This window comes from Strongylocentrotus purpuratus, unplaced genomic scaffold, assembly GCF_000002235.5.
Source record: "Strongylocentrotus purpuratus isolate Spur 01 unplaced genomic scaffold, Spur_5.0 spur5_scaffold_14, whole genome shotgun sequence".
NCBI lineage: Eukaryota > Metazoa > Echinodermata > Echinoidea > Camarodonta > Strongylocentrotidae > Strongylocentrotus > Strongylocentrotus purpuratus.
In genome coordinates, this window is record NW_022145599.1 from 6,210,505 (window position 1) to 6,325,864 (window position 115,360).

General features: G+C 36.6%; 5 protein-coding genes across 6 annotated transcripts; 3 read left to right on the top strand and 2 right to left on the bottom strand.

The window, feature by feature from the left end:
* Positions 1–2,316: 2,316 nt before the first annotated feature.
* Positions 2,317–21,010, bottom strand: LOC115923450. The gene is made up of 10 exons (XM_030984062.1): positions 19,549–21,010; positions 12,283–12,604; positions 11,175–11,409; positions 10,367–10,622; positions 9,778–9,897; positions 8,405–8,630; positions 7,476–7,597; positions 6,790–6,937; positions 5,902–6,060; positions 2,317–4,356 (listed from the first exon to the last, which is right to left on the bottom strand). Exons 1-10 carry the CDS (start codon positions 19,693–19,695, stop codon positions 4,190–4,192), a joined length of 1,902 nt encoding a protein of 633 aa, XP_030839922.1. The 5' UTR covers positions 19,696–21,010; the 3' UTR covers positions 2,317–4,189.
* Positions 21,011–22,597: 1,587 nt separating this feature from the next.
* Positions 22,598–47,520, top strand: LOC115923448. Of its 2 annotated transcripts, none has more exons than XM_030984061.1 (12): positions 22,598–23,844; positions 34,115–34,227; positions 34,878–34,931; positions 35,955–36,035; positions 37,381–37,449; positions 38,189–38,449; positions 40,118–40,380; positions 40,954–41,075; positions 41,812–42,205; positions 43,323–43,830; positions 45,309–45,424; positions 46,364–47,520. In XM_030984061.1, exons 2-12 carry the CDS (start codon positions 34,149–34,151, stop codon positions 46,709–46,711), a joined length of 2,295 nt encoding a protein of 764 aa, XP_030839921.1. In that variant the 5' UTR covers positions 22,598–23,844; positions 34,115–34,148; the 3' UTR covers positions 46,712–47,520. The 2 variants fall into 2 exon arrangements, with proteins under 2 accessions (XP_030839921.1, XP_030839920.1); XM_030984060.1 differs by having other exon boundaries at positions 22,599–23,844; positions 38,150–38,449.
* A 1,531-nt stretch (positions 47,521–49,051) lies between these two features.
* LOC115923451 lies at positions 49,052–52,380 on the bottom strand. Its single transcript, XM_030984063.1, has 2 exons — positions 51,974–52,380; positions 49,052–51,598 (listed from the first exon to the last, which is right to left on the bottom strand). Exons 1-2 carry the CDS (start codon positions 52,287–52,289, stop codon positions 50,532–50,534), a joined length of 1,383 nt encoding a protein of 460 aa, XP_030839923.1. The 5' UTR covers positions 52,290–52,380; the 3' UTR covers positions 49,052–50,531.
* Positions 52,381–57,761: 5,381 nt separating this feature from the next.
* Positions 57,762–71,514, top strand: LOC577991 (cholesterol 24-hydroxylase). The gene is made up of 11 exons (XM_030984066.1): positions 57,762–57,851; positions 61,639–61,799; positions 62,902–63,040; positions 63,407–63,520; positions 64,076–64,304; positions 65,116–65,188; positions 65,727–65,811; positions 66,538–66,648; positions 68,099–68,193; positions 68,522–68,594; positions 69,057–71,514. The coding sequence occupies exons 1-11, from the start codon at positions 57,798–57,800 to the stop codon at positions 69,195–69,197; spliced, it is 1,275 nt and encodes a 424-aa protein (XP_030839926.1). The 5' UTR covers positions 57,762–57,797; the 3' UTR covers positions 69,198–71,514.
* A 22,430-nt stretch (positions 71,515–93,944) lies between these two features.
* Positions 93,945–114,072, top strand: LOC591443 (helicase POLQ-like). Its single transcript, XM_030984067.1, has 19 exons — positions 93,945–94,063; positions 95,173–95,434; positions 95,949–96,121; positions 96,381–97,272; positions 97,636–97,814; positions 98,431–98,631; positions 99,319–99,489; positions 100,245–100,355; positions 100,918–101,063; positions 102,075–102,326; positions 102,948–103,089; positions 103,419–103,523; positions 104,321–104,513; positions 105,450–105,610; positions 106,131–106,232; positions 107,603–107,779; positions 108,366–108,479; positions 109,000–109,134; positions 113,314–114,072. The coding sequence occupies exons 2-19, from the start codon at positions 95,188–95,190 to the stop codon at positions 113,407–113,409; spliced, it is 3,597 nt and encodes a 1,198-aa protein (XP_030839927.1). The 5' UTR covers positions 93,945–94,063; positions 95,173–95,187; the 3' UTR covers positions 113,410–114,072.
* The last annotated feature ends 1,288 nt before the right edge of the window (positions 114,073–115,360 follow it).

A 115,360-nucleotide genomic window follows, 5' to 3' on the forward strand; every position in this document is an offset into this window, starting at 1 on the left:
AAATAATACGAGTGTGTTACTTATAGTCAGGTCCCTTAGGACCATATTTGTCTAGGTTTTGAGACAAGGACGACAAAATCACCAAACTTTCTACAGGTCCTTATGCCCAGATCTTCATTTTTCTCCACGGACCCACTTATTTAAATCACGTCTTCACGGGTAATTATACTAATTTACGAAAAATTCATGCATTTTGGTAGTATTAAATTGGCATTCAAATTCTAACTCTTAAAATGCATATACATGTGTAACTATTTGTTCTTCATACAAAATTTTGATCTTTATGTTTACTTATTTTAATTTATGCAAATAGTTATGAATATTTCTGTCACTGCGCCCTACATCGGGCTTGACATTCTATCTCTCAAAACACTGTTGTTATGCATCCATTCATAATTCACTTCAGTTTATTTACATTTTCTATCCATAATACACTATATCAAAGGCATTCGTCATGTGTTTTTTTTAAATAATGATTAGTTTATTGCATCAACTCAGATTACGTAGTTTGTGAAAAACATCTACATCAATATAACAAAAACATAGTAATGAGTGGTACATTGTGAAATATATCGTACAAAACATAGCAGTTATAACAGTGATAACCATATATTGTCATTTCAACGTATTTTCAGCAGTTTTCCTTGTCTTGTGGCAATAACCCTTTCCACTTTTTCCAAATAAATAATTTCCTACTTGAACTGTATAAACCCTTTAGTCATTTTCTTTGCATTTATTTCTGAAATAAATTGCCTACCATATATTATAACAAAAGTGTTAATTATTTTGTTACTAGTCTCGACTCCAAAACATATGTCTGTGAGTGTGAATGGAAAACTTTTTTTTAAATAGGACTGGTACATATATTCTCAACAGAAGTGGACACAATACGTGTCGTTATATAGAGTGAGCCATAATGTTTGTCCTACCTAGCAACAATTAATATAGGATATTTGCATTCTGACTATCGAAATACAATTACTCATCAATGTGAATTAAATAATTTGTAACCAGGCACCTAATAATGTTTATAGAGATATTTCAATGAGCGCAAATAATCAACGTGATCTCTAGAGGCATGTAAAAGGAGAAGAGGCCCATTGATTTGTTTAAAAAATACGTGCGGATCTATGGGGTTATTTAAGAGGATAGTAAGCACATAAACACCAAATCAACGATTGATCTGACCAATTTGAAATAAACCATAGTTACAGTTCACATAAAGATAAATGGTATTTAGTGATTCATTTCCATGTATCGCAGTAACCAGTAACTGAATTCAACATGAATAAAATATTGATGGAAAAGACAAGTATACATTTCAAGAGAAATCACACTACAATCTAACAATAATTTATTCCAATCTGGACTTGGGTAATCCAGATTCAAATCAAATTACATGCCAAATCCTTATAATTTGAGAACTCTCTCATTTATAGGGCTTATAGCCTCCACTGCTTTGCTTTTCTCATGGTATAGCCAACTATCACCTCCATCACACTTTATATGACATTTTCGCTGTATATTTAACTTTCTCATTTTCACTCCTTCGCTTTCCTCATTAAAGTATTTATGAAATCACTAAAAGTAAATTCTCTCTTTCTCATGCAGTAGTAGAAAGACATCGCATTTATACAAACATTAACACAATACACTTAAATAATTAATTAATGATGCTTTTTGCAGTTGAAATGTAATCCATGTTTCTTTATTTGGCAATACAAATAAATGCACTGATAACAAATAAATAATTATTTACACAAAATAGGTTGTCAATCACTTTTATAAATAACACAACTTGCAAAATATACAAATGTATATCATGCTGTTTGTTCTGACGTATAACTTTATACATGACATGGACCCTTTAAAAACGTATAAGTTTATACATCGTACAGACCATCCAAAAACGTATAAATTTATACATCGTACAGACCATCCAAAACGTATAAATTTATACATCGTACAGACCATCCAAAACGTATAAGTTTATACATCGTACTGACCATCCAAAACGTATAAATTTATACATCGTACAGACCATCCAAAACGTATAAATTTATACATCGTACAGACCATCCAAAACGTATAAATTTATACATCGTACAGACCATCCAAAACGTATAAATTTATACATCGTACAGACCATCCAAAACGTATAAATTTATACATCGTACTGACCATCCAAAACGTATAAGTTTATACATGGATTTGGAGGGTGCGTGCCATGTATAAACTTATACATATAAACATACGTATAAACTTACAGTGATCCTACAAATTGACCCTCTTAAAGTGATGTGAAACTTTAATATAATAACAAGGAGTAATTACAGCTGGAGTAAAAGCTTAACAATTTCCTCTGAAGTAGGCTCAATGCCACAACAACCACGACAAATATATATGCGCTCTCCGAATACATGCACATTGATTCAAAAGAACTAACGATGAAACACCCGCGGCCAGTATTGCTACAGAGGATGCACATATGCAATTAAAGGTATTCAATATAATGATAATTGGTTACACAGAAAGTGCTCATGAATGGTATAACCAGGTGTAAGCAAACAGATACACGTCCAAAAATACAAGATTTAAAGTTGCTAATTCCATGAGTGGACACATGTGGACTTTACTCTGGTTGATTTAATTTAATAGAAATATTTTCTTGATAGTACCATATAAAATATGAAAATCAGAAAAGCAATCAGCAAGGGATCAATATTGTACTTGAAGCAGTACATATTTATTACACTCTTAAGGCAATATCTCAAGAAATCTTGCTTGTTGAGGAATGGGATTTTCAGAGTGGCATCGTACATAATTACTAAACAATTGCCTATTTGTTTTCTATGTTTATTGATATAATAAATCAACTGTGCAAACAAAAACCCACAAAGTTCACATCCTCTCTAAAATGTTTTCTTTTACTTTGGTGGCATCGCGCATCAAATATCAAAGAACCAAGGCAGTTTAATAATTCTATTGACTATCCTTTGGAATCTGCCAGATGTTTGCATAAATTATCCTCAGTTTGGACTCCAGCTCTGATAATTCCTTGATTATAACTTTGAAGTATATGATCTTCCAACTACATCAATGATATCAACAACCGTCTTCTGATGCTTGGAAATGAGTTAGATCGAGTGTTTCATTTTGACAAGATGGTAACAAAATCAAGGGCCCAATAGTTGTGACCCGAGTTTTTATCCTTGATAAAATAATAATATGTGGGTTTTTGTGTTGATGCTTTAGAAAAATAAATAAGGTGACGAGTCACGTTCACCAACCCTGTGCCTTTGAAATTACCTTCAAAGTAATCAAGTTCACTTGGCAAGACAAAAATATGCTCTAATAAAAGATAATAATAATAATATTGCACTCTAGTATAGCGCTCATCTATATAGCAAGGTGCTCCTGCATGTATGTTACCTGACCTTAACTAGGCTACATATTTTGGTACAACATAGTTTGAGTGTAGTAAATGTATGTTAAGGTCTTGCCAAAGCTAGACCTTAGTGAAGTGGCCGAGATTTGAACCACATACATGTACCTAATGATCGGTAGTCCAGCCACCTATCTACTAAACTAAAAACACATCTACACATAGACTTAAATACTTGTATTAGATAGCTCAGAGAGTTGCTAAGGTGTGATTGGTCCACAGCATGTCAAGTGATATGGGGACTGCAATTTATTGTTAACAGTTCACGCCCGGTCATCTGGATGGTTATATTGACCAGCTGGTCAACGATAACAGTAGGAGCATACGCGCTTGAGCTAAGACAATGTATTCATGTATCAACAATATTCGTTAATAACAGCTAAGCACAGAGAAGAAAGGCGAAGACAATGGATATCTACTGTAGATCAGACTCTATTAAACTGTTCGTGTTCAGACTTTCATGTAAAAACCATGACTTGGTCTTAATCAAGGTTATCTAATATTATAATAGATATTTCCTGTTATGTATGTAATACATATTCTTTAGCCTACCTAAAGGAGTTTTATTTTCCCTCATGAAAATACAACTCCAGCGGCCAAAAGAATGATATATAAACACCCTACCAGCCATATCTGTATAAAAATATTTACATAAAAACGTTAGTTTGTCACATATCTTAACAAGATTTTTCAGAACTAAATGAGGTAGTGATCGAGGTGAGGAAATGAGAGAAACAAAATGCACTAAGGTATAGAACACGTCTGGTCCATGCTTAATACTAGATCTGCATCTAGAATCTCCTCCGAGTCTGCAGCACCCATCATGGCCTCTATTTCTGTGCTGGACAGTGTTGTCTCCTCTACCATCCTCCCATTTCGTCCACATTCTGCTGCAACCCTTGCCAGCAGTCCTGAAAATATAATAGAGAAAAGAATATTTAATTTTGTTTGTCTGGTGAAGCTTGTGAAGAACCAAGTTATTAGACGCAACACTAGGTAAAGGGCTTTAACCACAGCAAACGAGCACCTAATTCCATACCAAATGCATTACATATTGTTCATTTTTGTATTTTACTTTGGTAAGTTCAATATGGAATGCTTTAGTAAAGTTCAGTCTGTCTTTGATTTTCAAAGCTGGTTTTCGAGTTAAATTTGCTCAACATCTCTTTATCAATACATTTCTACTTAAATGATAAACCCCCTTTTTTAAATTTTTGGTTGTCTTACTAAAATAATACTTTTACATTATCAATAAAAAAAAAAAAAAAAAAAAAGCATAAACCCTTACTGAATGGGGCTATTTTGAAATTTGTAAGACTGGAGGGGGGGGGGGGGGGGGGCCTCAGAGCCTACCCCTTAAGTAACCAAATTTGGCACTGACGTTTCAATTTTCTTGTTAGAATTTTTAAAATCTGATTTTATTTCTCGAAAATGGTATACACATATGAGTTATAGTTTAAATAGACCAATCTGAATGTCTCAAATTGTAATATCTATGGAAAGTATTTTTAAATAGTGAATATGTGAGCCATTGTTTAAAAACAATATATCTAACGATCGGTTCTAATAACCACCGTTTTAATTTCTCTCCTGGTGAGAATATATATAAAAAATCTCTGTTTGTAACCTATCTAAAATGTTTCATTCCAAATTGTTTTTGGTTTCAGAGTTTTTGAGAAGATATAAAGCTCTCTATATCTCTCTTGACTTGGATTTTTTTTAAATTATATGCTCACAATGTCATCTCAAGTCTTTAAGCTTTTACACAGTTCATTTCTTCTCAAACAGTTTTTATATGCCTTTTTTTTGCATATTTTTCAATTCTTATGTATTTCAATGTTTTATGAACATTTTTTTTTTTTGCATTCTACTGGAAAACTGGAAGAAAAAAAAAAAAAAAAAAAAAAAAAAAATCGGCTCGACCTTTTATCATGAAAGGTCTGATTTTCAACACCTCAGTGTCATAAGATTTATAACACTTGAAAAAAAAATCATGAAGCGCTAGCTATTGCTGAAAATGCAATGGGTTTGACAACAAAATTTGTCTGGGGGGGGGGGGGCGCCATCTGAGACCTTTCCGGTAAAGTTAGGGTTAACACAAATTTCCGACAAGGCACAGGGTTGCTTATTGATATTGACCATGATTTTGCACGACCCCAAATCTCGTGACTAAAATCTTTGTTGTGCAACACTGGGCAACTTTGATGCTATTAATGTCAGTTATTATGCGTCTAGAATTTATGGATAGTGAAAAATAGGTAAATATACTTGAATTGAAAAAAGCCAATTTGAATTTACACAATTTGGACGTTATTTCACAACTTTCCTTTCCTTACATTTTATTTTATTTTTGTATTCATGTTGCTTTATTGGTATCTCTATATATTTAATCTACCCATTTATTCTAAAACTGTATCATAATTTAATTGGATCTGTATATAGATAAAATGTCTTACCGTCTCCAACGTCAAGAACCACTTCATCAATAGAAGTGAAATGCTCCACTGCATATTTGTAGAAGTCTGATCTTGATGGCATGTAGAGTTGGCTAGTGCCAGCACCCCTCCTCCTAGACTCGACAATACCATACTGCATACAGACATTATGGTTGACATCTGTTGATAAAATATATATGCACATTTTATATGGCTACTTAGAACAGTATGAATAAGCCTTAATTTCCTATAGAAGTAAAACGAATATACATACATGTGATTTTTCACATGAGGCACAATTTCTTTTCAAACAGATACAATGTGATTTTTTGAGTTCTGAATGCACCTTTTTCTTTAGGAATAAAAACCCAGACATTAGAAATGCATTTGTTTCACAATTACTCCGCAGTTGTCTAATTAATATAATTAGCTTGCTTTGGAGGTAATGTGTTTGAGATCACATGGCAAGCATCTTATCTTCATTTGTTCAGCATTAGTCAGCTATTATATGTTTTTTTTCCCCCAAAAGCATTCAGTAATCATTATTTTTTGAAGTTTTGAACATTCATTGTAAATGTCATTGGATTCTGTCAGAAATTAATTTCTGTCATTACCAGAACTCAAGATTATATTTAAAATCCAAGTGATATAAACAAAAATTTATATGAATGTTGAGCTTCATAGGAGGATTTCTTAAGAAAGAATTTTCATTCAGATCGAGCAGCCAATCTAACACACTGGAAGTTATACGGTAACATTCTTTCTTAATAATTTATATTTTTTTAACACACACTGCAGCTATCTCATTATTACACAACCACAAAAACGTTTGTTATGTTGCTTTGAATACCGAAATAACAGTCAGCTTCATAAGATATTTAATAAAAGACATGGAACATGCATAGTTACCTTGAATATCTCCTACTGGGGACTGGACAATATGCAATATATGCACATCGTGTCGGGTATGTTGGCTGACCACTTTGGATATCGCTGTGATGTCCTTTGTCAGGAAGATTCTGGTAGTAGCCGATGGTGTTGAGGATAACTGGATATCCTGTAATATCAGAAATTCAAATAAAAAGGAAAGAACATACAAATTAACTATAATTCTAATATGTTGAGCCCAGATAATATACACAATGCAAAGTTCTGGAAACTGTTTTTTTTTATTTATACCCTTTTCATAATTATCTGCAGCTTAACATTTGCTATGTTGAATCAAAATAGAAAAATCAAATTTGAAAATAGGATGAAATAGCATGTGGGTGCACTTTTCCATGCCAGTCGTCTGGGCGACAGTGCCATTGTACGTAATATATGACTTGTGGGAAAATTGCAATTTCTATGCCATGAATATAATTGTTTTTTTTTTGTTATCAATGACAAATTACCAATGATTTTTCATCAGCATAAGATCATTCTCCATGTAAATCCCTTAACCTTGAGTTCCTTATAGATTACAATATTACAACTTTGAGATATTTTAAACTCACAATTTTGAGATTTGTTTTATGTGAAATTCAGTTTACCTCTTTCAATTACCAAGTGCCTACAAATAAGTGCTTTGGAACCTTAAGAATATGGGACAATACCTCTTCTAGTTCTTGTATCATAAGGGCTGGGATGTCGTCTGCATTCATGTCCATGTCTCTCTTGGCCCTGCTGATGTGCTCCAGGAAGACCTCTGGGATGTTACCTTTTGTATACTTTTTACCTGAAAAAAAATACATATACATTGATCATAGAGCTCCGGAGTCAATTTGACCCCCCCCCCCTCCCCCCACAATATCTTGGCCACAGAAGGTCTGATTGATGGGAAATTTTGCATGGACAGCAATGCACATGCAAAGAAATGTTGCTTTGATGTTTGTTTTTTACAAAAATCACTCATTTATTACTTTATTATAATTCATGCAAATTAAATTCCTATTTTAACACATTCAATAATATATCATTAAACAAGGCAAACGCCAAGCGTTGTCTTGCCTGCATCTTAGGCCCTATAAGCAGATCAGGAGGTGAATTTTGGGTTCTGGTAGTTTACTCTTTAGCAATAATGGAATCCCAAGGAAAGTCTGTTTTCCTTTTGACCTGTTGCCTTTGACCCACATTTGAACTTGACATGTTTTATAGAACAATTTAGAAAAGGCAGTATTTTGTACACAAACGTACTATGCAAAATGTCAATTGTGGCTAGACGTGTGGTTAAGTAATGTTGCATAACCTCTAGCATGGACTGTCCCAATTTTGGGGCAAATTTGGTCTCAAAAGTTGCGAGACAATAAAGTCATTGAAAGGCAGGTTGTGATTTGTAGCGGTTACGTGGCAGTCCTGGATTGTGTACGGGGGAGGCAGGGGCCAAATTGACCCCCCCCCCCCAGTCAGAATAGTCAACCCTACTAGTTCATCTAAACTTTAAAATTTGGATTGATGGAGATACAGGATAGCAATTATTGTATATCTTGCTGGGGCTCAATATTCTCTTCAATAGACATTATACGAAGCCATGATTTGTGCATACCAACATAGGGTTCCAGGGCTGCTTCTGAAGTGAAGGTTGGGTATCTTTCTATCGCCTCTTCCCACGTCTTAGCCCCAACTCCCTTAGCAAACACGCTCTTCAGACTCTTCATTGCCTTCAGTTCATCGGCATCCGCCTTCATCTTTTTAACATTCAAAGACAAGGTCGCCTCCAGAAGAAGTGAATATCGCTCCTCTTCTGAGAGTCCTTGTAGCTTCATGAAACACTATAAAATAAGACAAATGAAAATAATAAGAGTAGTTATTAGTGCACGTGAAGTATTGTTGCTCACTGTCAGAAGACAAATTTTATTTGCATATATATGAACTATCAACTTTTTCAATCAAAGTCAATTCTTCTGCAAAGAATCCCCAATTCATCTATTGTTTGATTTGAATATGTAAAAAACTATTGCTTTAACCCTATTCTCACTTTGAGTGCAAGCTTAATGCGAAATATTGCAAGGACGTCAATACAGATTTGTTTTTATCACAAATTTGTTACTTTATTATAATTTATGCAAATTAGATACCTATTTTAACATATTCATTAATATTTCATTAAGTTATGAAGCTCAATCTCTTTTTTAAAGTTGCTGAATAGCATAGGCAACAATACTGAAATAATAAATAATGAAATTTCCGATCAATTCTTTTGTATTCTATTGTTTCATAAACTACTTATGTATCTATTGTTTTCATTTATATATGTGATTTTTTTCATGTTTCAAAAGTGTATCTTGAAAAGTTTCAAGACAAGTATGGTCAGGCAAAAAGACTAGAAGGCACAATTAACAGTGTTGTAAAGCAATTTAGGAAAAGCAGTATTTTGTACACGAACGTACCTATGCAAAAAGTTGATTTTATTGTTAATTTTTAGAACTCGGTCTCAAAAGTTGCGAGACAAACAAAAAAAGTCAGAAAAAGTCACCGGAAGCCGTGTCGCTATTTGCAGCCATTGCGCATCAGTCACAGATTTTGAACTGGAAATTGAACCCCCCCCCCCCCCCCCCCCCCCCCCTCCAGTCAGAATAGGGTATCCGCCAATGGTGGCGCTATATTACTTTATTTACTTTGGTTGTGATGATTTGATAAACTCCTTATAGCGGCTGAATAAACCACAATTCTCATTTGCACAGAAAACATGTGGTATGTGTGACATCCAGTCCAGCTCAATTTTTGTATTTTTCATATAGCTCATTACTCAGCAATAATATACATTTTCTACCAAAAAGTTATAATTTATTTGGTGTTTTGAACATTCGCAAGTCAAGTTTTGTTCGATTCTATGAAGAAAAAAAATGCTTTCCTTCATTACTCAAGATGATATTTAAATGTGTAAAAAAAAAAAAAAAAAATTTAAAGCTTACTTACACATTGTTTCAAATCCTTTCCAGTAGATTCTCTAGTTGCATCGAAAAGGAGAGTGGCTTTCCTGTAGCATCTGTTTGAATAACTAGCCAACTGGAAAGTTGGCTCGAGAGCCCTCAGTGCCTGTAAATTACAACAAAAAAAGAAATGGATAATATATGCTCTCATAACCAGTTTGATTCTGAACATTCCAATTCATTCACTGCAATCACCATTGCATTACATAATTCACCATATTGTAATATGACCCCTCAAGTTAAAATATAAGAAATGTTAGAACTTTTTGGCTAAAATTTATGTTTCCAACAGTCACTCTTGAAAGCTCGATCATCTCAAATCAATCATTGATTAAACTCCATTTTGTCATGTACATGTAAGTTGGCTGAATATAACAATAACCTTTTTATTGGGGGGTTGGGTGATGTTCATGAGTTTTTATGCTGAACATAAATCTAATTTAATGTCCGATTCATCGTTTCATTAAAAAAAAAACCTACTTCGCTACAAGTAAAAATAGAACATTGAATGAATTCAGCATTTTATCTAGATGAAAATGTCAGATGAAAATGTCAGCTCTAGTGTTTAGACTTACATTGAAGGAGCCATTTTTCCCAAGGGCTAGGGAACACTTGCGTCTTGTCGAGGCAGTCATAGTGCAGGGCTCATCCTCCACATCAAGGTTGTTGTCATCGTATAGAATTGACCTGCAGACAGCAACCTCCTCCTGCAAGCACGGCTTGTCTACAGCAGGTTGCCCACACCTATGCAGTGATGCCACTCTCAATGCCTCAACCTTGTCCAGGTTTTGGTACACCCTGCAGCGCCATCCACGAGATAGATGTTCATATCTAAAGCAATCAGAAAAAGTATATTGGTTATAGGATATTGAGATGGGTAGGATATAGAAACATGGTGTATATATGTATCATGCAGAATAAAATATTGGAAAAAAGCTTACACGGTATACCTTTCCATGCAGTCACACACTTTTTAAGAAAACAAATATGAACATGGTACACAAGGGAAATATTCTATGGGATTTTATTTGAGTCAGGGATCTAAAAATATTTTGTATTGTCCTTAATATACCCTTCATTGTATAACTATAAATGGAACACCTCTCTATTACCATTTTTCTTCCCAAATGGTACATTGACTACCTGGGTAGCATTTCTTTTATGTTACATGCTTCCACTACATATTTGTGGACTGCATAATAAATGGAGAAAAAAAAAGACAAGTGATAAATGAATATGTTCTGTACATATAATATCGGTAAGTACATCACATAATCCCTTTAAAAATTTAACCTTTGTCTCATACACTGTAACTACAAAAAGAAACAAAAATAACATTAAAAAGCAATTGCAAAAACGGGTAACTTTTATAGAATAAAATACCTTTCATCGTCAACAAGATCCTTAGCTGCAAGAGCATAGCACACCCCTCCTAGGAGCTGGTAAGCTGTTCCAGAAGGGCCATCTACTGCGAGGACTGGAAGGACATGGGAGCTCTGGAAGTGGGTTGCTGCCTTCATCACGAACTGTTTGGCCTCCATCACTTCCTTCCTGGTACGTGGTCTCTGGAGATCCTTCTCGGGCTCCACAAGTTTTTTGAGGGAGATTTCAGAAATGCCTACATGTAAAGAAATAAAATTTCAGGTCAATGACACATTTTCAAAGATTGTGACATTTAAATCTTTAATGTTTATAAATAATATCCCCTGTGCAGAGAACAATCTACATTTTGAAAATGACACCAGGGGCCCGTTGCATAAAGACTTACTATTATGGTAACTTTGCCATTATGGTAACTACCATGGTAACCGGGCTCAGCAGCCAATCGAAATCAAGGTTTCTATGGTAGTTACCATAATAGTAAGTCTTTATGCAACGGGCCCTGATACATATTATTAGTAACTGGATCAAAACACACAGAGGCTCATCAGGGAAATTTTGTCCTAGAGCTATACAAAAAATATTCCTATAGCCCTTTTCAATTCAATCTCATTTTGCCTTATGTGGAAAATGCAACATATGAACATTGTTTTGGGGAATTGGCAATTAATCATTTTTCAACTTTATTTTGGTTTTAATCAGCAGTTGGCCATTTTACCTTCCCTGTGGCTATTGCAGAGGGGCATTAAATAATCAATTTGGCCCCAAACATGTACTTCATAAACAATAAGAAAAAGGAGATTGTAGTTTTGATGAAAAAAATGGAAATATTTGTGGTATTTGTATAGGAGTCCATTTAAAAATTGTTTGAAGTTATACAAAATCAAATAATAAAAGTGGAATGTCCCAATTTTATCAGGCTTTCAGTGCTGTTATATTGATAAACTATTTTGTACACATTCTCTCCATGATATTTGCATTTCTCTTTGATTTAAAAACTGCCAATCAATAACATCACATTTAAACTTAGTGATATCATGTAGAGAGAAATGTTGTACGTCTGGAATTATTAGTGAAATGAATTTTGTAAAAGAATGGAACACAAACTAACCTTGACATTTTTGTTCAATTGCTGCATCTGAATTCTCCGCCGAATGTTCAGAAGTCTTGTTTCGTCTCTTACGTTCTGGTGGAGTTCCGTCGCTGCTAGATCCAGAACTGCTACGTTTTTGCCTCGATTGTGTGTAAGATTGAGAAGGAAGGAGTTCTTCCTCTGATGACGGAAATGAATAGATCATGTCGTCATTAACGATCGCCATCACTGACAAAACATCGGTCAGGCTGTTCTCCGTTTTTTTCAAAGTCTTTGCCATGTTTGTGACACTCATTTGGCAAAACTTTGCCTGTGTAGAAAGACCATTACTAAAACAGACCTGGGAAGAAAGTAAATCGGACAAATACAGGCATTAATATAAGCTGCTTAATGAAATTATATTCATTTTGCTTTGACAACCTCACACAAAGATTATAAGGGATACAGTTGAATGTTCTACATGTTTGCCTAGAACTAGAAATATCACCGAAAGTGATTAATACTCACTCCCCATGTGTGTGCACGAAAAATGAAGAAGTGGTTTGATATATACAAGATTTTACAGATTTATTGCAATAATAGACCATTACCATGGCAACACACTTTCCGACACATTAAAAAATGTGTCTTGCACATAATCAACTCAAGACCAATATTTGTGCGAAATTTAATGAGCATTGCTCGAAAAATGAAGAAGTGGTTTGATCTGCAAGATTTTACAGATTTATTGCAATAACAGACCATTACCAATGCAACGCACTTTCCGACACATTAAAAAAAATGTCTTGTACATAATCAACTGGAGACCAATATGTGTGCCGAGTTTCATGAGCATTGCTCAAAAAAATGAGGAAGTATACATGTATATAGTTCGATCCACGAGATTTTCCCCCGATATATTACAATAATATGCCGTTCCCATGGCAACGCAGTATCCAACACAGTAAAAAAGTATGTCTTGCACATCTCCATCCTAAGACCAATATGTGTGCCAAGTTTCATGATCATTGCTCAAAAAATGAGGAAGTAGTTCGATCCACAAGATTTGCAACAGACTGACCGACTGACCGCCCGACAACCCGACCGTACGCCAATTCCTATGTACATGTATACCCCCTTCAAACTTCTTTTGGCGGGGGAACATGCAAAAAAAGATCCCTTTTTCCTTGAATGCCAATTTTTACTCATATTTCTTTGTTGTACATGTACATGTAGCTAGGGTAGATATGTTTTGCATAATATACAAATTACAATTCCCCTTGAGAAATCAAGAGTGAAGTTGTAGTCTGCCTGATGATCGTGTCATGTAACATACAACAAATGTGCATGCACAGGACATTCAGAAACTTTTAGTAAGTCGATTTCCTCCGAAATGTACAAACAGTACAGACTATATACCTCTATGTTTAGAGAAACAACCTATATTTTGCACTCTCATTAATTAGATGAATTTTCATTAATACAATTGCGATACAAGTATGGGATGTATAACTTTCAACAGTTTGCACTGCGGTAGAGTTTAGATTCTGCCCTCGTTATAAAGGAGAATAAACTCCTCAGAGACAATTGAATTGTAAGAATGCAGAAAAATTAAAGTAACATAAATGTCAGTGAAATTAAGTTGAAGCAAAAACAGTCAATTAATGAGTAAAGACGTGAATTTAAAAAAAAGTTATGATTACTAATGTTTAATATGGAGATCATACATGAAAAACTTTCCAATTTCTTTTGCAGATATTGCACTAAAATCACCTCTTTTATAGGAGGACTTGGACAAAAATTCTGTTCTATGAATTGACTGAGGAAAAAAATGAAATTCACATATTTTTGTACATGTGGGAGAGTTCTCCTTGTATGACATCACAAAAAGTGACTGCGTTGCCAATATGAGATATTCCATGTCATCAGTGATTGAAACTTTTAATGGTGCACCATCCTCTCAGGTTGGCTAGCACTAGGTGGGTAGTCCAGTAATATGGCATAAAGCTAGTCTTGATACCTTTACAATACATTGTACATTTCAGTATAAATTATACCTGTATAATTGGATTTATAATGGAAAACAGGAATGTATGGAAGGGCATTGTACTAATTTGTTACAAGTTTGGTAACATATTTGTGGTATGAATGTCATAAAGAATAGAGGAAAAATTTGTAATCATTTAAGTGTGCATATATTATAAGACTACATTATCAGGATGCTGCATTCTAGGTTAGGAGCCTGGACAGTTCGAGTACCACCGGTACGATTTCAGGACTCAATTATGTATACAGTTCTGTTTCTGTCCCGTTTAAAGCCAGTATAACCTATAGCACCCTTGTAAGGACCATCTGCATAAGTAAGTCGTGAACTATTATATAAATAGTGTATACTCTATCATACAATAATGAATTATATGTCCGACTAAATTACTAAATTATCCTGAGTCAAAATAAACCTGCACGAGGGATAATTTAGTATTTGGAGTTCATAGTCCAGTATTTATAGTGTACATGATAGAACATTCACTATTTATTATAGTAAATAGACTCCTAAATACAAACCCCCCTCCCATTCATGAATTTCAGATTTCTCCAAAAAGGGAATTAAAAAAAACATTCTTTAGAGAATTCTAGATGTGTTTGTTTTTTTTGTTTTTTGAGAATCCTGAAATTCTGAAGAAAATTTTTTTTGGAGACTTTTTTATTTTGTTTGGTTTTTGTTGAGAATTCAGAATACTTTCTTTCTTTCAAGAATTCATAAACTTTCATAATACAATATGCTGATTTACAGAAATACATTGTCAATCGCTATGTCAAAAGGTATAAGACTAACTTTGAATGTCGCCCAGTACATAGTCTAGCTAGGTTAATCCTCTTTTAAATATCTCTTTAAAAAATCTAATCTAATCTAAGATGGTTAATGTCAGCTTAAAGCTTAAAGGGAAATTGAATCTTTCATAGAAATTTGGTTTGGATGAATGTAGAAAAATCAAACAAATATGAGTTTTTAAAAGTATATACAAGTATGGAGACCCTCCCATTGGCAATGTGACCATGTATGTATGACTTAGTGGGGAAACTTTCAGTTTGTTAGGTATACTTTCCTACATGTAAGTTCCATGTTTAACCAACATTGGCCATTTAGAAAAAAAAGTACTTTGTATAAAAAACACTCTCTGCACATCACATCAGAACAAAAAATACAACACAAGGACAACGCAAAGCGTAGCAAGCCCTCGCTGGAAACAAACGGCATAATACATCAGAACAAGTTACATGTACGTCCATTAGACGGAATTAAGTTACTGACATCTGGGGATTGAATGAAAAGAAAGTTTACTACTTTACGGAATAACCCAAGACATTTGACCTTTGACCTAATGTACATTATTCCAAAATCAAATTTAGGCTGTATTTGATACCATGCATGTACCTTCATATCAAATTTCATGAAAATCTGTCAAACATTTTAAATTATCAAACGGAAACCAGTACGTGTTCACAAGATTTGTTACAGGCGGACGGAAGGACGGACAGTAGCGTTACTATTTTCCCCTCAGATTTCCTCCGCAAGGGGATTATCTGACAAACATTACTAAAGTTATCGAATGGCAGGGGCCGCGGAGCCGCGGGGATTAAGGGGGGCTGCAGCCCCCCACTTTTTTCAGTAGACGTGTACAAAAACGCGAAAATGACTATAAGATTGTGCTTTTTTGCATGATCCGCCCCCCCCCCCCACTTTCAAAAAACGCTCCGCGGCCCCTGAATGGAAACCGCATATTCAGATGCATAGTAAGCTATTTTGCATATTTAATGAGCTATGACCTTTGACTTAAATACTCTGAAATCAAACTTAATAGGCTGTATGTTTATACAATATGTACAGTACCTTCATACCATATTTTATAAAAATCCATTAAAGGGGAAGTCCACCCTGAACTTAAGTTGTTTTTAATAAAAGCAGAACAGTGAGAGAAACATATCAGTGAAGGTTTGACGAAAATCCGACAAAGGATACAAAAGTTATGAATTTTTAAAGTTTTCATTTTGTGACGACGTCACATGCGAGCTGCTCTCCTATACGTTGTGTACTGTAAATTCCATAAATTGCCATTTTCTCAGAAAAATAATAATTATTTTACCTGTGCATTCGATATATTATCAGACACATGCTTTTATACACGCCTCTATGAAATAGATCCATTCCTTCATCAAGAACCATGAAAAGGGGGCAATTTATGGAAATTACAGTACACAACATATGGAAGAGCAGCTCGGAAGTGACGTCACAAAATTAAAAATTTAAAATTCATAACTTCGTTATCCTTTGATGGATTTTCGTCAAACCTTCAATGATATGTTTCTCTCATTCTTCTGCTTTTATTAAACCCAACTTAATTTCAGGGTGGACTTCCCCTTTAAACATCGAACGGAAACCACACTTTCGCATATTTAAAGACTTATGACCTTTGACCTACATACTCCAAAATCAGACTCAGGCTGTATTTTGATCCATGTACCTTCATACCAAATTTCATTAAAATAAGTCAAACATTACCGGTACTTAAGCTATCGAACGGAAACTACATTTTAACATATTTAAAGACTTATGACCTTTGACATATATACTCCGAAATCAAACTCGGGCTGAATTTTGATTCCATGACGTCATACCAAAATTCATTAAAATCCATTGAACTTTACTAAAGTTAACGAACTGAAGCCATAATTTGCTATTTTCGCATATTTAATGAGCTATGACCTTTGACCTACATACTCTAAAATCGACCTTAGGCTGTACTTTATACCATGCATGCACCTTCAAATCAAATTTTATTAAACTCTGCAAAACACATCTACAGTTATCAAAAGAAAACCATTTGTTATGGAAGCACGGAAGTAAGGATGGACGGCAGCTTTACTATATCCCCTCTGACTTCATCCGCGAGGGGATAATAAAGTCTTCCACTATGTGTCAGGTATGTTTTAGCTATGTGACTCGACTGGACACACAAAATATGGGTAAACTAATTGAAGTTAGAGAAACCAATCAGTGAAGGTTTTGAATGAGTCAGAAATATTCAACAGGAAAGTCTACACAAATAATATATATTGATTTTTATGAATAAGCAGAAAAATCAGGTTGACAGCTTGATGATAGTTATCTGACAAAATCTGAAAACGGATTATAAGCAATGTTATACAAATTTTAATTTCCAATCAAACAAAAATCTACAACTCTGTGACGGACATGTAACTTAAAAATTCTTATCACATTTTTGTAGACGTTTCCATGGTAGTTGATAAAGTAAAAAATCTAAAAGTGTGTGAAAACATATGGCACAGGCATGAATAAATTGTGTTCAAGAAATTATGAATTCATTCAATTTTAGCACACAATAAAAGTTCATCGCAGAGTTTTAATTTGGGTTTAAAAAAAACTTTGTAATAAATCCTTTATCAAATATTCACCAAACTTTTACTGATAATTACTAGATCTAGCTAGCTTGGGTCGGCTCCCAAGACGAAAATCCAATTGGATATCTCTCTGCACACCTGGATCTGTGCGATTGTTAATTAAAGAACCAAACATGAACTCAATCACTTTTCTAGCAATATTTTGAATTACATCCTGGGATACAAAAAGCTTTGAAGATATTTTGATTAAAAATTATATTGAAGGAAATTAATTTTTCCTGGCTCATTATATAATTTCATATGTTATGCAGATGCAGAGAGTTTGAAACCCTATATTAGTTTACCCAGATCTACATGTATTCATAGATCCATTTTTGCATATGGCATGTAAGTTTTTGCTGTGATTAGATGAAATAAAATTCATCGTTTTTGTAAATATTTTTTGTGTACATGTGTAACAGGGATATAATTGGTTACATTTATACTGGTCACAAGAAATAATTTGGTGGAGGCTAGGCTTCAAGACTTGGTCGCTAGTAGACAGTCAGCCGAACTGTCTCATGACCTGAACCAAGTCTGAATTTGATGTGATTTCAGTTTAAATAGAGACCTCTACCTAGATTTATAGTTGAGATCTCAATCACGATGGAGTAATAATTAATGGTTTAATGCTCTGTCAAACTCATTTCACATAGACTCTATTTGACCTCAACCAGAATATTTCTTTACATAGTGACAACTAGTGTCTTTGAACAACAAAATAGCAGACACAACTTACTTACTACTGACGTTAAGTTTTAATTGGCTTAGTCTAGATCTAATCTACTTAACTTAGACACTATAAAATAATATATATTCTAAGCCCGGGTCACATGCAACCAGCTCAACCAAACCTAGACCGAATTTTCCGTCTCTTTCGTTCGTTAGCCTCTTATTGGGGTAGGGTCGGCTCTCTCTTTAGAGACGGAAGCCGTTTATACACATGTCCTTGCTAACGCCACGGCCAGTTCTGGTCGTAGCGTTTTGCCCCCAAAATCCCCCAAATGTCATTTTACCTCGAGCATGTTATATTGTAAATTAGGCCTAGGCTATAATAAATCAGTTCCACTTACCAACTTGACTGAAATAATCAGTTTAATAGTCCCTTTTTAGGAAATTATGGTCAAAATCGAAATCCATTTTGAAAATCTTTTTCAACATGGATTCCGATTTTGACCCATAATTTCCTAAAAGGGACTATTAAACTGATTATTTCAGTCAAGTTGGTAAGTGGAACTGATTTATTATAGCCTAGGCCTAATTTACAATATAACATGCTCGAGGTAAAATGACATTTTGGGGGATTTTGGGGGCAAAACGCTACGACCAGAACTGGCCGTGGCGTTAGCAAGGACATGTGTATAAACGGCTTCCGTCTCTAAAGAGAGAGCCGACCCTACCCCAATAAGAGGCTAACGAACGAAAGAGACGGAAAATTCGGTCTAAACCAAACCAGTCCCAGCAAGCTACTATAGACTCTACTAGTACTAGTAGTACGACTATAGTGCTAGAATAGATAAGTGATATACATAAAAAAATAGGTCTAACACTAGTTTGTTAAACCGAACTTAGAGATCTGAGATAAATAGATAACTGAACTGACAGTTAACTGTTGTTGAGTTAAAGTTAGATCTTAATCCCTACGTTGAAAGTCTACGTTGCACTTGCACTTGCAGGCAGTGCTGCACACCATTTGAAATGATTTCATTTGCACTTGTCCAACAGTTAGAATGTCTATCAATCATGTCTTGACTTGCATTGTTGCAAGGTTGCATTTTTTTAAAGAGTAACCATGTCAGAAACACGAACTGCAGATTATTCTAGTAGGTTATGTAAGTTTCTCACCTGTATGCTGTCTTCAGTAGATGAAGTGTTAGCGACGCAAATCATGCTGATGACGTCGGGAAACTCGACATTCCTGTTTCGGCTGAATGCCCTCCGTCCATTCACTATCAGGAACAACTGGTTCTGCTTTCGCTCAAGCCACCACATGTTGAACTAATATAGTCTGGATCAAGGCACTTTTAACGAATCGACGATATCGATGACTTTTTCGAGCAAAATAGATGCTTACTAAACTAAAATGCCAACTAACTATATAATAGAGGAATGTTTGAGTATCTATACAAGTCGTCAAGGCAAGCTTAAACTGACAGAAAGCGAAGTGAATACTCTAGACTATTAGAGAGATTAGTAATGCTTTAAACACGACGGGGCGAATGCAGACTATTCATATGCAAATGAGTCTACACTATACCAATATAAGCCCTCGATCTATCACTTGTTATGCAAATTTTCGCACGCGACCATTGCCGATTGGTGTTTCGTTGTGAATGGGGGACAGGAAGTGTACCCCTTTGTTTATTTTGTTATGTAAAATAGAAGAGCTCAGTATCATCATCTAATTTCTTGAAGGCAAGCATGTAATCCCCAGGCACGCAGTGAACTTATTGTTGTTTTGTGATGGGGGGGGGGGGGGGGGGTTACTAGTTTGTCAAATAAATTGTAACTATAGCTGTGATATGCCAGTGCATAGCTTAATCAAATCGTTCATTGTAAACAGCATGTCATTTTTATTTTCAATTTTCAATGTAGTTTCAAAGCAAATTGGAAACATTTCGGCGATCCCTCATTTTCTTTTAAAGTTGACTCATAATACCATGGAGGACTAAGAGCTAGGAAGATAATTATGTTATGCCTTCATGACTGCATATTTTTCTCGCTTAGTTTTAGACAATTGCAGGCAGCAACCAAACAAGAAAGAAATTAATTTAATGATTTAGTTATTTGGCGCCCCATTTATAAATCATATCATATTTGACTCACTTTGGATGACTGGGCCGAGGTTTATTTATTACCCCAAAAGTATATGCGCCTAATCTTAGTCTCACATAGTGAGACATTTCTAAAAGAAGAAGAAGAAAAAAAAAGAAGGAGAAGAAGAAGGAGAGGAAAAAGAAGAATTAAGAAGAAAAAGTTCAGAATTACAGAAGAAAACGGCGAAAGTCACACTCAAGTGACTGCGAGCAAGACTAGCTCTCTCAAACTGTTAAACAACCATTTCGGTTTTATGAATGGGGTGACAGAGCGTGGTCCAAGTACCCCTTTGTTTGTTACGTAACATAGGAGAGCCCAGAAAACATAATCCTAGACTTGTTGTTGAAGTTGTTTTTGTAATGACTTCATGTGTCAAGTTTAACTTATAATTGTAACAATGTGTCACAATCCTCTGGTTATCATTATTATCTATTATTCTACTTCTACTCCGATCCTAAACTAAAACCGTACGTGATTTACAACTATTCATATTACTACTGTCAGGCGGGGGGGGGGGGGGGGGGGGGGGGCATAAACCCAAATTTAATTTATAAAGTGCCCCAAAACGGGTACGAACAGGATTCCCCCCCCCCCCCCCCTCGAGAACAAACACACACCATCAAGGCGGAGTAACAGAGGCTGATTTCAAAGCAAAAATCATAATTTAAAAACTTTGTTGGCCGTTGATCCCTCATTTTAAAAGAACAGCGGTGGATCCAGGATTTGGAAATAGAGGGGGTGCAGACGGCAAATTTGAATAAAGAGGGGGCGCAGAAGGAAATTTTCTTAGTATGTTCAATGTGTGATTCTCAACAACAAGAAAGAAAGGAGGGGCTTGCGCCCTCTTGCGCCCCCTGCATGGATTCGTCACTGTAAGAATAGGTCTAAGCAACAACAAACATGTTAGTTAAACCTTCACTTCCAACACTTTTTATAATTTAATTTTGGAGCCCATTCGTTAAATTCATTTTCTTATAATCTCCTTTAAATCTGCCCCTGATATATTTGAATGCATAATGCGGGCTTCATTTTTTTTCCCCTGAAGACCTAAAATTTGACCCGTGTTAAAATATATTATGAGGAGGGGGGGGGGGGGTGCTCAATCCGAGACCCATCCAAAATAAGCTAGGCTCAGTGATATCTAAACTCCACCGTAAAAACCACCCCCCCCCCCCCCCAAAAAAAAAAAAAAAAAAAAAAAAATCGAAATGAAGTCATGCGAGCTGTTTTTTTTGTTGTGTTTTTGATAAAAGAATGATATCTGAGCTCCCCCCCCCCAATATTTTGGGGGAACTCATCACACGGGTGGAAATGTTATCCTTTTTTGGGAGGATCGAGAGAGGAGCTCAATGATAATCGATTCCCAACAAAAATATGGTAGACACAATGATATCTGAGCCCCCCCCCCCCTCAAAAAAAAAAAAATTGGGAGAGGGCTCAGTAATATTTGAGCCACACCAAAATTATAAGTGGCTTAGAGATAACTGTCCCCCACCAAAAAAAATGGTGGTTGTTCAATTAATGTCTGAGCCACCCCCCCCCCCCCCCCCCCCTCCGCACACACCCCTCTGAAAGATAGAAGGGGCAGGCTTAACCCCAAATCCGTCTTAGTTTGTTCCTACTAAAAAAAAACCCTGCCCCTGATATATTAGAATGCATAACATGGGCACGATTTTTTTTTTGCCCGATAAAGACCCGAAATTTGACCTGTGTTAAAATAAATTAGGAGGAGGGGGGGGGGGGGGGGCTCAATCCGAGCCCCACCCAAAATATGATGGGCTCAATGATATCTGAACTCCACCCACAAAGAAAGAAAGAAAAAAAAATGAAGTCATGCGAGATGATTTTTTTAAAATTTGGATAAGAAATTATTTCTGAGCCCCCCCCCCCCCCCCAATATTTTGTGGGAACTCATAACGCGGATGGAAATTTTTTCCTTGAAAGAGAATTGAAATTTGACTTTTGTTAAAATATCTTCGGAGGAGAGAGGAGCTCAATGATAGTCGATTCCCAACAAAAATATGGTAGACACAATGATATCTGAGCCCCCCCCCCCAAAAAAAAAAAACAATGGGGTAAGGGCTCTATAATATTTGATCCACACCAAAATTATAAGTGGCTTAGTGATAAATGTACCCCACCCAAAAATTTGGTGGTTGTTCATTGTCTGAGCCCCCCCCCCCCCATCCGCACACACCCCTCTCCAAGATAGGGCCATTAGCCCCAAATCCGCCTTTGTTCTTCGTATGAGCAAATTTTCAAACTGAAGTGCACGCGAGCTGATTTTTTTTTTCTCGATAGAGACCTAGCTGAAATGTGACCTGTGTTAAAATGTATTGGGAGGGGAGAGGGCTGTATATAGGGCCAAGTTTCGTAAAAATAATGCAAATCGTAAAGATGCATAGCCTACGTTACACACTTCAAATGGGGGTGTTTCCATTTGTTGACCTCACCTTACACCCCTAACTCTAAGCATAATCTTAAACATAACCCTAACCCTACCCATGTCAGCTAGGATGACAGGGGGTGTATACATGCAGGTAACATGTGGAAACACCCATTTGAAGTGTGTGAAGCCTGTGCACTTTACAATTTTTTTTTTTTTTTTTTTTTTTTTAACGAAAAGTGGTCCTGCAGATCGAGGCTCATATAATTTTCGAAATGCAAAAAACCCAACAAATTAATGATTTAGTTTCTTATTACACCCTTTAGTTGGCATCTCACTTGTTCGACGTTGGAGTCGAGGGCAGAGGCACCTCGGCCTACGTTGTACTGTATAGAATTATATAGACTCAGACTAGCGGGAGTGGCGTAAACAAAAACAACAATAAAATAAAAGCTGGAGACTTGAGGTCGATGGATCGAACTCGATCTTGTAAAGTTCTAATTTTGAGGTTGTCCCAACAGTACAGCAATTAAATGTCTTTACCCCCACCCTCACCCTGCCCCCTCCCCCTCCCCCCATCCCGTACAACGAATCTTTAAATGCGCGTCCCGCGTCCATCACAGACTGGGAGTAAGACTATGCGTTGAACCGATTTCTAAGAAGTTAATAATCCCGCACGGGCGATGTGTCGAGCTAGTTTCTAAGAAATTCCCACGGAGCGCGGCGGACATGTCTACCTACGTGTGTACTATACTTCTATAATCCCCATGTTTGGGTGTTTTGTAAACAATAGATTTCCCATCGACAGCACGTGCCGAATCTTGAATCTTGAATTTGTTGCACCCAAAAGCTACGTTGACAGCTGTCCGAGGAGAAGAGTCAAGACTTGATTATCTACGGTACCTTCAGAGTACTGGCGTTGCGTTGGAAAGCGAGAGGTAATTTTACAATGCTTTTTCTTTCAAGTTTTACAGTAACGTTAACTTAATTAGATAACAGTTAATGTGTTACAATTTACAAAGTGTTACAGCTACTAGTACTACCACAGTGTTTTGTTACTTAGATTCACACGTTGTGCACTGTAGTGTACTGGGCGAGACGGAGCTAAGTTACGGTGTTAAACAGTTATTGGACTAACGTTGCTGTACTAATCCACAGTAGCTATAGACTCTGGCAATTTGGAAGTCTATTTTATGTTGGATCTAGATCTAACTTTATGTCTAGTATTAGTAAAACTAGATCTAGTAGATCTAGAACTTAAAGGTACTATGTCCCTTTTGCAGCCAACCTCAAATTCTGTAGAACTTTGCAGGAATTATGAATAGGGTCTAGCCTATGTCATGTAGGCCTAGACCTATGTCCTATCTGTGAAATTTAAATGTTAGCAGTGTCCTCATATTCAAATTATGCAAGGAAACCCGTTTACTTGCTAGACTTCACTGTCAGACACTACTGAGTGACTGACTGGCTTTTTTTTCTTCTTTGGTCATAAAATACATGAAAAGAGTTGTAAAGGGTACATGAGCATTTGTCTAGATCTACATCAATAACCCACTTCTTGTGATGGCCAAGATTAAACTGATTGAATCTTTGCGCAGCATAAAACGTAGACCTCTATGACCATTCGGTACAGTTGTCTGAAAATCAAGACTATTACTTTTGGGCTCTAGGCCTATAGCCCTAAAGTCGATTTGACAACTAATAGATCTAGTCGTTATTTTCCCACTTGAAGACATTTTTAAGCCCCACTTTGTTTAGGGAAGTTCTAAATTAGTATTATCTTTCAAATGCAGTTGGAATTTAACTTTTTCATTTTTTTGGCCTGCAAATGGGACATAGTACCTTTAAGTAAGAAGGAATACAATGTCACTTTACAAATATGTTGACTGGGCTAGGCCACTCATACACGATGTCAATACAAAGTATAGGCCACTCATAACACGATGTCAATACAAAGTATAGGCCACTCATAACACGATGTCAATACAAAGTATAGGCCTAACAGTTAGGCCCTGGCCGAAGTTAAAGTGATCTTTTTAAAATTTGATGGTCATAGATCTAGTCTACTCATAGTTTAGATCTACAACTGTATGATGGAGGTACTTTTAATCCACGCACTTTGTTTTGAAAGGCTAAAAAGTCAAATAATTTAACATTTTTTATCAACGTTTTTTCCTCATTAAATACTAAATATTCTGAGGATCATTTATAGAGAAAACTTTGACAGGAATATTTGGTGAATGTTAACTCTCGTGTCGATTACGTGACCGCTTCAATTTTTCTTTGACAAAATCAAGCGGTACATTAATCCACGCACCACAGTTTTAATACAGGAAATGAATGTATATTTTCGTTTTCTGTCTCAATGAAGTGTATTCTTGATGATTTCATGAAATCATAAAAATACAAGAAACCAATGATTTTCCCTCAAAATTGTTGTGATATCGCGATAGGCTTGTTGTTTTATTGTCTATCCAAAAAAAATGAGCGCATATAACGCGTCGCATCGCGCGTATTGAGGGATGCGTGGATTAATGTACTGCATGGATTAAGGTACCTCTACCATACTAATAATACAGTTGTTTATGAAGTCTTGAAGAATGTTGTATAAACCACAAATATTTTTTCAGGCATTTTTTATGGCAACACTTTCTTGCTGCTAACTGTGTGTTAGACTTTCGAAATTTGTGATTTTTTTTCTTCACTTTTTTGACTTGTTTAAATTTCTAGATGAGAATAGAATTATACTTTTTATAGATCTAACAAAGTTAGGTCTAGACCTACATATTACATCTAGATCTAGATCTGTTTACATTGTAGAGTATTGGCATGCACCCCCCCCCCAAAAAAAAAAAGTATCTGAAAGGCCCACTTTTTTTAACTCTTTGTTTGCTTTGTTCGCCGATTTGCACGGACGTAGGCGTGCCAACTTCGCATTTTTGCACAGATGTATACGAGTCAATTAGACATTCATAATACCGCTCGCAGTGTGTAGCCACGCGTTGCGTTTACTATTGTTTACATTGTATACATCGCACACTTTCCGGTAAACTGTTTTTCTTCATAGTGTTACATTCGAAATTACCGTGTATTTAGCGGTTTTCTTTGGATTTTTTTTACTGATGTTACGATGGCACCTGCTGGAAAACGTCAACGTGTGTTTAGTGTAGAGGAGGCTCGAGATCTTGTTACTATGGAAGCATGGAGCATGGACTCTGATTCCGACGAATCGAGCAGTGACGAAGACTCTAGTGATAAAAGTGTTCCCTGAGAGTAGACTGATAGAATAAGAATGAATAAAAATTAATGAAAGAGCTAGAGATGACAGCAAGAAAGAGAGTAGACTGATAGAATAAGAATGAATAAAAAAAATGAAAGAAGGAGATAGAGATGACAGCAAGAAAGAGAGTAGACAGTGATAGAATAAGAATGAATAAAAATAATGAAAGAAAGAGATAGAGATGACAGCAAGAAAGAGAGTAGACTGATAGAATAAGAATGAATAAAAATTAATGAAAGAGCTAGAGATGACAGCAAGAAAGAGAGTAGACAGTGATAGAATAAGAATGAATAAAACTAATGAAAGAAAGATGTATCCTGTCTTGCCGTCATCTTTATATCTTTCTTTTATTATCTTTATTCATTCTTATGCTATCAGTGTTTACTCTCTTTCTTTCCGTCATCTCTATCTTATTATTATTATCATTTTCCTATCTATATGTACCCTATGTCTTGCCGTCATCTGTATATCTTTTTCTTATCAGGTGGGCTGTATCTAATACAGACCACCTTATATTTTTGTTAAAATCGCCTTTATTTATTATTTATTTATTTATTTATTTATTTATTTATTTTTCTTATTTCGACCCACTTTTTTGTGTTCAAGATAATTTGAAAATGGTTCAATCAAATACCTTGAAATTTGACACACATATGTATAGGCATATGAACAAAACACAGCAAACTTTTCAACCTTGACCTTGACTGATGACGTCATCTAGGCGCCATTTTGTGAAATTTTCTGAAAAATTACTCATGATCATATTTTCATAACGGTACGTCATTTCTCATTCATATTTATCATGATTAAGGTCAGTATCAGTCCGGTCAAATTAAGGTAAAAAAAACGCGCGCGTGCGCGTACGTCCGCGCGTCAATGCGCGCGCAACATTTCAAAATGCTCAAAATCGTCTCAAATTTATTTTGCATACGTTTCAGGTCATTTTAAGCATTTTTAAAAAAATCGCGCGTACGAGCATGCGCGCGCGTTTTCGCGCGTTACACCATTACACAACATAGAATCGCCATTTTTTTTTCTTTCATGATATTTCTCATATGTTTTCAAGGAATTTGATACCATGTTTTATCTCTTTATGACCATTAATAACAAGATGAGCGTTAATTCAAGATAAATGTCAGTGCGCGCGAGCTCTTTTATTACATAGCATATATGGCAAAAACATGCCTATACAAAATCCATTATAGCTCTTTGGAATAAGCCGTGACCTTCAATTTGTTTTCATATTTAGATAGAGTATGAGTCGGAAATATGATTTAATGTCTCATTTGGCGATTAAAAATATTTTGACATCATCATAATGGCCTTCGAACTAAAAATAGGAATTTGCATAATATGACGTCAGCATATTTATGGAAAATCGATTGTATCTCTGTATATATTGATCGATTTTCTTCTTCAATTTTCGATATGTTTTAGCTAAGATAATTCTCTACAAGTTCAATTGTAACCATTTTTCATTTTGATGACGTCATCAGAGTAAATATTTCGATTAAAGGCCTCATGTCAGAAATTTCATAATTTGCGTGTTATGACTATAGAAGGTGAATTTCATTCACGTAATGAATCTACATGATATTGTTTTTTAAGAATTTTTAAGCAGTATCTCGCTTATTTTTGCTCTATTTTGTTTTCAAATATAGTTGACCAGCCCACTATACTTGTTCCAAACAAGTATTATATGTCTAGTTTATTATTTATTTTTCTTATTTCGACCCACTTTTTTTGTGTGCAAGATAATTTGAAAATGGCTCAATCAAATATCTTAAAATTTAACACACATATGTATAGGCATATTCACAAACACAGCAAATTTTTCGACCTTGACCTTGACTGATGACGTCATCTAGGTGCCATTTTGTGAAATTTTTTGAAAATCAACTCTTGATCATATCTTCATAACCAAAAGTAATTTCTCATTCATATTTATCATGATCAAGGTCAATCAGTCCGTCAAATTAAGGTCAAAAAACGCGCGCATGCGCGTACGTCTGCGCGTCAATACGCGCGCAAAAATTTTAAAATGCTCAAAATTGTCTCAAATCTTTTTTGCATACGTTTCAGGTCATTTTAAGCGTTTTATAAAAAATCGCGCACAACGCGCATGCGCGCGCGTTTTCGCGCGTAACACCATTACACAACGTAGAATCGCCATTTTTTTTTCTTTCTTGATAATTCCCTATTTTGTCAAACAATTTGATACTATGTTCATCTCTTTATGACCATTATTTTAAGATGAGCGTCCATTCAAGATAAATGTCAGTGCGCGCGAGCTCTTATAATACATAGCATATATGGGCAAAAACATGCCTATACAAAATCCATTATAGCTCTTTGGAATGCACCGGGATCCTTAATTTTTTTCCTATTTAGATAGAGTATGAGTCGGAGACATGATTTCATGTCTCATTTGGCCATTAAGTGTATCGTGACATCATCACAATGGCCTTGGAACTCAAAATACGATTTGCATATTATGACGTCAGCATATTTATGGAAAATTGATTGCATCTCTGTAAATATTGATCAATTTTCTCTTCAAATTTCGATATGTTGTAGCTAAGACAATTGTCTACAAGCTTTAAAATAACCATTTTTCATTTTGATGACGTCATCATAGTGAAAATCTCGATTAAAGGCCTCATGTCAAAAGGCCTTCATAATTTGCCTGATCCCTGTAGAAGGTGAATTACGTTCACGTCATGAAACTACATGATATTGTTTTTTAAGAATTTTTAAGCAGTATCTCGCTTATTTTCGCTCTATTTTGTCTCAAATTTAAGTTGACCAGCCCACCTATACTTGTTCCAAACAAGTATTATATGTCTAGTTATCTTTATTCATTATTATGCTATGAGTGTAATACTCTCTTTCTTGCTTGCCGTCATCTCTATCTCATTATTATTATCATTTTCCTATCTATATGTACCCTATGTCTTGCCGTCATCTCTATATCTTTCTCTTATTATCTTTATTCATTCTTATGCTATCAGTGTTTACTCTCTTTCTTTCCGTCATCTCTATCTTATTATTATTATCATTTTCCTATCTATAATTATGTACCCTATGTCTTGCCGTCATCTCTATATCTTTCTCTTATTATCTTTATTCATTCTTATGCTATCAGTGTTTACTCTCTTTCTTGCCGTCATCTCTATCTTATTATTATTATCATTTTCCTATCTATATGTACCCTATGTCTTGCCGTCATCTGTATATCTTTCTCTTATTATCTTTATTCATTCTTATGCTATCAGTGTTTACTCTCTTTCTTGCCGTCATCTCTATCTTATTATTATTATTATTTTCCTATCAATATGTATCCTATGTCTTGCCGTCATCTCTATATATTTCTCTTATTATCTTTATTCATTCTTGTGCTATCAGTGTTTACTCTCTTTCTTTCCGTCATCTCTATCTTTTTATTATTATCATTTTCCTATCTATATGTACCCTATGTCTTGCCGTCATCTCTATATCTTTCTCTTATTATCTTTATTCATTCTTATGCTATCAGTGTTTACTCTCTTTCTTTCCGTCATCTCTATCTTATTATTATTATCATTTTCCTATCTATATGTACCCTATGTCTTGCCGTCATCTCTATATCTTTCTCTTATTATCTTTATTCATTCTTATGCTATCAGTGTTTACTCTCTTTCTTTCCGTCATCTCTATCTCATTATTATTGTTATTTTCGTATCAATATGTATCCTGTCTTGCCGTCATCTTTATCTCTTTCTCTTATAATCTTTATTCACAGTAAAGTCCTTTCATTTCATATCACTATTTCTCTCTCATAATGTCTCTCACGTCCGTTCTCCATATTTTATTCATTGCATACTCCACTCGTCAATCATTTCTGATAATAAGCTCTCTCACAATAAAGTAAATGGAAAACAATGCAATATAGTTTATATTTTAAGATTGATTCATTCTTTCTTTGTATATCTATGGCTGTGATAAATGTACTTGAAATCAATTTTATTGAGGGGTAAAGAAGGTGAGAGAACAGATGCGGTGAACATTCATAATGAGACATTTCAATAAGATGCTGATATGTCATGTATATCACATATAATATATTATGCCTATACCATTTTTACATGCTCATACCAGTGGGCAAAATCAATAACATTCTCTTATTTCTTATTGACTTATCATGGCACAACAAAGAAAAACATCCCCACGACGTCCCTTTTCATGCCCCGCTAAACCGGACATTGACAATAACCTGGGGTAATAGGGATTTCAATGGGCAGATTAGCCCATTGTCAAGGGTGGCTGAGCGGGGTACTTTCAAGTCTCTCCCTATTGAACTTCTTTTCTTCAACAACCTAAATACTAACCTTCTGAATTGTTAGAATACTTGAGCAAGGTATGTAAAGAAAGGTAAGAAGTCCACCTTTCTAATAGATTCGATTTGAAGATGTCTTATCATTGCTAAATAAGAAATTCTAGAGGGATAAAAAACTGCCGTAAATAAGAAAAATTAAACATTATATAATTATGATTATTATAAAAATGATAATTCAAAATATAACAAATGACGGTTCATCGAAAAGCACGTTTTTCCGGTCTACAACTTTGCTGCACAATATTTTTCATCATGATCATCCAGTGAAGAGTTATAGCCTCTTGATTCAGCAGAGTCAATAAAGATTCCCTCGAAATGTGTGACCCTAAAAGAATGTGGCACAGGGGGTTTTTTTAAGTGGCGCATAAAGAGTTAAAAGAACCTATTGTAATTAATGTGGACCATTTATCAGGGGAGGATTAACAGGATCCTGTTAATGAGGATTATAAAAAGCGCTTAAAATGCCTTGTTTTCAGGTAACTAGATCTATATGAAAAAATTTCCGCTCGCATTATTTGTTTAAATGAAACCAAAACTAGAATTTCATCAATTATAATATATAATTTTTACCACAAGCTTTCCTTTGATACATAGATCACCAAAAAACGCCCACTGAGTACCCCACATCAAACTGGCAAATATTTTGAAAAATAGGCATTTGCGATGTCGTCTGCTATCAAGGGTGCTGGCATGTTTATGATCTGTAGTGAGACCCCCTACATGCAAGTCTGTGACGTATATTTGGACTTTGATAACATTCCATATTACCTTTAAAATTAATTAGATCTAGATACAATTTTGATATAAAATACGCTATACAAATACATAAAAATAATATAATGATAGAAACATTATTTGTTTTACTCAAATTTTAGGTTTAAACATTGCGATAGAATAACAGTTATATTGTTAGGAAGCTTGTAACTCCCATTGTGTAAGATTGGCTGCATACCAGCATATGAATGACTAGACTTCTTTTTCATTCATTATGCAGATCGTACAGCTGATCTAACACAACGGGAGTACTGTGAAAAAAAAGTTCTTCAACAATTACATGTATGTGGATAAATTAAGATCTACAAAGCTTGCTAACATCCTCGTTCTGATTAAACAGTTAATGTCATGATTTTCATGCAGTTTTCGGGATGAACCGTTGCTAGAATTTTATTTTGAAAGGGATTTTACATATTAAATATATAAATGCAATGCAAGAGGTTTCTAACACTGCACATTTCTTTTAATTTAATATACTACACAAACAGTTCGTTTATGATTGTGAAAGACCAGTAAGGGTTTGTCCATAAATACATGTACGTCAAAAATTGGGGGGAATGGAATCATCATGGTGCCGCCCAGGGCATACCAAAATGGCTTTGAATGCTAGCGTAATATTTGGTTTACACCTTTACATGTATGGAAATATTTAAAGAGGTGATTCAGGGATCATATGAAATGTGAAAATGCTTCTTTTTGCACACAGTATGCCTTTGCGTTTTGGCTTTTGGCCCCCTTTTTATAGGAAATACATATCCTGCTCATCAGGATTTAGAGGAGTGCATGAGCCTAAAATTCCCTGTGTTCAGGTTGCTTTAAATATAAAAAATGACCTCGTGTTTTGCGCTCGCATGATTGATTAAGAGAAGGGAGGGGTATTATACATGTATGTTCATGGAAAATTTAAACTCAAAAAGTGCAATGATTAGCCTACTTGACTTCAGGTCACTTTATGAAAATTTCCACTCACGATTTGCACTCGCATTATTTGTTTAAGGAGATACATTCCCTGTTCATGAGGATTAAAAGGAGGCACTTAAAATGCCTTGCTTTCAGGTCACTCTGAAGAAAAAATGGTTAATGTTGGATCTGCCTCTGCAAACAGTTATTTTGTATCAAAGGTCCGTTTTATCAACTTACGCACCCCCCCCCCCCCCCTGAAAAATCCCATTTACAGGCCTGCCTTACCATACCCATATTGGCAAAAGAGTACAAGGTTATAACTAGACCGAGGTATCTGTCTTCAGATACATGTCTAGGTTATAACCTCATATAGTGGATGAGTGGTTAGATCTATAACTTTACGCCTTACCATACCCATATTAGTAAAAGAGTACAAGGTTATAACTAGACGAAGTATCTTCAGATACATGTCTAGGTTATAACCTTATACAGTGGATGAGTGGAATAGATCTATAAATCTTAAACTTTTAGTAGAAGAATACTTCAGAGTAATAAGACTAAATTAGACATACATGTTGATCTAGTTATAATACTACATCAAGTAGGCTAGATGTATATAGATCTTGACCTATACACATCATATGTATGTCCCCCCTTAATCTAAATGGCGTAACTTTTTATCAAAAGACACTGACACTTACCTCTTGTGTTTACAGAACAATTGATGATACATTTTGGTAACAAGATCTGATGTGAATTTTTTCAATAAACTGAAGGGATTTTGTAATTTTTTTCCAATTTAGGAGGCTTGAACATTGCAATTTGTCCCCTAAAATTATGCTCACCAAACCGTGCAAAGACACAAAAAGTGTCAGGATAAGTCAGTTGCAAAGGGGTCTAACAATGGATGATAAACAACAACAGTACTTGAACTACTACACCATATAAAAGGAAATTGCCAAAATGCACCGACCCCCCCACCCCCCACCAGATAACTCTTGTGACTTTAAAGAAAATCCAATCTCAGGGCATCCAATGCCAACATAAACACTGATATTTCGGTCTAGCCTAGACTAGTCTAGATCTATGCAGGTAGTGCCTTATATGTTTTTTATTAAAAATTGAGTTTTTAATTCATGTTTAAATGTAAAACTTTGATTTATTCCCTCTGATCATACATTTAAAGATAAACTCCAGTACTGGTAAAAAAAAAAATTAATTCTCACAGAATCAAACGAAACTTACACTGAATGTTCAAGATTACAAATAAATGACATGTGCCAAACAATTTTGGAAGAAAATGTATACTGGCTGAGTAATGAGCATAGAAAGACAAGGAAACCAAGGTAGTACCATCCCCGACACCATGTGTGTTGTCCCATATATAGCTTTCTATGTGAGTGTTTGTTACTTTACCAAGACTCGGTCAAATTTATTATGATTTTGATGACTCCAGAACCTTGCAGTGCACACCAATACTTACATGCTACATGATCAACTGTTTCTGATCCTTTCACACCTCTACTTTCACAATGCAAGCGCATTACCAGTACTAAAGTTTATCTTTAAGTTTAAGGACACTCTATGGGTTACTTGTTAAAGAATTAGAAGAACTAAACAGTTTACATTTGCCCATAGATATATACCAAACACCTGGGCCTGCGTCTACCACGTGCATGTGCATTGGGTTGCTAACATAGAGTTACATGTACATACGCAGGAACTGAGTGCGCGCACATGAATAAACGCACTTAGCACCCAAGTCGAGTTGGGTGCCGCGCGTCGAGGGTAGACCCGTTAAGTTCTTCTAACTCCTTAACCAGTAACCCATAGAGTATCGGATAAAGTTCTTTGGGGTTTATTTTATGTATTCTAGCTGTTCAAGATCTAGTGCTTCATGCTGAAGAAACATGGCTGTTTTGGATCCACTGACAGAGTTGGAGAGTGCAGCTGAGCCTGATGATGCTCTTCCAAACACACAGATGACAGGTAAGTAAATTATGGGAAAGAATTCTTAAATAATGTGCTGTAAGTGAATGCAGAAACAAATGTAGCACAGCGAAAGTTTGCAAAATGGACATAGATGAGAACTAGTAGTAGTGGGTCTTTCCATAACCTGACACCCTAACCCTAAACCCTAGGGTTAGGATTAGGTTTAGGATTAGGGTGTCGGGTTATGGAAACACCCAGTAGTAGTAGGCCTACATGTACTGTGAATTTTCAAAGATCATTGTGATAATTGTGTAAATATCTTCAGCTTTCATAGCTATTGTTCAGTGTATTTTAAATTCACAGCATATTGAATTGAATTGAATTTATAATATTAACAACAATACTATTATTTATTATCATAGTGGTGTTACATAATACATGTATGCTGTAATGTTTTGGACGATTACAATTCCTAGTTTTTTCAGAGCTTGTTTTTTCCCAAAATTGTAAACAGATTTGTTTTGATGTTGTGCAACATGGACAGAAATTGAGCTTTTACACAGTCTGTCATGTTGTCTACATGTACAATGTATCCCTCATTTCTAGGAATAGCTAAATCCTTTCATTGACCTTTCCATATAAAATAAAAGAAGAGTGCCAAACAATGTAAACCATTTAAGCAATATCATATTTATGAATGTACTTAGGTCTCCAGACAGAGCTTGAGAGTGAAGCTGATGAGGATCTACATTGTGAGACAGGTATGTTCTGGGAAAATTCCATACAATGTTTTGGGGAAAAGCAGAACAAACTTTAAAGAATGAAGAAAAACTCAAAAACTTAAACATGACTTAAAGTATCATTGAAGAGCAGAAGACTTTATTCCTGCGTTTATATTGAAGTAAAACCCCAAATTTGAATAAAACAGTTCTATAGATTTGTCTTCATTTTGTAATTTGACAGAATTTGAGCTTTTGCTTTGCGTGTGCATGTTTATATTCTGCGTTCTGGTATTTAAGCTTCCTTTAAATGACTTTTCCGTAAACTAAAGAAGAGTGCCAAACAATGAAAACAAAAGCAATGTCCCCTATGATGAGTAGCTATTCAGCTCATACATGTAGTATACATAGTACAATAGACAAGATTAAGTGTGCTGGTCAATGCCTTAATTGGGTCATGAAAGTGAATACCATTTTCCTATTGCATCTGATTGTACATATATATATATATATATCTGCCTTACTGTTGTCAGTGTAGAATAGGTGGCCCACTAATTTTTTACAGTTTACACTATGATTAAAATTTTGTACTTACAATTTTCACTAAAATTCTTATTTGCTACACAAAAAAGATAATTAAAAAAGTATTCAATTCTATCTAATTCAGGAATGTGTATGTTTTTACAACACCAAGACAATTTGAACTACAAAAAAAAAGGTGAAATCTGACAAGATATCATACACGTACATGTATTTGCATGTCAATAATAAATATTGCAACTTTCCATTCACATTAACATTAAAGTTTCCTGTGAGCATGTCACATAGCTTGCCTGGTCTATTCTTTTTTCCCCTTCATTTGCTATATATCCGTATTGGACAGCACAAGTACAGCTGACTGTCTGCTGTCTTTGAAAAAAATAACACCATGCATGGTTAGCAATTAGCATGGCAGGGCTTAATGTATCTGTAAAAGACAAGTATTATGCCCTTACCTACATTGTATTATGTTAAGCGTATGTGGTATACATGTACATGTACATCTTTTCATTTGAATTCCTACAGGTCCCTGGACTCCTGGTATCTTTATCACTGAACTTGAGAGTGATGCAGATGAGGATGCTTGCCATATTCCAAGGAAAAGGGGTTAGTGTAACATCACTTATGAGTAATTGGTGTTCAATAAAGCTGTATGAAATTTTGGGTGAATTGACACTTGGTCTACTCTCACTTTGTCTAATGCCCGTTTGGTCTCATCCCACATTGTCTAATATCCCATTTTGTCTATAACCAGTTGGTCTAATAACCATTTGGTCTAATTGCCACTTAATCCATTTCCTATTTCTTCTAATTCCCAGTTAGGCTATCCCATTTCGTCTAATACCCTCTTGGTCTAACACCACTTAGTCTATCTGATTAGATGAACTGGTAATAGACCAGATGATCTTTTGGCAAAATGGGGAAAAGTATTATAGACAAAATGGTAGTTAGACCATTTGATAATTAGACAAAATGACAATCAGCCTTAGTGGGAATTAGTCCAAGTGATGATTGGACCAAACGGCAATTAGACCAAAGTGATAGTAGACCAAATGGGTTTAGCCATGTTAGTGTTAGATGATGTGGGAATTAGACCAACTGGTAGTAGACCAAGTGGATATGAACCAAATTTTGAACCATGAGCTTATTTCAAGTCAATTGTTATCCATATTGTGACTGGGCCTTTTATTTTATTTGAGGGCAGGAAATGACCTGGGATGGGTGTCAATACCATACATGTATGTGCTAGACATTGAACAATTTAAATGATTCTGTTAGAAAAAGAGTATTTGTTGAGTAATCAGCATAATAACCAAGGCATGATGTAGAAAGACTGTAATTTGATCAGTATTGACCAGTTGTTTTTTAGCTAGTAGTCAATATTTGATGATATTTTTGCTAGCCTAAAAAAAGCTAGTACACACATCTCAAAGCAGTCAATATATCTATATTATATCTTCAAAAATATTTGTGTTACCAATCTGGTATTAAAAAAATGAGCTTACCCTGTTCTTTCATCCAACTGGCATGTCATTAGGGCTAAATTAGGCTAAATTTCTTTGAAAAAACTTCACATTTTAGCAAAAATTGATGTTAATCTTGGCCAAAACGGTTCATATTTTTGGCTCACTTTTTCTCACCACAAACATTTTAGATAAGACTTGTTATGCCTCCACCTCTGCCTCATGTTTTCGGGTTGTCCGTCCGTACCCCCCTACCCCCCCCCCCCTACCCCCCATTGGACAAAGCATGTTTTTATGTGTGTTGGTTTGAATTTTTTTTGTTAATCGGGGTCTACCAAAATCCTGCGCCTGCAACCCCCCCCCCCCCCCTTAGCAAAAAGCTAAGTTGAGTCAATTAAGATTTTTGTATCCATTTATACTGCAACATAATGATAATGATTATACAAGATATAGTTAAGTCATTCTTCATTTTTTATATCATTGCACAGGAAAAAAGAGAAGACATGTGACATTTCAACTGGAATCATCATGCAGTGATCAAGAGCAGAAAAAAAGAGGTACTTACTCAAACAATCTGATATAACAAAGTAATTCTTAAGGGTCTTTCCAACATTTGCCCCTGCGGTAAATAAGTTTGCACATTGACCCCCCCAAAATGGCGTGTAAACCGGGCAATCAAGATGAGCAATACGCATCGCAACAATGCAACATCCCATTTTCCTGGCATGTGATTGGTCAAATATTTTTGCCTCCAGGAACCAAAATAAAAATTGCTTAGGTTTTGATTGGAGGAGATGCTTCTTCGTATGTGAACAGTCTGATAGGTTTATTACTGCATCGTTTTCTCATTTACCGCGGGGGCAAATGTTGAGGAGGTTTACCTGCTCTTATGAGAACGGCCCTTTATTATAGTAGACGGCAGTTTTTTAATGAACCATGTAAGTACATGTATGATATTATTTAGAAAATGTTACCATGGCAATCGCCAAAGACTTCTGTAGGTAAATGGTAACAAGTGGATTTGACAACGGGATATTTCAATTTTGCATGGCGATCCAAATTATATTGTACTTCAAAGCAAGTAAAGTCCTTCAGAAGTTGCAACTTGAATAAATTTTGAGAATTTTACTTCATTCCATTCATACATGTACATAAGCTGGCTATGCCGCACAAAGATTTGGTTATTCTTGTAGGCTTTCATGCCTGTTTACAACAATGGAGACGTAACTGCTTTGTTTTTTACTTCCCCTTTTGCAGTTAGAACTGGTCATCAGACATTTATAACTGTCCTTGCAGGAAGATGTTGTTCAACAGATTGTCTGGCAAGAGTCACACGAGCAGATGCAGCTGCAGCTCGGATCGCTTTTAAGGAAAAGTCGCTGGGTGATCAGAGGACATGGCTGATGGAGTACTTCAGAACCCACTCTTCTCGGTCTGAAAATGAAAGTCTCCAATTCTCCTACAACATCGGTTTGGAGCAGGTGTGTGCCACAGCCTGGCATCAAGTCGTTGGAATTGTGAGGTCAAGATTCTACTACTGGCAGAAGCAGTTCAGAGGTGAGGTTCATATTTCAAAACAGTTTCTTTGAAAATTCATGGCCTTTGTACATAATGTACTGGGCAAAAAATGTACATAAACCCTAAAAGAATCTCCCATATTCATCCAACGTATTATTGTCCTTTTTTGTTTATAGAAAGCTTGCAGGTAGTTAAACTTGAAATACAGAGTGACTGTTGGTCATTCTTATTGGTTTGGCTAAAACTCTTTTTTCCTGGCTCATTTGTATGATATAAACCTCTCACAAAATTATAGGTAAAATTTCTTGTTTTGATATCTCAAAATCATTTGAAATAAGTTCATCTTCAGAAGAATATGAGAATACTGCATTGGCATTCAATCAGAATTGATATCAATTAAACACAATCTTATCTCTAAACAAATGAAGAATTCACTGTTGACAAAAATGCATTTTGCAAGATTTGACTTTCTACTTGGTCAGATATTCAGGTGTCCTGCATATTCCATGATTACATTATAAAAATTGGGCATCATTGTCTAGGGGAATGAACAGGCTTTCCAATGGTGCCAAACTGAAGTATCATTTAATCATTTAATACAACGAGAGATACCCTTTCTCAAACTTGAATTGCAGAACTTTTTGTGAGGGGTTTTCGTGTACGACAGCTGCATTATCTTTCATTACTCTTATGTAGCTTTAACACTTACTGTACTGGGGGGTGGGGGGCATCAGCCCACCCCTGCATTTTCGGGGATTGTGCTGTAACCGCTATTTGCTGTTTTTGGAAATCAGTAGGATGCGAATGCTAGAGAGTTACCTGACCTTTTGTGACCAAAGGTCAAGCCGAAAATTGAAATTTTTGTCATCTTGTCTACCAAACAAATGGCAAAGTGAAGTTTCTTGTTTGGGTCTATGAATCAGTAATGTTTCATTCTTTAGACTAGATTTATCATTTACTCAAACTGTAAATTGATCCAGATAATGATCTTAAGTATAAGAAGTCCTAAAACAATAAAATACATAAGAATTGAAAAACAGTAAAATACATTAGAAATTCATAATGGGGCGCCCAGTGTCAAATCTGACAGACATGGCGCAGTACAAATGGCCGTTATTATATTATTATTATTATAAAACAAGTATATGGACAATTCAATTATATGATAATGTCAAATAGGCTTTTAAGAAACTTTTTGCCAAAAAATAAACTCTGTAAAAGCAGCACAGCATTTATGTTCCTTGAGCAAGGCACTTTGTCTACATTGCTTCACCTTACCCAGGTGTTAAAATGGGTACCCTGTAGGATGCGAACGCAATGCAGTTGAATTGGCATTGTGTGCGCCTAATAGGTGACCAGCTGGAATGCTCCCCAGGGAGAGGAGATTGTGCACTGTAAATGCTGTTTTTTTTTTGTAATTGAATCCAATGACTGGGGCAATAATATGCTGTGAGCGCTTTGGTCTTAACTCGTAAAGCGCTTTATAAGAGACTGGTATTATTATTATTTATTTATGTAATTCATAATAAAAAACATATTCATGAATAGAATTTGCATAAATGACAAAGTAAGCAATTTTCAGCCAAAAATATAGGTAAGGTCTCTTCCTTTGCGCAATATCTGAGGCGCATGCCGAGTTTTGTGGTGATCAGCCATTTTCGATATTTCTAGTTATTTCCATGCATGCATTTAATTTGTTGTGAATAGATGGACTGCTATACCCATTGCCTGCTAACTGCTTGAGGAAAGGACACAAGATTAACAAAACCCTAAACGCGAAGACAGAACTTAATGCATTTGCTCGTTCCTATGGAGACCGAATGCCTGACAGAGAGTCTGTAAACCTTCCACATGGGTTCACAAAGCGAGAGGTGTATAGAAGAATACGACAAGATAATGCTGAGGTTTGTTCTGAGACTCACTTCAAAAGGATTTGGAGAAAGGAAGAGCAGCACATCACAATCCCCAAGGTATTGTAAATTCCATTGACCCTAAACTGTACTGGATGGGAGTGAGTGGGGCGGGACGCTCAAAAGCTCTAAACATAGGTTGTTGCATACCATAATCAAAACCGCCATGTTTTCAGCAATGCCACTTCATTACTTTTTATTTTGACACTACACTACCGTAAGTTTTTGCAAAAACAGACAATTCTTTTATAGTGTCATATGACCCATCATGATTTCAGGTCAGTTTTTTGTACAAAACATATTGCAGTTTTAATGCACTCCAAATGGGCCAATCGCCACAAAATTATGCAGAGATTTTGCCATTAGTTTCGCGGAAATTTGCTTATTTTATCAATAATGCTAATTTATGCAAATTATACCCCCGGTACAGTTAGGGTTAGACATAGATGAATTTATGATTCTTAGCCAGACGAAATCTGTTAAATTCCTGAGGCCTCTTGTATCTTTGTGTCAATATATTATTATATTAGTCTTATAACATCTACATTTATATGCATCAAGAAAACACATCCATAACATTAATTTTGTAATTAACAATCCTTCTCTTTGATATTTTTCTTTTTTTCTTTATAGGTGAACCGCTTCTCTAAGTGCGATGTGTGCACAGAGCTGAAAATGAAGCTTGGCAAGACAAACGACAAAGATGTTCGAAGACAATTGATTGCACAACATCAAAAACATGTAGAGAAACAAAGGTACAGCAAACTTTGATTAAAGCTTGAAGTTAATGTTGTAATTGATTTTGATGTACTTTTTTTTCTTTTAAGCATTTAGAATGAGGTGATCTGTGATCCAGTATTTTAAGTGCAACAAATGACAACCATGGATGTATTTTACATGTAGCTACAATATACAACTAGAGCTATGTCATTATATGCTTTCCTCATAGAAGTGAATATTTCAACAAAGATTTTGAAGGAGACAAAAACCGAGAAAGCTTAGAGGAATACTCAGGCTCCAAGATAAGTTGCTTTAAATAGAAGCGGCAAAATTGGAGAAAAATAACAGAACAAATTAAAAAATTGGACAACAAATATTAGCAATAAGAGAGTAATGAAATTCTTAATGGAAAAAAACAACAACAATGTTAATATATTTGAATAGGTGACCACAATAAAATATTGGCATTTGAACTGCCTATACGGATGTTTGGTTCTAATCAGTGGATATTTGACGTGAAAAGCCTATAGTAGAAGAAAAATACAATAGTAGGGAAAACAGGAGAAGAAATGTAGGCACAAGTTCATTACTTTAAAAAAGTATATTGGTCACAATTAAGTATCATTGATATAGACGTAAACCTAGCCAAGTCTCAGATAACACATTCAAATTACAATTTACTCGTGTATTTAAGGCATTAGTATTGGTTTTGTGATCAAAACTTCTAAGCATAGCATGACTCCTCATTGCTCTTTACCTTCTTTTCAGCAGCAGTGAGAGACAAAAATATTACAAACACATCCGCAAAGCGAAGTCACAGCCAGAGAAATACATGAGTGTAATCATCGATGGGATGGATCAGCACTGCACATCAATACCGCAACTCCATCCAACACCTAAAGCTCTGAGCTACAATGATCAACTGCACACTCACATCACCGGTGCACTTGTTCATGGAAGAGGTCAACACGCCTACATCGATTTTAACGAGTACCCACATGACAGCAACCTAACCATTAATATCCTGCTCAACATCCTGGTCCGTTATGCCGACTCTCTTCCACCAGTCCTCTACCTACAGCTGGACAACACTTCTAGGGAGAATAAGAATCGACATCTCTTTTCTTTTCTGTCCCTGCTCCTTGAACTCAATATCTTCAAGAAGGTAATGTTTAATACATGTTCTTTTTAGTAATTAATTGTCAATATAAGTATTCAGTCTGTAATGATGCTTTATTTAATCGCAAAATGAAAAGGAAATTTTGTTTATTTGAACTTGTATTGGATGGATAAGAGAATGCCTTTGTCTTGGAGGTTCTTTTCAGAATCATGTAAAGGACGAGTCAGAAATAATGATATACCTCGGAAATTGCCCATTGTTTGAGAATAAACATTATAAATATTCACTTTTGTCAGAAAACTATTCACAGTTGACAGTAAATTAAAGTAACTTGGTAAAAACCCAATTGCACCAAAACCTTGGGTTTAAAAGTACATGATATTTTGTGAAGGGATATGTAAATATAAAAATGTTTGACATGTACTGGTAGAGTACACTTTCCCGCTGCATGCAGTACCATTGCTGTTGGGCATCTATTCATGAAACAGCGTTTGAAAGTGGGTCAAACCCACTCTCTCGAAGTTGTAGTGTGAGCAGGAGAGAACAACGATGCAGAAAGAGTGTGAAAAAAAAGAGAAAATATTCATGATTACAAATTATTTTCACCATGGCAAATTTCCAAGGTGAATCATTATTTCTGACTCACTTTTTATGATGGGGGATTTTGCACTATTGTATTGTTGCATATCTTCAGTTGATCCTCTGTTTTAATCTATCAAATACATTTACTGCCCAAAATGTCTGATATGTGTAGGCATCATAGGGTTAAAAAAAGATATTGTGACTTAGAATTATTTACTTTACACAGATACATGTATACCAATGGTAAATAGTGTTTTGGGTTTTTTGTTGTTGGTCGTAGCCTATTATTCTCGGAAAGATTGAACCCTATGAACGGGAAAGAGGTAGTGCACATTAGAAACCATGGGCAATATAAAGTTGTCATCTTTGTCATCAGTGTACATATGATTTGTAAAGCGTAAACAAAAACAAGCTTTGATAAATATGTTTTTGTTAGATAAATGTTCTGATAAATGAAGAAAAATTTCAATTGAATAAATTATCCCTCATGCTTATTGGGTTGTATCATTGAGGAATGTCCCTAAAATTCAATTTATTCCATACTGTTGTTCACCTTATAACGTTTATTGTTTGCATTTAGATCAAAGTTGGCTTCTTGATGGTCGGTCACACACATGAGGACATCGACCAGTTCTTTTCAAGGATTGCAACTCACTTGAAGAAAAGGAGCACCCCATCTTTTCCAAAACTTCTGCAAGCTATTCCCGCCGCTTTCCACAAAGCTCACTGCCCTACAACAGCGGAGCGCATCTTACACCTCTTTGATGTTCGCAAATGGCTTCTTCCCCATCAACACAGCATGTGCTATCACAGTAAACCACACATATTCAAATTCGCACTGCACCAAGGAAAAGCCACCCTACAAACAAAAGACTGGTCAACTACACCACATTGGAGAGACACCACTGGCATCAACCACATCCTGTCATCACATCCAGACGGACAACCAACATTGGTAGAGAAGTCATTTGCGGACATCAATATCATACATCTACCAGACAAGCTCCAGCCATACTTGGAAGAAGTAGACATTGAGGCATGGAGGTCCCTCTATGAGCTACTCACCTTGGAAGAGGAGGAGAATGAAGGTATCATTTCTGTCATTTTTTAAACTTCCAAAATTGATGGTGTTATGGTATTTTTTTCCATCACCTATGAAACATTGAAAAATACAATGTAGCATCTTCAAGCTTTATGGCCCAAAACTTTGACAATTTGTATTGAAGTCTTGACTGTTACACCCCTTCATGGCACAATTCACAAAAAAATCTTAATAGCGAACTAGGCTAGTGGGACACAAAAATATTGGTTTATCTAATGCATATAACCATTGACTACAAATCAAATGGATGGTGGTCTATAGAAAAAAGAGGAATGGCTGTTTTACAGAGAGCCAGCAAATTACGCGCCAATTTATGATATTTGATTGCCTCTCACAAGGGAGCAGCTGAGTCAGCAGCATAGATAAACCTGAGAGGATATTTTTGAGTTTTTCTCCACTCATTCTTTAAAATTTTTTTTTTTAGAGATAGATATTATGGTATTGCTATTTTTCGAGATTTAACCCTATAGCCTGGATGAGGGGGGGGGGGGGGGGGGGGGGGGGGGGGGGGGGGGGAAGGGGGACTAATTTGGCCCCCCCTTAAAACATTTTTCACAATAACTATTTAAAGCGAAGACATTCTGCGCTGAAATTTCATGACTTTTTTCCTTCACATCTCGCGCAACAACGCCCGGGCATGCAGTTCCTATGCTACACATAATTTTGTACATGTACTTGCACATCGGACCCAAAATAGCTCAAAAACGTGGTTTCTTGTAGAATTTCAATACAAATTGTGTATTAGCTAATATTTTTAAATGTATTATTATATCTGCTTTCACAGATTGAAATCTATTTCGTTTATGCTAGTTATGATCGCATAAGTGTTGCCAACAAATTTCATTGAAAAAACAATAAAAATGAAAAGGTCGAAAAACAGAGAAATTAAAAAAACAATGAAATACATAACTTAATTTTGATACTGGATTTTTTTTTAAAGTACGCTTGTTAAGAATAATACATAGAGTGTCTAGATCAAAAGAACAGCACATTTCGAGCTGTTTTGAGTGATTTAGAGCAAAAAAGGTCTAATTTCATGCTTAAATTAGCATAATTAGCATAATCGATTAAACAAAATATTTTTCAGAGAGATTAATATACGATTTTGGAGATTATGTTGCAGGTGACGATTTCATCACGATCAGGCAGTTGAGGGGCGAGATCTCGGGGGGGGGGGGGGGGCTAAATTAGCACCCCCCCCCCCCCCCCCCCCCCCCCCCCCATGCACTGCATAGCCCGGGCTATATAGGGTTTTAAAAAAATATATATATGACCTTTCAAGAGATTAGGTCATAGTATCATTAGATAAAACGATTATTATTCCAAGAATTTGCCACTATATGTTTATATAACTGGATGAAGGTAATAACAACCTATCTAGCTGGCTGATCATAAACTTTGATATTTTAGCACACTGTTTCTTACATCAGGGCTATAATACATTTCCTTTGTGTGTTTTAACAGAAGATTCAACAGTGAGATGGCCTATATGCGATCTACTGATAATGGCCAAACAACCAACTGACAGACCACAGCTTGAGGAGCATGCTTGCAACACAGAGGATGAAACATTCAGACAGGTACATGTTTCATTAATATGTCCCTTAATTAAGACAAAGATATTGTGAACCATATTTAGTATTAAATGTATTTTAATCGTTATTTACAACTTGAGTTGCTTTCTAAAAAAAAAAAATGTAAATCATCTACAATGCTGCATGACTAACACACTCAGCTTAATTGCATCTTGAGTGCAACATTATTCCCTAACAGAATTTACACTCTGTATAGTCTTCACACAAGATCTAGCCCCTAATATATATACATGTAAGCCCTTGCATAATTCCAGTCATTACAGTAATTACAAGTCATGCCGAGTATTTTGGGGTCAGGTCATGTCAGGTAAAGATTAGCTTTGGGTACTAGTGATTGCTATACGCTTGTGCATTAGTTGCAAAAGTCTTCCCAAATTTTTGTTGTTTTTGTTGTTTCTTGTTTTTTTTTTTTCTTAAACATCAATGTGAGCACCTCAAAAAATTGTAGTTATCTGCATTTACGTAATCGTAGGTATCGCACATCTGCATTTCTGCATTGAATTGCTACAATACACAGACAATGGGAAAATCGTCAATTTGCACGTTACCCGATGGTCAAAACTTTTTATATTTGGCATCAAAAGATGCGCAAGACTCTATGCTATAAAGTCATGAAAGCTCCCGGCACAAAAAAAAAAATATCCTTAAACATATCCCGGTGAACGTACAGCCCTTTTAGGGTTAATTGAAAATCAAAAAATACAAAAATAGTAGAAGTTTCAACAATATTTTCTGATTTTATAAAAGAAAATTATTTATTAGGTTTCAGAAAGAATTACTATAATAATATGTTTATATGTTGTAAATAAAGTGTACATAAGGAATTGTCTTGAATCACTGATAATGTATGTAGTGGCACTACACTATTCGTTTTCAATTCACTTTCTTATTTTATTTATTTTACTTTCTTTTTCTTTTTGTTAGGTTCACATAGGACCCAAAGTAAAGGAACAGAGGACAGAAGTTAGGGAGAGAGACATGGTGGCAACATATCTCCCAGAGTACTCGACACACTGGCCTCAAGTTGGCTGCATTCGCAGTGTACATGAAGACAAGTCCCTACAGATCGAGTGGTACACAGGAACCTTGACTTCTAAGTGGAAGGAGGTAAAGGTACCAGTCAAAGGACAAAAGGGCAGGAAACAGCTTTGGGTTGAGACTATTGATTCTAGTTCTGTGATTCTCCCTCCTTTCTCACTGACTGCTGGAGAAAAACTTCCTCTTCAAACAGTGAATGGTTTGAGAGAGAAGCACAGTAGCTATTTTCAGTAGCTTTGTAGATCCTAGCTTAATTGGGCCATTGTAATTGCCTTAGCTATCAAATAATTGAGCAAAATAGTAGGCCTATTGGTTTCAATAAAATTGGAGTAATATTTTTGGGGGTGGGGGCTGTGAAGCACAAGTGGAGGAGCTTTTTAATTTCACCAGAGGGTCCTTAGTACAAATCTTAGTTGCATGAGATTTACAATCTATATGATTTAAACAGATGTAATTTTATCTTTTTTAATATTACTGTAATATTTTGAATTGAAAACTTACAAGCTTATTCCGCTGCCAGACATGGCCGGATCAGAAAATGTACAAGTAACGGATGGTACTTTTGTTTAATCCGTCATGCGGCTGTCACACTTGAGGAACGGATGTCGTTTTTTGGCATCGGTTGATATCCGTTAAAATGGTTTCATGTCCTTTTTGTCTCGCCTGCGTAGCAGGAGCCAGGCATAGGCGTCACTTTTTACACCGGCGGTGTCGGCGTCAACAATTATGTTGTACACCCAATAACTTTCTATATCTTCGAGCTAGGATCACCAAATTCTTACCAGTGGTACATTTCTTGAAGACTCAGGTCAAGTTCGAATATGGGTCATGGTCGACAAAGTTCAAAGGTCAAAAGGTCAATGAACTTAATATACAAAGCTGTACTTATGCTGTACACACAATAACTCTCCACAGCTTTGAAGTAGAATCGTGAAATTCATACCAGTGGTACATCTCTTGAAGACTCAGATCAAGTTTGAATATGGGCGATATCCGACAAAGGTGAAAGGTCAAAAGTTGTTGTTGTTGTTTTCCAGTTTTTACGGCACTGTCAAAAAGTCTATGAACTTTTTATTAAAAGCATAGTACACACAATAACTTTCCATAGTTTTGATCAAGGATTGCCAAATTCACACCAGTGGTACATCTCTTGTAGACTCGGGTCAAGTTCGAATATGGGTCACTCGTGTTCAACAAAGTCCAAAGGTTAAAAGGTCATTGAACTTAACATACAAAGCTGTATACACACAATAACTTTCCACAGCTTTGAAGTAGGATCGCCAAATTCATACCAGTGGTACATCTCCTGTCTGGTAAAAACTTATACGATTCAGAGAACAAGTGTCATGTATAAACTTATACAATTTAGAGAAGAAGTGCCATGTATAAACTTATACGCTTTAGAGAACAAGTGTCATGTATAAACTTATACGCTTTAGAGAAGAAGTGCCTTGTATAAACTTATACGCTTTAGAGAACAAGTGTCATGTATAAACTTATACGATTCAGATAACAAGTGTCATGTATAAATTTATACGATTCAGAGAATAAGTGTCATGAATAAACTTATACGCTTTAGAGAACAAGTGTCTCGTATAAATCTATACGATTCAGAGAACAAGTGTCATGTATAAATTTATACGCTTTAGAGAACAAGTGACATGTATAAATTTATACGATTCAGAGAACAAGTGTTATGTATAAACTTATACGCTTTAGAGAACAAGTGTCATGTATAAATTTATACGATTCAGAGAACAAGTGTCATGTATAAATTTATACGATTCAGAGAACAAGTGTTATGTATAAACTTATACGCTTTAGAGAACAAGTGTCATGTATAAATTTATACGATTCAGAGAACAAGTGTCATGTATAAATTTATACGCTTTAGAGAACAAGTGTCATGTATAAATTTATACGATTCAGAGAACAAGTGTCATGTATAAATTTATACGCTTTAGAGAACAAGTGTCATGTATAAATTTATACGCTTTAGAGAACAAGTGTCATGTATAAACTTATACGCTTTAGAGAACAAGTGTCATGTATAAATTTATACGATTCAGAGAACAAGTGTCATGTATAAACTTATACGCTTTAGAGAACAAGTGTCATGTATAAACTTATACGATTCAGATAACAAGTGTCATGTATAAACTTACATTAATTCATTGAATTAATCAATATATATGTATTTGAATTTTGATACAGTATACATGTACATGTAACATATATTGATGGACAAATAAAGGATACCAATGAATATTCATTGGTTTTATTTAATTGGAATCAGTTGTGTAATGCAGTTCAATTTAATGCTCTGAAAACAGTGACTAAGTTAGAGTTTGCAGAGAGTGTTGACATGTGTTAATGAAAAGAAGCTTGATTCATTATTTTTGTAAACCTTTCTTTCCACCTGATATTAACAATTACACATTTTTTGCAAGTTATCTTTAGCTTTTTGATAAACATAAGGCATCAATTATATTGGAAAAATAAAGAAAATATGTGAAATTGGCAGTCCATAATATGCTTTTTTTGTCCAGATTGGAATAAATTATTGTTAATCTACATAATAATAAAGAGCGTGAACACCATTAATCTTATACAATATTACAATTTAAAAATTTGAGTTAAAAAGGAAAGATAGATGAAAAGATCCAGAAAGGTGGTTGGACAGAAGAGAAAGAGAGGGAGAGAGAGAGAAGGAGGGGGAGAACGTGAAGGGAGAAAGATAGAAAGAAAGGGAAAAACAATTTTGTACATACTGATAACAAAACATAGATACCTTGCAAAAAAAATATAAATATTATAAGGTGAACACTAGAAATATAAATATGCATCGTATACTATTTGTCATAATTTTTTTAAATTTTATAACAGGTTTAAAACAGAAGCTATACGCATTTAGCTGACAAGACAGTTGCTCATCACATTGATTTAGACGAAATGAATAAGGCAAATTTCTATCCATTATGCATCAGATTTCAATCAGAGAATAAGCCATAACATTAAACATTCAATGACATTTATAATGAGAAATTGTGATCAAGTATGAAAACTGTGCCATAGGAAAATTTGTAGGCATACGCCCACTTCTAACGTTGTTAAATTTGCAGATCAGGATTTTAAGAGGTGCTAGGTATTTCACTCTGGGCGGACAAAATAACTGCATACAACAAGATAATAGAGCTTGGGAGAGAATAAGCAGAACATTTGGTACACATTTCCAGGGTTACATGATGTGTTTTATAGGAAAGGAATTTTTAAAAAAGACAATGATATGTGGCCAAACCTTGAACAGACTTAATAACCCAAATACCCGCAGTACTTTTAGAACAATAATAATATTAACAATTGATATCATTTGTAAATCTCAGTGCCTAATTTACGATTAGACAATGGACATCGTACTTTATTTTAGACATAATGTATTCCTTTAAATTTGGGGAAAATGTCGATTATCGGTTTTGCTGAAAACATAAAATAAGAACACTTGAACACATTTAGGGCCTACCTTATGTTAATTTGTTTTACCATTTTAACAATGCAGCAAAACTTAAAGTTCATCAAGCCAAAATACATCTTAATTCTATAGGCCCTATCATTATGTACATTTTACGAAAAAGTATTATCCATGACAGACCAGTTTAAGCTGATTTCATACATGTTTAATTTATTTTTTTCTCTGTCATTTGTCTGTGGTAACTAGCTGTTCGCTACTTTCAAGAAGAGCTACGCATATCCTTCGTAGCCTTAAGAGACCAGTAAGATTGAGATTACTACAACTACAATACTGTTGTATTTGCCTAAAAATACTAAGACTCCTCAATCTTACGTCTCAAATATAGAAAATTAGAAAAAGGTTGCTCTTCTAGTACAAATATGTTTGATCACGTTAGGGTTTTCTCGACCAATCCATGAACAGAATTTTGTATGATGGATAAGTTTTAACTGTCCTTTATTTTCCCTCTCTCCGAATTTTATATTATTTACATTTTCTTTAGAGATAACGTGTTAATTTGAACAGGTCGGTGAGATTTTAAGCGGTCTACAATCCAGTGGGGTTTGTCAGATTACAGCCGACTGCAGCTGGACCGATCCAGAAGCCTATATCTTGACTCTTTGTAAGGTTTAATCCAAGATAGATGCCGAGACCAGTGGATATGAGAGAAGATGTCATATTACCTGAAAACATCTTATTTATATCTTTGACGTAAATAATGACAGCCTTCCAGTACTTCTTGTACTTGTGTTCCCTGCAATGTGTGATGTCTTCCTTTAAGTACCTCCAGATATGATCCATGTTGAGGCCACCTAGGGCAAAGTAAGGCACAGCGATGAAGGTGATCTTCTGTGTGGTGACCAGGGCATTGAGAAAGTAAATGGTTCGGAGAACGTCGGGGGAAAGATCCTTTTGGCTGAACACCAAGTAATTCCATGTGATGTGAGAAGTCAGTCCCCATGTGGAAACCACAATGGTGAACGCCATCCACGCCCCGATTTGCTGCCGGAGTATCTTATACTGTATGCTGAAGTGACGGATCCGACTGAGCACTGCATCGACATTCGGGTACGGCGCCTGCTCCATGGCGTAGCGAAATATCTGGTGTGCTTCGATTTCGAATGATCTGCGCTCCAGGTATATGATATAACAAAAGCATCCGTAGATGATCGACCCAAGAAGTGAATTCCAGTGACCTACTTCACCATGGATGCTTTCGCTCTTACAGACTCGAAGGAAGTAGTCGTACAAGATTCGAAAGCATCCCGTCATCGTGGGCCATGCCAGGATGCACAAGAAAGGAAACCATGACAGAATCTTCGCTTCGGAGCGCCCTCTACGTATGATGTTGATACGACATGCGATGAAAGCTCTAGACATCGTCGAAACTCTCCGTTGGCTCCGACTGCAGGTCATAATGTTTTTCATACGCGTGTAGAGACACCAGAAAGGTACGACCATGAGCTGGACGATGAATGTGGTATACGTGACGAAATGGAGAGCGTACTCCTTGACGCCCCAGTAAGATCGCAAATACGCCTCCAGGTCGAAAATCATCATGCCACAAGAAAGGAAGAGGTATATGATCCCGAGCACGTCTAAAAAACAGCATCCTGAAGAAGAAGAAGAAGAAGAAGAAGAAGAAGAAGAATTTAAAAACAAAAGTGAGATCGGTACATCATATATCACATATATCACATCTGCTGATTTGACACAAAAGATACTCAACAAAATATTCGATGTTAGGATCTGCAGAAAAAGTAACGTTTATCATCATAAAGACATGAAGCCTCCTCATATTCAACATGACTGAGCTTTTAATATCATTCATTTTCTTTATACGATAAGCAATATGTTTCTAATTTAGCATGGTATAATTATGCAACGTACATGGCATAATTAGAAAGATTTATATTTGCTTTTTGAACATCTGTACGTTGGCTAGTCTTATATTAATTTTTTCTAAGCTAAATTATTTTCTGACTCACCTGTAAGTCGCTTGCGAATTGAATTATGGTCTCTCCTGAAGTTCAAATTTGCATCTTTTGTGATCAGTGGCGAAGTATCGTCATCCATCGATGACCATGGATCTCCTATGCATTTCTCTTCATCAGCTTCCGATTTGTTCATGGTGCCGTAGGTGTTTTCTTTATTAGGCGTCGTCAGAATTTTCGCATCATCCTTCTCCCTTTTACGAGACCAGTGACCCAGGAAAACCAGAGCAAACCTAGAAGGGAGGGGCAAGACATCATCCTCAGCCGAAGGGAGTGTAGGTGATAGATCTCCCGAAAGATGGGAAGCCATTCCGTTTGCGGTCGTAAAATCACTTTCTAAAGATCAAATGTTGTCTGCGGTATTCATGATTGTCAACCACACCAATGCTTGTTCGCAACACAATGATTTCCGATATACCTGATCATATTGGATTACTCCCTGCTGTCCAGAGTGTCAAACTATTATGAGGTATTGGGAGGCGGGGCTTAGCAACCACACAACCAATCATTGGCCTAGTTTGTCGATACTATGCGTTCCTCAACTACACTCCTTAACTACACTCAGAATCTAATTTTATCCCTGGGTAACAGGCAATAGCGGTTGGAAATAATTATTCCAGCTTTATGTGCAACAGCATATATTCCTGAAGAGGGATGGGATCGTATTTAATTTGGGGGGCCATTTCTGTTTTAAAGTAATTGGACATTCGTACTCAATTATTTTTGTTAACTGTAATTATATACTATACCCTAGATTTTTTTTTAATTGTCCTTCATTAACAAAATATTGAGAATGACGCTATACACGTTTGGATTTTAAGCTACAAAATTGATTCGAATTTGAATTTGAATACATTTATACATAGGCCTACTTAAATTTATACTATCAAATTTTTATTTTATTTTCCTCGCTGAAAAATAATTGTAAAAAGTATTAGGAGAAATTTAAATTCATTTTTATCTCTATATTACATTCGAAAAGAGGCAAAGTGGTAGTACGTTAATCTTTTCTATTTTTGTTTATTGTAATTTTGATTAGACATTTGCACTCAATTATTTTGGATATACTGTAATTTTGCTTTTTGTTATCCTTAAAAATTGAGTATGATCCTATATTTTGAATGTGGATTGCATGATTTTTTTTTCTGTATAAGGATGTGTATATTTTGTATAGAAAATATGAATAGTTAATATTTTAAGTATTGTGGATAAAACGTTTGGTTTTATCAAATGCTTTATCTCAGCTCCACGAAACACGAAACAAAACAAAATGACACTTTTTATCATCAATAATTCAGACTTATGATTGGTAATTTGGTATCACTGATACGAATCAGAATCGTTATATACATTTTAAAAACGAAGTATTTCACGTTGAAGTTTTATGATATTTGTTTTGTACCAAATCTTAACAAGACAAAGGATCTTAGCAGATTCTCGTTAAGTTGACAAAAAAACACGTTTTTATAATCTTCGTTTACGCCAGTTCATAAAAAATAAAATATGAACTTATATAATTGATTGGTTGTTACAATTATAGATCTTGCCAACTGCTTGCCAGATGTATTAACAATTGAAATAGGTAACCAACCATTTTATTATTGTAGGTTATAAAACCGTAGTTTAATGCAAAAGTTACCAATAGGTCAGGTGGTATGTGAAAAAGGTGGGCTCATCTGTCTGGCTCAGGGCCAAGCATCGGTTTCATTAGAAGCTCATTGTCTTTATATTCTTCTATTGTTCATTTTGTTTATTTTCATATCAGTTCTTTTACTTTTGTTTTCTTTTGTATTGGTATAATCTTCCTACAAGTGCTGAGAAATGCACTTATATCAAAGGTTACACTCCTTATAATCATTATGAAAGGACAGTGCTTCAGTGAAGTGTTACTAAAATATCATTGAAATTTGATCATGCTTTGAGATTATTTCCGTTTTTCAGAAGTGTTCTATCTCTTCTTAAAAGCTCAAGTAGGCGCATAGCAAGACGTCATCAATTGCAGCTTTAGTGTTTTCGGGGAGGAGGTTATGCGAAAAGCTAGAAAAACGCTAAATCCACGATTATTCGGACATTTTTCAGAGCAAAATACTGTACGTAGGCAATTTTGTTTTAGAGTGGATATAATATTTTGGTCGGGTGCTTATACAGAGCAACCTCCTTTAGCGCATGATTGTATTAAAGGAACCTTTACATTGATTGATCGATTGATTGATTAATTTTATTCCATTTCATACATCAATATTTATTGTTTGCACGATAAAAACATAGTTGACAAAGTAAGTTCAAAATTATGAAATGAAACGGGAACCTACTGGAAAGCATAGCTGGTTTTTGTAGGTTCCCAAGAATAAATATGATATGAACATTACTTTCATAAATCATTTTAAAGTGTCTTAATAATCACAGTAAATTAGATATAATATAATAACATTTTCATAAAACTTTTAAAAGTAGGCCTATCTAAATAATCGAAACATACAAAAAAGAACGGAATTACAAAACGGGGCACAAAGGACAGGAAACTTACATAATAAGATAAGACAAGACATTACCAAACAATTTATAACAGGACAAGATAAACAAGACATGACAAGACAAAACAAAACATTAACACTACTTGCCTGCAAAGGCCACTTTCCATGTCTCTCTTAATTGGGCTTTCTATACAGCTTTCACTGTAGTTGTGTTTTAATATGATATCTAACCTTGTATTTTAGTCGATCGAATCCTTGCAGGTAGTCAGAATTTGAGGACAAAAATTAATGGCTGCTTGATTTATGATTGGCCACAACAATAATAAGAGTGTGTAAATTATATTCAGGTCCCTTATTTTTTCTAGTTTTGAGACTGCGACGACAAAATCACCAACATTCCTCCGAAACTTATCAGGCCCAGAGTTTTTGTTTTCTCCACAGAGCCGCGGCCGCTTATTTAACTCACATATTCATCGTTAGTTATCCTAAATTATAACAATTTATGCATTTTTGTGGTATTAAATTGGCATTCATATACTAACTCTTAAAATGCATGTATTTCTTGTCATGGTTACTTATTCTCATTTATGCAAATAGTTATGATGTTACTTGTTAGTGCATCTTAGATCTGTCTTGACTATTTGTGCCTCAGAAATACAATTTTGTTTATACATTCGTATATTCTATATCTACATTTTCTATCCACAATACACTAAATCAAGGCCATTCGTCATGATTGATGAATCGGTAGAAAAAAACATACGGGTTATAGGAATTTCACATCTTCGGGAGGTGCAGCAGGGGAAGCCAATTTTTATTCTTTCATACTTTGTATCATAATATGTTGCCATTCTATTGTACCTTCTATTGTATGTTTGAAACGGCAAATAAATGATAATAGTAATAACGCATCTCAAATGTTCTTGCATTTACACAAAATATTAATCTTATCTTCTTAATAATGAGTAGTTGTATTCGATATAATTACCTTTTATGTGATTTATGTAGTTAGTTATGTTGTGTTTTGCGTGATAATGCTATGTTATGTTATCTGTTTGTTTGTTTGTTTGTTTATTTATTGTTTTTTGTTATGTATTTCTCTTGAAGTGTGGTATAAAATAGGGGATCAGCCTTGACAGGCCAATGGCCTTTGTTGATCCCTCGCACCCGTATAGTGCCATGTACATACATGTTGTTATATTTTTAATTTATACTGATTTGTTTGAATATCTCCTGATGTGTTTTTAAAGAGATGTGAGCTAAAATTGAATTGAAATGAGTTGAATATTTATGTTGGTTTTAAAGATTGAGTTGATAATAGGGCTAAACCAGAGATAGTCGCGCGATCTATGTGGGGTGTGTGTTAGGGAGGAGAACAGGATGATTTATAATATATAAATGGACTGGCAGTGGATTCGAATCATGGGTTCAAAGTCTAATCTGTTACCCTAGTTTGCTCAAACCCGTGACGTTATAGTCTCCTTTTCATGCGTTTTTTTCACCATACGTTATCATTGGCAGTCAATCAACCGACGGCTGTAACGTGACGTTTCTTCGAAGACTAGTAGTTCTGTCATCGTGGGGTTGTGAAAACAATTGTACCTCAGTGATAACAGTGAAGGAAGCAAACGAGAGAACATTGTATGGAGAGTGGTTTGAAGAGCATAACTCAAAGGACTGGACGCTAGACTATGACCAGCGACAAATGGGAACTTGAACTTCATGACATGTAAACAATTGCACAGCAGTAACTCGCAACATAGCACTGTATTTGCATCAGCGATATGAAGAATTGTAGGCTCTGTGTATATGCATAAATGATATCATAGAGCTGGCATTTTGGGTTGCAGTGAATTCTCGTACGTTTTCACGTGAATGAGCCTTTTGAAATATATTATATAGCTTTAGGCCTATCTATATTTTATACAGAGTGAACATCGGCTGCATGTATATATCATTGAAACCATGGCTATGATCTTGACTGTCTTGGGGTATGTTGCCCTTCTAATCTGCGTTATATTAGGACTGGCCATTGTTGTATTATCTGCAGCCATTCTCCGGAAGGAATACGAGCTCAAGGATGTACCCACTCCAAAAAATAAGAGGTACGTATTATGTTTACATATACGCTATAACCATGACTGATTATCATATTTTTACTGTCATGACAATTAGCGTGTGTATATGGTACGTGTAAACAGATTTCTCTTTCGTTCGCTGTTACAATATATAAACATATATATAAGCATATTTTGGGTTTTATTTATGTTTCGAGATATGGATGCAGGCTTTAAAGGCATTATATGGGATTATACATTTATATATCTGCGTGTGTGTGTGTGTGTGTGTGTGTGTGAAATTTTGGCTACATTCATTGATATCCGCTTGATACACATCTGCGTTCCGAAATTTACATTCAGTTGTAATTCTCCCAAGCTGTATTTTCTTACATACATAAGACGATGTCAAGTTCAAAATCCGCTTTTTAACTATCCATTTGCCAGGAACAACATTGACCAAGAACAACGATAGACAGTTGCTGCAGGTCCCCTGTTCGTGGCCTAAACTTTGTATTTGTCTTTCTCTTCCTATTTATCATTCTAGTTTCTTCCTAGGTGATATAAAGACAATTGGTGCGTGGAGGGAGAAGGTTGGGATGCCCTTGGCAAATATTCTATATTTGATGTAAGTGCAATGAAACTGTTTCATTATAGTGCGTGTATCTAAGACTGTATAGGCTACATTTATTTTTAAGAGGAAAAAAAAAGTCTCACGTAATGCACAACATTATAATGATTATTGTCGCTGAAATCTACGAAACATGTACGAGAAGACCACCAACAAAAAACACGGAGATTTTTTCAGGACTAAAATGATAATATTCCTGTATATATCTATAAAGAATGACTATTATTAACACTCTCTCCACTTTACTACCATCTAATGTTCCGTTTATTACTTGTCTCCATGACTCACGTAAAGTTAAATCGAACAGAAAATTAACCTTGACAAAATAAACGTAGATATAAACAAATTGTGTACAGAATTTAATTCAATTCAATTCATATCGGATTTTTTTTTTTTTACTTGCTGGATTACGTGAATTTGTAAATGGCGTCGGAAAAAATGTGTTGAAATTTTTTTCCTTCAAACCAGCTTTCGTTAATTGCTTTTTCGTTTGTGGGATTTTTGTTCTTCCTTGGAATTATTTCATCCCCCTTCTTTTTTAAGGAACTATGCTATGAAATAAACACCACTTCATTAAACTGAATAGAAGAACAAAGAAATCAAATACTTAATTACAATAATTTCTCAGGACAAAGGATCTTGGACCGGTGTATTATATGAGGGTCTTCTGGCAAGCACATTTCATCGCATCAGCACCAGAAATTGTTAAGGTGAATTTTCATTTGACGTTTAATTCTATTGTTTACTAACATAATAAGTCTCGTAGCTATTTAGTAGTGAAGCCGGTATTAGTTTTGCTATTTTTTTAGGGTCGAGACGCTAAGAAATGGTTTCAAATGTACATTACACGAACCCTGAACCATTGCAAAATGATGGTGGTTCTCTCTCTCTCTCTCTTTCTTTATTTTAATTATGCATTATCAACTACATATAAAGCAGCAACCAAACACTTAGGGTTATCTGAGAAAGGTGAAAGTAAGAGTTAAAAAGAAAGTCATGCTAAAACGGCGCTTCACTTCCCACCGCCCCCTGAAAAAAATTAAATAGATTAGTAGTCCTCCTCTCCAGAATCCACCTCCCCCCCCCCCCCCCGCTTTAATATCACATTTTCACTTGGCAGCCCAAGGGGGCCGGGGGTGGGAGGAGGGGGTTAAACCCCCTACCCCCCCCCCCCTGCCGTAGATCTGCCCATGTTACCATATCATTCCACGACATTTTGGTCTTCCTCTTCTCCTCAAAAGGGACTTTTAGATTTGCGTGGACGTGGACGTGTTACGTCCTTTTAAGGCACTGGCAATCACATGTGACGTCCTTTTAAGCACTGGCAGTGCCTTAAAAGGAGGTCACACGTTGCAGTCCACGTTCTCATCGTGCAAATCTAAAAGTCCCTAATATTGATTTACTGGTCGAGGTTCATTATTTGCTGACAACGAAAAACTTCTCCAGGCCATGACCATGTTTCTGCCCTTGCCCGATCGCCTCCAGCTCCAGCAGACATGGCGCGGCAGCGTGCACACGCACCGCTACTAACGGCGCAGTAGGCCTATAACCACTGCTGACGGCGGCACTGCTCTGCGAGCTGAATCGGTAATAATAGGCCTACTCATAAAACGAGAAATCTTGCACGCTAATCTTAGTTCCATTTCATTGGTTTAAGGTTTGAAAATTGAAACTCAATATTGTGTTAAAGTTATAACAGAAAAGATTATCTTTATTTTATAATTCCACCGGGGCGATTTTTAATTTTGCAATCGCCCCCGTGAGCAACCTGACGGGGGCGATTTTGTAGCTTACGGGGGCGAATCGCCCACCGCCCCGTGTGTTTTGAGCGCTGATGTGTTTGTTGGAAAATGACGAATTTCTAAATTTACAGCCAGGCCAAAAATATGATTCTTGAGATTCCTACATGTCAGGGCCCGAGGTACGGCGGGGATCGAGAGCCTCGAGCCCCCCCCCCCCCCCCACACTTTTCTTGAAAAAGTATATTAAAGAGAAATAAAATAGAATGAGAGCAAGAAGTGAGAATAGTTAACTGCCAGTGTAAACAAAATAATGAGGCATCAAAATATGCTCATCTGACCGTGATTAAATGCCTAAAACCCTTAAGCTTCCCCCTTGCCCCCTGGATTCCATCTAGGGCCCTACGGCGGGCCCTTAGATGACCATCTGACGGTAATTTAATGCCTATAAAACCCCTGATTTTTGGACCTGGACCCCACGCCAAATAGTGACCTGCCAGTGTCGCAAAATAATAAGGTATACAAAAAAATATGCTCATCTGACCTTAATTAAACGCCTAAAACCCCTGAGCTTCCGGGGCCGGCTTCGCCGCCTCGACCCCACCAGGGGCCCTAAGGCGGGCCCCTGAATGCTTATCTGACCGTAATTTATTGCCTTAACCCCCTGAGCTCGCGGGGTCGGACAAGGTATCGAGATGTGTTTATCTGAATTCAGACGAGGATTAAGAGTCGAGAACTGTGAAACGAATCGTTTTCTTTCTCTAATGATTTTAATGAAACGTAAAAGCTTCCGCGCTTCGCGCAGGAGGGGGAGGGGGAGGAACTGAATTTAGACAAGGATTAAGAGTCGAGAACTGTACAACGAATCGTTTTCTTCCTCTAATGATTAAATGAAACGTAAAAGCTTCCGCGCTTCGCGAAGGGAGGGGGGGGGGAACCTGAATTCAGACGAGGATTAAGAGTCGAGAACTGTACAACGAATCGTTTTCTTCCTCTAATGATTAAATGAAACGTAAAAGCTTCCGCGCTTCGCGCGGGAGGGGGGGGGGGAAACCTGAATTCAGACGAGGATTAAGAGTCGAGAACTGTACAACGAATCGTTTTCTTCCTCTAATGATTAAATGAAACGTAAAAGCTTCCGCGCTTCGCGCAGGAGGGGGGGGGGCTGAATTTAGACAAGGATTAAGAGTCGAGAACTGTACAACGAATCGTTTTCTTTCTCTAATGATTTAATGAAACGTAAAAGCTTCCGCGCTTCGCGCGGGAGGCGGGGGAGGGGAGGGGGGGGACTGAATTTAGACAAGGATTAAGAGTCGAGAACAGTACAACGAATCGTCTTCTTTATCTAATAATTTAATGAATCGTAAAAGGGGGGAACCTGAATTTAGACAAGGATTAAGAGTCGAGAACAGTACAACGAATCGTCTTCTTTATCTAATAATTTAATGAATCGTAAAAGGGGGGAAACTAAATTCAGACGAGAATTATTTCCGAGAACGGTACAACGAATCGTCTTCTTTCTCTAATAATATAATGAAACGTTAAAGCTTGGGAGGGGGAAACTCCCCCCCCCCCCCGCATTACGTCACTGTTGTTCACCATTACGTACCAATATTTGGCTCGCACAATTTCAAATTTGGGCCCCCCCCCTAAGAAATCCTGGATCCGCGCCTGGATTTACCCGTTCCAGCCCCATCCCCTCCCTCCCTCCCAGCCCCTATGATACCAGTGTCTCCTCCTCTATGGCTAGTTCAACCAGGGACATGATAGAGAAGGACTAGAATCAAGCCTCTCTCCTTTGACCCCATGCTCCAAGCCGCCGAAAAGTTATGCGCTAATCTGCAACTGTTGACCAGGTGGTGAGTTACAAAAGCGCATGAAATTTCAGGATTTTGAATTCCTACATCAGAAAATGGTATCACAGCAACTGTTCGCTGTCCCTTTCAATGATTTCCCATCCAATGTTGAATATGTAAAGAGTAGAACAAGCGAACACAAACTTGTGTAATTTCATCCTTTTTTTCAACTGCAAAAATACAAAAAACACGCGAAAACACGCATTAGCAAACTAGTTATCAAAGATTGTAATTGTAATTTACACTGAAATTTTGCCGGTAATTTAATATTTTGTAATAAATGTGAAACTAGTGCCTGGCCTCCAAAATTCCCTGCAGTGGAAGCGCGGTTCGGAGCATGGAACCTCAAAGCCATGTTGAATGTTACACATCCCATTGTTACGCTTTAGAACTCACGAATGCATTTGAATAAATTACAAGAGTTTCGACTCCTTTCTTTCACATCTCTGGTCTAACGCTACGCCACTGATAATTGTACTATGATCATGTCACGATATCAGTTACGATAAGAGATAAGGGAAATCATTCTCGGGGCACATTATCCTTACGCTCGCAGTTTGCCTATAATCATGTACCTACGTGAAATGATACATGGGCGATTGATCGATCGTTCTTTTAATAAATTGGGTTAATACAACTTTTGGAAGTTAAGATACGGAATAAAAGAGTGTAGTTTTTCCATCTCATCATCATTTTGACAATTGTCTGTAAGTGACAAATTTGTTAACGAACGCTTACAGAACAAATACACACTCCTACGTATACTTAAATGGTGTTTATAGGTCATCGACATCTAACCTCATTCACAAAGAGCAGAATTTTGTCGCGCTTTCATCGATATTAATACTACGTATTACAATGAAACGTTCCTTACATTAACAAACAAATGCTATCATTTCCAGGAGCTGCTTCTAAACAGCCGCCATATAAAACCACTGTATGTCTACCGTGGCTTTCAGAAACTATACGGCGAGCGATTTATGGGCCACGGACTCGTATCTGAGGTCGATCATGAGAAGTGGTTTCACAGGAGAGCCATCATGAACCCTGCATTCAGACGAAAGTAAGTACCATAAAGGCTTGTTCAAATATAGCGCGGTATACTGCCGCAAAAGAAAGCCGCGGCCATTTTTGTTTAACCCTAAAAAGGCCGGGCTATTTGGGGTCTTAGTACGGCCGGGGGGGGGGCATTATGGCCCCCCTTAAGATCTCGGCCGCAAAGCGGCCGGTCGCCCCGAAAATTTGCACGCATGTCAAGTGAAGTGTATAGAATAATATGATAATTTTAATTTTTTGAAAAATTCACTCATTTGCATATTTATGGTAATTTATGCAAATAAAGTCATAAAAATCACATTTTTACCCATAAATAATATATTATTCATATTTAAGCCTTCTTTTTCACTACATATATTGAATCTTGACTATAAATAAGTTTAAGCAAGGCACCTAAAAGCTCCCCAAAGCACCCCACCCCCTAAATAAAATGTCAGCATCGCGCTGCATGGTTATGCCGTCATAAATGACGAAATAATGTAAGCAATACACGATGCTGCTAATTACTGCCATGATTATTATATCATATGCAGGCTGTTACAGTTACAATGCATATCGACTCTACATATACAGTGCGTCCCAGAAAAAAACGAAACCGAGAACTATCGATGTTTTATCATAACTTAGTCATATTTATAATTAATAAATGACACATATTTGGAAAGATTAGATCCTCCTCTTTCATTTGACGCAACTCATGTGATGCATATTTCACGCCTGAGTGATTAAAATGAATATGAAGAAAGGAAACCAAAAAGTGATTTGGCGGGCGTGATCTGAATTTCAAAAAGAAAATCACATTTCTATAAGGGTGAGTTTCTGCCCTTTCATATGACACCTCAATCATGAAAAATGAGCTAGGAATGACAAATGACTTTTTGTTTTCCTCTCTTCAAATTAATTTAATCACTCATGCGTGAAATATGGATTATACGAGTTACATCAAATGAAAGAGGAGGATCTAAGTTTGTGTCATTTGTCAATTATAATTGTGATTAAGTTAAGATAAAACATCGATAATTCTCGGTTTCGTTTTTTCTGGGACGCACTGTATATTAATAATTAACTCGAGAACATAATCATTTTGGACCTGATTAAAATATTCCTAGGTATCTAATCAGCCTCATGGAGGAGTACAACTCGGGATCAGAAGCTCTTTGTCAGAAGCTCAAGGAGAAAGCCGATGGTAAAATAGAAGTCCCCATGTTAGACGAACTCAACAAAGTAACACTGGACGTCATTGCAAAGGTATATAAAACAATACCGGAGTGAGTCCATGCTTGGGGATGGGGAAGAAGGACTTTCTTCAGTTGGGAAAGCGAAATGGATCATATGGATAGAAATATTACTGACGCACTACAAAGAAATATTTTTTTCCGTACAGATTTTTATTTGTTATCACCCTGGAACAGCAAATAATTAAAAGTGAAAAAAGAGATCGTGGGACACAATTAAGAGCTTGAAGTAAACCAATTCTTGGCAAGAAACAAGTTTTCATGTTGTGGCTTATCCTCCTCCTGTACAATTATTTATTACATAAGTGCCTTTGATGTTCAAACAAACAAAAAACAAACACCAAGGCTTCGAAGAGAAGGGCATTTTTATCCTTTACAGATCGCGTTCAGCATGGATACTAATGCTATAGGAGATCCAGACTGTCCATTCCCCGCTGCCATCACCGCGGCACTCCAAGGTTTACAGTCGTTACATGAAAAGCCATGGTCTACTGTGAGTACATTTAACTTTCTAATTCTTTCAGGATCATAGGAACTATTTTTCAGAATGCTATTGTTTTTTTTATTACGTTTTGGGGTGTTTCCTCACTTCAAAGGATTATCAACAAGCCATCTCATGGCCCATTTCCAATATGTATATGCAAATCGTCCGCATGATACAAGCCAAAACTATTTTCTCATCATAATGACATTGAGATAACTTAACACGCAATGATTTTTTTTTCTGTAAGGACAAAACTAGGGATCTACAGAAGTCTAACCACCTATGTTTTTAATATCGACCCCTTACGTCTCACAGGTACGTGTAGGTACCCATGAATCTGTCCTACCAGAAAAGGAGGTATCGCCATCTATTGATCAAGCGTTCATGATGTGACTAGCAAAAGATTGATAGCATCGTCCACATCCAAACTATTTTATTTATATATAACATGTTATGTGGGTTCTACCAACCTTAGAATTTGGAAGGCAAGTTTTCGTCCACTTCTGTGGACTTTCATAAGCCACGTGATTCTCCACACACTTAAAATATTTATGATCTTAATAGATAGATCCAAGGTGTATTTCCATGCGACGGTCCACACGCAAGGCTGTTCACTTCATCCGGGAAACTGGACGAGATCAGATCAAGGAACGGATCCAGGCTCGTAAGAGAGGAGATCATGTTCCAAGTGATCTACTCAACCTCATTCTCGATATAGCCAACGATCTAGAGGGAGACAAGGACTTCAGCATGGAAAATATGTTGGATGAATTTGTTACTCTGTTTATAGCAGGTACGTAAGTCCACTGCCTACGAATATCAGTTCCTGTTTTTATCTTAGGTGGTTCCTGGTTTTAGCAAACGTGGATGCGGCAATTCAGCTGTAAAAGGGTTATCATTCGATTTTACGCAATAAACATTGTAATAATGTTGGCTTGTGTTTGTGAATATGCTCTTGTTCTACAGATTTCGTATCAAGAAACTCTGATTATGAGCACGTCTTGGGACGGACCTCTATAAAAAAAAAAAATGCCTTGATCAAATTGACATGACTTGTTTTCTATCTGGGATCCGTCAGTGTGTGTTTGTAGGCGAAGGTGGGGGCTACAGAAGACTTCTTTCACATTCGAACCATCAAAGCCGTGTACTAACCAAGTTCATTTTCTTATATGCGACGTAACAATGCACAAAGACTTGTTCAGAATTACTGAGTTAGATTACTGTTGGTAATCATCTATATTTCCTAAGTCATTCCATAGACTTGTAGTGGATGTTATCAAAGGTCCCCATAATAATCTATCATTATACGTGCATGTATTTTTTCTATCCTTTGCTAGCTGCCATAAGAGCAAGAATATTTAGACCTACGACGTTTTACTTTTGACGCTGGATCATACAAAGGCGTTAGAATTAACCAAAAATTATTTTTATTTGATAAATATACCTCTGCTTTCAGGGATCTAGCTGTCGTGAATTCCACTATTTACTTACATAAAAACCACAATTTGATTATTCTGCTACCCATAAGAATTTATTCATGTGATTTAAATAGGTATAATCGTTTCATAAATTTAGAGTATTGTTTCATCCTTCTGATATTTCAGGTCAAGAAACGACAAGCAATCTTTTGGCCTTCACAATCCTACAACTCGGTTGTCACCCTGATGTCGCCAAAAGGTAATTATGTATAAGCGACTTCACTAAGTCGCTACAAAGTAAATATATCAAAGCAACTTCATAAAGTACACCATTGCAGTCATGAGTTAACAACAATCAATGTTTAAAAAATTCCTTATGAGAATTGTATTTAAAACAATACGTTCGTCGTGTCACACGTTAACATGAGCTGGGCCCTGTTGCACAAAACTTACCATTGATGGTAACTTTGCCATCAATGGCAACTACCATGGCAACAGGGTTTAACAGCCAATCAAAATCAAGGTTTTCATGTTAGTTACCGTTGATGGCAAAGTTACCATCAATGGTAAGTTTTGGGCAACGGGGCCCAGATGTCTGAATGAAAAAGTTGACTGTTTATGACACGGTGTCACGGAAGACTTTAAATACTGGATTTAACGTCTTCTGTATTTTTACTAGATTATATGTTGACATTTGGCTGCACATAACTGTAATTAAATTCAAATAAAACATCTTATTCAGTTTTTAAAGTTTGTATGATCTAACCTTATCTTATATCATGATCTTTGTTTAATAGGCTTCAAGCTGAAGTTGATGAAGTACTGGGACAAAAACACACAATTCAGTATGAAGATCTGGCCAAACTGGAATACATGATGAGGGTAAGAATTTGATATTGATATGGTATTTGGTATAGAATTCGGTATTATTATCTGTTGTTAGCATATCCCCCTAATTGTATAAACTTAGAATGTAATGGCTTTTTTTCATTCTTTGATTTTGTTTTTCTCTCTAAAGTTTAACGCAAGTTTTCTCAATGATTGCTTGAAATTAAAGATGAGTAGTTTTACAATTAATCACTGATGATAATGAAGAATACTGTAAGCTGCAAGCTAATGTTTCAAGAAGGGTTTTTAAAGTAACATATAATTATTGATTTTTTTTCTTCCTGCACTCGTCAGTATAAAGCAATAAAATCAATGCCTGTATTCAAGCTATTCCTCGGTTTTGTAGTAATATCAGCACTTTTTTTTAGTATATTCATCACTTTAGTTCGTGCTTTGGTTAGATAAAGATATTTCAAAATATTGTTTAGACAAAGGAAAAAATTGTTGTCGTTAACACGTTTGTTGCTCTTTAAGTATCTTTAAGAGTTTTTAGGTAATTTTTCTGATTTTGTAGTAATATCATCACTTTTGTAGTATAATCATCACTTTAGTTCATGCTTTGGTTTAATAAAGGTATGTCAAAATATTTTAATTGAATTGAATTTTTTGATTTGACATTGAATTTGTTAGACAAAGGAAAGAAAATTGTTTTCGTTAACTCGTTTGTTGCTCTTTAAGTATCTTTAAGTATTTTAAAGTATTTTTTTCTGAATTTTTCAGGTTTTGAAGGAAACGTTGAGGTTGTATTCACCGGTCGGAGGTACAACCCGCCTAACTGCTCATCCTATTAACTATAACGGCATCACAATACCAGCCAAGTGCACTGTAACCGTACGTATCTCCAACCGATTTCTATTTCCCCTCTTTTTCTAATATATATCTTTAGGGCTGAGGTATATTTTATTTAGGGAAAATTGACATTTATGTTTTTTCTTTTGGAAAGATCAAATAGGAAAGGTAATCGCAAGGTAAATCACTCAGTTGCCAATTTGTGTTTAAAGATCTCATCTTTACAACTTTCTGACTTCTTTGTCATTTTCATTTTACCGTTTCTCTCACGCTGATGCTTTTATTTAAGCTTTATTGACTGCACGTTTTCTCATATCTATGATTATCATAAACATTTAACTTCATTATATTGTTATGTAAATATTACAAAACAATTCTGTAGAGACCGTTCGAAGTTTCGTTGGAGTGGTTTAGTTATGTGTGAAAACTGAGGCCGCATTAACAGTGTATCCACTTTTTGTTGTTGACACTGTCACTTTGACAATCGTGTGCCATTGTCCTTTAAAGGAGACCGAACCCCAAGTAATAAATTTACTTATTCTGAGAGATTTATTATATTATTGCCCATAAATCTACAAGATTCCCCACCAAAGTGTCTGAGAGAGGTATAAAGCAAAAATAAAGTACAGTTTCTCAGCACGACATGGGCATCGTCATTTTCTTGATAATGTGACGTACTATGCATCGTCGTTTATCAAGTAAATGTATTCAAATTTATGGATGCTTCTTTCCCAGACGTGTGTGGTGATGAAGCATTTCATTCACCTGCTGTTATCTTTTGTACTATAATTGCCAGAACGCAAATTGCATAAATAAGTTGTGCTCTTTTGGGGTGAAGGTTTCTCATAAATGAAATAGATTTGTCAACCGCTATAGTGTAGTATTTGTAAATGAATTTTGTTACATTATTGTGCCCCTATTATTTATTTTTCACCAAATATAATTTCTATCATCTCAGTTATTATTTTTTTGTATTTAAAAGTAAAGGTTTCGTTATTGATTTAAAAATTCTTTCCAACTAAAGCTTGGTGCATGATACATGTACAACTTCAACAGGAACGTCACATTTCCAAGAAAATGGTTGCGCCCATGTCATGCTGAAAGGCATCACATCATGCCAGGAATATCTTCATTTATATATATCTTGTACATTTTCGTAAGGAATATTGTACATCAAAGGGCATGAATACATCTCATTTTTCAGAATACTTACACTTATTATTTGGGTTTAGGTTTCCGTTAAGACCTTCCGCAGTCACACTGATGAAACCAACACCAGACTAAGAGTAGACCGAAGGGGGGGGGGAGCATTACATGAACCCAATGGGCGAGACTCTGGCGGTGTGGCTGGGGTATTACTTTTACTCTATTCAAACCCTCTCACATAGACAGTTCTCACAGAAACGTTCATTCGGTGAGGAGTTGTATGCGGGACCATGAACGTGTCGGCCTAGAGGTATTAATATCCTTTTATAATTTTGTCTACCTCCAGGTTATGTCTTACGTCATGTCCAGAATGGAGGAATACTTTGATGACCCTCTGCTCTTCAATCCTGATCGTTTCAAGCCTTCCGAGGACGGATCATTGTAAGTCATAATTTGTTGTATACTACGGAGCCCTATGCTGTCTAAGAGTTCTCTCCTTCCAATATACGTCAAAGCGTAACAATTTGAGTAAAATTATTTCTTTCATGCATACATTTTCACTTTTATTTCCAATTATTGTTTATCATTACTACACACTGGTAAATATTCCAGAAAATAAATATGCCACAGAGAAATAAGCCTGTTTACACAGTAAATCCTACAACCTAGATCGGCTGTTTATATCTTCTTTTTTATCGTAGAATAATTAAACATGTTGTTGATACCTGTATTAAACGCCAATTATTGTCCTCTTCCCAATAACTACCAGGCCTAGACATCTCTATGCTTACTTTCCGTTCTCCATGGGGCAACGGTCTTGTATTGGTCAACAGTTTGCACTGGTAGGTATATATCCATCATATTTGCTCTTAGTTGGTAATTTGGGGGCACGAAACTTTTTAGCAAAGAGGTTATAATACATTGTCGAATGATCGCGGAAAAGAAAGGGGGCGGAAAATGTGGGATACGAATGGATCCACGTCATAAATGTCAGATAGCAAAAGTATAAGCTTTCTTACAAAAGAAAGAAATAATCCGAAATGGCATTGCTTTTAATTTCCTTTAGATGATTATGCTATATGCCATCGATTTCCCTAAATGTATGATTGAGTCACAACTCAACACAACATGCAAACCAACAATGTGCTATTGTAGTTACGTATAAAAGTTCATATACTGAAAATTACTAAAATGAGTTTTGTACACGACTTTCTCTATCCATAATTATGTTGACATTCAAAAGAAGAAAACAAAATCCGGGATTCAGTCTAAATATCTTATGCTGATTTCCATCTTCTTCCAAGATCGAGGCTCGCGTCATCTTAGCTAAGCTTCTCCAACGATTCGAATTTCGACTAGAGCAATCGCAGAGTATGGGTATCCTGGACGAACTAACGTCCAAGCCAATGGGGAGATGCAGGAACTACATCACACTAAGAGCCTAGGCTCACAGCAATTTAAGCCAGCTGCCATCACACAAAGAGCCTAAATCCTCGTCAAGATAGGCGGTTTTTTTAATGACGCAAGTGTCATACAGTTCTAACTCCAGGCTTAGAATACAGATTCCAGTGAATCGCATGCATGCATGTATAATTATTGTTTTATAGTTACAAAACAAAGAACAGCAACAAAGAGATGTATGTTGATTTGATACTTTGGATGTATTTTCGTTGTTAAGAATTTATGATAATGATTATAGGCTCCGTTCGGTAGGAGAAACGTGCGGACATTTTAAGATACCAAAGTACGTTATTGTTCTCCGGCACGTATATCATTAATTATTACGTTCTTTGTATATGAACAATAGCCTTAAGTCTCTTCTGAGATTGTTGATAATCATGTTCATACTTTTCAGCAGTCCGTAAAACTGAGAACAGTTCCTAGTAAAGATCCTGTAGGTTAAGGAATGATTTTTGAAAAAGATGTTTGAGGAGACTGGATGAGTGGAATTTGAAATATACATAATTTTATTTATCTTACATTGTTCAAGATTACCGTTAAGTAAAATAATGTACATTTATATTAAGGATTGTTAACCAAATGGTCCTATTTAAAAGCCCTTTAAAAAGGAGTCTGTTGATACACGTGACCAAGAAGTTGCATGTAAGTTTAAGTGGCAAGTCTGAAATACAACTTTCAAATCATTGATGTCCGTTTGTATCTCGTATTCTTTTTTGGCAAAATTTGCTTGACCGCATGAGGTTCGAAGAATTATTTTTGTATTGCAACCAAAACGTGAGGTTGGATTTCAAATAAAAATTAAAATATCAACAGATAGGTAACAGGGGTAGAAATAATTTATACAAAGTCAAAGAAACTTCGGAGTCTGATACATGAATGTATGAAAGATAATGTGCTACAATGAACTAAAGTTAGCTCATGAATTGTAAATCATGATTGTAAATAACATCATAATTATTTAGGATATGTGTGTATATGAACTAAGCAGTTTATGATGCAATATTTTAAAAATGTGAAAAAACAGATCACAAACATTACATAGATTCATAATCAAGTTGTGAGCGGTGGCACCGTGTATCGTCTGTTGATACCTAACATCCTCCCAGCTCTCAACAGACGATAGATCATATACATCTCATTGAAATATAATTAGAAATTAACAAACTGAGTATGGAGCATGATTTCGGATCTGTTAAACTCAAATAATAGGACGTAAGGTAAATGAAAAACATTTTTATTGATCTCTATCAACACAATTGATTAAATAAAAACTTTTACCTAACCTGTATGGGCATGTGGAGGTCTTTCTCATATTCTGCTTTGATTAGCAAAATTCATATAGGCCTATGCAAATACAAAAAAAAAATGTACTGGTAGTACTTTTATCCTTTATGCTTTTAATACAGTGAGCATGAAATATTGAGTGATACAGAGTTCACTTTCTGGTCCTATGTGTATGGTTAGTATATGTATCGTTTATTATAATTATTATGCACATATTGAAATATATTTTTGCTCCCGAATTGCATTCTACATGGTTTTAATATTGTACAGTCAAAATTGTGTATAAAATGTTTAAGATATGCTTCACCTATTAGTCGGGGCATTGGTCCTATTTATTCTTTATTGGGAATGTGCATCGGTCCAAAGGAGAGGTAATAACAAAATGGATTATACTGCCAATGACGAACAAAAAAGGGATGTATACAATTTATTAGGAATGTGCATCGGTCCAAAGGAGAGGTAATAACAAAATGGATTATACTGCCAATGACGAACAAAAAAGGGATGTATAACATTTATTAGGAATGTGCATCGGTCCAAAGGAGAGGTAATAACAAAATGGATTATACTGCCAATGACGAACAAAAAAGGGATGTATAAAATGTAACCATTCCCCCACCTCACTCTTACACCTGGGCCATGACATCTCGATTGTATATATTGTGAAACCATAGGACATCTTATTTTATATTCATTTTGTTATATGATTTGTGTAACTCATCAATTTACACTAACGATCAGTAATACAATACATTCGAATAAACGCTATACCAATCAATTATGTGAGTTTGGTGTGTTCTTCTCCGATTTTTGATTCCGAGTTGAATTTGTCCATAAGATTTGGTCGGTACAGTTGCTTATGTTTTCATTATTATTATAATAACCTGTTTAATACCAGAAATTGTTTGTTATATCTTTCAGAGCAACAAAGTTATTCGTAAATATAATACTAGGATTTCAGCCGACCCTCGTGTAATACATAGTCATTCTTCATTTTCAATAAGTATCTTTGTATACCAAGGATCCACTATCTGGAACAAACTTCCCCCAAATGCCCTGGATCCGCCACTGTCTCAACCCTTACTATCATTTCCCTTGACTGCACCGCCACCATCGATAAACAATCAAACAAATATATGCGCTTAGCATTACACGCAATCACTGTGATAGCACAATCGTAAATAATCTCCACCACTATTATAAAAAATACAAATATCAACCAATTACTAAAGACAATTTCGTGGATGTTTTTATTAATTTCAAGAAAGCAAATTCATGAATAGAAAATCTATTTAAAATGCATCATAAAAGCTTCAAGAAATTTTGTTTTTGCTATTTTTTTATCATATAATGTACATGTGTATTTTGTATTTCTATTATCATTAAATAAAAACGTTTATACGCAAGACTATTTTACGCATAATTATATTCGAGAAAAGACATCCTCGATTTTCCCGCTCACCTCGAATGCTTACGTTAATCGAATACACCGCATTTAACTACTATTGAGAATAATAACAATATAAATGTTAATATCGATTATAACATACAGCAGAAATGAAATATATACACATCAAATTTAACAATTTAAAATACACATATGATTGTGTAAATATGCTGGTGCGATAATTTGTTTACATAATGTATTACGATGATGCAGTATACATGTACATAAAAAGAGATATTTCAAGAACTGACATACTTAAGAAATAGCCATTGCTAGAGAATATGAGGGTGAGACATTTGATCAACAAAAAGTAAGATGGAAACAAGAAGCGAAGTGGCGAGGAGTGGATAATGGATCGAAATTGAAGGGATAGAAAGGTAGGGCCAGGGTATAAAATTCAATAAAACGATACGTGCACGTACAATAAAATACGTAAAGTAATATACAGCATATACATGTATATGCATATATAATAAATATATGTAATGAATATACATGTAAATATTAGGATGAATAACTTGATAAACGATACAGAGTCTTTTGCTAGTTTCTCTAGAAATTAAAGTCAGTGCCTATATTAATTGGAGTTTTGCATAAAAATCCAATTCGTATAAATGAGATTGTCATTCATAATGATAAGTTATACATTCGCATGTGGTTTGAGCATTGTCACTCTGGTAAGTGCAGTGCATTTTTCAGCGTAGAATGAAGTTAGCTTGCACCCCTCCTGCTAGAATTCTTAATCATTCCTTCATTCATTAATGCATTCGATACCAAAAAGAATGTTAAAGATAATTTTAATTTCAAGTTTCAAGTTTCAAATTTTTTATTGTTCCACGTTTTCAGAAAATACAGACATACATATAAAATTAAAAATTATACAATACAATTGTAGTATAAATGAGCACATCTCCATGATTCTCAATTCATGTAATAGGTAGAATGTGAGGAACCTATTAAAAAGCAATGCTTGTATAAATAGGTTCCTAGAGCCAAAACATATCAAAATCTTTTAGAATTTAGTAGGCATCGTCTCATCAACTAATTTGTATTATCTTTTTATTTAATCATTTAGGATAATCACTGACTCTTACATCAGTATTTTGGGTTTGCACCAATGTTGTATTATTTCTGATGTAAGCAAATATGTATAAACATCAGACGGATACTTAACCATTTTTAATTAAATAAGCTTTATACAAAATTAACTTTGGAATCACATCAATTTCGCGGAATTCTTTTTTTAAAACGCTAGACTATGTATGCTAGAGTGTCTGGTACTAAAAAAGAATCTGTGTTCCTCGCACGTTTCGTTCACTCGCAACATTTAGAAACATGATGATTTCAGGCAGCGAAGTGCCTTCATAGCTTCGTATTTAGGCAACGGGGTGCCAGATATCCTTCTCTTTGACAGCGAAGTGACCGTACTAACTCATATCTTTTAGATCAGAATATCGAAACTTTATTTTTTACCACTTTCGTTGAAGATAATTCTGGGCAACGACATCCCAATCATATCCTCATATCCCTGTATCAAGGTGACCGAATAGGCCTATATGAATTTGGTATTCATTTATATTCGGCGCCGTGGTGCCCGCATACATTATGTTATATCTTATCTAGTGTGACGATTACAAAATATATTTTTTTTACCGCGTTGAAAATTTCAAAATTCAAAATTCAAACCAAAAAAATCAAAAAAATGTCAACTCCCAAAAAGTACTATCAGACTTTTTCAGAGCAACCTTAAAATCGTTGAAATATTTTGGTCACGTAACAAGCTCTCAACCAATCAAAAACCAATACATTTTTTTTTATGCAGGATATAATATGACATAATGTAAATAAGATTATTCATCTCGACTTCCTAAATGAGGTGATTTTTTAAAATAAGGAAATACGCAATGCAAAACCTACAGCACTCAGCAGGAAGGACGTGAGAAGTGATGGCTCTGCTATATGTATTTTATTAAAGAGCAGTAAGTAACTATTTATAACTCTCATATTCTATATTTAATTAAAAATGAGTTTCCGTGCCGTAATTCTAGATATCATTGTGAATACTGCTAATTTGCATAATGATCACCTGGAAGAATCGATGCGATTGGTTCTCGGTATGATTTATGGTTTGGAATTATAGAGTGAAGAACGTCTTAAAGCACAAGTACGACGTTATTGTCATTCCTCCGTTGCTATTGCTCTTAATCATGCTCATGTGACATGTGAGGAGACTTTCATTCGGTGTGGAAACTGTAACTTTTGAGGCATTGTTTTACCTATAGCCCTCCTGAGTTGATGCTGGACCTGTTGTGTTTTAATAGGGCTACGTAGACGATTTTGAAGAAATTACTAATACTCTTTGAGGTATTAGAATCGCTATCTAGACGATCCTTCTCCTTCAACGTAATATCAAGTCAATCCCATCATGGATAATCATTACTCTCTGTCTAACCAGCGTGGTGAAACTACTCCTCTGATAGATGATCATCTATATGACAGTTCAAGCAATGAATTAAACACAGTCTGTTATCCCCAGTCAAATGAGAGAAGTCTTAAGAGACGCTGGAGAGACACTTACCCCTTGCCACCCGTCGTCCAAGTCACCCTGGGACTCATTGGCCTCTGGAGTCCGTTGCAGAGAACCAAATCGCCTACGACGATAACACAGCATTCCATTAACCTTCAGGAAATATTGGCATACAATTACGACGACAGAGACCAGCAAGAAGATTCGGATGATGGTTCGTCGCAAGAATACGTCGATAAACACGGAAACAAATACAACTACAGTCACGACAGCGACGACGACGTGGGAGATTGGTCAACAAAAGCACGGGCTCGAGACCGAAAAAGTAAGTATCGATTTCAAAGACAGAAACATGTTGGACGACTTAGAAATTGTATGGAGTGCTTCACTGTTCTTCATTGATTATAGTCCACATTTAAATTGAATAAGGGGATGTTTTATTGACACCGTTGTTTATTCATTAGGGTTCCCTTTTTCATTCATATTTAGATGTGTTTGAATGTCCGTTGAATTGCTGCTTTATATTGATATCAAGAATGTGATTTTATTCATTTATAAAGGGGGAAAAAACTAAAGGTGATAATGGGAGTAAAACGATAAGCACATCGGGCTCGTTCCTATTTAAAAAAAATGTTGTTTTTCTTCTTCCCAGACATGACATCTCGTAAGTCATTTTCGTTATGAACGAGTGACCTATCACTTCAAATTGACGTCTTCTGACTGTAAAGCTCATTGTATCTCAGACATGAATACATTGTCCCCCGAACTTTTAATTCACAGATTATGCGAAATTCATAGCTCGAAGATACAAAAGGAATAGTAATATTGGATGACCTTTCCGGTTGCATTTATTTGATTGTTTGGTATATAAATACATATCGCATCGACAACACATACTCTAGCTACATTTACTCTACGGTCAATATCCTGCTCTAATCTCATTAATAACTTCAACCGTGCACCGAACTTAACCCCTAACCCTAACTTAAAACCAGAGTTAAAAAACCTACCCCCTAATACAATCATGTATTAAATCTTTGACGAAATGAAGACTACATTAATAGTCGCTAAACATATATATCGGAAGGGCTCTTTGGTTACCGTTAGCCTCATCCTTCATCTTTGAAAAAGACACAAGATATCACGCTTCTAATAAAATAAACTTCACTTTACTTGATTTAAGCGTCAATGTTATCCATGGAATTGACCCATTACAAAAAAGCCTATTCCAATTATAGTTCTTTATCGTGATGATTTAAATGATAAGAGGGAGACGATGGCTCAGTAACTTGCTGGAGTGCTCTCTGTTTTGCATTATCTAGCAATATTATTCAACGAAAATGCTTATCGATCCTACACTCTTAATGCAAGTTTTTAAAATTGGATTTAAAAAAAAGCATTTTCATTTCAATGGCTCAATCATGACACCACTGTAAACCCCATGGCATTGGCATGATTTCGGCGCCAGGGCTGTTTTGGGGCATCTTGAGTAGACCCCACCCTTCCCTAACTTCTGGAAACGGCACTAGAACACTGATTTTTCTTCGTCCCATAATTTAGATTATCGCTAGCTTTATAAGCGGCTCAATCTTAACATGCTATAACTTAGACTAAGAGAAGTAACGTGATGTAAATGGACTATCACATCAAAACGAGCTCTAACTTACCCGACCAGTTTTTCTATAGTTCTTTTAGTTAAACTCCCAAGTGAGTAGGTTGAATATCATCGCAAGAATCCCAGTAAAGAAACATTTTCTTGTTTCAGATACCATGCTAGGCATTGTAAGAAGAAAAAAAATCATCATAATCGTATTAATTTTATTATTTTCTTTTACAGGTTGGGTGAAATCTTTCAACGTTTGCGCCTTCTTGTACCTCCTTTTACCGTGCTGCCTGATGACGTATGATTTTCAGAGCTACATGAAGTTCTACTGGGGCAAGAAAGAAGAATTTCTTCATCTGGTTGCATACTTTACGTACCTCTTTCAAATCATGGTCATACCTTTCTGGTGTTTCTACGCGCGAATTCTCTACCTGACCCTTGGTCGCCGTTATCGAGAAGGATATCCACTGTGCCGATCCTTTCTTTCGACACGCGTAGCGATTCTGAGGAATTCACGTTCTGGCGCCAAAGGTCTATCCTGGTTTCGACTGATTTTCTTTCTTGCATGGCCAGTAACAAATGCCATGCTCCGCTTTGTCAATGACTACTATTTTCGATCTTGTTATACCCTAACAACATATAAAGAAATAACACATTGGTGTGCTTTTCTTGGCTATGTCTTTTATGGTTGTTTTTGTTATCTCATCTATATCGAACGCCTTTCGTTTGAATGTGAAGTGCGACATATTTCTGCTTTCGCCCGCAAACATGCATCGGTTAAAAATATCGATCAAGTGTGCAGAAGAATATCCCGATTTTACGCGCAGTACAACGTACTACGTCGACCCATCAGGAGATGGATGGCTTTCACCATGGTTGTTGCGACTTGGGGACTGACCGCTCATATTCTTTGGAATTATCTCGTTTTCAGTGATAAAAATATGGATGCTCGGAACCTCCCCAAATTACTTTTCCTCAATGTCTTGATCGGCTCACAGAAAATCATGTTCTTCGTCGTCCCGTGCGTTGCGATTGGTGGGCTAAACCTGGAGCACGTCTGGAAACAATTCAAGTATGAAATCGCAAAGCATCGACAGCACGTCCACGATGATTACTGGACAGCCATCAATAGATACCTACATGAGATCAATGTAGATCACTCCGGTGATCTTACTCCTACACTTATCTTCAGTGCTATAGGGTTTTATTTGGGACATATGGGTGAAAACGACCAGGAGCACAGAAGGTGGAACTATCCGCCGGCGGACTGCAATCATACACATCATGGTAGAGTCTAGAGGTGTCGCTGTCAAGATGTTTAAATACTTGACTGGAAGTGCGAAGGTCATGGGTTCGAGTTCCGGCGTGACACTGGTCTCTATAGAAAGACATTAATAGACCGGTGTACTCGATCTCCGCCCATTTTTTAAATATGTATACCTATGTAGGACCGAGTTTGTTGAATGCTGTGAACAAGTCAGTCGTCGATAGTCTAGCTCGGACCGGGGTTATGGTCAACCGCTTTTGAGCACCATGCTGGTGAATATTAGCTCTATAAACATATCCTGTTATTAATAGAAAAAGTAGTAATTGTAGTAGTGTAGATGTAGTAGTAGTAGTAGAAGTCGTGAAGGTAATAGTATTTCCATTGTGCACGTAGGTTGGTTTGTAAAGTTGAATTGAAATGAATTGAACTTTATTTGATTCCAATCACAGTAAAAATGACATTAGACATTGTTGTAAGACATAGGCAAAGAAATACATTGAAATACATATATATATATATATATATATGTATACATTGGAAAAAGATAAAGAAAGTGGTTGTTCAGTGGTAGGGATAGGGGCGTGGTCTTCGATAGGCCTCCAATATTCAAGGGGTGTGTCACACGCATCATCCAGAGACAAATACGTCGCATGTGATACGTGCCAGTTGATCCCCAAAAAATGATTCTGTACAAAATAATAATTGTCAAAAAGGTCAACGGAAGATATTCCCAATCACAAAGAAACAAAGAAAGGATGGTTATTAGATTTAAAGTTTGTTTATTAGGTAATTGAGTTATAAATCATGCATAAAGCTGTTTAAATGTCCACCTTGTTTTTGAGGGTGGTAGATTTATTATAAAGGAAGAGAGACCTCGATAAATCATTCCCAGTGTCGGTTGAAATCCTGGAACAACACCTGTTAAAAACAATGTGGGGCATTATCAATCCTGTCATGCATTTATAACTACTTTAAAAAAAATGAACAGTGATAATTCTGAACAATATGAGAGTTCTTGTATAGTGCATTTTACATATGAAAATGGTCTTAACCATCAACACCATCCATCTTAACACCATTACACCCACCAAAGTCACCACCATCACCCAAATACTCAAACCACTCAAACAGCTTAAAAGATGTTTTAGATTTTTAGTTTTAGAATTAAATTGTTATACTTGAATTTGAACGCTTAAGGCACTACCTTGGAAATTCTAAAACTTCCTCATTTATTTTCTAATTTTTCTTCTGACTCCCAATCTTTACCTTTTCATCCTACTTCTCTTTTTCCTTATATCCATCATCCATATCATTTCATTGTTTTTGTATGAATACTTTGCTTTACTTGATACTTGCTTTTCGATATTTCTTTTGAATTAATTATACTTCTACCTGATTTGGAATGACACTGTGTCGAAATGATTTCAAGGAATTTAAACTTTACAAGCTATGCTTTTGACGTTCCTTTTTCACATGTAATTTTGAAATAATCTCGTGTAAATGCAAAACAAACTTATGCTGTGTAAATGTCTTTTTAGTGTTCATGAATATCGATTTGTTTAGTATGCTATGTTTTGTTAATGTATTTTTGTTCATGTAAAATAAAAGAAACTAAACTGAAACTGAGCTAAACTGAAATCACAACCACCTCCTTTACTTACCTCCCATCTTCGGTGTCTTTCTCTTAAGAGTATGCACGAGTTCAGATCACACGGTACTGTGTGCTTCGTCATTCACACTCCTGATGCCATTTTCGATCGGTAATACAACAGGAGTGGATATGAGTAGGGATGCAGAGAGAGAGAGAGAGAGAGAGAGAGGGAGGGAGAGAGAGAGAGGGAGGGAGAGAGAGAGAGGGAGGGAGAGAGAGAGAGAGAGAGAGAGAGAGGAGAGAGAGAGAGATAGAGAGGGAGAGAGAAGCAGGAATAATCAAGAGAGGAGAGGGGGAAGAACTTGAGAAAGAGAGAGTGAAAAAGGTTAAGGAGAAAAGGAAATGAGAAGGGAATAAAAGTGAAATAAAATGTAGGTCCAATTGGGTCGTTTATTTCCGGTTCAAGCACCCCTAAAAGCCCGCTGACGCCTAATTTTAATACCCCCCCCCCCCCCCATACACACAAACACACACACACCACCCTCCTTGTTTGTTTTGTTCTGGGTCTCTCTTTGTCTCTCTTTGTCTCTCTCTTTTTCTATCTCTCTCTCTCACACATGGACACCAACTCCCACCCACCCCAACCCCACCTCCCACCCACCCCACCCCCACCTCCTACCTACACACACACATTGGTGGTATAGCCTTCAAATTTGCAAACGAATGTTTAGTTTCGCAAGAGTGTTTCCGACATCTCGCAAGAAAGTGTCGAATCATCTCACGGGTATAACTTCTTCTTTCTCTATGATGAAGAAAAAGAATGTTAAGAATAATATGATTTGTGGAAATCATTAATTCATTATGAATAAACACTTCCTGCGATTGTGATAAATTCTTCTACAAGTGGGATTACTTCTTTAGTTGACGCAAACAAGAGACGTAACGCTTATTGAAATAATAGTTATGATGAATACCCGTACAGCTGTGATAAACTATTTTTGAGAAAAGTCACAAAACTATCGTTTTCTGAAATCATATTCCACCGCATACGTAGAAGTAAATAAATATGCATAAAGAAAAGGAAAAGGACATGAAAATACCTTTTTTATGATTCATGATTCATTACAATGAAACATTGTGAAATTTGTCGGATGTAATTCCCCTAACTAGTATTACATAATGTAACTGTGATTAATAATCCCTGGTTCCTAATTGAGGTGATTTTTTTTTATTAATAATAATGACATACGTAATGTGAAACCTGCACCACTCTGCAGGAAGGAGATGAGAAATTATGTCTCTGTAATATGTATTTAATAACTAATGAGCAGTAAGATACTATTAATAACTCTCGAATACTTTATCCAATGACAGATGAGTTTCCCTGCCGTAATTCTAGATGTCCTTGTGAATACTGCTAATTTGCATATTCATTAGCTGGAAGATTCGAAGTGATTGGTTCTTGGTATGATTTATGGGTGGGAATTACAGAGTGAAGAACGTCTTACAGGAGAAGCATTACGCTATTTTCATCCCTCCATTCCACTTGCTCGCAGTCACGTTCATAGTAAACATTATGAAGGGACCTACGTTCGGTGTGGAAAACTGTAACTATTGAGACATCGTTTTACTTAGCTCTTCTGATTAGAGGATACCGACGAAGAACTTTCTACCGTGCTGGACCTGTTGTTATTTAATAGGGCTACGTACGTGATTTTCAACAAATTACAAACAGTCTTTGAGACATTAGAATCACTATCCAGACGACCCTTCTCCTTCAACGTAATATCAAGTAAATCCCATCATGGATAACTACTTTCTGTCTATTCAGCGTGATGAAACTACTCCCCTGGTAGAGGATCATCTATTTGACAGTTCAAGCATTGAATATAACACATGGTATCCCCAACCAAATGAGAGACGTCTTCAGAGTCGCTGGAGAGATAATTACCCCTTACCATCCGTCGTCCAAGTAACCCTGGGACTCCTCGGCCTCTGGAGTCCACAGCGGAGAACCCATTCACAGTCGACAATATCACAATATCCCAATAATATTGAAGAAGTATCGACAAACAAGGACGACAGAGACCAGGGAGAAGACTCGGATGATGGTTCGACGCAAGAATACGTCGATAAAAACGGGAAAAGGTACGACTACAGTCATGACAGCGCCGACGCTGTCGGAGATCGGCCACGAAAAGCACGGGCTCAAGATCGAAATTGTAAGTATCTATTTTAAAGACAAAAATATGTTGGATAAATGGAGTGTTTCTCTGTTCTTAATTGCTATCCACATTTAATTTGAATTAGTGAATATAAAATATGGTTTGGGATGATCTTTCCGGTTGCATTTATTTTATGGTTTGGTATATAAATACATTATCGTATCGACAACACATACGTACTCTGGCGACAATTATTCTACGGTCAATATCCTGCTCTAATCTCATTCCTAACTTCAACCGTGCACCGAACTCATCCCCTAACCCTAACCTAAAACCCGAGTTACAAAACCCTGACCCCTAATTCAATAATTTACTATATCTTTGACGATATAAAGACCGGAGTAATAGTCGCCAGAAAATATTATATCGGAGGGGTTCTTTGGTTGGCAACACCCGTCATCTTTGAAAAAGTCACAATATATCACGTTTATAATAATTAACATCACTTCACGTGATATAAGCGTCAGTTTTTATCCATGGAAATTCCTCATTTACCAAATCCTATTCTAATTTTAGTTTTTTATCATGAAAATTAAAATGATAAGAGGGAGTCAATGGCTGAGTTACTCTTGCAGGAATGTTTGTGTGTGTAATATGTTTTTTACAGACGTGTATCAATCAGATGATTATTCACGATTATTCACGAAAAACGTGACTCAGTTTCGAAACGGGGTCGCCTGAGTCAGTTTGTAGGCGAAGACAGAGAGCTGACCAAGTGAACGTGCGGTACGTGCCGCTAGACCAATTCACATCTCCAGAGTGCTCTCTATTTTGCAATATATAGCAATGTTATTCATCGAAAATCTATGTCCATTAGTATCGTTAACACACAAGTTGTATATTTACAAAACTGATGCTTATCGATCCACTCTTAATGCACGTTTTAAAAATTGGATTTGGAATCAGAATGTTCAATTCAATGGCTCGATCCACACTACACGACTGTTCGAACTCCCTAGCATTGGCATAATTTGGGCGTCAGGACTTGGGGGGGGGGCAGTAGACCCCCTCCCTTCCCTAAATTCTTGATACGGCTCTAGACAACTGCTTTTGTTGTTGTTTTCTTTAACTGAATTATCTTTGGCTTTACTAGGGGATCAATGTGAACATGCTATGAGACTAACAGAAGCATATTGATGTAAATGGAACATCACGTCAAGGCTTCCAATTATATCTCACCATGCCTCTGTTTTATATGATCTTTGTAATTTAAACTCCCAAGTATTACAGTAGGTTTGATATCATTGCAAGAATAACAAGAAAGAAACAAATTCTCGTTTTAGATACCGAGCGAGGTATTAAAAAGAGAGAAAACCCCTTCATTATAATCATTTTACTTTGATTATTATCTTTTACAGGTTGGGTGATAACTTCTAATATTTGCGCCTTCTTGTACCTCCTTCTATCGTGCTGCCTGATGACGTATGATTTTCAGAGATACATGGGGTTCTACTGGGGCAAGAAAGAAGATGTTCTTCATCTGGTGTCATACTTCACGTACCTCTTTCAAATCATCGTCATACCCTTCTGGTGTTTCTACGCGAGAATTCTCTACCTGACCCTTGGTCGCCGTTATCGAGAAGGATATCCACTGTGCCGATCCTTTATTTCGACACGCGTAGCGATTCTCAGGAATTCACGTTTTGGCGCCAAAGGTCTTTCCTGGTTTCGACTGATTTTCTTTCTTGCATGGCCAGTAACAAATGCCATGCTTCGCTTTGTCAATGACTACTATTTTCGATATTGCTCTTTTGTCACATTATATAAAGAAATAACACATTGGTGTGCTTTTCTTGGCTATATCTTTTATGGTTGTTTTTGTTATCTCATCTATATCGAACGTCTTTCGTTTGAATGTGAAGTCCATCAGATTTCTGCTTTCGCCCGCGAGCAGGCATCGGGAAAGAATATCGATCGAGTGTGCAGCAGAATATCTCGATTTTACGCAAAGTACAACGTACTACGTAGACTCATCAGGAGATGGATGGCTTTCACCATGTTTGTTGCGACTTGGGGACTGACCGCTCATATTCTATGGAATTATCTCGTTTTCAGTGATAAAAATATTGACCTTCAGAACCTCCCCATATTACGTTCCCTCAATGTCGTGGTCAGCTCACAGAAAATCATGTTCTTCGTCGTCCCGTGCGTTGCGATTGGAGGGCTAAACCTGGAGCACGTCTGGAAGCGATTCAGGAACGAAATCGGAAAGCATCGACAGCACGTTCACGATGCTTACTGGAAAGCCATCAATAGATACCTACATGAGATCAATGTAGATCACTCCGGTGATCTTACCCCTACACTTATCTTCAGTGCTATAGGGTTTTATTTGGGACATATGGGGGACAACGACCAGGAGCACACAAGGTGGAACTATCCACCGGCGGACTGCAATCATACACATCATGGTAGAGCCTAGAGGTGTCGCTGTCCAGATGTTTAAATACTTGACTGGAAATACGAAGGTCATGGGTTCGAGTTCCGGCATCAGGCGCGTACGCAGGATTTTTTCAAGGGGGGGGGGGGTTTAACATTTATAAATCGGGCCAGAAATTTCGCAACGACTCAGCCAGCCGCTGAATAAGCGGCGGGGGGGGGGGGGGGGGGGGGGGGGGGGGGGGGGGGGTAAGAGGACACTTTATTTTTTTTGGTCTCGAAATTTGGAAATTTGACATTTGGTTCCGTTGGGGGGGGGTAAGGTCACCTTTTTTAGGTCAGCCATGGGATTATTATTTTTTTTTTTTTTTTTTTTAATAATTAAAAAAAAAAAAAAAAAATCCAAAGGTTTTTTTTTAGGGGGTTTAAGGAGGGGGTTACACACAAAAAAAAATACCAAAGGGGAGGGTTTAACCCCCCCATACCCTCCCCCCCCCCCCTCCTGTGTACGCGCCTGTCCGGCATGACACTAGTCTCTATAGGAAGACATTAAACGACTTTTACCACGTGTTCTCCTTCCATTCGTTAAGTAAGTTTACCTACCAGAAGGACAGATGTCCTTGAATGCTGTGAACACAGTCATCAATAACCAGCTTGAACCGCTGTATTTGTCATCCGCTTTTGAGCACCATGGTCATGGTGGATCTTGTGAGCGCTATAAAAATATCCAGTTAGTAATAATATTACTACTAGTAGTAGTAGTATAGTAGTAGTAGTAGTAGTATAGATGTAGTAGTAGTAGTACTAGTAGTCATGGTGGTAGGAGTAGTAGTAATAGTAGGTCCATTTTTCACGTAGGGCTGTTTGTAAAGTCGTTGTTCAGTGGTAGGGATAAGGGCGTGGTCCCCGATAGTCCTCCACTATTCGAGGGTTGGGGCACACGCATCAGTCGGAAACAAAAACGTCGCATGTGATACGTAGCAGTTAATCCAAAAATATTTTGGAGGAAGTGGATGGATCTTGAAGAGGTTCCCCAAAACTGTTGATAGATGGTTCTGTACAAAATGTAAATTATCAAAAAGGTCAAAGGAGGATATTGACAATTTCAAAGAAACATAGAAATGACGCTTATTAGATTTAACATTTATTCATTAAGTTATAAATCATGCATGAAACTGTTTAAAGTTGCACTTTGTTCTTCTTTATGGTAGATCCAGAAGTTATTTTAAAGGAAATACTACCTTAAGAAATCTTAACAAAATCATTACCAGTGTCGGTCGAAATCTTATAACTACACATATGAATGTCTATGTTGCTCTGAATGATAGAAAGTATATCCAGTAAAGATTGTTATGATAGTGTGAATACATTAAATCAACCGTTAAAATCAAAATTCGAAATATGTTTGTTTCAGGAAAAGAAGTCTGCTAGGATTTGGGTAAAATATGTAAGTTCATGTTGCTAGAGCTCATGAAAGATTACAGAAGGACAAGAGTGAAGTAATATCAGTGAATTATTTTATAGAAAGAAAAGGCTGGCATAATGTCTATTTATCTTACTCATAATTACAATTGCATAGACATGTTGCGTATGGCAGCGAAAACATGATGAAAATTTGAAGGGGTTATCTTTTATCGCAGGACGGGAACATTTTCTTGCTGTTGAGACTTGAAAACAATGTGGGGGCTTCATCAATACTGTCAAACATTTATTACTACTTCACTAGGATTGTTTTTCAAGTATTTAATGTGTTAGCAAAAAAATAATACTGAGCTGGAAGAATTGTTGAATACTTGAATTTCTATCAAATGTTATTTTGTATTCAATAATTGAGTAATAAATGCAAATATGTATGGAAATAAACACCTTGCTTGAGGAAGAGAGAGGAGAAAAAAAAAACGACTTCACAAAATATGAACAGTGATCATACTATAAAAGATGGGAGTTGTTGCTACCTTGTTTGGCGTTCAACAATAACGGTTAGAGCAACGTCGATCTGGCGCTGCTCAGTGGCTGCCGGGCTCACGATCAATTGGGCAAAAAGAATTTCCGTTTCGGTTTAATAAAATTTGGAGTGGACTATTAGGCTATCATTATTATTATTATAAACAAAATAAGAGTTCTTGTATAGTTCATTTTACTTTTGAAAATGGTCTTAACCATCAACGCCCGACACCTTTACACCATCACACCCACCCCACCACCACCGCCACCACCACCGCCACCACCTAACCTCCCACCTTCAGTTTCTTCCTCATAAGTTTATTCACGAGTTCGGATCACACGATATTTTGTGCTTTGTCACACGCCTGATGCTATTTTTGATCGGTAATAAAACAAGAAATGAAACAAATGCAAGTCTACAATGTTTTCTTCGTATAACTATTAAGTTGGAGAAAAGAAAGGAAATGATATTCAAAGCGCGAGGGAAGAACAAAAGTGGAGTGGATAGGAATGGGAATGCAGAGAGAGAGAAGCAGGAATAATCGAGAGAAAATAGGGGAAAGAACTGGAGAGAGAGCGAGAGAGGGAGAGAGAGAGAGAGAGAGAGAGAGAAGGGGAGAGAGAGGGAGAGAGAGATGCAATAGAGAACGATGCATTCAATATTTCCAGCATACATAATTATAATTGAATATTTACTAAAAAGAGAGAGAAAGAAAAGAGAGAGAGATGTCTGCATTATTTGTAACTATGGTATAAAGCAATCTTTTCGTCTGCTAGCCTGCGCATCATTATACATATTACTCTCTCGAAAGAATTAGGGCTTCAGATAACAAATTAAAAGAAATTTATGATTTTGAAACAAGTGGTGCCATCATTCGCTCCCGTGCTAGGTAGGCAGAAGAAGGTGAAAAAAGTACTAAATACTTTTGTAACGTAACCTAGAGAAACGGAGGGCACAAAAGAAAAGTATTCATAAATTGAAGACTAATGATGGTGCGCCACTTACCAGCACTCGTGAAATTATGAAAGAGTTATATAACTTTATTCTAATTCATATTCCTCTAACTGGACTGAAAATTCAAGTCATGTCACCAATGCTTTTGTAGACAATTTAGAAATTCCACAACTTTCTGAAGAACAAAAGAAAAAACTAAATCAGCCTTTTACCAAAGATGAGATTTTTAACTCCTTGAAATCTATGCCTTCAAATAGTTGCCCTGGTCTGGACGGTCTACCAAAAGAATTTTATGTCTTATTTTTCAATGAAATATGTGATATGTTAATTGATTCTTATAGTTATGCTTTTACATCTGGTATTATGTCACAGACTCAAAGAACAGGTGTGATAACCCTTATCCCCAAACAGGATAAAGATCATATTTTCATTAAGAATTATAGACCAATCTCCCTTTTGTCTGTTGATTACAAAATTATCGCTAAATGTTTTGCTTTGAGATTAAAATCTATTTTGTCACATATCATACATAGAGACCAGTCAGGATTTTTAAAAGGTAGAAATATAGCTAAAATTATAAGACTCATAATAGATTTAATATATTATACAAACACACAGAATATTCCTGGAGCTCTATTTCTTCTTGATGTTGAAAAGGCTTTTGATAGCGTGGAACATGAGTATCTGTATAAAGTCTTAGAATGTTTTAATGCCGGCAATTATTTCATTAGTTGGATTAAGAGCTTTTACAATACAAGAAACACATATGTTAAATAATGGTCATTTGTCACCAGTTGTCAGCAGAGGCGGCCCTCCCGGGGGGGGGGGGGGGCACAGTGCCCCCTACTTTTTCAAGCACCCGAAAGTGCCCCTTTTTACATAGGAAAAGTGCCCCTTCTTACATGGGAATAGTGTCCCTATTACTTTGACTAGTGTCCCTATTAATTTGTAAAAGTGCCCCTTCCCCTTTTCAATTTTGCTCTCTCTTCGACAGGAAATTCATATTGACATATTTTATATGAATGTTTCTGCTTTATATCAGTTTGTTGCTACAATACTCAGGAATCTGCTAGACAAATTTGGAGTTGGAAATGTTCAAGATGAAGCAGCTAGTATGTAGGACAGTTTGTCATGAAAATACAGGCTTGGTCAACTTCTTGAACCTCCATTTTACAACATGCATGCATGAATGACCAGTCACCAATTGTTGGACAGATTAGAAACTTCCTTTGTTTTGGTCTTAAGCCTATTCAGAGTGCTAAACATGACTGCATCTACTCAATGGTAGAATACATGATTTTGGACACACCCCTGGTAGGCCTTGAGTAATACTCTATAGCACTGCCCATGTAGTAATATGGCGAACTGTGGACTGCATCTTTCATCTGTGATACTTTTGATTGTGATAGCCATGATTATACAAGAGCCTAGATCCTACAGTTCTTCTAACCTAAAGGACATAGGTACTCGGGTCAGGAAAGTGAGGCTTCAACGTGATATCTATCGTGCAGTGCAGGATCTTGGAATATGCTCTGTCAAACCAACGCGACGAGGGCGAAGATCTTTCTGCAAGTCCCGGAAGGCCATCCCTGCTTTAATCAGTGAGAGGTATGAAGGGAGATCCATGCGGCAATTTGGAGGTAGAGCTCCAATTACTTTGAGAAGGGTTTCATTAGCTGAACCCTGCAAAATTCCACTATCAACGAGAATCGGGGTTTGGAATGCACAGTCGATGATGAACAAACCAACAGAAGTCTGTGACTTCGTTTTATCTGAAAAACTTGATATCCTTGCTATCACGGAAGCTTGGTTACGGGGCGATCATCGAGACGGTCCAACCATCGCAACAATTCAGAACACCCTTCAGGATATCGCCTATTCAAATTGCCGCGAAAAGGAAAGAAGGGAGGCGGAATATGTGTTCTCATGCGGGATATGTACACCTGCAAATCCAGACCGCATCTCTTTGAAACATTTGAGTGTTTGGAGGTAACAGTCAAATCCACTGGCCAGGAAACCCTGTCAATGTTTATCATCTACAGGCCACCAGGCACACAGAAATGCCTTCCTCCAAGAAGCTTTGCATCAGAATTTTCAAAACTTCTGGAAACGGTAAACTTGTTGACAAGCCATGTTGTCATCTGTGGTGATTTCAACATCCATGTGGATGACCCTACAAAGACGGACACCAAGACTTTCCTCGACCTTCTTGACTCCGGTGGACTGAAACAGCTGATTTCTCAGCCTACCCACTCCCGAGGCCACACCCTTGATCTTGTGATAGTACAAGATGATGATGACTACATTGGAGATGTTACCATCTGTGCATCAATGCCCTCTGACCACGCAGCTGTTATCTTCTCTGCAGCCCTATCCAAACCCTCTAAAAAGAAGAAAGCAGTGAAACTTCGCAAGCTCCGCAACATCAATCATGATCACTTTCGGAACGACATCCAGACCAGTTTTGCATCAGAGAGAAACCTGGAGAACCTGGCTGTCAATGACAAAGTAGACTTGTACAACAATACTCTTGGTGAAACTCTCAATCAGCACGCACCAGTCCTTCAGAAAGTTGTACAATATTGCGCCCTCATGCTCCATGGTATGATCAGGCCCTGAAGGCTAAAAAGCAAAAGGTCCGCTCTAAAGAGAGAAAGTGGAAAAAGGGAAGTCCTAGATCAATTTTAGACAAGGAGGAAATGCAGAGAGCGGTAGCAGAGTATAACACATGTGTGAAAAATGCGAAAAAAGCATTTCATCAGAATTTGATCTCCAAAGCAAGCAGCAAGGAACTCTTTCAGATAGTTAACAAGTTGACAATTGAAAAACCAGGTCAACGTACACTTGCCCTCCCATGGCACAAGTTTGGAGCTTGCACAACGATTTTCGAACTTCTTTGTTGATAAAGTATGTCAACTGGAGATGGATACTGACTCTTCATCATCATCACTTCCCTACAATGACTTGAGGAAGACATCTTAACCAAGCTGCTCTTTGGAAAAGTTTCTCACAGTGACTCAGTCCGACGTCGCTCGTATCATAAAGTCATCCAAGATCAAAGCTTGTCCCCTTGACCCTCTACCGGCAATGGTATTCAAGAACTGTGTCGAGGTTCTGCTCCCGGCTATCGCTGATATCATAAATCAGTCCTTGCAGACGGGCATCTTTCCAGCTTCCCTCAAGTCCTCGCTCGTCATTCCCACACTGAAAAAACCCAGTTTAGAACCAAAGAGCCTCAATCACTACCGCCCCATATCTAATCTACCATTTCTTTGAAAAGTGATTGAACGTGTCGTCTGTAAGCAACTAATGTCATACCTTGATGGGAACTCTCTTCTGGCGTCTAGGCAGTCTGCCTACAGGCAGTATCACAGTGTGGAAACAGCCCTAGTAAGAGTCCAAAATGATCTTCTCCAAACTTTGGATAGCAGAAATGAAGTAATCCTTGTCTTATTGGACCTTACCTCCGCATTTGATACGGTCGACCATCATATTCTTCTAACTGCAGGCTGAAAGAAAGATTTGGTATCACAGGCATTGCTGCTGACTGGTTAGCGTCATATCTTTCCAATCGGCAACAGCGAGTGTTGGTTGATCAAGCAACATCTGATCCAATTAGTCTTCGATGGGGGGTCCCCCAAGGAACAGTAATTGGCCCGTTGCTATTTGTATGCTATACAACTCCAGTTCAACAGATAATTCATGCACATGGCCTGTCCTGCATGATGTATGCAGATGACACACAGCTGTACATCTCTATGAACTCCGATGACAGAAATCGAGCAATCAGAAAGCTTGATGTGTGTCTTAAGGAGGTTCGAACGTGGATGGGAGGTAACCATCTCTTCTTAAATGACAACAAGACGGAAGTATTACATGTATCATCTCACATGAAGAGCAACCAGGAACTGCCACCTTTCTGCTTTGGAGAAATCAAGCCCGCTGAAGCTGTCCGGGACCTAGGGGTAGTCATCGACAAACATCTATCTCTTCGTCGCCACATAAATTTGGTGTGTCGCAGAGCTTCGTTCGCCTGAAGAATTGGTGGTATTCGCCATCTCCTTAACCAGAAGACAACAGAAATACTGATCCATGCGTTTGTCACATCACTGTTGGACAACTGTAACAGTCTTCTCTTCGGCGTTCCGGACAAAGACATTTCCAAACTCCAACGAATTCAGAACTCTGCCGCCCGTCTTGTATCTATGTCAAGTAAATACAATCACATCACTCCCATCTTAAAGGAGCTCCATTGGTTACCTATTCCCGCATGCATCCACTACAAAGTTATCCTGCTCACATTTAAAGCAATCCATGGCCTTGCTCCTACTTACCTATCCGAGTTGATAGCCCATTATTACCCGTATCAGACATCTGAGCTGGTCATTTACAAAACCGTATTGCCCTAGTTTTCACTAGCAGTGGGAACGGAGGGGTATATTCTTTGTATTTTCCTTGGTCTCCCTGCGCGTATTGACTTTGCGTGTAGAGACGAGTGAAAATATACCTTGGTATTTTCCACGGTCTCGCATCCCGGCATCTTTTGACCGCGCCGTATTTTGTCATTTTCATTGCGCATCTATTATGCGTACGAGAACCTGTGCACTTTGCGCGCACTCTATTGTGACGTAATAATCACACCAAATGCACACTGTTTGCAGTGTAACGAAAATTGTGTCAAGCCGCGGGATGCACAGTGCTGGTTTGACAAAGTTTGTTCAGTTCTTGAGATTGTCACGGTGGATTTCTGTATTTGCTCTAGATGTCTGATTTGGATAACAATACAAATATTGACTGGCTTTACTTTCGGGGGATATCAGAAATATTGACCGCGCTAAGACCATATTGCCCTCGTCTTTCGACTCGGGGCAATATGATCTGAGCTTGGTCAATATATCTGATATACCCCTCAAGGCCAGTCAATATTATATAAATATCTACCAACCAGATCACTCAGATCTGCCTCGCAAAATCTGCTAGTAGTAAATAGAAGCAGAACCAAAACTTTCGGTGACAGGTCGTTTGAATGTGCTGCACCAACCCTTTGGAACTCTCTTCCTAGCACTCTACGTGCTCAATCAGACATAGACATGTTCCAGAAAGAGCTCAAGACATATTTGTTTAACATTTCCTTTTAATTTTGTACTGGTTCCAAAGGGTTGGTGCAGCACATACCATCTTTGTGACTCACTGAATGCTGATGTTTATTTATCTATTCATATTTATATTGTTGTATTGGGCCTTCCTCACCATTATAATCATTTTCAAATATTACATGTATCACCTTTAATAGAAGCTACTTTCGATTTTTCTAATGTATAACGTATGCCTACTTGTAAGTTTTGATTATAATTATATGTAATTATTTCTATATATGTCTTTATTTCTATTGTCTTCTACATATTTTGTAAAGCGCATTGGTATTACCTTCGGTAATTAAATGCGCTATATAAGAGCTAACTATTATTATTATTATTCAACTCTGATAAGTGCCCCTTTTATTTGGACACGTGCCTCTTTTCCTTCGACAAGTTCCCATTTTCCTTTGCAATAAGTGTCCATTTTCCATTCTCATAAGTGCCCTTTTTAATCTCTAGTAAGTGCCCCAAGTTAGGTACGATGAGTGCCTCTTTTCACTTTTGATAAGTGCCCCCTTCACCTCTGATAATTGTCATATTTAAATCTGAGAGGTATGTGCCTCTTTTACCTTGACAAGTGTCCCTTTTCCTTTGTAAGAAGTGCCCCTTTCCGTTTTAATTACTACCCCCATTTTAACTTGGATAAGCGCACCTTGTATTTTCACATGTGCCATTTTCCTTTCTAATAAGTGCCCCTTTTCCTAATGATATGTGCCCCATTAAAAAGGAACCCCTTCCCCTTCTCAAAAGTGCCCCTTCTCTGGTAAATGACCCTTTTCAGGTACGAGAAGTTACTCCTTTTTGCTTAAGATAAGTGCCACTACACCTTCACCTCCGGTAAATGTTTAAGTTGGTTCCATACTCTAATTCCAGAAATTAGAGGACTATTTTTTTTTTATTAGTGTCCGCCCTAAATTTGGGTACACACAGTGCATCCCTTACAGCATGTCTTGTGTTGTGATCATGTGAACTAACATGATGTAAATCTCGTTTTAAGTATGTTGGTGCCATGTCATGCATTGATTTATACATCATCACTGCACGTCCAAACTGGAAACGTGTCTGAATAGGCATCCATCCTAAGCGACTAAACATATTAATTATAACGATATGATCATTGTGGTTTAAAAATGATTGATATTAGATCTTTTACACGTGTGCAGAAACTTATTTGGTCGAGGTATTTACTGAATGATGAATTTGATAGTCCTTAATTGGAAACAAATAGAAATAATCAATCTGTCTGAATTTCACTCAGATCCAGAAATTTTATTTAGAACCCAGCATGCCACTGAAAAGATTTTGAAAAGAATGAATATGCAACTTGCAGAGATTATAAGGGTGTGGTATACGCTTTCAGATTAGATAGCTTATGGTACAACAAAAATGTCTGCTTGAAAACGAAAAGGTTGTTTTACTACCCTGCTTGGTATGAAAGGGGAATATAGGATTTGATTTACGATGGAACACGTTTCAAAGAATTTTTGGAGTTTGACATACCAATTGGTGATAAAAGAAAATATTTGTCCATTACTAAGGCAATTCAAGATAATAGAGTTCTATTCGAATTTTTAAAAGAGAAACTGGTTATACTAAACATTTCTCTAAATTTTCATATTCAATTTTTAAGGAATCTGTCTTTCCCCAAAAGAGATCAGATAAATGGAATGATATTTTCAATATGGAATAGGATAATGAGGATTGGTCTTTGGTTCACAAGGTAAATTTTAAATGCACCGTCAAAACGCAGTTGCGTTCCTTTTATTTTAAATCATTTCACATAGCTATTGCCACAAATGAAGGTCTGACACTGAACTATGCAATCTGTGTGAGCGATTACCAGACTCAATTGAACATTTTTTTAATATATTGTGAAGTTGTAAGGCCACTTTGGTCTGTCCTAGAAAATTATCTATCTTTAAAACTTAAAAAAGAACTATAGTTTTCTCGGATTTTGAAAGAATGTTGGTTGTCTGAAGGACTATCAAAATTCAATATGTATACATTTCTCTCTTTGGTGTACCAGGTTCTACATTCACTGCTGCAAATTTAAGAAAAAGAAACCAAATTTTCATGGTCTTATATCTTTGATAAAAATTAAGTCTAAATCTGAATATGTAATTGCAGCCAAATTAAGTTAAGCCTCCATTAAAAAAAAAATGATATTTGAGTTGTAGTGGACTACATGATTGTAAATAGCCAGTTGGCTTTTATGTTATTTTTGAGTACCCAATAAAAAAAAATCATTAAAAAAAAAAAAAAAATCATACATAATTATTACTCTTCATAAATATTTATTATAAGATACAGTATAGCCAATATGGAACGCCAAAAGGACGGCTAAACCTCTTTGATGCGTGCACGTATTTACGTACGTATGGCTATTTCGCGGCGCAACTCGCCCGGCCGCGTCGGGCGCGGCGTTGAGCAGTTGGGGTATGAGCGCACTGGCGGGGATCGATCTGAACGTTGTATTTTCATGTTTCCTTGGTAAGATTAACAGTATTACTTGATTTTGGGGTAATTATTTGTTAATAAGAATATCTCTTCATTTCATTCCACTCTCCATACATTTCACGGCTTAACTTGTTTTTCAAGCACTAGACTAATTAATGAAATATCAGTTAATGTTTGGAGTAGAACACGAAACATTCAAGCCTTTTCACATCTGCCGCGCCGATGCCTACGGTACCGTATGCGATATGCCTATCTAGAGTCCTACAGGGAATGGAAATTGAGCTGAGCGCGGTAATAATTGAATTAGATCTAGGGTCTATATAATACTAGTACCGTATAAGCTACTAGTATAGGCCGTATACGGTACCGTACCACACATTTAATCATTGGTGCAACCATGTTGTGTGATTGGGTGTGGAATTATGAAAAACATTACAATTTTTTTTAAATTTTGCATTCTTTTGACTTTTGTTTCTGTTCCGAAAAAATATGACTTGTCGACGCGACAAGGGTCTGATTCTGAAAATGTTCATTTTTAGAGAATAGCTAGGTCAATAAAATTGTAGGTAAAAAAGATACCAATTAACTGATTGTATGATATTTTGACTTCCAATTTATGTAATTAGACCTAGATCTACCTTACCTTTGATGGATTTGTGTGTTTTGATAGATCTAAATCACATTGACCATCGTACATCTTTCGTGTTCTAAAAAGGATCCTAAAAGAGGATCAAGTCTAGAGTAGTTTTGACACCCTATAGTGAAACCCATCTAAAATCTCAAATTTTGAGACCCTTGACAGAGATTTTATGTCATGCATGGTATTTTACACCCTATTCTCAAAATTTGGCACACTGCTGCACAGTGTCTTGAAGGTGTTTTAATACGCCTTTCTTTCCTCTCATCCCCAATTTTATATATATTTTTATCATGTATTCCGTGGGACTCTGCTCCCATCTGGAGCTTTTAAATTCCCTACTCCTGTGTATCTTCTTATCCCCAGTGAATTTGATACTCCTTTTCCAGATAGATCTAGCCTAGGTCTATTTCCTGTCTTTGATAGCCTAAATTTAGAATGGACGCTCCATCTTGCTATGAGAGAGCTTAAAATAATCCTGCTTTGTTTTTGTTGCTTTTAATAGATACCTGATGGAAGAATGGATGTCTGCAGACCAAGAAGTCGTCGGAAGGGAGCTACCCAACGCAAACGTGCCCCGGCAGATGACTCTGGACCTGACAGTAAGAGGCGCCCGACTGCTGAACCCTGTCATGCGGAAGCAAGCCATGATGAGTCCATGATTACAAGTACCAGAAGGAGTGATACATGTAGGAGTGGAGCACTTTGTGACCTTGTGACCTTGTCGCCTATCCTACCGACTACTTTGTCTGAGCAAAAACAACAAGGTATATACATGTACAGTGTAAATTTGTAAATGACTCTAATGCTACATCTGGGTTCCCAGGGTCGTGGAAAAACCTGGAAACCTGGAAAGTCATGGAAATTGATTACGGGTGTAGGCCGTGTGTGGCTACAGCAGCCTTCCAGTTTTAAATGGAAATGGGTGTGGTATTTGTACACCGCTTTGATGCCCCACCCATACCAAAATGGTACTTGTCATGAAAATGGGCAAAATGGGTCATGGGAATTGATGGTAAGTCAATGAATTGGGTTCTCAATTTTTCTGTGGAAACCCTGGTGTTTTGACACAAACAAAGTAGGCTAGTCTTCTTCTTTGAAATGCCACCCTCTTGTGTATTCTCATACAGTCTTTTCTCATACCAAGGACTTTTTCATATTTCCTAAATGAACCTAGCTTGCGTAAACATTTATTTGATTCTATGAGTCTGTCAATTATTATGACGGAGGTATTTATAGACAGAATGGTGACTACTGTTTTAAATAATACTCTTTATGCAGGTTCATTGCAGCAAAGACTTTTGTACTGTGAGTCATCTCCTGTTGTGTCAAGGAATACAGACCAGAGGTCTTCAGATATTCTATTCTTGTCTGGTGATGATGATCTCTTTGAATGGGATGAAAATGATATGCCTGCCAGACCCAACGAAAAGCCCTCTTCACCAAACATAAAGGTTAGTTTACTAAATCACAGTTTGATACTTTGATAGTTTGAATAAGGAAAACAAACCACATATTTCAAGAAAGAGCTACATGTAAAACCTGATCAATTTTTAATACGGTAGTTATTTTGTTGAATAGTGATAATACCGATGTTAAAGAGAACAAATATAATGATAATAATAATAATGATAATGATAATGATGATTATGAATATAATAGTGATGATATCATCAATATTCTTACTATTTATTATTGTATGATTTTACCCAGGAGAGTCACACAAAGAGAGAAAGTGCAAATGACGGACAAAACCATGAGAGAATAAACGCAGCAGTGGACGAAAAGAGGATTGAGAAACCAGCAGAAAACAATGACGACTTATGGGATGATGACGATACATTCTACGCCCAACTTGATTTAAGTCTCCTAGTTGCACAGTCTCAGAAACAACAACAACAACAAACTGGGCATGGTGGAAATAGTGATGACATTCACAAGACTAGCACTGAGAATTGCTCAGAATCCAGTACTTCTAAATCAAGAAATAATGTAAATACAGATGCAAGAACCTCAGGGAATGATTTTACAGCTTCGGAGGATAGGGCGTCCCATGTAAGTAGAACAAAAGAATGTGGAAATGCAATAAAAGAGTCATCTAGCATTGACAGAGCAAAACCAACATTGCAGAGAATGGAGAAATCTAGCATAACTTCTGTTTGTGTTAACACCAAATACAACCACTTCATGTCTGATGAACATGTATCAAGAACCAAACAAGATGATCAAACCATTGGGAAAGAAACACCTCGTCAAGAAAAATGGTTCAGTCATCTGACAAAAGATGCTTCAGAGCATCCCCACGTAAGACAAGAAACCGTCACAAGAGGGCACAATGCCGCGGATGATAATCGTACTCCAAAGGTAACAGGGAGTAGAGCCCATTCTCGTCTGAAGGAGCGTCTCCATGGTAATACCAAGGTGATGACCACGCCCACCTCCACGCGTCTTCAGCTTCTGCGGAAGGCAGCGGTAGAGGAAGCCATGATTGGTTTAGCTGATGTAGAGTCGGCTGTCAAGGACAGAGACATTGGTCCATTCTATGGCCTGCCCAGGAAAGTTCAAGAACTGTTGGACAAACACAGGGGTATCTCACAGCTATATGGTATGTCATCAAACAGTTTCTATGCATTCTACTCTTGTAAGAGTTATATAACCTATGCTCAATTACGATTGCTCTGCTGTCACTGTCAGTGTCAGTGTCCTAGACCACCCTTAATGTTTACAGAACTTCAACCCTGGACCAATGCTATAACAACCCTGAATTTATTCTAATACCTCATTGCAAATTGCAACCCTAACCCTAGAAATCTTTGATGACAGAAGGCTCAGGAATATTATGAATGTCTGAGTCAGCTAGCAGTAAAAGAGGGTGGTAACTTAATTTACTCTCAACATACTAGCAGAAGCAACACCTTATTAAAAGAGATTGATTATCATGAGATTACTTTTATTCTTTTCCTTTTAGAGTGGCAGGATGAATGTCTGAGTCAGCAAGCAGTAAAGGAGGGACGTAACTTAATCTACTCTCTACCTACTAGTGGAGGCAAGACTTTGGTCGCTGAGATCATCATCATGCAGCAGATTCTCTGCCATCAAAAAGACGCTCTTCTTATCTTGCCGTTTGTCTCTATAGTACAGGAAAAGGTTAGATGAGTGTCACAATGTAATTCGTCAATCTACTGACCCATTTCTTTATTTCAATTGCTTCTATTTAACTTGATTTCAATGTGGACTTTCCCTTTAAAACTACATGAAATTTGGTATTCTAAAGAGTATACTTTTATTAATCTCTTGTCTGCCCCATTTGACAAAAGGAAACAACTGTCACATTGTACAAATTTTCACATTTCCTTGTTATAATTCAGAAATACACAAAAATTTGAAAAAGGAATTTTACAAAGGAAATAAGACATCGGCAGGTATTTCCAAAATAAAATGCTGAAAGTGGTCTGTCTATCAGGCTGTAGTTCATCCAGACGTTGGACAAAGCCCTCCTCATAACATTTCCATTCTCTTCTGTCTCTAGCTGTCCTAGTCCAGGCGGCCGTTCCCATGTATGATGTCAGGTCATCTCTCCATCTTCTCTTCTGCCTTCCTCTTCTTCTCTTTCCCATCCTTGGTTGCCATTCTGAAAGTGGTCTAATTATCTTTAAATTGTTGGTTTCAGGGTATTTTCCCTCATTCCCTTTAGACGTTGCTCACAAGCCCACGATATGAAAACAGATGCATTGTTGACAATCCATGTTTTGTGTGTTTCAAGGTGACTTCCCTGACTCCTCTGGCAGTTGATCTTGGATTCCTTGTGGAGGAATACGCAGGCAGCAAGGGGTCTGTCCCACCAAGGAAGCGCAGAAACAAACATGCCCTCTACGTGTGCACCATCGAGAAAGCTCACACGTTAGTCAACTGCATGATTCAAGAGGATAGGATGAGAGAAATCGGACTGGTTGTGGTCGATGAGGTAATGTTTATAAGGTAGCTAAGTGAAATGTAAAACGAGTGATTAATAATAATAATACAGAATTTGTATTGCGCCAACGATCTAGTAAACTATTCTGAGGTGCATAGGAAGATTATTACCCTGGCTTTAACACAGCTGCCATTACGGCGCTCTATCATTTCAAGGAATTAATTCCTGCCAGGTACCCATTTACACCACCTGGGTTGAGTGTGGCAATTGTAGATCAATATCTTGCCAAATGACATTAGTGCTCGGCGGGACTGGAACCACAGACCTTGTGATCAACAGTCTGGTGACGTATCCACTCGACCACGTTACCTCTGAATAGGGATAGCTCAAAGGAGCAGGTCATGAGATCATAAATACCCTGTGGGCTTATTATTAGTTACCCCATTGGTTACTAGAACCAGGTGGTCCTTGTGCCTATGGGAATTAGATAATTCAGTAGTCAATAAAGCTAGGCATGTATCTACCTCCACAGTAAGACCTACCTTTGTGCTATTATATTTCAAGCTGTCAAACCTGCAGCCTCAGTGAAAAATACTGCCACTTGTGAAACTCAAATTTTGTCTGTTCATTTAGTTTGTTATATTGAATACCGGAGCATGCAATATTTGCTGATTGATCTACAGAGCATGTAACATTTGTTTAATAGTTGTCCTGACAGGAATTTATTCTTCATTACAGCTTCACATGGTGGGAGAAGGAGGACGACGAGGCGCTTCTCTTGAGATTTGTCTTTCAAAGCTCCTCTACCTGGAGAAATGTCAGATCCTAGGAATGAGTGCAACGCTGAGTAATATCAAGGACTTGGCTTCCTTCCTCAAAGCAGAGGTCTACACCAACACCTTTAGACCAGTAAGCTGAAACATTTTGCTTATATTAATAACAATAATAATAATAGGCATTTCTATAGCGCCGTCCATCTAGAAATTCTATTCCGAGGCGCATTTATTATTACCCCGGCTTTAGCCTAGCTGCCATTACAGCGCTTAAGCATTTCAAGGAATTAATTCCTGCCAGGTACCCATTTACATCACCTGGGTTGAGTGTGGCAAATGTAGATCAACGTCTTGCCAAAGGACATTAGTGCCGCCGCGGGACTCAAATTGTGGACCTTGTGATCGACAGTCCCGCGACGTATCCATATTCAAACCATTGGGTCGGATGGTTGTGTTTACTTACATGACCTTTCGTGAAATGATCATGTGAAGATGCATGGTAAGGAGGCGACCTTTCGTAGATTTGCTGTAGGGATTTCACAAAATGTCAGATGATTTGGACCAGACCATTTGTAGATGAGAGGGGCTTTATATCACAAACATTACCCCTGACATTTTGTCAAATAAGGGGTATGTTTTCTTAAGGGTTGGGTAACGCGACCACCCGACCGGACGCGACAAACTTTCAGAAAAATCAAGTACAAATTATGAATACAGAATACATACTATACCAGAACCTTTAAGAAGCAACTTGTGCTTATAAATGAGGCCCCTATCAAGTTTAAACTCAATGTTATATTCCATTACAAAAGAAACAAAACTAACAAAGTATATAAAGTTTGATTTGGTGAATGAGATTCATTCCAAGATTTTTATTTCCTAACTTCTCAGGTTGATTTGATAGAATACATCAAGTTAGAAGACAACATCTTCCAAGTAAATCCTGGGAGCAACCTACCAGAAGATGAGAAATTTACCCACGTCCGTACCATCACTTTTCCTGTAAGTCATCCAATTTGCTACCCTTTTTTTTTTTTTTTTTTAATTTTTTGTCTGGAACAGACTTGTAGGTTTTACAAATATATCAAGTCCGAATCTCAAGTGAGCGGATCATATTTTTAAAATTTGCTTTTGTAGACATAAGCAGATTAGAAACTTTTCCCACTTTTTCCGAGGAGGCATTTGTGAAAAGAATCATTGAAGACAAGATATAAGGGTTAGACCAAGCGTAAAGCTAAGACGTAGTTGGGAAGAAGATAATAAGATCTACATGTATGATGGGCTACAACTGAAAGAGTGCAAAACGATAGTAGAAAATAAAGATAAAAGAAAGGTTGTCATTAAACTTTCAAGCCCCAAGCCTGTCATAACATTTTTGTTGCTTTAATAGCTTGTCAAACAGTAACAAAGAGGTATTTTGAAAAAGTGAAAAAAAAGACGGAAAATTCAGTATTCCAACCTCTTATTCTCGATTTCCTCTATTGTCCAATTTGTGACTTATCGTTTGTAGCTGTTTATGAGCCAGATTACTAACAATCCTCTTATGTGTGTATTTTATTTACAGTATAGCAAGTCAATGCTTAAGAATGACCCTGACCATCTTGTAGGACTAGCCCTTGAAGTCATCCCAACAAATTCCTGCCTCTTCTTCTGTGCGACCAAGAAGAACTGCCAAAATGTGGCAGAAAACATCTGTAGATACATACCAAGGTATGATGTCGGTCTTTAATTGGTAATTTGAGAGCTCTGTAAATTTCAGCTTAATGTTATCAGCATATCAGCCCATTGGCTTCATTCTTTAGATAACTGGATATAGTTCTCACAATATGATTACAGTGTTTCAAATGGTGTCATCTGATGACATTCCATAGTAATTGCTTATATACCTCAGCATTTATACCTAAAATGAAGTTTGTAAAGTTCATGCACTTTAAAAACCTGTTTTGAGCAAGAGCACATTTACCAGATGGTGCTTTTAATAAGCGGTCTTATCCAGTTGAGATTTCTCGTTAATTTACAGCAATTCTCCAAACTTTCTATATTTCACTTTAAAAAAAGAATGAAATGGGCAAGTTAAAGGGTATTTTGGCCTTTACATTACCTACCATATCAAAGATTATAGTATATAATTTTATTAAATTGATAGCTTCACAATTATTGGGATGAGAGCCAATTATCACTTGAAAATAAGAGTTATAGAGTGGTGAAGTGTGACGGCATCAAAAATCTAGTTTTAGAATTTCTCAATTTTTTCTTCATTTTCCGGAAGAGGATCAAAAATAATGTCCGAAAACCAATTGAATATATTAGGTATTGGCTGAGATATGACCATCTGAATAAATATATGTCCTATGGGAACTCACTGTTATAGTGCTCTGGTTCCTAATGTTATGAACTAGAGCACTATAACACTGAGTTCGCATAGGACATATATTTATTCAGATGGTGTTATCTCAGCCAATACTTAACACATTCAATTGGTTTTCGACATTCGGACATTATTTTTTATGCTGTTTTGGAAAATGAAGACAAAATTGAGAAATTCTAAAAATATATTTTGATGATGTCACAGCTTCGGTACTCTATTGTGTTCTTATTTCCATGATACTTGGAAATGTATGGAACACCAAATACCTCGGACTTGCCCGATAAATTTCTAACAAAATATATGTAACATCTTAGTAAGGTTATGTTTGTCAATATGCTTACCTAACTGAACAGAACCAAAGCCAAGCAATTGTTCCAACACAAGCACAAAGAGAAGGAGGAATTGTTATTATCGCTACGAAGGGAGTGTGATAACAACCTCTGTCCTACTCTGAGACGCACCATTCCGTACGGAGCAGCGTACCATCACGGCGGGTTGACCATGGACGAGAGGAAGCTCATAGAAGATGCGTATTCTGATGGAACGCTCTGTTTATTGGCAGCTACGTCGACACTGGCAGCTGGTGTGAACTTACCAGCTAAGAGGTCAGACTTATATCTTTTTATCTACTTTACTAACTAGGATCCAGTATCTGACTCCTGCTACACCTACTTCGGCTCTTTTTTTTTTTAATGAATACTTGACCCCAACTTCAACCAGTGTTAAAGAGATTCTTTTAGGGATCACTTTAATTTCCTTCTTATTCTGCTTACAGCCCAGCTATTAAACAGGTTTTACCACATGGCAGCTATGTAGTGTCTTGAACATTAAGTATTCCCAGTAGGAAGAAATCTTGACCCCAACTTTAACCAGTGTTAAGGAGATTCTTTTAGGGATCACTTTAATTTCCTTCTTATTCTACTTACAGCCCAGCTATTAAACAGGTTTTACCACATGGCAGCTATGTAGTGTCTTGAACATTAAGTATTCCCAGTAGAAAGAAATCCCTTGAATGCTCGAGCACCTTTTCATGGTAGCTCGGCTAAAGCCAGGGTAATGATATGATTGCAGGGCCCTCAGAAAGAACAGTATGAATACTGATGAGGCTACCCTGGGTAAACAAGACTTATTATTATTATTATTATGTATGTGAGACTTTGTTCATTTTTGTCAGTACTTGAACTCCTGAATTCTTTGTAAAATTCTAAAGTGTTGATTGATTGCAGGGTGATCTTGAGGAGCCCTTACATAGCCAGAGAGCTCCTGACAACCAGTCGTTATAAGCAGATGGTTGGTAGAGCTGGCAGGGCTGGAAAGGACACGTCTGGTGAAAGTATCCTGATTGTAAAACCCAAGGAAAGAAAGCTGGTATGTATTCATTGCTTTATGCACCTTGATTGCCAAATGTAAAGATAATAATGGCCACATACTTATACAGCGGTCATATCCATCATGCAGCGTCACCCATGGCGATTAGACGTTATTTTCCTGGTTATAGCTGAGCCGCTATAACTAGTAAGTATCGCTTGAGCATATCCCCTACCCCTTTACACCTGGGTAAAGTTGCAAATGTAGATTATTGTTGTTATCATTATTATTATTATTTTTATCACTATTATTTTTATCATTGTATTTATTATTATTATTATTATTAATATTATTATTAGCATTGTTTTTATTATTCATTTTACTTGCAGGTAAGTGATATGTTGAATCGACCAATAAATGGATGTTACTCCAGTCTGATGCACGATGAAGGGAAAGGAATGAGAAATTTGGTGCTCTCTCTCATCAGTCTCAAGGTATGTACTTTATCACCGTCATCATTCTCATCATGGTCATTGTCATTTATAATATTGATGGTTGGAAGCTATGTCTCAAACAGAATTGTCTGTCCAAGAGTGCTATTCTGTGTTATATTTGATAAATTACATGGATGAATGTCATTTATCGTACAGGATACATTGCATAGAATCACCCAAGAGCTGTTTGAAACTAAGGGGTAACAGAATATTTTTAAGAGGGGGGGGGGAGGGGTTCTATGTCTGATGACCAACTTTTATCTCAGTCATTTTATCATGAACACTATAATCATAGTCATCATCATCACATCAACATCCTCATTCTTATCATCCTCAGCCATTATTGCCTTCATGATTATTATCTTCATGATAGCAACAGTATCATCCTTATCACATATACATACCTGCCAACCCTCCCGAATAATCCGGAATATCCCGTTTTCCTGAATTTTTAGGACCCCAAAATGCGGGATGTCCCGGATTTTCAATTTTTTTTTTTGTTGCTTAAGCCAAATTAAGCTTGTTTTATCATATGCCGCGATGTGAGAGTTCACTTAAAGGGCTGCATGATTGAGCAGCGAATTTGTATTTGCCAGTTACACTGTTAAGGGTACCTGTTAAGGGTACAGATTTCTTATTTTCAAAGACATACCGTGCTAAACATTCTTAATTCTCATTTTCAAATGTTGGCAGGTATGCATATATGATTATTGTTCCTGCGACATGTCCATATTGGTGATATGACTTGGATATCATTATCATTATAGTTACTGTTATTGATGTGTATTTCTTGTCAGATCACCAGAACGGAAGGTTCCATCCAAGATTTCATCAAGAGAACCCTTTGTGGTATCCAGGCAGCTGAATTCCAACGTAATCTGGTAGAGCTGGCTCAGAATGCTCTACAGCAGGTCATGGATCTCTCTCTGGTGAAGAAAACTGAGGATAATGTACTGGAAGTGACAAGGATAGGACAGGCTGCCTTTAAAGGTACTTCCTTTATTCCATTATGATGGATGTAAAGACAGAAACTGATTACTTCACTAATTCCATTTTTCTTAGTTTGTTTCATATAGGGCTTGTGTAGAAACTTATGCGCAATGATTATATTTAGAGTGCATCTTTGAATAATTTCTTTAGAGTAAATACCGTAATTAACGGTGTATAAACCGCCCTCGTGTATTAACCGCACCCCTCTTTTTCGCCAGGTCCTTGTTAAAAAAACCCATGCAGGAAGGCCTTTCATTTAACTGAGAGGTGCAGCTGAATGTGTAAGATCATTAATGTAAATTAAAAAACAGTAGAGGACCTAGGATAGAACCTTGTGGTATGCAGTGTATTATTATTATAAACTACATTATAAGATCTATCAGAAAGATTACTTTCAAACCAAAATGACAGACAAATTTAAGTGTTGTTCTAGTTTCCGAGTGGTGAGTCAACACACCGATTACTGAGCTGGGAGACATTGCCAGGCATAGCGCCAGGTGGAGGGGCATTTTTTTGGGGGGGGGGGGGTGTACCGTGTATAAACGGTACTCCCGACTTGGCATTTTTTTCACCGGCAAAAAGATGCGGTTTATACACCATTAATTATGCTAGACATTTTGTAATGTTTAAATTACATCAAAGAGTTGCCAAATTTGTATTTGATTGTTTTCACCTTTACATATTAATAAATTTTGTTCCATTTTTCTCTAATTTTTCTGCATGTAAAAACATAAAAATGCCACGGTGCACCTCCCCATTGAAATGTTCTGTACAAATCCTTTGAAAATGATTTTTGGAATAGAAGACTGCCAACATTCATTGAATAAGAGCAATCTCCCCTTCACCTTTCCTAGTCAGAAAGTAGTAATTTTAAAGAGCGAGGTGTTATGAATAACAGTATTATTATCATTTGATGTGTCTCAATTTTTTTATCAGGCTCTGTTGATTTAGATATGTGTTCCACCTTGTATGATGACCTGAAGTTTGGCTGTGACAAGGGATTGGTCCTAGCTAACTCACTTCATCTGCTCTACTTAGTGACTCCATATGATCAAATAGACTCAGCTAGACCAAACTGGATGATCTATATGACACAGGTATTATGTTTAGACCTCTCTCTTTGATCTTAACTGACTCACTCATAAAAAGTATAGAAACAATCGGTATTTATCTAACTACTACTGCTAAAACTTAAGGACCATTGAGATTATTCAAACTGACTTGGTTGAAGTGTATTTAGAGATGAACCAAATATTTCATGAGTTCAAAGGTCTTATATTCATTGATTAATTAGACTGGGCTAGATGTATATTAAGGGGAACCAAAACCTTCATACTAAGCTACTTCTATTATAAAGTTTAAGATATTTGAATAAAATCAGTGAAAATTTGAACAAAATCAGGCAAGGAATAAGGAAGTTAAAGCTTTTTTAAATGACTAGTCACTAGAGGGCGATATTCAATTTGATGACATCATTTGTGGACAATAAAAGTAACTTAGTATGAAGGTTTTGGTACCTTTAAAGACATTGCATATGAAACAACTAGACAGTAAATGTAGAAAAGATGTATCATGCTCATCTACCGTATCTTAACAATTTGTCTTCTTGTTTGGTAGTTTTCAAGCTTGAGTGATTCTGAGCACAAAGTGGCCGAACTGGTTGGCGTGTCTGAGTTCTACATGCAGTGCAAGATGACTGGTCGTTCCAGTAAAAAGTTTGTAAGTAACCTTAAAAGGTGGAGGACGTTTTTCGGCAGTGTAGTCATTGATGAAGAGCTTATGAGTACTTGAGTTATAAATGCTTTGTTTTGTAACAAGAAGATTCAGACTTCTAAATCATTGTATTTCATGATTCATTGATAACTTTAAATCTCATCTCTGTTTGACCGAAAGTATTCTTATCAAACCTTGATCTAGTTTGCTAGAGCATTTTCATCCCTCAAGCTGCCATATTAACTTTCATACATCATGTATAAACACCCCCATCAGGTTGAAATATCAGTGCAACAAAGGTCATTTGGTATACTTGTGTAATTATTTTTCTCACACTAGCTCTACATTTTTTAACAGTGATGTTTAAACACAATCTTGATATTTTTGTTGTAATTGATCATGGTGACTTGAGGATTTGACTGGGTGAAATATGAGGAATTTATCACTTTATTTGTTGCCACACAATAAAGAATAGATAGAAGAGCCCATCAATTTTAAATTCTTACACCCAGACTCCAGCCCTAGAGAGAAGAACTCATTGCTTCTGTCTCACCCTAAAACATCTGGGGAGTGTTTCACAAAGACTAAGATTGACATTAAGTTGGACTTAACTATGGCAGGCCGTTCATGCCACTGTTTGCTCTCACTATTTACTGGCATTGGTTTCTCAAGGGCGTACACACCGTGGTCACAAATCTACAGCATTTACATTCTTTGATGGTTCATTATTGAAGGAAAAAATATTATCTAAAGATCATGATTGAGAGACCAATGGTGAGAGCAACCAGTGGCATAAATTGCCTGCCATAGTTAAGTTCAACCTAAGGTTGATTTTAGTCTTTGTGAAACACCTCCTGGGCTATTACTAAGGCTGGAAATTAACACAAAGATAGAAGGACATACCAATCTTATCTCACTTTAACTCTTCAACTCTATACCCAGACGCCAGCCTTTAATAGAGAGAAGAGCTCATTGCTTCTATTTCACCCTAATGCATGTACATCTATTCTATTACCTAATGCTAGAAATCAATACAAAGATAGAAGAACCTTTCAGTGTTATCTCACTTTCCCTCTTCAACTCTGATCTTTTACCCAGACGTCAGCCTTAGAAAGGAGAGCTCACCACTTCTATTTCACCCTAATACATGTACATCTATGCTATTACCTAATGCTAGAAATCAATACAAAGATAGAAGAACCTTTCAGTGTTATCTCACTTTAATGCATCCAAATTAAAAACATATTTGTTCAATTGAGAGATCCTATTTTGTAGAATTTAGTAAAAAAGGAGATCTGAACCAGCGCAGCTGAATATATTTTGTATAAAAGCTGTGCTATATTTATTATTATTATCAACTGTGTTCTTTTACCCAGACCCCAGCCTTAGAGAGGAGAGCTCACCGCTTCTATCTCACACTGATGCTCTGGGAGATGATGAAGAGGAAGAGCATTTGGGAGGTAGCTGCTAGGTTTGATACACCACGAGGGTTCGTGCAAACTGTCTTCACATCAGCTGCCAGTTTTGCCTTCTCAGTTCAAAGATTTTGTGCGGTAGGTACATTCTTGAGTTATATCTACAGTTAATAGAAGTCCAATGTGATTTTGAACATGTTCTAGAGAATCGCCAGGAGGGATGTGCAGTTGCCCAATGTATGATACAATGATATCTTGTATAGTCCAAACAATTTCTGTTAATGCTGTTTTGTTTTTTGTTATATGTTGTTTTTTTTGTTTTTCATTTGAACACAAAACTCATGGAGCTCATAAAGTAAACATTGGATATGAAAAGTAAGACATGCACATCACACAAACTCACTGATTTTTAACTACGGTATCGCTTTAAATACATTTTACAGCACTATTTTTTACCAAACATTTTTTTGAAGAATCACACAAAGTTTTAAAGATTCGATAAATGTATCACATACCTGAATTGACTGGCATTTTTGTATTCCTCAATGATTTCGGCAATCACCCACATCTCAAGCAAAGGCTGCTACCACTGAGCCATCACGCCTCCTTTTGCAATATACTTTTGCAATGGTATGTTTAAAGCACATGCAAGTGAATCGGTAGTTGAGGAAGTTGTAGAAAGTTCAAGTTGGTTGTTTCAAGTTTAATGGTGATTTTCTTGCAGGAACTTGAAGAGTTCTGGGCTGTTCATCAGCTTCTCACCAAGCTAGTGTATGATCTGACATACTGTGCCACTACAGATCTCATGCCACTCCTTGAGATACCAGGCGTTAAACAGGTAAGACAAGGAAAGACCAGATACTATGGAAAATTGCCACAAGAACTTTGCTTTTATTCATGATAATACATTGTAGCTATAATTGACTTTGAATTTGAATTTGTTGTTAAGCTAGGAGATTCAGCCTTCAAGAATATCTCTGGGAATATAACTGAAGCTAATTTTGTGATAACCAGAGCTTGTAACTTACAACAATATAACAGTTGTGAAATTTGATATTTACCATTAAACAGTAAGAAATCTTTTGAAATTAGTTTCATTATTAGAGACATTTACGTGATATTTATGATACATCTATGATTATCAGGACCTTTTCTTATGAAATGTGTTGTAAATAATAACCCCAATAGGTAATTTGCAATGTGGAATATATCTAGGTATGTACCAATTGCAACCCTTTGAGAGACAGGGACCACCTTTTCAGTATTGATGTCAAGTCTTGAAGAAGTTATACCGTAATCAACATCAGGGTTTATAACGCTTTACAGTTGATCTGTCTGTTATTCTTTGGTTTGGATAGGGCCGAGCCAAGCAGTTAGTGATGGCAGGTTACAAGACTCTCCATCATCTAGCCCATGCTGATCACGCAGATCTCGTCTCAAAGATTGATTATCTACCCATCAAGGTGGCACAGCAGATTGTAGCGTCTGCAAAGGTATGTCATAAACCCAGTTAAAGGGATCATTTAACAATGTTAAATCTGAGATGCATGGCCCTACGTGTTATCAGTGTCTGTGATATGGTGTAATATTGAAGCCCTAAACAAATTGCGCTTCAAAATGATCATGAAGTGCTTCAAAAAAGTAAAAAATCTTTGAGTGTCAGGTTTTACCATACTTGTTTTTCCCAATAGACTGTAGTGTTATGAAAAAAACGTTAGGCAAACGCAAAATGTGGTTTCGATTTCCAATCATAAATATCTTTATAATAAGACAGGCGATCGGCTTGTAAAAGTCATGGGATTCCTGACTGACCTAAAGGTTTATAACTATGATTGCAGCATGAGCTAAATCCAGGATTTTGTTTCAGGCAATCTGAGGCAATGTTACTGAGTCACTTTAAACCCAGTTAATACAACCACAAAAAACCTGTGGTCTCCAGAGCTCAGTACCATTATCACCACTTGCAGAGGAGATTCAGTAGACAGTTCAGAACTCAGACAATTAACCATTTTAACAAAATATTTGAAATATTTCATTTCTTTTGCTCAAACATATTTCATGTACATCTTTTGACCATAACAACATAATGTGCTCAATCTTTGCATGATATTTGGAGAGATTAGTGTTACCCACTTGTACAAATTAGAGTAGAACAAAGAGAATAATAAGAATAATCATGCAGGGTATAGTTGTTTGAAGAGAAAACCCTATTAAAACTGTTGGGTACTAGATAGAGTTGCATGTCTTCTTACATTATTGTACAATAGGCTAATAGAGGACTCAGTGGAATACCTGCACTTGTCTTGCTCTTTCATAACGTACAAAGTTCACATATGGTCCAGAGACATGGGACACGTGTGAAAAGTATCGGCAAATGGCTCAGGTCAAAGGGTGCTGTTCTGAGAGAACACTTGACTGAAATGGCACTCTATATTGCATTTAGTGCAAGAGGTTTTTTCTCACTCAAAATATTTTTTTTTTTAAGCATGTGTTTGGTCATTTAAAGCATTGCCCCTGATTTCATGACTTGTACTATTATAATGAGCAGATTGATGGTCTTCTTATCTTCCAACCTCAGTTATAACATACATGTAAACATCCAGAAGGCCTATTGAATTATTGCAGGTCATCTTTCTTATTTTTTGCAATACCACCTTCATTTATGCGAAAACAAAGGGAAATACAAATACAATAAGGGGCCTATATTCGACTTGATAATTGTATCCCCCGGCAGTATGCCGGTGGGGTACTTTGGATTCAGCAGCATTACGCCGCCGCCGCCGCCGCCGCCGCCGCGTCATATTCTTGTGTGCGCTCTCACTGCCACATTTCTTGATGGATTTCTTTCAAATTTTGTATGGAGGTGTATCCTGGTATAATCTACATACCTATAACTTTTGGTGATGCTGCCCCCAGTGTTCCGTCTTCTATAGGGTACAAGGCCATATTTTTGTGGATGGTTTGTGTGCGCTCTATAGGCCACATTTTTAAAGGGATTTTGTTCAAATTTTGAACGAAGGTGTATCTTGGTATAGTCTACAAGCCTATAGATTTTAGTGATGCTGCCTCCAATGTTCCGTCTTTTATAGGGTCAAAGGTCATATTTTGATAGATGTCTTGTGTGCACTCTAGTGTGCGCTCTAACTGCCACATTTCTTGACGGATTTCTTTCAAATTTTGTATGGAGGTGTATCCTGGTATCATCTACATACCTATAACTTTTGGTGATGCTGCCCCCAGTGTTCCGCCTTCTATAGGGTACAAGGCCATATTTTTGTTTGTGTGCGCTCTATAGGCCACATTTCTAAAGGGATTTTGTTCAAATTTTGAACAAAGGTGTATCTTGGTATAATCTACAAGCCTATAGATTTTAGTGATGCTGCCTCCCATGTTCCGTCTTTTATAGGGTCAAAGGTCATATTTTGATAGATGTCTTGTGTGCACTCTAGTGTGCGCTCTAACTGCTACATTTCTCTACGGATTTCTTTCAAATTTTGTATGGAGGTGTATCCTGGTATAATCTACATACCTATAACTTTTGGTGATGCTGCCCCCAGTGTTCCGTCTTCTATAGGGTACAAGGCCATATTTTTGTGGATGGTTTGTGTGCGCTCTATAGGCCACATTTTTAAAGGGATTTTGTTCAAATTTTGAACGAAGGTGTATCTTGGTATAGTCTACAAGCCTATAGATTTTAGTGATGCTGCCTCCAATGTTCCGTCTTTTATAGGGTCAAAGGTCATATTTTGATAGATGTCTTGTGTGCACTCTAGTGTGCGCTCTAACTGCCACATTTCTTGACGGATTTCTTTCAAATTTTGTATGGAGGTGTATCCTGGTATCATCTACATACCTATAACTTTTGGTGATGCTGCCCCCAGTGTTCCGCCTTCTATAGGGTACAAGGCCATATTTTTGTTTGTGTGCGCTCTATAGGCCACATTTCTAAAGGGATTTTGTTCAAATTTTGAACAAAGGTGTATCTTGGTATAATCTACAAGCCTATAGATTTTAGTGATGCTGCCTCCCATGTTCCGTCTTTTATAGGGTCAAAGGTCATATTTTGATAGATGTCTTGTGTGCACTCTAGTGTGCGCTCTAACTGCTACATTTCTCTACGGATTTCTTTCAAATTTTGTATGGAGGTGTATCCTGGTATAATCTACATACCTATAACTTTTGGTGATGCTGCCCCCAGTGTTCCGTCTTCTATAGGGTACAAGGCCATATTTTTGTGGATGGTTTGTGTGCGCTCTATAGGCCACATTTTTAAAGGGATTTTGTTCAAATTTTGAACGAAGGTGTATCTTGGTATAGTCTACAAGCCTATAGATTTTAGTGATGCTGCCTCCAATGTTCCGTCTTTTATAGGGTCAAAGGTCATATTTTGATAGATGTCTTGTGTGCACTCTAGTGTGCGCTCTAACTGCCACATTTCTTGACGGATTTCTTTCAAATTTTGTATGGAGGTGTATCCTGGTATCATCTACATACCTATAACTTTTGGTGATGCTGCCCCCAGTGTTCCGCCTTCTATAGGGTACAAGGCCATATTTTTGTTTGTGTGCGCTCTATAGGCCACATTTCTAAAGGGATTTTGTTCAAATTTTGAACAAAGGTGTATCTTGGTATAATCTACAAGCCTATAGATTTTAGTGATGCTGCCTCCCATGTTCCGTCTTTTATAGGGTCAAAGGTCATATTTTGATAGATGTCTTGTGTGCACTCTAGTGTGCGCTCTAACTGCTACATTTCTCTACGGATTTCTTTCAAATTTTGTATGGAGGTGTATCCTGGTATAATCTACATACCTATAACTTTTGGTGATGCTGCCCCCAGTGTTCCGTCTTCTATAGGGTACAAGGCTATATTTTTGTGGATGGTTTGTGTGCGCTCTATAGGCCACATTTCTAAAGGGATTTTGTTCAAATTTTGAATGCAGGTGTATCTTGGTAGAATCTACAAGCCTATAGATTTTGATGATGCTGCCCCCAGTGTTCCGTCTTTTATAGGGTCAAAGGCCATATTTAAAGGAATATCTTGTGTCGCTATTCAAATCACATTTCTTTCAAATTTTCTATAAATATGCATCATAATCTGATCTACACACCTATTGTTTTGGTGATGCTGCTCCTAGTCTTGACAATAGTCTGAGCCACTTGCGGCAATCTCTACGTCATCCTTTTGTTTCACAAAGAGGAGAGGGAATCTTTGTCCCTCCTCCCACATAAGGATAACACAAAATCGCTGCCACTACCGGGGGATACATTTGCATTGCGCGGCAATACAGATTGCGATATTTCTAGTGTTAACTTGTCTTCTTGTGAAGCACCAGGAGTGTCAGGTTTGACTGGCATAAGTGCTATATACACTATGAATATAACTGACAAAAAAAGCGGACAAAATATACAGTTCCTCAGGTAGACAAAGGAACATCCCTTCACTGCTATTATGTAAAAAGTAAATATGCATGTGACACCTGTTCTACACATTTTTACATAATAGCAGTGAAGGGATGTTCCTTTGTCTACCTGAGGAACTGTATATTTTGTCCGCTTTCTTTGTCAGTCATGTTCATAGTGATAAGAACCCACTATTATTATTGTTTTTGTTGTTATCATTATTATTCTATTGTCATATAGTTAATCTTCTTTTGACTATTCTTTTGACAGATGGCGCTAGCAGAGCGAATTGAGGCATTAACTGATGAAGCGGAGGAGCTCACAAGTTCACCAGATCTGTCTAAGAACACATCAATAACAAAGTAATATTCAATGAAGACGTCTACACCAGACAATAAGAATTCATGCATGATTGTCATTCTCAGGAAGTCTAATCGTTTTCACAGTTCCCAATTCCAATACCATTTTAGCAACTACTTTTGGCCAGTCAAATTGGAATTTTAATCAGTTGACCTACAGTTTAGATATTTATTAACCAGTTATCCATTTTATTTATTGCCCAATGCTGATTGTACATGTAACAATGAAATAATGAGGGTATTAATTGTTAAAAGTCTGAAAAGCTGAATCAGGCTTTCAGAAAAGGAGGGGTCAATTCCCAGTGGTCCTTTTGAGGGTTAATTAAGTTTTCAGTCTGTAACCATAGTAGAGTGGGATATACCTTCCACAGGCATGAAATACATGTATGAACTTGTCTAAATACAACTCTATGATGTTTGCAGATGCATCCCATTACGTGCGCTTAAGTATAACTATGCGCACCATATAATGTACTGCACATGAAAACCGCATACCTGTTAATCAAGGCCTGTGAAATAATATCCTCTGAATATAGGTACGGGGAACTGGCATGTTGTGCAATTAGAATACCACTTAAAGCTAATCTTGAGCTCTGGTGTGGGAATTGTAATTTGAGATAAAATTGCTATGATTTATTCTGGATTGTAATCCTGCAGTAGATTGGTTGTTTGAACCAGTAAAACCAACTGCACAAAATAAAAACAAATGCACAAAAACTAATACTGGCCATCATCTTCGATAAAACCACAACTATTATTTGCACATAGTGACCTGTGTTAAGCCCATGGTGTCGGGCTTAATTACCTGGATTACCTTATTTTTCTATGCTCATTACCCAGCCACCATACATTTTATACCAAAATTGTTTGGCACATGTCATTCATTTGTAATCTTGAACATTCAGTGTAAGTTTCATTGGATTTTGTGAGAATTTATTTTCTATATTTACCAGAACTCAAGTTCATCTTTAAATTTGCTTTAGCAATGCAACTCCTTAAAATCTGAACATTTACAGGCCTGGGCCCTGTTTCATGAAACTTGTTATTAATAACAAGTCACAATAACTAATATGACTACTGAAATACTTGCATTTGATTGGCTGAGAGCTAATTTGTCGTAGAATCTTAGCATTTGTTTACTGATAACAAGTTTTTATGAAACAGGGTCCTGCTCACAGTGTTGCCTTCACAGATTCTTATGGTAAGAGCTAGTGCACTAACTAACTGCAAGGTCCTTCATTAAAACCCATTGTCTACTGAATTCTTTCGTTCCCATTGACTATAATACAGGAGCTACTGGATTCCCATGGGCTGTGGGTTAACAAACCATGAATGTTCTATGTGCACATTGATCAGGGCTTATATTCAATTCAGTACATGTAACAAGCCAGTGTTTTACTGCTATGCAAGGCTTCAAAATTGACATTTTCTATGGCTCATTTCTTCTTAAATTGTGTTAAAACGTTAATAGTACTGTAAACACTGCTGATATATGTATATTTATTTATATTGGGTATCACTTTAATAGATCCCTCATTGTTGTTTCATCTATTTTCTTATAATTTGCAAAAAATGTATTTATGTCAATATTCTAATTTATCATATACATGAGTATATTATATTATATATAATTTTGAAACGTGCTAGTATTTATTTTGCTTCTGGGATTGATTTGGATCTTTTTCATCCTTCTGTTGATGATTTTTTTTCTTTAATGATTTAAAAAGTACATGCTCATTATTGGGGATTATACTGATATGAAGAAGAAAACAAATTTAATTTTGACCCTTTTAGACCAAGTGTCTGAATTATCAATCACTTATCTTTTGGCTTGTTGGAACTGGAATAAATATGTCATACATTTGTAACAGCAAGATGATGCACGTATAGATTAAGGGATATTATACTGCAGAAGATGGTATTCATGTAGTCATGATTATGATATATCATGAAATATA

Bases quoted from the DNA above. Each gene is read 5' to 3' on its own strand.
- LOC115923450 (XM_030984062.1), bottom strand. From the start codon at position 19,695: ATGTGGTGGCTTGAGCGAAAGCAGAACCAGTTGTTCCTGATAGTGAAT. The intron at 9,898-10,366 runs GTAAGTCTAAAC...TGTAATTTACAG, and splicing joins GGAAAAATGGCTCCTTCAAT to GCACTGAGGGCTCTCGAGCC. The intron at 6,061-6,789 runs GTAACTATGCAT...TTTTATCAACAG, and splicing joins CCCAGTAGGAGATATTCAAG to ATGTCAACCATAATGTCTGT.
- LOC115923448 (XM_030984060.1), top strand. From the start codon at position 34,149: ATGGCTGTTTTGGATCCACTGACAGAGTTGGAGAGTGCAGCTGAGCCT. The intron at 34,228-34,877 runs GTAAGTAAATTA...GAATGTACTTAG, and splicing joins TCCAAACACACAGATGACAG to GTCTCCAGACAGAGCTTGAG. The intron at 37,450-38,149 runs GTACTTACTCAA...CCCCTTTTGCAG, and splicing joins TCAAGAGCAGAAAAAAAGAG to TTAGAACTGGTCATCAGACA.
- LOC115923451 (XM_030984063.1), bottom strand. From the start codon at position 52,289: ATGGCTTCCCATCTTTCGGGAGATCTATCACCTACACTCCCTTCGGCT. The intron at 51,599-51,973 runs GTGAGTCAGAAA...CTTCTTCTTCAG, and splicing joins AATTCGCAAGCGACTTACAG to GATGCTGTTTTTTAGACGTG.
- LOC577991 (XM_030984066.1), top strand. From the start codon at position 57,798: ATGAGGGTCTTCTGGCAAGCACATTTCATCGCATCAGCACCAGAAATT. The intron at 61,800-62,901 runs GTAAGTACCATA...AAATATTCCTAG, and splicing joins AACCCTGCATTCAGACGAAA to GTATCTAATCAGCCTCATGG. The intron at 63,041-63,406 runs GTATATAAAACA...TATCCTTTACAG, and splicing joins CACTGGACGTCATTGCAAAG to ATCGCGTTCAGCATGGATAC.
- LOC591443 (XM_030984067.1), top strand. From the start codon at position 95,188: ATGGATGTCTGCAGACCAAGAAGTCGTCGGAAGGGAGCTACCCAACGC. The intron at 99,490-100,244 runs GTAAGCTGAAAC...CTAACTTCTCAG, and splicing joins ACACCAACACCTTTAGACCA to GTTGATTTGATAGAATACAT. The intron at 104,514-105,449 runs GTACTTCCTTTA...TTTTTTTATCAG, and splicing joins AGGACAGGCTGCCTTTAAAG to GCTCTGTTGATTTAGATATG.